Source organism: Echiichthys vipera (genome assembly GCF_963691815.1).
Source record: "Echiichthys vipera genome assembly, chromosome: 21".
Lineage (NCBI taxonomy): Eukaryota > Metazoa > Chordata > Actinopteri > Perciformes > Trachinidae > Echiichthys > Echiichthys vipera.
In genome coordinates this window covers 6,245,770-6,389,948 of record NC_139846.1, presented here as the reverse complement: position 1 = coordinate 6,389,948, position 144,179 = coordinate 6,245,770, and the positions used below count along the sequence as shown (strand labels likewise).

The 144,179-nt window shown below is 40.5% G+C and overlaps 1 protein-coding gene across 1 annotated transcript; it reads right to left on the bottom strand.

Moving 5' to 3' along the window:
• Nucleotides 1-31,825: 31,825 nt before the first annotated feature.
• Nucleotides 31,826-122,764, bottom strand: LOC310963647 (cadherin-18; the record flags this gene model as incomplete). Its single annotated transcript, XM_083936537.1, has 11 exons — nucleotides 31,826-32,331; nucleotides 42,987-43,238; nucleotides 55,703-55,820; nucleotides 59,232-59,353; nucleotides 73,277-73,413; nucleotides 82,466-82,719; nucleotides 83,530-83,717; nucleotides 85,282-85,449; nucleotides 94,673-94,792; nucleotides 103,368-103,662; nucleotides 122,534-122,764. 11 exons carry the CDS (start codon nucleotides 122,762-122,764, stop codon nucleotides 31,826-31,828), a joined length of 2,391 nt encoding a protein of 796 aa, XP_083792663.1.
• Between the last annotated feature and the right edge of the window lie 21,415 nt (nucleotides 122,765-144,179).

Here is a 144,179-nt window from a genome sequence, read left to right as displayed (position 1 = left end):
GAAAGAAAGCAGAAATATAATGTGCCTTTCTGGTTGCTGGATATTGCATTTCATGCAATACCAATGAAAGCAGCACCCGCATTGCATTCTGGACTTCTGACGCTGTTGTCAGTTGGACAGGCTTGTCTATTATTCTCTTTCTTCTCCATACCCTTCTTGTCCTCCTACTCTTCCTATTCCATTATCATCATTCTCATTCCTCCTTTTCCTCCTTCTTCAGTGGGATAAATAACACAAAATAAGAGATGATTTTGAACTACATGGAGTGTGTTCTATTTCTCCGTCCAAATTAATGATTCAGTCAAATTTGTTGCTGACTTCTCTGCAAAATACACTGGTGCTCAAATGTCAAGAAAAAAACCTGAAATTGAACTAAAATGATTTATAATCTCTGTTCTGTCTGAACACATGTTGGGGCATTTCTTCTCTTTGACGAAGTAAAAGAAATGGAAAAGCTGTAGTTTAAGGGAGAGGTTTCATCTTACACATCATCATACATGACAGTTTTTTCCCTGCATGCATATGATCTCATGCTATGTGTTCTCAGGAGGCTATGTTGCTATAGATTCCTGCATGGCGATATGCGAAGGCCATCATGGTAAACATCTCTCACTGCCTGCTGGGTCTCTGTCTCACACACACAAAGGCGCATACACACACAAAAGGGGTGACCTATCCCTACCACCATGCATATAAGCAAACAACATCAATGGCAAAGACCAAGATGGTGTCAAAAAGAAGAACTACCCTGTTTTATACAGTACAAGTGCATATTATGCTACAAGTCAAGCATTAGTATACTGTGTCATGCACTTATGTTGTATTGGTTTATGGATATAATGTGTCTAATTTCTTATAGATTTAAGATGCACAAAGGGTGAAAGCACTGTATTTCAAACAGGCAGGATAAGAAACACAAAAGCAACAGAAAATAATTTATGGTCAACAGTACTTTTGATGCCATTAAAGGCTCAGTAGGAAGGAAACCTAGAAAAGGGTGACTGTTGAGTCTACACAGGTCTCATCTCCTCAGCTCTGACCCAAGCTCTTCCCACCTGACAAACACGGGCATCTGATGCACGCGCTTCATACACGCACCCGGCAGTCCCTACCCGAGGTAATTGGCAACTTACCAAAGCTCCTTTTTTCTTTTACGTCACAGGTTAGAAAATCCTTTTTTTGAACACATGAGCGATAGTAAATAGTATTTATACTCAGGCAACACTGAACATTGCTGAATGAGTTAATTAGAGGTGGGGTGACTGGAATGGATGTATGCTCACGCATCACTCATTTCAATCATCTAGATCATGATTGTGATTGTTAAAATTATAGAAGAGAATTTCCTGTCACTCTTGGAAAACTTGTAGGTCTGTGAAAACATTTGAGGTGGAATAGTATGATTCAGGACTCTAACGTAGCAACATAAACCTAATCTCTTATTAGCAGCAGCCATATGTCTCTGGCTACTGCTAGCAGAAGGCTAACATATTAGCAACCTCCGACAATGTGTTATCGGTAGCCGCTGTGACGAGGCTGTTTCCATGGTAAATCGGCCCACACAACCTAACCCCATCAGTTCAAGTTCAAACCAATGTTATCCCCAACTTCTCTCCATCTTTGAAACGGGACGTCGATATTTACACACGTTTTATTGCGTTTGTTGTCAGAATCTCTTTTTGACTTCCTTTTTGATGAATCCATCTTCAATCTTAGATTGTTTTGCACTGAACGCGGTTGTTTCCAACTGTGGAATCCTAATCTTTCCTGTCCAGTCATCGGCCATTACTGCAGACTGGGTTTAGTAGAACAGCCAATCACAGGGCTCGCTCTCTCAGCTGCTCTGTGATTGGTCAACGTCTTCCGTCATGGGGTAGATTCTTTGCAGGCTGAAAACAGAGCCAAGGAGAGACGCAGAGGTCAGCATAACAAGATTTATAATAAAATAACAGCTCTTTGTCAGCTTGGAGATTAGTATTGCTGGAAAATATATGAACAAAAACTAGTATTTCCATAGCTGGGATCAGCTTCAGTCACCCCGCGACCCCAATAGGGACAAGCGGTTGCAGATGGATGGATGGGTGGATGGATAGTATGCCTATATGTGAATAAGCTCATTGATCACTGGAACTTGTCCTTCCATATCCAGATGCAGATTACTCACCTAGCTTTCAGCACAGCAACATTTCCATCCACCAGCCGGTGTACATTTTAAGGTATGCTAAATTTATCAATTAGGCTCAGGTAGCTGTCTAGACGGAGCCAGTAAGGCACTGCAATATACCAACATTAACAATGTTTTTATTCCTTAGATGGATAATGGTTTATTTACAAAACCCAGTCATCGGTGGGGTCACGTTCAATACAGATAAAGCACTTTGCTTTGATAGACCCTCAGAAGCTGCTTGTGCATGCAAATGGCAGTACTCATTAATATGTGACTGCTCTCTGCGTGCCAGAGAGAGGCTATTACTACCAGACAGTGGGTGCCATTACCAGACAGAAGAAAGTGAGATGGATAGACCTTTCTCTTCACACTATCCATGGTTGATTTTATTAATTTGGGTCCTTGCATTTTGGAGTGGTGTGCTTTTCTAACAACCTCCTCCAAGTTGGTAATTGGCTGGGACATCTACTGCTGATGAGTTCCTTCACTGGACTCTGATGTCTGGACTGTGCAGCCAGTGTAGATTGGGTAATAGTGAGCGGTGTGTGATGGAGTGCTAGGAGCGCAAGCACACACAGTCAATGTCGTTGACATAGCTGAGGTGGTGCCCCCCCCCCCCCCCCCCCGACACCATGACTCATTAATCATGGAGTGTGCTAAACGTGGGATAGGCAGACAGCTAAGAGTGTACACATACAGAATCAACAGTGTAAGGACATGGATTCCGCAGGAAAGCCTTCCTACTAGGCTCTGGTTGTGTAAGCAAGCTGAAATGTATTTGATAGCATCAGTGTCAACCTTGGGTTGACAACAGTATCTAATGTATTATAATTAATAACTAATAATAATTAATTAGGTTCATATCATATCTTACAAAAGGTTATACACAACAATTTGTATGATATCTTAAAAACACTATTAAACTCTTTCATATGATATATTTCGAACTTTGACATTTTATTATTTAACGCCTTGAAATAGAAACCGGAAGTAGACTGCAATGTTTACTTTAGGCTTGTAGAGAGAACATGCAGCAAAGGGCCACAGGTCAGAATCCAACCCGGCTGCTCCAGCACTCATTTAACAAGCCTGTGCAAAGATGCACATGCACAGATCATTTTCTACACTGTGTTCTACTACACCACTGGATAAAAGGCTACTCTAGAAAGTCTTCTCTACTTCTCCATATTGTTGGGGTGTCTGTACTACCACACATCACATCCCGCTGAGAGCTACATCCAATCAGCAACCGGGCTTCTACCAGGGGAGAAAAGTAGCCCTGCTCTCCGACAGGTTAAAGACGACTCACATGGAATTTAGCGGCGTTTCGGTGAGATAAACCGCCTCATTCCGCATATTCGAGCCTACCGGAAATGCACCTATATAGGAAATGAAAAGTGATGGTTTCAGGTTAGGCATTAAAGCAACTCGGTTAGAAAAAAAAACGTTGTAGTTTGGCTATGTATTTTTGGAACACAAACACCAGCCCCTGAGTGGATGTCCTGTATTTTGGGACACATTCACCACCCAAACATCCCTCCCATGTGACACTTAACAGTATGTAGGTGTGGGACACATGAAATACAGCAGTGTCGTCTTATTAGTAACCTTGTGCAAAGGTGATGCTGTAAACGGCAGTCCAAATGAGGATCCAAGTGATGGGAGGAGAGGTTTAATTGACTTTGTAAAGCAGTATACATTTTAGTCAGCCAAGATAGCAACAGTCACTCTGATTGTAGTCAGTTACAAAGATCTAGTAACATATGATTTCCTCCAGACTGATCAATCAGGTGTAGCAATAATAATATATGTGAAATCAGTGAGGAGATCAGCTCTGTTGCCACTGAGAGCTGCAGGACCAGGACGTTGGTCAGTGCTTCTAAAACTCAGGCAAAGATTGATCTTTCTGGCAGTTCATCCTTTTTTTCAAGTGTAAGGTTTTTAATATTTGGTGGTGGTGAAGATGTGTTTTAAAAATGTTCAGACTATATAGAGTTTGTTATTCTTTGTTTCATCTCATTTCATTTCAAGTCATGCTCAGACTGATATTAACATGAACCCTTCTCATTAATTCCAGTATGAACAGTTCGCTGGCACAGTTGAGTTCCTAATGCAAATGCTCAGGTAAGAAAACGCAAAGTTGCCTTGTATAAACATTAAACCAATTCAACCTTTGCAATACAACAGCTTGCAACTTCAATCCATAACTCACCAACATCTGCATGTTTGATATTGGTCAGGCAACTCTGCAATATGCAGAGTTGCCTGACCAATGATATAATTACCCATCGTCTATGATTGCTCTTTTTTCTTTATTTTACGTATTTGGCTTGTTATCATTCATTACCACTTATGAGCAGAATGAGGCCTACAGTCATTACAAAGAAACATGCAGGATTCACAACTTGCTTGCCAAATCTTGGTAATCTATCACCCTGCCAGGTCACAGGTTTTGTCGGCAGGGGTGTGTCACAACAAATCTGATTGCAGCCTCTTTAACTTCAGCTGAATGTGATAGAGTGTCTGCGCTCTTTTGCTGTAATGTACCTTCTCTGATGATCATACCAATTAAGAACACATTAATCAAAACTATGTTTGACCTTGGTTGTATTTGTTATGTTGTCTTTCCAATCAGGAGCAGGTGTTTTATAGCAGATATTAATATCCGCCTTACAATCATAACATAACATGCATTTTATTTGGAAGAGAAGTGTACACTCTTACACTGTATACACTTCACAATTGTGTAAAAAAGACATTCACAACAAGAAATTAATGCACTTAAACATTGCTGAAATATGGGTATTTTTAGAGTGGTTTTATCATTTAATGTTGTCACATGTAAAAAGTGTAACACTATTACTGCCCTCTCCCACTCTTGTATATGAGTATCTCCCCATGCAGCATTCCATGGCAGAATATACTGTACTGTAAGTCAGCAATCTCCAAGGACTGTGCAGGTGGGGAGCCAGACAGCTTTAGCTTCGCAGGAAGGATGATAGAGGAGACAGAGGATTGTGTGTGCGTGTATGTGTTTGTGAGTAAGTGTGTACGTGTGTTTGAGAGAGAGAGAGAGAGAGAGAGAGAGAGAGAGAGAGAAAGAGAGAGAGAGAGAGAGAGAGAGAGAGAGAGAGAGAGAGAGAGAGAGAGAGAGAGAGAAAGTACTAGGAGGAAATGATAGACATGCTTGCAGAGGATGGGGTAGAGGAGTCAGCCATATCCAGATAGGAAGACAATGAATGGATTGAGGAAGAAAGGCAAAGAGGAGAAAATAAGAGTCTACAAAACCATAGGGGAAATCTAATGATGGTCAGGGGAGAAAAATAATAATCGGGAAAATGTTGGGTCATTTCAAGTAAGTACAGTGGGGCATGTGCTTATATATAGCCTAACTATGGGTGTTGAGAGTAAGACCAAAATAAAAGATATGAAAGGGAACAGGAGAGCAGAGAGAGTTCAGGGAGGCATGTGAAATAGGAAAAAAATACCTGTTTTTAGGGGAGATCACAGTGCCAGACCTTGTCACAGGCAGCCGGTGTGCAGATGTTACAATGTACAAAAGGTCCAAGTCCCTCATGATCTCCAACAGCTTGACTATGGCTGCCAGGGCTCTCTGCGGAGTGGCCAGGTGGGCAAGAGATAGATATAATAAGATGGGCTATTGTGTTTGGATGGGACTGCGGCGAGCCAGGGCACTAAAGGTCTAATGAGGCATCGTGTTCCTACAATCACACATAAATACACCGCAATGTGGCCACCTGATTGCTGCAGTTGCACGCCCTGCAGAAATTGAACAGCCTGTTTGAAATAATGGAGTGTGACAACCTCTGCCCTCAGACATAAATAACCATGATATAAAAAATAATCTGATAAGAGAAAATAACTGACGGATGTATAAAAGCTTGTTGTGTTTGTCTCAGTGGGTTTTTGTTATCATGCAAACGTGTGCAAGAAGTCTGCATCATGAAGACCCTACCGAGTGTAAGAGACAGGAAGGCAAACATACATTCTTGTCAATTACAACTTTTCTGTAAATATGTGTGAATGAAAGGTGGAATATACACTTGGGACAATAGACTTTGTGTTATGGTTACTTTTTAGGGAATAGTCTGCAGATGGTCCTTCTAAGCTCACATGACAAACAGAAACAGACACAGCTCTAGCACCCATAAAAGTCTAATTAAATCTCAAATTTTTAACTAATAGTTACTCATACGGTTTAAGCCGATACGAATTAACGTAACATACCTCTTTCTGCAGGGTTTACCTCCCCTTCTCTCTGTCATAAGCCAATAGAATTGCCCTCTTTCTTTGAAATGAGTATAAAAAACGAAGGAAGTGCAGAACTTAATTTTCATCATTCACTGTCTTCATTGAGGGCAGTCTGATGAGAAAGTGTGTAAAAACCTCCCTCTGAGATTTTTACCATTGATGATGTTCCTGAGCAATGTGGACACTCATGCTCACGTACGCGTATGTGGGTATTTGGAGTTAGAGGTTAGAGTTCCTCTGTTTTCTATTTTCTTTATTTTCCTTTTGGGCTGGTTTTCATTTCAGAGATGGTTGGGGATATGCTAATGTTGTGTGTAATAATGATGTCAACTAGCTCAGCAGGTGTGGCAGGAGGAGTGGCACTGAGTGCACACCACATGGAGATGCTGGCTTTGGAAGACGCTATTCAGATCACGCTACAGGTTCACACCATTCCAAGACCTGCACTGAAATACAAGACGGAGCAAGCACCTGCGGGCCATGTGTGAGAGATGTGCTAACTGCGGATCCACCAATGGACTGGCCACCTTGGTAAGCTAACGTACCTCAGCTGCCAGCTACTTGGGTAAGCTAACCTACCCAATTGAAAACAGTCCAGCTGTGTTTATTTCTTTCCTTGTTTTCACCCTTTTCAGCTCACTTCAGGTTAGGACTAATGAGAGCCCTAGATTTTAACCCCTAGACTAAACTAGTCCATAAGAGTGGCGGATGTAACAGACATCCTGCCATCTGCAGTGGGCAATACAAAAACCTTTATTTTTGTATATTTGTTTATATGATATCTTACAAAAAGTTACAACAAATTTCCGTGCCTTATCCTACGAATGTCCAGCAAAGAATGAGTAAATACTTGTTTAGGTTTAGGTACATTTCAACCAACTTGGTAAGGTTTTGGCAAAAAAACTACTTAGGAGAAGTTTGTGGTTTAGGTTTAAATAAGTATGTTTGTTTCATAAGTTACGTACGGGGCGTTAAGTATGAATGTTACACAACAAACGTTAGTTGAAATAAGTCAACGTAGAAATTTGCTTTTACACAGAGGACAACAACATGAATAGCGGTCTCCTTTGTGAATGTCCTGTGTTTGTTTGACCCCGACATCCTCCCTACACAGACTTTGTTTCTCTTTATACTACGTCAACTGACTTCCTCTTCAGAGTCAGCCTTGCCCATCCTGGCTCATGATTAAGTGGGTTATAAACAATTTTATAGGTATAAAAACTTTGTAGGTATAAATACAATAAAAGAATGAGAACAGCCCTTTTTACCATGACAAGAAACTTAGAAATGCATTAAAAAATATATAACCAGCAGAATATTTAAGACGCCTCAGATAAAACTAAAGTACTTTTATATGTAACATATTTCTTGTGGTAATAATGTTTTTCAAATGAACGGTTTTCGATCTCTAGTTTTTGGAAGAAACACTTACAACATATTATACTGCGCTGCTCTTGGCTGTTGGTGATCTTTCATTCAGTGATGAGTCTGGTTACAGGGACTCAAATGATATATGCTCCTCCCATATCTGTCATCATAACAGCACCATTAAGATGCTACATGTCACAAAGTGTGACCATAGGCCTTTTTCTATTTAAGTGCCGAGCTAAGAGTCACTGCTGGTATTTTCAATCTCGCTCCAATGAGAGCCCATGGGTATTTGAACACATTAGTGCTTTAGAAGGTAGCTCTAAGCAGTTACCATGCCACTGTGTTTGAACTCAGCAGAAGTAAGGTATTTCTCTCTGTAGTCATTATTGGATCCATTTTCTTTGTAGATACTATGATATTTCTGGACTGCACCGAGCTGTGATGGCTTCAAAGAAATATGATGGAATGTAAGGGTCAGGCATAATACACGCTGAGGTACAGGGTTTAGTATCGGGATATAAGACACAATTTTGCATTGACGTGTTTTAAAGAACATCTATTGATGTTAAAGCCTGAGATATACTGTTTATCTTATACAAAGTGACTTACAGTGACTAGTATATTGTTTTTACTTAGAAGGTGCTGTGGGGCTCATCACTAAGAGTTTCTGTCAACAGAGAGGCTAATCTAAAGCTACAAGTGTTGAATGGCTGTAGTGAATAGTTTATACTCATGTGCATTGAGATATGACAACACTTTTGTTCTTCCACAAGAGAAAAAAAACACAAGGAATGGACAAGTAGCCAATGAGGCGCAGCTGCTTTGTTGAGAGCTAATATTCATTTTTAATATAACCTAAATGGAATGAGAACAACAAGCTACGGTTTTTCTTGTCCTTTTCTAGTACATTATACTGTAGCCAAACATTTTCTGTGTCAGAAGCTCATCCAAGTCTGCCGACATCTTGGAAAATATTAGAAATTCAAAGACAGCCATTTGACCTGGTTTTGTTAAAAAACTCAACAGCGTCATATTTTTTTTCTTCCCTCTATTGGTGTCATCTTTTCGAGGAAATTCTTTCATTTTCTTTCATAATAGAACATAAACACTTATAAACAACTGTATATATATATATGTATTGTATTGTTATTTATTGTGACTCCCTTGTCACAAGGCTATGAAAAGCAAAGAAAAAAAATCTATTTCCACTTTCTGTCCAAATGGCTGCATGTAAACTAACTGTGCTGTAGTGAATTTCACACAGGCTGAAAAGAAACTGGAAAAGGTAACCAAACTCCATCCATCCATCCATCTTCAAACGCTTGTCCCTAACGGAGTCGCGGGGGGCTGGAGACAGACAACCTACAGGCAATTTAGAGACATCAATTAATCTAACACGTGCATGTCTTTTGACTTTGGGAGGAAACCGGAGAACCCAGAGAAAACCAACGCAAACATGGGGAGAACATGCAAACTCACACAGACGCATACAGAAGGGCCAGGATTGGAACCAGGAACCCTCTTGCTGTGAGCGCTAACCACCACACCATCGTGGCGCCCAGTAACCAGAGTCAGCTGTGCCAAACAGATCATCGAGCATATACGAGAAAAATACCACCTTTCGAGTGGTGAAGTATCTTTTCATTTTTCTTTATTTTTCTTTTTCACTTCTGCACACTTCTTTGGTTTTAAAAGTCTACATTTGAATACAACTCCCAGAGCACAGATATGCATGTACATATACATGCAATGTGATTTACAGTATAAAATACACTAAGAAAAAATAAATAAATTTTTTTTGGAAGTGACTATTTTTCATGCTTTTTGCTCTGTGTTTACTTTTCCTAAAGCCAAAATTCCACTGGGCATGTGTGCATACATTCTGGCAAAATCAGAAGCGGCAAGCCCCTCTCGGTTTAGTCTGCCTGTCTGCCTGGTTTTCAACTCTTGATAGTTTTTTTGAACTGATTAAACATTTTGGTTACTGCTTCTAAAGTTGTGCTTTCAGGTTGTCTCCATAAATCACACCAGGAATCCTGTTTTCGGAGTCCCCACTCAAAAACAGAAAGTCTCTACCCGTTTGTACAAAATAGGAACATTCGGGGAAGAACTACAGCACACTGTGCAGTAGAAGCTGAGTGCAGTGTTGTATAACCAGCTTTACAAACCGATATAAAAATTCTCTGAAATATTTTCTTTTCACTTGGTAGATGAAATTTAGATTTCAGATTTTTTGGGTTTGTGTGTTTCTCTGATGCATTCACCCAACCATACTTACAGTATAGCTGTCACCACTGAACACCAGCTGTGAAATGCGGATGTTATTTATATAGCACAGATGGCAAGGCATAGAACGCTACCGGTCTTACTTAATGAATGTTGGCAGTAATAAATGAGCCAGTTTTTCATATTTTCAGCCAAGAGGAAGTGAGTCAATATTCAAAAGAAACTGACATGTCACCCAAAAGATGAGGAAAAATAGAAATACAAACATGTTTAATGCATCACAATACTGTGTTTGATAATGAGCAGGCATATAAAGGTATTAAAAAAATGGTATGGATTTAGCTCACTATGAGGAGTCACATGAAAACCAGGGCTCAGTTTATTGTTTTGTCTGGCACATGATGGGGGTGTTTAATTTGCCCTTTGCGAGTTGGCAGCCAGCATGATTACTCTCCAACAGGCTATAATAGATTTTTTAACAGGTAATAAAATGATTTAATGAATTTTAGAAGGTTTGTAACATATTTCAAGAGGTTTAACCAGAGTGTCAGACGATATATGGCCAGAAGTATGTGGACACCCAAGCATGACACACATTTAGGATTCTTGAACAGCTCAAACAAAAGTCACAGCCATTAATCTGCTGCCACAACAGCCTCTGCTCTTCTAGGAAGGCCATGGCTGCAGGGACTGTTCAGCCACAAGAGCCTTATTGGAGGTCGGGAACTCGTGCTGGGTGATAAGGTCTGGCTCATAGTTGGTTAGTTCATTCCAAAGTTATTTTGATGGGCTTATGATCAGTGCTCAATGCAGGCCAGTCATGTTTTTCACACCAAAGAGAAATTTGGAATTAAACTTTTGCCAAAATCATCACTGTATTGTATGGCGTCAAGATTTACCTACAGCCCCAAACCAAACATATGCAAAGTATGTAGCATTGTATGTGCTGAATGTGGCTTGATGAAGCTGTAGATATAGGTTGCCACAACCTCATATTTCCTATCATATTTGCATGATGGCGTCTTGTTAAATTCATCTGATTGTTGTTAGTAATACCATACATGTGAGGCAGTATGGCCCTACCTCATAGTTGGTTCAGTATCATCTATCAGCAAGCTGGGTCACCAATAGTTGCTCCTGACCACGAGCTGTAAGATGACAAGGAAGAGTGTCATGGTAGAGAGGAGTATAGACAGCAAAACTGCATATGGAGGAAGTTTGGGGTGGATGGATGGGTCAGACAAACACCAAACACTTTCATCTGGGAGACCCCTGCTTTGTCCTGTCTGAAACCAAAAGTCTACGTTTTTTAACGTATGTCATAGGCTAAGCATTAAAAAGTGATGCCAAAGGGCCTGGACCAAGCCAATAGTGACACTTACTATGTAAATACATAACAGACACGTTCTGAACCTACTAGTCGGTGTAGCAAATCGACTTTCCACTCCCTCACTGAGAGGAACACTGAGTCACTCGACTAAGTCACGACTGTTTGCCGTCCTGGCTCCCAAAGGGTGGAACGAGCTCCCCATCGACATTCCGCACTTCTATGTAGCACTCTATAGATCGGATATTGGAAGTCACTTTAGACAAAAGAGTTCAGCTAAATTAAATGTAATGTAATGTCATGCAGGCTCCTCATACCTGAGGCTGATAACCACAGATAATGCCCATTCAATGGAGTGAAAACATTTGAAAAGGATAGATTTATGTCAGTGATTAGAAAACAGATATTTGTGTTACCTTCATGTGGCTCACCTTGATTCTGCTGTTTGTAATGAATGCAAAAATTTCTGTTGTACAGATTTATTTCAGACTCAAAAAGGTGCATAAACTCCTCCACAAACTAGGTGTAGGTGGGTTCTTAAGCCACCATTTCCATAGTGGTGATATTGAATGTTTTGTTTTGATACTGATGAATGCTAAATAGTCAAAGCAGGTTCACTGTAAGTGCTACAGAGATGTAGCTCAATCATATTTTCACACTCTGAGCTGGTATTTCCGTTTTTTTGCCCATTTCCAAACTCATTCTGCCTCAATGGTGTCTTTCGTTGGTCTGTTAAAAGAGCTGAAAACACTGCCTCCTTGCATGTATTTTATGGCGCTCGCTGAGAGATTAGTTCCTCAGACACATTGAGTTGTGAAGGAGTGGGAGGCCTCCTTCCTTCAGTAGAGGCATCATGCAGCAGAGGAAATGACTTAGCTTCTAATGAAGTAATCAGACCAGGGATGATCACTCCAGCAATTACACAGTCTGAAATCCACTGAAAGACAGCTAGATTAATAACATGAAACAGCCAGACTTATCAACAGAATTTAGATTCACTTTTTCTGGAAGCTTTTTATCAATTAAGTCGTCAGTTAAGATGTCTGAGGGTTTCATAATATTCTTGCTTTAAAGAAAATATGCAGATGCTACCAACTCAGTTGTGGAGACTCAGTATTTCAAAACTTCTGTGTTTCTGATGTTGAAAATTGTCCTTTTACTCTGGGGAGAAGCATGTTTCGTATGCAGATACAAAAAATGAAAGACAAATATATTGGAGTCCAGAGAGGCAAGTGAGGGAAAAAAATCCTGGTAACCCATTTTCTGAGTCTAAATTATTTTCTCTCATGTGTTTGTGACTAAAGAAAAGATGAAAAAAAGTTTTGCGAGGATCATATATCAAAGTTACCTTTTTTTCTTCTGTCAAAACAGAAGAAATAAATGTTGTTTTTTTTGTCTATTTTGTATCAGGATCATTTTTCTAAATGTATGTTGAAAAAGAGACTGCCGTGCACCATTACCTGGTGTCTAGCCCTGATTAAAAAGCATTTCTAGCCAAAAGAAAGAAATGACAGTAAAGTCATATAAAATGCTACAACGCTATTTTACTCAATATGTATAGTGTACAGTTCTTTGTATTTTGAGTGAATGGAGAAAGTAAACCTCACACAGGAGAAAACATGAATACTTTTAGTCCAATTAAGAACGAGGGGTAGTGGTGCGCTTCAGCCACCTGTGGCCAAAATGAGTATTACAACAACAAACACTTTCGCAAATGATCCTGACACAAAAAAAAAGTTGGAAGTTAGAAAAATGATCCTGGCTTAACTTCTTTCCACAGACGGCTGAATTACAGTTAAAATTGAGATATTGATTTGTGTGTGTACAGTGTTGTCTTAATAATCCCTTCAGCCTTCACATTAAGTAATGCGTTTGTCCCAAATGGATAGGGTTGTGTTAACCTGACTCCGCCAGATGGGTTGAATCTTATTTGCTCTGCATATCCATCTAACTTCGTTTGGAGATCTTTTGGGAAGGGGCGAAATTACTGGTTGCTGATTGGATAAACCATCCGTCTATCACAGACAAACGGGCCAAATCCGCCAATCAGATCAACGAAGCATATGACATACTAAGAATGTCAAGACAAAGCTCAGAAAGTAAACAACATGTCGGTAAAGGATATTTGCTGTTTGTGTATCCGCAACTTTACGGATAAAAGACACAATTTCAGGAGTCCGGTCCATATTCCAACAGAAGGATCCAAGAGAAAAAAGAGTTAGTGAGCAGCTTGCTCCATAGCTGTGCTCATCTCATCCACGGAAGCCACCAAGTGGTTTACACTGAACAGTCGCCTCTCGTTTCGTCACACTTAAATCCTCAAAACCAACGCTGATTGGTTCGGTTGTCTGGGCAAACTTCTCCAAATTTTCTCCTTATGTTACCAGACTGATCTGCAGGTAAAATACAATGGAGCTTGCAAGATCAGGATGGTCCCGCGAGGCTAGAGCTGTGGAGCTTTGATCTTAGATTATTTGTTCTATAGATTGTCCCTGGAGGTTAATAATAATCTCTAATTTATATATTTTCATTTTGCTGCAAACTATGCTGTGTTTACTGAAAGTATTCTCCAAACCCTCTGTGTTTTTCAAGGACTCAAAATTAAATTGGTAACACTGAAGCAGTTTTACTCTGCTCTCATTATCATTGGCTATTTGTTTGTTCTTCTGCCCTTTTTCTGTTGTTCTTGTTTTGGTTGCAAACACTGTCATCACTGAGGGAATACAATTCAATGGGAATGATAATTAAAGTGTTGTATGGCAGGGTTTCATTTATTTGTTATTCCTTCTCAAGCATCATATTAAATAATCTTCCCTTGGAGATTTGCCTCGTCAGCTGGGACATGACTGTGCTATGAGGCAGCTGCCGTGCTTGCTCCACATATTAGCTTTTGAGTAACTGGGACAAGATTCAGAACTGCCTTATGATTTCAATATGTCATCCACACATGTGGGTTGCAAACATTTCCCCTGAGCTTTGGAATGGGAGTGTAAAGAACCAATTGTGTTCCTCACACAACACACATGGTAATGAAAATGATCTTACCCAGTTCTCCACAGGGAAATCTCTCCAAATTTGAAAGCTAGTGATTCTTTGTCCACGTCAGTTTTTTTGTGCATGTTTTAGTTTCTTTCTTGCATTGTAAATTTTTGCTCACTTGAAGTTGATGCAAGGGCATTGTTTGTGTGATGTTCCCATGACAGATGCCTAAGTCAAAAAAAGAACAATCCTTGAGAAAGAAACAGCAAAATCAGTTTTGTAAACAATTTCAACAATCACCATCTCATTTCTACTTGTTTGATGTTCCTTTTTAATCTCCATATAAGTTATGCTTTTCATCTCGTGAAGGTCTTGCTCATTCTGGGAGGCAGTAAGATGATATTAAGCTCACGCAGCATATGAGTGCTGCTGGATGGGAACATGCACACACACCAGAGGAAACATGTACAGAAGCAGCAAAAGCACATCCCTGGAGGGTCCTTTTTTTAAAATCTCCGGATCAATTATAACATGGGATAATCACAAGACCACACATGATTATACACAGGCCCAGCGCATGTCTTCCCTGTCTCCGGGACAAGAGTTTTTTTCTTAGTAAGTTTTCTCTGTTCTTGCAATACTTGTAGCATGTATTACAAGAGAAGAGAGGGAAAAAAGAGGTGCTCTCCTTGGACCCTCCCCCCTGCAGGGCCCGGGACAACTCTACGGGTGTTCCTCCCATGACGGCAGGCCTGATTATACATAATCATGAGATTGCAAACAGCGATGAACACGGTCCTTTGCATTGCCTATGTATGGCATGTTGTTGTTTCTGCCAGCAGGTTTTCACAGATCACTCTGCATGTCCCTGCTACACTTTAAAGAAAAGAGGCTCAAGGAATGGTAATTCAGTTTGCTTTCTTTGTTGAACAGTGAGTGTGTCCAGGACAAGACTTTTTTATAGTGGGTTCAGAAAATGAAGAAAATGTTTTTAAAAAAGTGTCATTTGGACATCTCCCATCCACATTCACAAGACCCGCCCTACTCTGCCTCTGATTGGCTAGCACTCATTGCCTTCTTAACAGGGCAGGTGGGGGATAAACAATGCTGATTAACAAGAAAAATGTAAAAATGGCACTTGGTTGCCGGCACCTGATCGAACCAGTCCGCTCTTAGATCAGGTGAGAGAAAGGTGTTTCCCATCATGACCCATGTCTTGCAGTCAGTGGAGAGCAGCTGCAGCGCAGCCCAAATCTTGTGAGCTAATAATGGCCTATGTTTGCATGACATCAGAACAAGCCAGGATAAAGTCAGACACAAATTAAACCTGCCTGCATTGTGGGGAAATCTCCTGTGAATGTTTCTCCGCAGGATGGGCTCATCTCAAACAAGCCTATTGCTTCTGTCACCCAATGGAAAATTTTATTTCAATGCTGCTAAGGATTTTGTCAATTTATTAAAAAATACTGTTATTATTTTACAAATATAAATAATTTTTGGTATCCCCAAGATCCCCTGGACTTTTCACCACCATCGGGATTTTTTTAATTTATCTGTGGGACAAAGAAGGTCTTCATCCAAAGAAGACTTTTTTGACATGTAGCAAGAAAATCTCAGGTGTAATTACATTACTACACTATTTTAGCTATTCAAATTTCAATACATCTTTAATTAAAATAAGGACTTAAGCTGATAAATAACTGCATTTTTTTACCAGCCCATATTGTTTGTCTTAATGCTGCTAAAAGTGCACTGTATTACTTGACTGTTTAGTATCTGTTTCCATCTATATTTGTTGTCACATAAATGCGGCACTGCTCTCCTTTCAGCTTGAGAAAACCCATCGGTTTTATCTCTTGTGAAGGCAAATCAAAGTGGTGTATACATTCTGTCCCTCATTCAGATGAACGTCAGAAACACTCATCAATGTCTCCCAAAAGACCTCATTATCCTCTTAATTTCCAATTATTTCAAAGACAAATTAGTATACCTGGCATCCAAGCAAACCTGTCAATGATGAGCACTGGAGACAGTGCCATCCTCATTTCTCTCACTGGAGATAAATGGGCTGACGATCAAACCTTTTTATTTATTAATCTACTTTTAATTATATTTCTTTTTATAGCAGTTATTTTCTGTCATCCACATTGATGAAAATGATTCCATGGTATGCGTTACATCATGCTGTTGTGGTGAAGCTCATTTGTGGTTGACATTGAAAGTGTTTCCGTACATGCGTCCTTGTGGTTCAGCTGTTTGGGGGCTATTGCGCTTTGACCTGGAACACTCTCTACTAGTTAACACCCTTCACATATGCAGTAAACACAGTTAAACCAATTAAGTTCTGCATAAAAATAATTATGTGCATGCAGGTCTTGGATAAAGAATAAATTAGAGCTGACTAGAAATTATGTGTTTGGCCATTGCATTAGGCCTAAACAATGCCTCGTATAACAAGTCAAAATGATGTGAAACAATACACATGGATATGCTGCATAGGAAATCTGAGAGATTGGTTGTTTATATGAGACTTATGACTCAAGACACAGTTTTAAAGTGTACAAATAATCAGAATTTCCAAGTTTGACCATTTTCACAGGAGATGAGCTGCTTAAGGCCTAGTCCACACGAAGACAGGTACTTTTGAAACTGAACTTTTATGGTCCTCGGTTAAAAAAAACAAATTCCCGACCACACCATCAGTGTGATGAAAAATATCTCCATCTACATGAAACCTCAAAATTCGCTTTCGTCAACTGGTCACATCTAGCATGCTCCACAAGTCTCCATGGATACAATTTACTGTTTACCGTCGCACAGTGTGACGTCAAACAACGCCTATAAGAAATTTAAGTTTTCCTCGGTTTTCCTGTCCACTCATGACCGCTGAAACCAGACTTGTGTGAACCTGCCGAAAGTTCACCCTGGACTCCGGTTACAGGAGCCCACAACTGCGGTTATGTGTGGATGAAAGGCCAAACCGTGCAGAGAAACACACGGCCCCTAAGCTTCTTTCCATCTTTCCACCCTTTCTTATAGTTATCAACTATGCCCATAATAAGCACTTGCTGCTTTGGTCTTGTTGATATATGTCAGGGAACCAAACGCTGTAGTGTTTGCATACAGCTCAGTAAAATTTTCCACCCACAAACAGCTACCATATTTTTTTCCCTAATTCTGATTTGCTCGGTTAGGACATTAATGACATTTGATTCAGTATAGGAGTATGGAGCCCAGCAGGTAATAGGTCAAATGTTTGATCATGCCAGTGTGCAAACTAGTAATTAATTCCTTCAAATGAATAATTACTGGCCAGACCCCAGGATAGATTTTTAAAAAAAAAATCAGATACCGAGGAGTGATTTCATAGATTACCTACTGTGTAACTTTTTGAACATTATTTAGTATGCTGCATTAAATGTTTACCTGGTCAAGGTGTACTTGTGGGTATTAAGCAGGAACCTCCCATCAGATATGTTTAATTGAATTAAGACTGTGAACATTGATAAGTCCTCCACAAACTCATACTGTGCTGACAATGCACTGGCTTAAATTAAGTACACAAGAAGACCAATGATTATTAAAGTTAAAAGTTAAAAACACACCTCATTTGACGTATGTGGAATCATAATTCCACCCAGTGAGCACTGGGTATAATGTTCTAAAACATTAGTGATTCCATGTTGTGCAGTGCGTGTGGCTTATTTCACACTTAATCATTTAAACTGTGTTGACATCCGACTGTCAGAACAGGGAGGACTACCCGAGCACCTAGATGAATTGTAAATGTTCCTAATGCATCTGCAGTAATCATTTGTTTTGTTTATGGGGTTGGTGACAGTAGGAAAGATATCAGCACACTCTTATTAACGAAGACCTGGGAAAAGTGCTTGCAGCTGCAATCCCTCATGTATTAGCAGTTTTCATATCTAACATCCTCTTTGAGATGGATAAACTCATTGAGTAACTCAAGAACTGCATTTGTAGGTTCCCACTGTTGAGTAGGTAGTCTGATTAGATCTTGAAGATTTGTTTTGCAAAATTCACATATTAATGGGGGTGGTCATTTTATCAATAGCAGATTCAATCTTTAATGTTTCAATATACTGTAAGGGGTAAAACCCTTAAAGAGTCAATCCAAATCCTAGGATTAGAGGCCCAACATGGGACCCATACAGGTACGGATTCATGGTTTATACAGTCATGGGCCAGTCTAAGTTCTATTACTGTGGGTCCCAGGTCTTATAAACATTATGTAAAATACCTAAGTGGATCTGAGAAGACCCAGTGGTGATCAGTTAATCAATCAGCAAGGGAGGAAAAACAGGATACCTGGATGTATTTTCTTGGGGGAGATGAATTAGCCGTTATGCGTCAAGGCCAGGCAGAGTGCTAACCTTAGGAGAACCACAAAGTATTGTTTTGACAACTGGTAAATTATAACGCTAATAATACTAACTTGTTAATAGTAATCACATCCAATCTGAGCTTTATAACTACACTGAATGGCCATAATCAGTGGTCAGCCTCACAGATATGGGTTAAAAGGGGCCTGCTACACCGACCGGTAGATTCAGTAGACCATTGACATCTGGGTCCAGTACGGTTCCAAGTACCGTATTTTTCGGATTATAAGTCGCAGTTTTTTTTCATAGTTTGTTATGCATGTGATGAAAGACACTCGAAACAGATGTCTGATGCTGGTCACCGATGTCCAACAAACCTGTGAAAACTGTGCATAAGAGGACAAATGACTCACAACAACAACGATTGCATTCAAAAACAAACTAAATGAACAAATTATATCATACTCCAGGTAATAAAAAGAGCAATCTTAGCAATCTGCACCCTCAACAAGAGAGTTACAGTTTACAAACTACTAATTCAATGACAAAACACCGAAGAAAACTTCACTGCTGAGAACCTATAGAAAGATCTTTTTTGAAGTTGAATCAAACTTTGCACTTGCCAATTTCAATTAAAGCTTATGTAAGAGGAGATACACATCAGGGACTAATTAGTGCAGTAACACCTAATGTTGGTGGAAAGATTCAGGTACCGGAATGTTTTGCCTATTCAGTAGTCGCACAGAATAGGTCCTCACTCCAAAGAGAATTGCTCCCTTATTCTGCGGTGGCCCATCATCCCTTGAGGCATAAGGCTGTGTGACAGAAGATTCATTTCTCAGCAGAACAGTTACTGTAAACCCACAGCCAAGCCATGCTAGATGTATTGAGAGTCTAAAGAAGGGTAAGGAGTACTGACTTGTATAGCTTTCTTGTTGGATGTATCTTGGAACCTTGGGGACCAGGTCAACATGTAATTACGGGGCCCAGGTAAAGAATAAAAACACTCCATTGACACAGTTCAATCCCCAGCTATGTACTTTGAGCTTAGTGCTCCATCAAAACAGACTGGCAGAGTTTGTGGGTGTGAAGTGACTGAGTATCCTTGTTGGACCCTTAACAATCCTTCCAGGGCACCTGGTGAGTGAGGGATGGTAACTAACTAGAGTGGGTGAGACATGAATCTTTGAACATGTTATACCCCCATGGTGAAAAGCCCTCGACCTCAGATTAAAAGACTCACTGTGTATCAGAGGAGGCACATGGTGTACTCCAGCCATTTCTGAGCATACAGGCTTCAGATGCCAGACAGTTTTCAAGATGTAATGAAGGAAAGCAGCGAATGTAACACTTGCCAAGAATGACTTTCACTAAATACTAAATTAACTCATTTTATCTATGACGATAAGAGTCAAAGGGTGTATTCAGGCCGAAAATATAGTGAATTTTGGAGACAGTGCAAATACTGTACATTTAAAGTCAATGCAAAGACATTCCCTCTAGGAGGCTCAAGTTAAAGATACAGTGTGGAGTTTCTCACCACTTGAAAGATGCAGAAAAGTTTATCAGAAATCTATATTTGTTTTCTATAATTGACAATATAACAGTATTTAAATGCTAAATTTCTTACAGTAAGAATTGTGGTCAATGAGCCACCATTGTAGGTTTTTTACAAAATAATTAACTTGCCTAATGCAAGTTGTGTTGAACTAAACTAAAATTAAGATTAGAAACTAGTGCACCTCTTCATTTAAATTAGGGATTATCACAAATATGCTATGTTTTAACAATAGCCAGTAGTCACACAATGAGGAAAATCATTATTTTTTGATGCATCAAGATGCATTGATAATCATTTTATTATCACATCACAGCCCTCTTAATTAGAATCTATCAATTTAAACAGCCTATCCTCTTCAAAATCAAGTATGTAGAGAGCGCCGAAGTCTGCGTAGAGAGGAGATAGCTGGGTCAAAAAACTGAAAGTATTCCAACTTAATATTCCAGCAAAAAACAAAGTTTTCATGAGACTTGATGAGCATGATTCATAACCAGTATGGAGGATAATTAAAGAGCCAAAGTTATGGAAGGGTTGTTTGTGAGGATGTAGAGGTTATGTTTTGACAGAGAACCGGTCAAATTTGCATAAATAACGGTACTATATCTAAGTGTTTTATAGGGCGTTTCAGAATGTTTGTAAACAGGCGTCAAAACACTACCGGATGGCAGAACGCGAGCAGCTTCCACTGAACTGAAGGTGACCAGCCGGCTACTTTAAACAGTGTTACGTCGTTAAAAACAAAAATGTGTTGTGTTTGGGATTGAGCCGCCTGATATAAAGCAAAAGGTGTAGGGCTTTATAGATTTCCTTCAGAAAAAATAATAATAATTTCAGCGGGACCTGGGGGTGAGGAGGTTAAAGCGAATGGACATGGTCAAAAGTTTGAGTGCTACAGAGAAGACTGCAAGACTGCCTGGTGTAGGAGGCGCCTCTTGTAATGGGGTAGACTGGGAACAAACCTCCATCATCGTGTTTGTGAAGACATTTTCTCACAGAGATCTGTGTCTCCGGATGACATTTTGTCTAAATTCTATCAAATTTTCTGTTAAACCTAACAGAACCTCTGGTGCCATCAGAGAACGCTTCGGCTTTTGCCACCCAGACGAACCAATATTATTGTTGTGAGGTCATGGTGAATTGTCGTATAGAAACATGGCGTATGTCATTGGCAGAGCTGGTTATCTTGACTACTGTTGTAGCCCCTTGTAATGTCATTTATCCCTGACTATTTCAATTAATTTCTTATTAAGAGATTTATACAAGTTTTGCTTTACATACATGTGTTTTGATGTCAGTAGCTGGTTCACATTAATATGCACTACTGCCACTTTAAATAGTTTTCTGCAGTGTACTTGGTGGACATGTATGGATTGGTCATGGGGGCGGGAGCTAGCGTGAACGGGGACTGGGAAATGAGAGGAGCACAACAGAGGGGAATACAGAGACTCGGTCAGTATTCAGCTGTTAACTATTTTACGTCGCAGTAAGGTGAGAAACGTTGACAGAGAACCTTGTCGTTGGACTGCCAACTGCAGAGGCTTGCTGAGGCATGGGACTCGCTTGCCATCATGAGCTAACTAAGTTATCAGTAGCCTAGCTGCTACCCCGTCAGTTTGGAGTTGTGGATTTAAGATTAGTTGTTAAGATTTAAGGTGCTGCTTGGACTTTGTTATTCCGGCAAGAGTGAGAGCAGCAGTTACCTGAACTCTGGAGACAACGAGGGAGAAAGAAGATTTATGCCACTGTGTTTCGTCTTTGGTCAGCCGATTCGTCAGCAGCTTGCCCATTTGCCCGCCAGCCTTCAACACCAGCCCCACGCTTTTCGCCCCCATCTTGTAAGCCTCAATGTTAGGGTTGCCAACCGTCCCTAGAAAAAAATGGAATCGTCCCGTATTCAGAAACAAAAGTATGCGTCCCGTATTGAGCTGAAAAGGGACGCACTTTGTCCCGTAATACCGTGAGAATCAAAAATGGTATGTAAAATGTCAATAGAATGAATGAATAAATGGCTCCATATAAGAAAATTAAAGGGAAACTTATTCTCAGCCTCTCTTGCTCTGTGATCAATGAGCTGACAGCACACTCACACACGAGTATGATGAACCAGAATCCCGCTCATCTTATTGGTCGAGGGAACTGTCGCTTGCAAAGAAGATACCGGAATACAACAAGGCAGCCTGGAGGGCAGTGACGCTGACATTACTTCACAGGTCTCGGGCGGTACATCTTCTAGCAGCAATGCAACTACTCCTCTGAGAAAAAAACAGAAAAGAATGCAAAAATACAGAGAGGAATGGTTAGAAGGAAAAACATGGGTGGAAAAAGTGCGCGATAACATCTATAAAGCGCACTGAGCTGTGTGCCGGTGGACTTACTGACCTAAAGCAACAGGCTTCCGAGGTGGGCAGTGGGCACACAAAAAACATAAGGGACACCAAAACTAGGGCAACCCCAGACCAATTTATTGTCCACCAGGCAACGCCAGAGGCAGTGTGGTATGTAAACAATTATTTTAACACTGGTTAAGGTTAATATGGGAAAGTACAGTGAATATCTGAATTGTACGGAGAAATATATAACAATATTTTCTGTGTTATAAGCAAGTTTTGCTTACTGCTAGATGAGTACATTAAGTAGATAAATAATACATCAAACTAATACATAGATGAATAAATATAATTAATTAAAGGAGAGCTCATTGTCACTCTAAATCATGAAATGTCTTGCTCAGAGTTTTACTCTGTGACACTGAAAGACAAATTATTAATTATTTTCTATGTGTTTATATGACTCAATATGCATCTTCAATTCAATTCAGGTTTGAGTCAAATAGTAAAAAAAATCGCTTAACATGCAAAAAAGGGCTAAAAAGATTCACTACGCACTTCAGACTGAACTCGGCTACTGTGAGTATCCACTGGGCTGCAGCAACCAAATCTTTTTGTAATCAAGTATTCTACCGATTATTCCATCGATTAATTGAGTAATCAGATTTTTTTTTAAAATTGGATAAAAATGTATTATAATTTGCGTTACTTTGCAAAAGAGAGAGAGAGAGAGTGTGCTGAAGGAAATACACTTTACAATTTACCATGAATAAGTTTAACAATTCAAAGTGGTGCATAAAATTCTACGTGACACACATGTTTACTCAAACAGGTTTCAAAGATAAATTGATTAATTTAGAAAATAAATTAGAGATAGATATTATCAGGAAGAGTTGCTCTCTTCCTGTTGACCATAAAAACGAACAACATACAAAACTCCACTGACACGTTTACTCAAACAAAACTATAAAGACTGATCAGGTAGGTGATGTTATGTTTAACAGTCATGAAAAACTAAACATAGAGGCATTCTTGAGGACAGCTAACGTTTCTTCTTTGTCTATCACTACGGCAACCACCCTCCTTAAACTGAAACAGCGGCACTCGGTTATGTGGCGTTAACAACGGACTGCTTTCAGCTCAGACGCTGAATCATTGATGAATCATTGAAGTCGTGCTGTTGTGGTATAACAGTTCTAGTTAACAGTGGACACATTGCACCTTTTTGGCTTCTTTTTTAAGTGTGACATGATCCCAAACATATTCTCTGCCTTTTCCGGATGTAGTGGTGTGCATCCGCAAAAACGGTCCGTGTGGAACAATGATCCCTGCGCTGAACAGGCCGCATAACGCGTAGGATAGGAACTAAACAACTTATCAAGGCAGAGATTTTGATGCATTTGTAATTGATTCACTGGAGTAACTCGATTAACTGTTTCAAGGAATTACATGTTGCTAAAGGAGGTTCACATTAACATTACGGTAAAATTCTCGATTGTGGTGGGAAATTAGTCGGGCCAAACGTCAGTAAACACAAAATAGAAGAAAAATAATTTCAACCATTCATTTAACTTCCAAAATAAATGAAACAAGTCTGTTGGCAAATGCAGTGATCTAAGTGTAACCAACATACTGAATTAATTATAATTTTTAGACCAAGCATTTGTAGTTTATTCCATATGCATTAAGCATATGAATCCGTCTCATATTCATGAAGAGGTTTCAGTTTCATGATGTAGCTTTATATTAGTCACACGCTGGTGAAGAAAGTCTGCAGCAGCCAGTCCCCACTCCTCCCCTGCATAACTTTTCAAGGCTATGTAGGTCAGCTGTCTCACTGAATGGTTCGGTTTTGAACCAGGATTTTTGTTTTTAATTCTTCATTGTTTATTCTCTCATGTCATTGTAAATGATGTATTACCGCAGAGGTGACATGTTGGTGAGGCAAATGCTAATCAACATATTCATATCCTTATATACCCTTTCCCTTGCAAGCAGCAAAATAATGTTAAAGCTCCAGCAATCCGAATTATGTAATTGTACTTTCTGGACTCCTTTTTAAAGCTTGAATTCACAGGCAGCCAGTTTTCCCGTTATGGACTCTCAACTGTCATAAACATGAAGAAGATGTGACACTGATGGCTTATTTTGCATCTTAAAGATTAAATTCCAACCTCTTCAAAGAACTTTTTAACAGCAAACAAACCTCTCCAGCGTTCCCAAACTTTTGGGTAAAACAACTTTAATGATCGCGGGCTTGAATTTGAAATGATTTTTAGTCTCTTTGATCTTTTATTTCCAATTCACCTTCACATACTCCAGAGTCATGAACATTTATAATATGCAAAGCCCTCCTCCATAAAATCATACACTATGTAAAATCTTCAAACCTTCTGAGAAGCCTCTGACCTCAAACGTTTTGAAAAGTAGCACTCTCTGGCTCTGCCGGCCCTGAGGTCTTAGCTTACACAACCCACTGAAAAACAACAAAAAAAGAAAGAACTACCCTTAACATACGCCCCTTACCTCTCAGGCAGTCAGATACATAAACATAAATGCACACCCATCCTTGACCTGATATGCAAAGTGCAATTAAAGCTGTTTTGGTATGCAAGCATGCTCTGTAAACAAACTCTACTGTATGATGCATGGCTGCTCCTCTAAAAGATATGACGGCATTAATGGTGAAAGAGGCAGTAAAACATTATGGTAACCATCACCACTTGCAATAGGGCTGGTATTTTCTTAGATAATCCATTCTGCTTCGTTTGAAAAAAGATAAAACCTCAGGAGCTATTTCCCCAACACATATCCTCATACGCCTGTGAGATATTACCCATGCCTTATCTGGGAAACATATGGGCAGAGCTTTGGTAGATTGTTGCTCTAAAAGGAGAAATCTTTATTCAGGGAGTGACGGTTTAATCCATGTAAACCCCTCTCGGTGTCTTACACTTATCTCACCATTCATTTTCTGTACAAAAGCGCAATTTGGCACTCTGGAAACTTTACACCACTTTTAAATTAATTTAAATTTGAGTCCATTTCTCAGCTGAAACTTGTTCTGTAAGTGTCACATATACTTAGTTAACTAACAAGTAACTAATTGCTTCAAGATTAGTTTTTCAAGTCATGGATGAAAATCCCCCCCACCACCCCCACTGAAAAAGCTGTATTCTCCACAAGATTTAACTGCTACACAAATTGCATGCCTATGGATGCTGTGTACAATAGAACAACACTAAATCCACTGAGGAAATTATGTTGATTTCATGTCATTAGTCTGGCACAGAGATGCTTCAGTGAACTGTACAGGCCATGATGTCCATTAAGGGTCATATTCAATGCCTTCAGATTGAATAGGATCCTTAATTACACGTGGTAGAAATAGCTAATAATGCAGCTAAATCATTTAGAAGCAGTGAATGATTTCCTTCCGCGGGGCTGTTTATTGACATGAACAACTGTTCAAAATCCGTGTTTGGGTTTTGAAATCATGTGCTGCAATATTAAAACTGTTGGATACTAAGAATGATGAAACAAACACATAACACGTGAGCTCCCGCAACTAGTCACAGTGTCGGGACCTGACGAACCCAAAGCTACCGTATGTGACGAGCTACCAACAGACTGTCTTTGCCCTATGTCGGCAGCTCCCGAGCCGACTGAGAGCAGAAATTTACTAAACCAATATAGTTTTCATATCGGCTCTTTGGGAAGAACTCAACAGTGTTTAACTGATTCATTGACTTTGTTTCTCCGTCCAGCGCAGCGAGTGAGGCAGCAGTTGACACAGACTGATCTGATCAGTCAGTGTAGATGGGGGTCATATGTTTAAAACACAGATACAGACTGATCTTATCAGTGTAGATACTGTTTATATGTTTAAACACATACAGACTGATCTGATCAGTGTAGATACAGTTAATATGTTTAAAACACATAAAAAGACTGATCTGATCTGATCAGTGTAGAATCAGTTAATATGTTTAAAACACATAAACAGACTGATCTGATCAGTCAGTGTAGATACTGTTCATATGTTTAAAACACATATACAGTCTGATCTGATCAGTCAGTGTAGATACTGTTCATATGTTTAAACACATACAGACTGATCTGATCAGTGTAGATACAGTTAATATGTTTAAAACACATAAACAGACTGATCTGATCAGTCAGTGTAGATACTGTTCATATGTTTAAAACACATATACAGACTGATCTGATCAGTCAGTGTAGATAGGGTGAACACAAACATCTGTAGAAAACTGCGGTGTGAGTCGATCGACTTAATAAAATGGAAACCTATCTGCTCTGTGAGATGAGCAAGTGACGGTCGTCACACTTCTTATCTCGCTCTCTGTGGAGCAGTGCCGTATGTTGACAGTCACGGGACGGGGCCCTTTTAGATGGCAAGCCCCCCCGGCAGTGACCCGTGTTGGGGGGCATTACTATACCGCCTGAGTACCGTAGGCTACACCGCTGTTAACTAAAGTGCTATTCAAAGACACCCGCAGCACCACCACAGCTCTATGCTAAAATCCACCCCCTGTCAAGAAAATACTGACCTTTTAAAATAGTGTTAAACTCTCGTCATGTCTCGTTCTCGTGGACTCAATGTCATTTAGTGTCTCGTCACACCCTTTATTCTGAATGTATGATATATATTTTTTAATATTGTTCTGTCATGACAGTGATGGTGCTGTCGGTTTACCTTCTATGTTGCATCTTCAAAATAATAATAAATAATATATAATAAAAATGTGACACTAAATTTGAAACAGCACATTATAATTTCTGCATATATTATTGACTTACGGTGTGTGCCCCTGAAATTTCTGGTTGCACTCCTAAAATTTCTGGTAGCACCCCTAAAAATTTCAATAGGGGGTCACAGTGCTCCTAGTGAAAAAAGTTAGTCTGGAGCCCTGTCTTTTTTACCTTTCCTGCTTGGTGAATGCATACATCTTTAAAACTTCAAACTCCACCTCTAGGGTTTATAACACAGGCTTTCTGTTAAAATAACTGCTGTTTCACTGGCTGAGAAGTACACACAATAACAAGGATGCTGATTACAATGTGTAAAATTGGTCGACTTAACCCTTTAATGCTTATTTGGGTATTGAGGCCAGTACACTGAAAAGATTTATAAGCACATAACAACTACATGACTGTGCTTTTGTTCAGGTATCACAAACTGTCGTACGTGGCGTACAGACACTTTTACCATTCCGAGCACCAAGGACACTTTGACATGCGGAGATCGAACCGCCGATCTCTCGAATGGAGGATGACCCACTCTTCCACTGAGCCACAGCCATTCTGAGCCAATGTGGAGAAATACTGGATGAAAGGGAGAGTTTGATTGGCTGTTGCTGCATTCATTGATAATTAATTTGGATTCAAATCAAACACAACTCATGCGTTTTTAAAAATCCAAATACACAATGCCTCAAATAGAAAGCAAAGAAATGGTTTGTCAGTTTGAGAACTTCTATGCTTGCCTCTGGCTACCTCATGTGACCTTTGCCGTGGGCAAGCCCTTGGGCTCCTCACAATTTCTGTAAGAATTTCTATGCGTCTGGGTGTCCTTGTTTCATTCCAGTTGTGAAAAAGACAAAAACACAGTCATTCTGTGAGCAGAGGGAAATAATGAGCAGGAAACAAGGAAGAAGAATGAGACGGAGGATTGTTATGGAGAGAAGAGAGTCTTTATGTCAGGATGTTCTAGTGGAGGGTCTAAAAAATTCATCATCTTCCGCTGGTCTTTCTTGAGACCTTCGTCAGCATTTCTGACACAACCGACACTGAACAAGAGCATAGCAGGATAAAAGAGTCAGTGCTGTGTAGACACAACTAACCAGCATGTACAAAAACACCATGCATAAGAAATACCATATCCAGTAAGTTAGTGCCAATGTTAGTGGCTGAGCACTTTTTGTTTCCTGAGACATTCACCATTTGTGGCAGCTACTGAGCTTTCCAGACACAATGAAAGCAAATCGTACCGTTTGGTGGTGAACTGCCTGCTTTTACTCCCCCCTGAGTAAATGACAGCACTTTGAAGTTTTGGTTTTCTTGTCTCTTTGGCGAATTACGTAATAAATGTTAGATGGTTCTTTGTTCCCTAATGGATGTAAGGTATAGTGATGTTCCTTCTGTTAAATGTCTTATATAGTATCATACAAATGTCACTGTTAAGTTCTTGGAATTGGACATGTCATACACGATTTGTAAATGCGAAGGCAAGACTTTGCTATCACAAAGACAAAAAATCATGTATATTAAAATGACAATGATCTTTCTCATTTTTGACTTGGCAGGTTTCAAGGAATTCACCCTCTTTTACCCTCTTTTCAACATTTTCATATTAAAAATTGATTATATGAATACTTGTGTGTGAAAAGAGTTGATTACAGTGATGAAACCGAAGAATATCAGAGCTTTACAGCATCCCTCAGCTCATTGTTTTGGTATTACAGCCCACAATTTTGCCATCTCTCTCAATGTTCTCATCTCAGGCAACCGTTTTAGTGCAAAGCTACCCACAGTATGCTACCTACTCAGCACAAAACATCAAACAGACAAAGTTAACAGCTACCATGTGAACAGAGTAGAGCATTTAGCGGCTCAAGAGCCAGATATTTCCCTCAGGAGTTGGTGAAGACCAGACATGACTAAAAGAGAGTGAGCATTGGCCTGACATATGCAAAATCGGCCCTATCTCCTAGAAAAGTATGTTCCCATACAACTGAACGACATTTTCCATTACGTTTTAAATGGAAAAGTGTTTTCAATGACTGGCCCATATTGTGAAACAGAAGCATGTTTTAAACACGTGGTTATATTGAATTGTAGAAAAACTGGACTTGGTTAGGTTTGCAGAAAGATGGTGGGATGATAAAATAAGTGTGTTTGTTAAGTAAAGGTTAAGTTATGTAACAGCCTGGTCACCAGAAAAAAACACACACAATCATTGTAACGTTTTTGACCTGGTCAGGGTTAACCCTAACATTAATATTCAACATTTCTGTGGTTTGCAAAAACATACAACGCCAACATTGTAAGGCTCACTTATGCCTATAGTCATTTATGCTATACGTGTCCTTTATGTTCGAATGGATATTGAGCAAAACATCCTCTAGAGGGCATAGTTTCGATTAAAAAGTTACTCCAATAAAGTTTGACAAAACATGGCAACGACGGAGGAGATAACAATCCTGAATCTGTTGAGAAGGAGGCAAAATGGCAGGCAGCGTTGTAGACGGCGGTGGTCTGTGAGACACTAAAGAAATCCCAGAGTGTGGACGGAGAATTCCAGACATTGGTTTTACAGATGAGAGAAACTGACGACGCACGCCACTTTAAGCATTTCAGGATGTCCGTCGGGACTTTTGATGACTTGTTCACACCTGCTATTCAAGGCACTTTTTCTGTGTACAGTGCCCGACACTGCCCCCATGATTTTGTGCAGAAATAAAGGAGAAATGTACCCAGAGTACGGACAGAAGGCTCTGTCTGAATCTGTATGCATAAATTACCTTTCATTCTGGTGACTGGGTTGTATGTAGATGAATTAAGTTTGTTACATAGACTAGTCAACGTCTGTATTTGTTTGACCCATCCATTCACCCCGACCTCATGTGTATGGTGGCTTTTGCCGACTTTAACCAGAAACATTTTGTAATATGCAAAAGACGTATCCAGGGCAAAATATGCTTCCCCTAGAAACATATTTGAGAATGTAGTTTTGTTGTATAAGAACGTATTTTTCAAGAGACGGGCTAAGTGGTCAGAGACACTAATCCAAACGAGTATGCTGCTCCATATATCTTGGACGTGTAAATGTGAATCTGCTGCTAACTTGTTTGCAATATCAAGAGGTGATAATGTGTCAGCCTCAAAGTGGCCAACAAATCAATAAATGCAGTTTCAACATTTTAGTAAGCAATAACTCTGCTGTTTGGTATACAGGTGCATGCTCTACTCCCCTTATGCATCCCTTATGAAATTGACACAATACAAGTGCAATGCAGTATAGTATGGATGTATTACTAATTTAGTAGTATACTCGTTTGGCAATTTGTATATAAGAAATAAACACACGTCATCTTCCATTAACTAACAAGAATTGATTGTTCACTGAGGGATGAACTGCTGATGATAGAGAACATCAGCTCAAACTACACACGTTTAGTATGCATTCTGAGTATACTCTCTTTTACACGTGTCACTTCAGAATCAACGCCTCACACTGAAAGGCCTGTCTGAATTACTATGTGGCATTCACTTTAGGGTACAGCATCGAAGTCCCTCTGCACCATCTAAAGAGTGAACTGTACCATACCTCCCTAAGTGGCCCCATTGCAAAAAGCGTCATGCACGAACAAATTAATGAGCCGATGCAGAGAGACTGGCTCCTATTGAGGCGCTCACAGTTATCTCATGAATTGGAAAACTAACCATGATTCTGGGGAAACTTTGGATTACTTTGGCCGGCGGTATTTGTGGGGAAGCAACATGTTTTACATCTTGATGGGATCACAGGTTTAAGCATGGGTTAAAAGACCATGACTTTGGGAAACAGTCGATTATATTCATAGCTCCCTTTATCTCAGCTGATAATGATAATGCTATGCATGTTAAAGATGCTAGTTTTGAAATTATTCACAAAAAAAGTCTGTTAACTCACCGGCCTTCAGTACATATCAAACAAGTTTGGACAAATGTACAAATCTTTGGAATTATGGTTGATTTCCATGTGTTTTAAAGATAATGGCAACATATTGTAAGACTGGAGGTGTCATCATTGTGCATCCGCTGCTTGGTGAATCATGAACTCCTTTAGTTCTACCTCCCACCATGATAAACATAACTATATGCTGTACCGTGTATCCATTCTTGGAGGAAGAAGACAAATGTACAATTGTTTTCACATATCCACTCATATGGATTTCAGGACTTTTATTGAGCAATAAAAAATATACATCAAGGAAAAATACCATTTTCCTTTTTCCCCATATTGATGTTCTTCCATCTTAAAATCTGATTTAATACTGCCAGATGAACGACCCATGATCCAAAGCAACAGAATGGAAAAATTGAGCAGTCTTTTTGAGTTTAACAGCAGATCTTCAAAACCACAGGAACAATTTGAAAGCATCTCTGTTTGTCTGTATTGTTCACTGAAAATTTGCAAAAACTGATTTCAAACAGATTTGGTTTAAACGGAAGTGAATTCACAGACTAGGATGTCACATCTGAATCTGCCTCTCCGTAGAGTTCTGCCAGTCTCTGGAACTCAGGCCCCCAGTCGTCCAGGTAGTTATAATCCTGCTCTGATTGTGTGCCGGGAGTATCTAAAGGGCTGATGGATCCTGTGGGTGAGCCCTGGCCCTCGTAAGCGTAGGTCTGGAGTGAGTCATAGGGCGGCACGTTGGTGTCCACGTCGGCCTCCACCAGTCTCTGCTTAATAAACTCATGCACATCCACCTCGTCCAGCTCCACCGCCGGGGTCCGGTGGCTGTGGGGCGGAGCGCAGTGTTTTCTCCCTTCTGGGCGAACGTCCCGTCGGAACTTCAGCTCTTCGGCGGCGGCTGGGTTACGGAGGGCGATGATGTCAAAGGCTTCTGTGTCCTCCTCGCCTCCGCCCTCGTCATCGTAGGTGACTACGTTCTCTCTGATGTCCTCCTCTGAGATAATAAGTGGCTCTTTCTTGCTCCGCCTCAGGGTGATGAAGAGAACCACGATAACTGCAAGACAGAATAATTGTTTTTGTATCAATGTTTGCATTTTAAAAAAAAGAGAAGGGCTGAGGATAATACCCCTAAAATCATTGTGTAACAATAAATAACAAGTATTATTCTGAAAAATATTTGCATACAATAAACTGCTTTATTCAATAGTTATAGAAAAAAGTCAGATAGAGAGAAAATTGCTGTTCTTATCACATAACACAACAGCTGAATGTGTTAAAGCTTAGCCATGTAATCGTAAACAGCTAACCAAATGAACATAAGCTGACTTTATGTGCATATTTATCTGATTTTCCAACAGGACAATAAAACTAGCCAAGCGTTGAAGAGTTGTAAATCAATAATACTCATTAGCTGACATTAGCATTGACTGTGATGTTACTTTGAATCCAAGCTGTTGAGATGATGACAATACACAAATCATCATCATCATCTGTGGAGCAAATTTGATCTCACATCCAGCCAAAATACAAAACACCCTGTGACTATAAAACAAATATGTTTCATCATATGGAGGAATGTCTTGTGTAATCATCTTTATGTTTGAGGAAGAATAAGCCACATTTAAGGGAATAAAGCATGATGTTGCAAAATGTCTCTGCAGATAAGCATCTTAAAGTCTGAAATATATTTTGCAACTGTTAATGGAGTCATGAAGCTGCATAATATTTCATGGCATGCTACAGCTTGGAACTTGTTCCAACAACTAATGAGCGTTATAGTTCATTGGGTTAATGATGACCTCACTGCAAGATGTTAACACTAACATCGATTTAATAAAATGGCGTAAGCGAGGGGAGTACATTTGTACAGCAGTGCAATATCTAAAAGGAGTTCATTATGCTGCATTAACAGGGTCGAGCAACCTAGATTAGTGTTCTTGCAGAAGAATATTTCCTTATCACATTAATAACAAGATAAAAAAAACAAAAGGTTTAAAGAAACAAAAGTGGAAATTCAACTGATCAATAACAAGCTGATAAAAGGGTTTGCGGGATCTTGGCGTTTCACATCAAGTTCGTAACACACAATACTGTGTTAGATTGTCCTGTCAGAATGAGAGTCCTTATAACACATACAAGGTGAAAGCTCGGCAGACACACAGGAAGGTAGTGGTGGTGGATTAACATTAGGTAGAGGTTTCAGCTCCCATGTTGTCGAGGCTGCACTCATGCATTTGGTTAATCTACTGTATTTACTCAAGCAATACATTCGGTATACATACTGAGGTGATTATGGCATGCTGTAGACTATAAAGCAATTTCAAAGAGAAGATTTTAAGCTCAAGAGTCGACTAAAGGTGTGTTGACACCAAGTTCCAGCTGTTTAGTCAAACACTGAAGCCTTTACTCCTTCACTTCACTAGGGCAGGTGAGATTTAATCCCATTCAAGCTGTAGTAGGACTGAATAAGTGGACTGAAACAGACTGAAAAACCCTATGGGAACTGGGAATCTGAACCAACTGCAGTACAAGAAATTCCCCTTTTATGGGGGTAATCATGGACAGAATAACTCCTCAGGGAGCCTCCATTAGTAAAATCAGATGTAGCCCCCTACTACTGTAAAGTAAAGCCCTGGTCCCATTTGAATGAAACCACTGCACTGACGCAGTGGCGTGCCAATGCAGGATTACTGTAAGAAAAAAAAACAACAACTTGCCTCAACTTTGCAAAAGCCTGCAATCGTTGCAGTCCCAGGTAACATGATTGCAACCATGTTTTCTTTTAAGACGTCTGGTTGGCCTTAAAAGTCATCGACCTATAAAAAGAGTCCTTTGACACCGGGTTGAGAAGTAATGGTGCTGCTTTCTCTGGTTAAGATTATAAACTCTGAGTTGAATCAGGCTACTTTTATCATGCTAACTTGTGCTTCCTTTTGTGCTCTCTCCTCTCGTGACCAGGAAATCATTCCCTCTTCACACCCTTAAATGCACCTTGAGGAGGTAAGAGGGGGGCTTCTGGAGGATCTTAGAAAGAGAAAACACACATGTGTCCTAAGCAGAAAGCTTTAATCAAGTAACATAACGTATAAATGCTGCACATGCAGCACATCATCATCATCATCATCAACTGACGTCACTTGAGCTTCACTGGAGCTAAGGAACCAAGGGTTTCTCATTTGGCAGCTTCAACACATACATCCACACGTCTCTTCCCAACGTTTCTGGCTCACGTCCTTCCTAGGAGGAGCTAAACAGCGAGGAAGGGATGCAAGACCAGGGGTTAAAACTAACTTTTTTCACCACCGTACCTGAATTTTCCTGGAAAACATTTTGACCCGTCCCGAATAGTCCCAAATTTTTCAAAAAATCTTTTTTATAGTTTGAGTTGTTACTTACTGATAAAATAAAATCACAATACATTATGTTGATAAAATAATATATTTATTTCCGAACTATGTTTGTTTAGCTTGTACCTCTTTTATATTGTTTTTAATTGTTCTTATTGTTTGTTAATGCACCAAAAGGAGTTGCCCAATTTCGTTGTACGCAATACAATGACAATAAAAGCATTTTTATTCTATTCTATTCAAGATGACAACAAACATCCCCAGTCATAGAACTGTGGTCTAGGTGGCCTTCTGCTACTACTCCACCATTTAATGACTGCATTTTTTTCGTTTAAATCGTCATGAGGACATTGTACCAGCAAGTTAAAGTATCAGGTGTTTCATAAACCAAAAATAATGATAATACACATAGATCTGTATCAGTCTAACAGACTGCCATTAAAAGCAATTGTTAATAGACCTGCTAACGTAAACGTGACAGTCTGCCTGTTGTGTTGATGGTGGATAACTTGTGGATAATTTGCTTTTACCACCATAACCAGAAAAGTTGAGCATGATAACCAACAATCTCAATGTGGTGGAGGATACAGTTTAGTGTGTTATTACCTTGTTTCAACAGTATAATAGTGTACAACTGCTTACGTTAGCTAGCTAGCATACAATGCTAATCTGCTTACCAGTTACTGCTAGAGTCTACACAACAAGATGAAAGTGATGGAATATGTAAACATAATAATATCAGAGGGTGCGTTAACATGTCTGAATGTGTGGGAGGTTAAAGTATAAATCGGTATCAGTAGTTATATTTAAAATCACAATTCCCAATGTTTCCCAGTTTCCTGGCATCGTTATTGTTGCCGAGAATGGTGGTGAGGATTCTGTAGTTAATTAACGTTAACGGAAAAAAGTAGTTAACGGCCTAAGGTTACCTCAAGCTCTGTGGATCGTACTGGGGGGCTGGGCTTTGTCCTGGGTGCACTTAGACTGCCCCTCTTTTGGCTTCAGCCAGCGCAAAATGGTCTGTGGCCTAGCACCACAGCACAGTGACAGCAGAGAGTAATACAGCATGGTGACAGTTGCGTATCGTCGTCTCAGCTCAAGCGGCAGTAGTGCGAGAGCAGCACATGCCTCTCACTGAACAACACCAATGCGAGTATGCGGAGTACGCGGAGTACGCGGAGCACACTGAACGAAACTCAGTCCTTTTTCAATTTATTCCACCGACCTTAAACCCGTTCTGATGTAGAAAGTGTTGAAAACTTAAACAGAAAAATGAAGTCAATGCCCACAAAACTCTCTTTGTCCCGAGGTTGACCCGAGAGAGAATATTCATGCTCCAGATTACAAATAATTATGTCCCTGGGACGACGTTAGTCTTAATCCCTGCGCAATATGGAAGCGAGGAGACACGTTATCATGAAGAAAAGCTCCCACAGTCTTGAAAATAAGACTGCCCTTTCTGCACAGCCCAACAATGATGGGTCACTCGCAGGATCCTGGAGTACATGTGTACATCACTGCAGAAAAATCCAGCATTGTATTTGACCATCTCATCAACATTGAAATGATACCACCCCACCAACACAAACCCTTGCAATTTGTAATGCAGGACCGTTTTTGACCTCAATGCCAGACAGTCTTTTGACAATGGGCTAATCTGCAGAAGGCAGGTAATAATGCATACAATGACCTTAATACTTATCATTTCTAATAATTGGTGCATATCCTCCCCAATACATGTACAATGAATCAAATTACATTTAACAAAATTAATAAGGTGGGTCTGAGAAATGAGAACTGATAATCCAGGCCCGGGTATGAGCAGACTGATATTGGCATCTAAAAGCTAGCAGTTATGCTTGAAGACTTAAATGATGAAATGAATTAACTCAGTCTGGATTCATAATTGTACCACTATACCTACTTGTCTTTTTCTTTTGTTTTAACTCCAAGCCCTGGAATCAACCATTTTCGCCTGGCAGGATAACGAATCACTAAAACAACTAAAGAGGCCATTAGGCATTTTTCAGGTCTTGAGGCCTTGCTAGATAATGTAAAACTAAATGTAGAATTCAATAAAGCTAACGTTTCCATTATTGTTTAAAATGTGTGTTGCAGTACCCAAAGACACCTTCTGTCTAAAGTAACTATGCACAGATTCTCTATCTACATATATTTAATTGTTCAGTGTGGCTCCTTGGCTATGTTTTTAATGAAATGTCCCCCTATCCTGCATGTGATTAATCTATGCCAAACAAAAAAAACAAAGTCACTTTACTCGACCCAGTGCACTGGCACTGCCCACGTGGGATTAGAGAGGGTGCAAAATACAATTGTGTGTGACAATGCTTTTTGCTGGACTTGTTTAGAGCAACCAATTACACAATGCAAGGATGTGAGAGTGTATTGTCAGACAGTTTAAGACCTCTCAGTAAACAGCGTGAATATAACGACTCAGTTAATGCAACTTTATTATTTAAATACCCCAGACTGCACTTTCCACACATCACAATCTACTTATTTGTTTTTTGTATTTCTATCCACTGTACACACTTGTGTATTGTATTACACCTCTACATTAATGCTCTCTCAATGGTCGATTCAGGTCATTTCATTTGCCTAGCCGAGGCCAGTCGAGGTCTAACTGTTGCTCAGTACACTACTTATGGCACCAGGGAGCATTACCCCAGTCTACAGATATCTATTTGCTGCAGTAAAAGCCATCACAGAAGTCTCATTTATGCAGTATTTGTCCTGGTTATGGAAGATTACACTGGACGACTAGAGGACTAAATCAGGAGGTAACACCTCTTATCCAAATAAGAGGCCATGCTATGTAGTATAACTTCTGTAGGCAGAGAGCTCTGCTCAAAGAAAGCAAAAGTTAGAGAACATAAGAAACACTTAAAGTTCCAACTGCAACATTTTCAGAATGTAAATACATTACATCACTTCTTCACTATGATAAACATTTAAGCCATGTCATTCACCACCTACATTTTCAAGTGTGAGGCATCAGTTTTAAAACGAAAGCTTTAAAAATGTGGTTGATATTTGAGAAGAACAGAAGAGTCATTGAAAGGTAATCAGTAAACAGTCTAATCTTGGTAGTTTGTTTAACTAGTCTATTAACTAGTTGCTGTGGTACTTTAATCTGGGGGAACTATTGTTTAAAACAAATCCTGATCATTTTACCAAAGACCTGTAATTAAAATTGCCATTAGTATTTTGTCCTGTGATGATGCACACTTGTAGCCTGGCACCGCCATTTGAATATGCATTTGTGAATTACACACTTTATTGTATCACACTCTCTAATAAGAATTCACAAATTAGTCTGGAACCTCTCAGTTCTTTTTCGATTTCCAGCGGGCAGAGCAAAATGCCCCTGGGCACAATTGAATAGACCTACAACCAATCACAGCAACAAAACAACGTAGCACTATGCGAAAAATGCAGTCTGTCAAACCAAAGCGAAACAGTCCACTAAAATGTGTTTCTGAAAACATTTGAGGCCAGAAACAGGTAATACAGTAGCCCAATACTGTAATACTGTACCATTTCCTGTGAAAGTTAATTAGTGAAATCCAAAGGCTGATCTACTTAAGAATAATTTTCTGTTGTTTAAGTCATGTGCAAAGACCAGCATCAACTGAGTAAGCTAAGAGATAGTTTGTATCCCTTTGTGGTTTGCTGCAGGCTTAATTAGGGTGGCTTATTAGAGGCCACGGAGATGAAACACGGACATTAATCGGACAGACAGAAAACAATCAGACAAAAACAAATCACACTTGCGAGCAAAGACAAATTAAAATTAAAAATGTGAGTGAGGTCTTAAGTGATAGACATTTGTGCGCTGGCTCTACCACTTGTGTCTGTCAACCAATAACTTTAGTGTGCCTTTCTAAAGCCAGCTTAGCACCTTTTCCCTCTTTGATCAGCCTTGAGCAGTTTCCTCTTCATGTTAATTTTTGTCAACAATGCTATTTAAACACAAACTATTCAAGCGTTTTATGGGTAAAGGAGATATTTGACAGTGTGTTATCTGCGAAGGCATTTTAGGATTTATCTGGCTCGCTGTGTTGTGGCAATGGTTTTAATTCAATCTGTACAGTGTGATCACATTCTTCCCACTATAGCTTAAGCAAGCTTGGTAAAAGCTAAATGTAGTAGCAATAGTTAGCAAGTCTTCCCTCTTTTAAAGCGATTTAAAAATAAGTGATGCCAATTCTTATTAATGCCAGATATAAACACAAAGACCAATTGAATGGATGTCATACAGATAATGTATCCAGATTAGATATTGATACGGTGTAAATGAGGCAAATAAGTCTTGAGGTTGGATACTGAGGCTTACAGTACAGAGAGACAAACTGCATAGGGAGTAAGGGGTGCATGACATGCAACACATGTCCCCTGTAGGATTTATACAAGGGGGTTATTGCAGTTACAGTACTTAGCATGCATCTTAGACCACTATTCCACCAGGACACCCACATTCAGCTTTTTCTTCATCATAGCCGCTATGAACATGAGATGGTGAATTATGAGAAATGTTGCAGGCAAGTCAAATGACTGGCTGTTAAATGGAGTGGGATCTGATTTATTTTGCCAGCGACTCACTGTCAAAGTCTCTTATCTCTCGGGGTGACCAAACCTCTGTCCAGTAGCTGAGCTATGTGTGAGACACTGCACTTGTAACTGGAAAGTGTGAATCAAAAATGCAACACCACGTTTGCTCCAAACAGTGGTGATGGCCTTTTGTTCTCTTCAGCCAGAGGCTTTGGCGTAGAGGAGGAGGACAGCCATTATGAACATGCATAACCTTCACGCACTAATGTCCACAGACAATCACTGAAGAGAGGAGGGGAAAGCAGCCAAACGGTGAAGCTGTTTTATTAGACAGTTTTGTCAAATCATGTCGTGCTGCAGTTTGGTTTGCAGGGCGAGGAGTTGGGCTGCAACATCTCTCACATTCTTCGTTTAGCTGACGGGAAATTGTTCACTTTGGTATACTTGATCTTTGGGCAATCTTTCAGACCACCTATAAAGCTGACTCAGGGCTGATCAATGATTTCAAATTTTATTTTCATGTACGATTCTGGATTCAACAACAAAAACAAAAACAATTACAGTACCATGTTCCATTTCACAATGACTCTTCTTTGCATCCTGTGGGCCTATCGCTCACAGGAGGAACCGCTGGGGTCGAGTGCGCTGCTGCATGGGTGGCAGTGAAGGTGAGGGGCCTTGACGGACCAGACGCGGGCAGCAGAGGCTGGCTCTGGAGACGTAGAATGTCACCTCTCTGTGGGGTAAGGAGCCAGAGCTTGTGCGGGAGGTGGAGCGCTACCAGTTAGATCTGGTTGGGCTTACCTCCACACACAGTCTCGGTTCTGGAACCGTACTCCTGGATAGGGGTTGGACCCTATTCTTCTCTGGAGTTGCCCAGGGTGTGAAGCGCTGAGCGGGCGTGGGGTTACTCACAAACCCCCGGCTGAGCACTACGGTGTGTTTGTGCATATGCACCGAACAGCAGTTCAGAGTAATCGGCCTTCTTGAAGACCCTGAATGGATTCCTGCATAGGGCTCCAGTAAGGGACTGTATAGTTCTGCTGGGAGACTTCAACGCCCACGTGGGCAATGATGGAGACACCTGGAGAGGCGTGATTGGAAGGAACAGCCTCCCTAATCTTAATCCGAGCGGTCTGTTATTAGACTTCTGTGCTAGTCACGGATTGTTTATAACTAACACCATGTTCGAACATAAGGATGCTCATAAGTGTATGTGGTACCAGAGCACCCTAAGCCAAAGGTCAATGATCGATTTAGTGATCGTATCATCTGATCTGAGGCCGAATGTCTTGGACACTCGAGTGAAGAGAGGGGCAGAGCTGCCGAGGCGTAGTCGTGGTGGGGAGGGGTTGCAGTTCGGTGGGCTGAGGATCTCGTCTCTTCTTTTTGCAGATGATGTAGTCCTGATGGCATCGTCGGTCAGTGACCTTCAGCACTCACTGGATTGGTTCGCAGCCGAGTGTGAAATGGCTGGGATGAGGATCAGCACCTCTAAATCTGAGGCCATGGCTTTCAGCAGGAAACAGCTGGATTGCTTACACCAGGTAGGGAATGAGTGAAGGAGTTCAAGTACCTCTGGATCTTGGTCACGAGTGAGGGGACGAAGGATCGTGAGTTTGGCCGGAGAATCGGAGCAGCGGGGGCGGTATTGCAGGCGCTCTACTGCACCGCTGTGACGAAAAGAGAGCTGAGCCGGAAGGCAAAGCTCTCGATCTACTGGTCAATCTTCGTTCCTACCCTTACCTATTGTCATGCAAGCTGGGTCATGACCGAAAGAACGACGTCGCGGGTGAAAGCGCCCGTAATGGGTTTTCTCAGGAGGGTGGCTGGAGTCTCCCTTAGAGATAGGGTGAGAAGTTCAGCCATCCGTGAGGAGTAGAACCGCTGCGCCTTTGCGTTGAAAGGAGCCAGTTGAGGTGGTTTGGGCATCTAGTAAGGATGCCCCCTTGGCGCCTCCCTAGGGAGGTGTTCCAGGCACGTCCAGCTGGGAGGAGGCCTCAGGGAAGACACACTGGCCTGGGAACGCCTCGGGATCCCCCAGTTAGAGCTGGTTAATGTGGCCTGGGAAAGGGAAGTTTGGGGTCCCCTGCTAGAGCTGCTGTCCCCGCAACCCGACCCCGGATAAACGGTGGAAGATGAGATGAGATGAGATAAGATGAGACTTCTTTTGTCTTGCGTTCTAAATCTTTACAGTGGTGCACTTTCACCCGTTTTCACAGAGTAACCTACTGGAATATGTTGAATGTATTTTACTGAATAGCTGGAAATATGTTTAGGCGTTTTCAGACCTCCATTTCCTTCTAGGAGAACCTTCCCTTTTTTTGTCTCATTTCATTCACGTCAGTCAATCTAATGTCCTCATTAAGATAGCGTCCATATTCATGAGCTATTTAGCATATGTCATTTATGGACGATAGTGGGAGGAAAAGTGGGAGGACACTGGATGGAGATCCTCCAGCACTGTTCACCACAGGTGGGAATGTATCGGTATTTATAAAGGAAAGATTCTCAAATATTTTTCACATTCATGGTTTTGTGTAAACAAAATGGTTTAGGAAGGATTCTACGCACAGTTTTATAAATGAGGCCCAGTTTCCGAATTTAGGCTGTGTGCATTTCTCTGTGGATTGAGCGTTTTGATACTTTCATAGTATTTATATATTAACGCCACCTTCTTTACAATCAAAAATGACTTTAGCAACTGCTTAAATAATACTGCAGCCTAGAAAAACACATTTCCACTAGCGCATTTAGATCATATAGTGATATAAAGATTAGTTAATAAATTATTTACTTGTTACTTCACTTTTCACGTTTGATTATCTTTTGAGTCTAATAATTTTTCTTTAAATGTTCAATAAATGCATGTAGTTTTCAAAGTCAATGATTAATGATGTTAAATAATGGTGATTATGATTTTTGCCATAATTTAGCGGGCCACATTCCAAATACGTGTTAAGATCCTATTTGCAAGTGTATATACTGTGTATATATAATCATTGGATGTCAGTGCAAAGACTAGTTGCTATAGTAACACAGCACATACTCATTAACTGAGGACGTGTTCTCCTGGTGCTGCAGTGAGCTGTTAACATGGGTGTTTAGTTTCACTGTACTTCCGATGGAGTTTTATATTCGAGGCACGAAACACTTCTGTCACACATGAACTCAAAAGGTTGGGTATCTATGTCGGCTGTCACCACGTTCCTCCACGCTTGTCCTCTGCTCTTTTAGTCACAAAATGGGATGTCAAACATGTAGCATGGTGGGAAGGGAGTGATGAAAAATAAGATTCAGTTGCATAGTAAAGAGAGTGGATTTGATTTGAATTTCACTTGTCAACAAATGTGATTTAGGTCTAATGTGATTTTCTGATATCAGCTGCCTGTGTATACATGAATGTCTTCTTTCAGCTGAATACACCTCCTCTCTGAATCACACTGACCCTGCAATCTCCATTCCATTCTTCTTAGCGGTCTTTGTCCTTGTTATCATTTTTTTCTAGTAACCTCCCATCTAGACTCCTCTCTGTGTCCTCTTTTCCTATCCTTCACATCCTTTTCTTTTTCTTCCACCTCTGCCCTCTCTAACTCTTTCCACCCTCATTCTTAATTCTACCTGTGTCCTCACGTCTTTTCATCCCTCCTCTGCCCTTGTCAAACCTTTTCAAACCCGTCCAGTTTTCCCTGCTCCTCTATGGTTCATCTCCTTCATCCATGCCCTCAGGATATTTGCCCGCGGGCAACTCCCCTCTCTGCTGCAGTCCCCAGCTGCTGCCCCAACTTACCCAGCAGGATGACGATGCACAGCAGGATGGCAATCAACGCCCCTGTGCTGAGACCCGCTGAGGAGAGGAACGCCTCGCCTTGGCACATTCGGATCCTGCCATGGCTCTGGCACTGGCAAACCCGCAGGATCAAGGTGCTGGTGCCGCTCAGCGACGGCTCCCCTCCATCCCACACCACAATGGGCAGCTCGTACAGCTCCTGGGTCTGGTGGTTGAAACGCCGCCGCCTGGCAATGATGCTGGCCGTGCTGTCTATAATGAAAAAAACATGTTGAGGAAAATTAGAGCCCTTGGCTAAGAAGACGTATTGATGGTTTCCTCTTTCTTCAGATTTATGTCCCTCTTTTAGTAAAGCCTACAATAACCTATTCAGAGAGACATTTGGGTCAGCTAAACAGAAAAAATGAATCCAATCCAGTGTTCACTATTTAGAAACAGATTATTAGTATCTCAAGCAGGTAGATTTTTTACAATGGTGTCTTAGTGTTTGTTTACTGTTTTGATGTGCTGTGAAAGAGCAGTTCACTTCGGCCTCTGCAGAAAACACTCTTACTGTTTTTGTAAGAGTAGAACAGGCAAATGAGAGAGAACCCAAAGAGAGGTTTTATGAAAAGACGAGGAAGCATATACACACAGATGCTTGAATACACGTAAAAAAGAATAGAAATGTGGATTGAAAAGGAGCTTATTATTTGACGTGTTATGTCAGTACTCTCCAACAGGTGCACTGTAACCTGAATGACATAACCACAACAATGACGGTGATGAAACAACTCTAATTGGCTTGAACTCATACCTGTAACAGGCACAATGTGTACAACCACTCCACACCAATATTCAGGATGAAATATGTTCTGAATTCTTCAAAATAAATGTATACAAGCTGGTGTTCTTATTTCTGTGTGTTTGTCATAAAGATGGGATATCTATGCGATGCACAGAAGGCTGCCTGCTGATGTCCAACTAAAAAAGCCTTGGTTACTTAAGCCTAATTTATGTTGACATCAGTGCATTGCAGAACTAGAAGGATATTGTATAAATAAGGAATAATATTAATATATGTACATGTATAAACATATTAATACATGAATAAAAAAACAATCTAACAGTACATGGAGCTCCTGCATGGTCAGCAACAGGGGCAACATCACTGCCAGATCAGCCATTAGGCGGCATTCATGAGCCACTGCCCACCAATTCCAACTGAAACCAAATCACGATGTTGCACTGACTTCCACCACGGATGGTTTTGTTCATGTTAAAGTTGTACTCGACAAGATTTGAGATACGTTGCATCCTCTGTGGCAGTAAAATGTAACTGCAGGTGAGCCTGTTCTTTCAAAGCCTCTTTCTTGTCACGTTCATGGTCACTTTGTGTGTTAACGATTGTGGGTTTTATTTTGCTCTTTTGTAAACTTTATTGAAACACATTCACCTCTCTACTTCAAGTACGTCCCCTATATGTTATCCTCTTAAATCAATACACAAAAACATACAAGTTCCTATTCTATACTTCTACCCTTACTACTTTATTTTGACAACATCAGTGTGAAAAGCAGAGTTCCACAAACTTTCTGAAATGGGTTCTATGGGTAGCAGCAAGTTGCCCCTTTACAGACACACCCACTTAATGATAATCCCGGATGCAATATTCAGCATGTAGTGTAAATGTGTTATTTTTGTCAATTCTAAAATGGTGTATTTTAATCTTTCTTCATACTAGGTTCCCTAAATAGTCTTGGAATTGCATAGCTTGGGTAGGTCAGGAAAGCAGAGACTCTTGTATCAATGTGTCCTGATGTTAGTCCCCATAGTAGCCATTTCTTGCAGAAACCTCCAAATGTCAAAAGTATTTGATATCAAATCACAGCATTAATTTTTCTATGGTGTTCCCCAAGGTCTGGGTGTCTTAATGTGGTATTTTTTGGAGGACTTTTGTCCTTTTTTGTCCTTTTTCTTTGTTTGTTTTGTTTTTAGAAAATTCTTGAGTGGTAAAACATTGTTAAATTTATCACATCAAAAGAAAATTAACTCAACCCAAAAATTGCTGCGACAACAGGAGACATACAGTAATTGAGCTTGAGAATGGTAATCATATACTTCCATCATAATGTAAAGTTTGGTACCCCTAAAGCTGCATGTGGTCCCAGCCTGGACCCCCATTTGAGATCATCTAGAACTGCCACTGTCTGCAACGTGGTGTACAAGAACAGCTGAGAGATGATGACATTTCAAATGAGATGATACTTACTTTATTTATTATTTACTATATTTACTATGCTTAATATACTGAATGTATATTTTGAATAATTTCAACAGTCCTTCGTTTTGTTTTGATTTGATGAACAACCTAACATTGCTAATGCATCCTGCTGCTGTATGTAAGTGCCCAGTATAGTGGAGTATTACAGTATAATACCCATTCATATTGAGCTTTACTACACCATTTGAGGCGATTACATGGCTAGCATAGCTGTTGAGGCTATCTTATAGCAAGGCTGTTCAGTTGTTGTGCAACAGTACAGACTAAGCTCACATTTGTTTCAAAAGGCATGTACTGTATGCTAAGAAGCTTACACCAACACGACCACATCACACGCTTGTGTTTGACATTAGGACTCTAACATGCAATGCTTACTGGTACATGCAGGCTTATCTGAGCTGGAAAGGACAGGTTAATATATTTTTACAAGATATTGTTAGTTCTAAAAATGCTGAATCGTGCAGAGGGCAAACTTTTTTTCCTTTCCACCCAGCGAAAACACCTCGGCGCACGGCACTATCGTGCTGCTGCTCTGAGACCTTGCCTCCCACTCCAATCTCTGCACCATCTATGAATAATTACAATGATCGACAGTTGGAATGACAACACGTACTTCAAGCTTTATTAAGTCAGACTCGCAGTATCACCATATCAGCAAGCAGATGGGTGGGGGGGTTGAGGGAGTGGAATGTGGAATGGAGAGATGCAAATAACAAGGAAGAGAGATGGGGAGTTGGAAGATGAGAAGGAGGCGAGTGTGTGTGTGTGTGTGTGTGTGTGTGTGTGTGTGTGTGTGTGAGTGTGTGTGTGTGTGTGGTTGCTAATATTGGTCACATCCACCTTGCATGGAGGCTAAGAGAAACAAGCTGTGTGTAGGTCACAAACTTTACATTTTGAAGCACAGGTCCTTGTACAGACCACAATGAGGAAGTGCACATCAATTATTTCGTCATGCTAATTTCACATTTAACCACCTTGCCACAGGTGGGTGCAGGAGAGCTGTGCATGTTGTTGATGCCATGAGATGGGCTATCACCACCTACAGTACATGGCACCCACATAAGAGAAGGGGCTGCACTTAATACAGGTTAACCATGTTGTGACAGCTCTCACTATGTAACAGCAACTGCAGTGCGAGGCAGGTGACAACTCCAGCAAATGAGGGAAAATATACTATTAAGAGCATTTAACACAAACATTGAAAATGACACTGAATATTTTGCAATTATTTTCTGGTGTATGGTTTTCTATCACGTAAAATTGGCATTAATATGCATGTTTTGTATGTTCTACACAACCCTGTGTAATTCCCTCTGCACTACGTTCGTTAAGTCAGACAAGGAGCCACTGACTGGAAAATGGCCTAATTTTTTTTTTCACTTCTCTAAAAGCATTGGCATTATATGCCAGGCATCACTTACATGAATTTCCGTCTCTCTATCTCAAGATATGAATTGAAGTAAGATGTCACAGCAGAAGATAAAAAAAAAGACGTGCAAAAATTAAAGAATTTTAGGGGGATATTTGGACTCAACTACAGTGTGATCTCTGTGGTCACTCTCAACTCTTTCTCGTAGTTTGTTTTCTTAATTGAAAACATTTAATGACTCATAAAAGACAGGGAAGCCATTTAAACCATATAATCCCTGATTAACAGCATAAACTGATACAATGAAAGATACCATATCAGGAATGCAAATATTTGTCAAAGAGCTGCTTAACTGTAAAACATATGAAGTGTGATAAAAGCAGACTAAAAATATAACAATAATAGACATGCAACACTGCTACATCGCTGCAGACTTCACACTTGCCTACATTTGCACTTAGCTGGCTTCCTTGTGAGCTCTGGTGGGTGTGTGTAGGTGCCACTTATGGGAATCAGCACAAATCTTCTCTCCAGTTGCCATTTGGAGCATGACATACACTGTGGCTGGCACTATTTTGACACAGGTTATACATTGGGTCAAATTCTAAAAATTGGTACTTTTCAGGATGGCTCAAGTTTATATACAAAAATACACTTATACACGTTTCGGTTAATCATAGAGATGCACCGATCTAATACCCGGATTGGATATCTGCTCTGATATTGACTAATTAGCTGGATCGGATATCGTAAGAATGAAGCCGATCCAGAATTCTGATCCAGTAATTTCTTTTTTATTAATATCACACAGCAATATAGTTACAGTGATCAAGTCACTTCAATTCTGTTTGCAACACCAGTTACATCATCAAGCAGAGCATGCACAGCTCCTAGTGATGAGCAAACACAGAGCAACATGAAGCAAGCACCAGACCGAGCCAAGTCTGCTGTTTGGAAACCTTTCAACTTGATACGCAAAGCGAAAGTTGCGAGGGGTGGTGATAAAGTTGGTGAATTTAACACCACAAACTTAAATAAGCAACTTCAAAAGCCCCATGCTAAAGAGCATGCAGAGCTCAGAGTAAGCGGGTAGAGAGTACAACGAGGCAGCTAACTTTGGTGGATGCACTGCAAAGATGGGAAAAAACTGCCAGCTGGCAGCGTGAAAGCAACCTACGTAACAGAGAAGGTTATGGAGTTTATTGTTTTGGATTCGCAGCCCTTCACTGTTGTTGATAACGAAGGATTCCATTGCCTACTTGAACATCTTGAGCCAAGGTACAGTTTACCATCTCAATTTTTTTTTCTGAGAACGCTCTGCGTGAACTGTACAAGAAAGTGTGCAAACACATATCAAAAGAATTAAAGGATGCGACATCAATGAGCTTAATGACACTTTTAAGTTTAACTGTGCATTGGTTAGACACAAGTTATTCATCTCATAGCGCAATGCTCAGGGCTAAAAACTTCCATGGATCAGTGGAATATTCTGTTGACAAAAGGGTCACATCCTTTTGAGGGAAAATGCCAGCAACATGAAAAAAGCCATGCACACCGTGGGAGTGCGCATCTTGGGCTGCTTCCGTCACTGTAGCTCGTAGTCAATGACGGACTGTTGTCACAACGGAGCGTGAGTGATGCCATTGCAAGCGGCCGACAAATTGTGGGACATTTTAAACATTTCCAACTTGCGTATTCAAGGCTCCATGCTTCTATCCAGCTCCAAATGAAATGCAACCCAGACGCCTGCAACAAGACGTCAGGACGAGATGGAACAGCACGTATTATATGATAGAGAGTCTTCTGGAGAAGAGGCGAGCCCTTGGTGCCAATCTTGTTGAGCATGACCTGCCCGTGACACTGATAGTCCACCAGTGGACTTTGCTGGAAAAAACTATGACTGTTTTAATGTGATTTGAAGAGCTCACTAGGAAAGTCAGCTCATCCACCGCCTCTGCCGCTGATGTCATTCCAGCCGTCACAGTCATCAAGCTCATCCTGGCTAAGGAAAATGAGGCCCATCCTGGAATTAAAACAATGAAAACGACCCTGTTACAAGCTGTTGACTACTTTATTGGAATATTGAAGTTAATTAAGCCACTTCTGTTTGTTGGCTTCATCTGCTATATTTTATATCAGATCAGATTTTGAATATCTGTTTGCACTAAATGTTTACACGTTACCTCTGTTTATTTTTCTATTTTTGAACAAGTTAATTAAGCCATTGTTTGTTGTGTTTTAGGCAGCTGCTATATTTCATATTACATTGTAAAATATCAGCACTTTAGATGGAAGTGTTATTTGTTTTTGCTGCTAATGTACACTTTGTTATATCTGTGTTAATTTCTTACCTTTTTTTTAACAAGGCTAAATGTAAAAAACCTCAATAATGTAATACTGTGACAAGCTTCAGCTGTTTGCTGTGCACGTTTTGAAAAACCCAGCAAGAGACAAGCTGCACTGCCCTCTGCACAAATCCTGCTGTTTCAGCAGATAATGGGTGTTTGGGAATCTAGAAGTACAACACCCATTGCGAGTGAAGTGTGAATGACATAAAAGCTAATTAAACGTCCCACATATCAATGGCTTGACAGGGCTTCTTTCAGCACAGCTGATTAACTGTAACATTATAAGGTCTACTGTATGCACGCTTTAAGAAGTCGCCTTCAGAAATCAATTGATCTATTTGTGTATGTGAGTTATTTAGAGATCATAGGCTCCATTTAATTGCCTTTTTAGAAGCAAATGTCATCACAATGTGACAGATAACAAGATCAAAGAGGCGTCCCATTTTCAGTCATTGTAAAGTAGGCGTTGAATATATTTTAAAGCCCTTTTTACAGAACAGGTTTGTCACAAAGTGCTTTCCTGGAGCAGCTGAGCATAAGCACTCCCCTTGTGTTAATGGTGACTAATATGCTGTAGGACTTTGGCCTTCGCATCAACACATCTGCAAGTCAACTCTAAGGAGCTTTGGCTTCATCTCTGCAAACTAAGATCACAATTTCAACAGAGCTGTAGCTGTTCTGGGGCTCAGGAACAATTGTAACAAGGTAATAGCTTTTAACAAATCTGATATGGTTGCAAGTATGAGAAAATACCTTCACCAAAAAAGCCATAATGCGGCACAAAATAATAAAGGGAATCTTCTCGTCTTCCATCTGTCTCCATTCTTTGCGCTTGTTGGTGTAGCCCAGATGGGCTCCCATCTTGAGATATGGTAAAGAACTGTGTTGGCTGTCAGGCTGGAGACTGATATTGAAATGGAAAGATTTAACACTTCCAACACACAGTCATTGGATTAAGGAAATGATGTACCACATCAAGTTAGAGAAGATCAGATACACTGTCAGGGGGTCTACTAGGAAATTGTATGATATTTGGCAGCCTTTCTTAATGTTTGTGGAATATATGGAGGCATATAATATAGTACTGTAAATCTCTGCTGCTACCCTATGTCATTTCTTTCCTTTTTCTCTCATTTCTTCTTTATGTCTGGCTATATGAATTCTGTATTTCGAACTCTGTATCTTATAATGCTGATGCTGTTACTCTGGTATTTGGGGAAAGGGCAGGGGGGGATTTACTGTCTTGTTTCGTTTTTGTTGGACCGTTGTTAAATTGTAAACTGTACATTTTTAAAACTGTATAAAAAGGCCTTGATCAAAAAAAAAAGAAGCCATAATGCTTTGGTTAATGGGATTTTCTAAAGTCATAATTGTTAAATTACCTGGAATGAGTGAGGAATCAATTGCACATCTAATTTGTTATTTAATTAAAAAAGTAGTCATTAAACATACCAGAGTGTCTCAGACTATATCCTCTTTTTTACTTCTGCAAGAAACTGCACACAGCCACACAAATTTCAAGTTTCATGAGCATCCATTGTGAGCAATATATAAGTGAGAAGGAAAAGAGGTCATGAGAGAGTTAGTCGTGTGAGTGACTGAGAGGGATTTTGTCAGTTGCACAACAACAGAGGGAGGTATTAGGCACAGGCAAAGAGCAGCTTCCAACTGTTGGTCTGCTACAACAGTGATGAAAGAAGCTGCTTCGAGTGTGTGGAGCTTACTTAATTATCAGACACAGGAGTCACCAGTATGGTGTATTGTGCTTCTCTCACTCTCACCCGGTTATTGTGAACACTGCAAATCTTCTAATACACAGTGGCAGTAAAACGCTATATGAGTCTGACACCACTTTGGAGTGAAGAGATGACTGCACTGGAGATGAATGAAGCAGCATAAACTCTGGGTGCAGCGGCTTAACATTAAGAAGAAGGTTTTGAAAGTGCTGATGAGCTCTGGGGAATTTAGAGGGAAAAAAATAGGGGATGCGAATCATTTATGGTGGACAAGGAATTACAATATAAATGAGTAAGCAAGCAAATGACAGAGCAGAAAGGAAACAAAACAGTAATCATGATGCTAAACACTGTAATATAATGGTTTGTCATTTAAAGTTTTTGGCTTGAAATTGGCACTTTTCTTCATCAGTATGCTGCTGAATATAACAGATGGTATGTCTGTGTTTGAAATTGTGCAGTTCTTGAAGCAAGAACCACTTTCCTTGTCTAAAAGCTAGCTTAAAGAGTGCCCTAGATCAAGGCATTTAACTACTCTGTGGTCAACAGAATAAGCATGAGGCTTTACTGGGCATCTGACTCACTTTCATCTGGTCAACTAACCGTCCAAAGTTGCTGCTCTGAATCAGAACATGCTCTTTAACAGCAGTCGTGGTTAAAGAAAGGACGCTGTACGAGGAAACAGAAGGCATACATTGAGAGTATTGCAGGATCTGTTACCATAGGGATAAATGATCATTTAGGAAATTATTCCCACAACTATGTCATTCAAAACGTTCACTTTTCTTTTCTTGTTCACTCTCTGACAAATGATTAAAAAATGAATATTTGTTCATTTCCATGTCATGACACATAATCGTTCCATATCACCAGAGAATATATCACAGATAAAGTTATGGAATAACAAGATCCTGTGGGATGGTGTGCAGCAGGGGCTAAATCCAAATTAAAAGGCACCATTACTCAGATGGCATGAGCCAGAAACATTGCTATATATCCTTCAAAAAAGAAGGGATTCCTTCATGAATGCTTTGGGAATATTTTGCCGCAGAAGCCTCTGTTGTAACAAATCTAACAACTTTTGAGAGACTCACTTTGCAAGAGTGGGCCGGATTTTCAAATGGTGGCTATTTCGGTTGGAATTTAATTTGCTTTATGCGCTCAAAATAGACCTGACCAAATCTTTCAAATGTTAAAGCCTATACCCACCTGGCACTGGGTCTAGGACGATGCCTTGACTTCCCTGATCCAAACAGACCTTTCAAAGACACTAATCCATAGAGAGCTTCTCAGGTCCCACAGGGCATCACATTCTCACTTTCAACTCGTCACACATGGTCAGGACCCGTTTGTGACAATAAAGTCAGGGACCCTGACTTGTAAAATGTTGCTGAAAGAAACCCACAAAATGATCACAAAGAGATGCTAAGTAACCACAAGTATACAAAAAATGATTCTATTCAAATATATTATTCATATTTTTAAATAATACACCAACGAGGCATTTTGAGGGGTACAGAATGAAATTATTGCTTTTCCATAAAAAAATATATTTAGTCTGAATTAATATTTTAAACATTTTTTGATGGGTTTGACATTCCATTGTACCAGCCAATAGCGGCCGGCATTGCGGGTTGCCGAGGTGTCTGTTGTTTGGCACAGCTACTTTAGGCTGGCACTGGGTTAGGCGCAGGCGGCGTTATTTGCAGAGGTGTCAAATGTATTCAAATTCAGTTCTTAAGTAGAAGTATAGATATTTGGGTTTTAAAATACGTCTGTAGAAATATTAGAACCAACTCAAGCTCTTTACTCAAGTAAAAGTAATAAAGTACTAGTTTCAAAACTACTTACAGTATAAAAGTAAAAGTAATGTAAGGAAAAAAATGCCATCTAGGATAAATGCTTAGGCCACGCCACAGGGGCCTGTGGTGCACTATCCCACCTCCCTAAAAACATTTTTCTAAAGACCATAATGACTATTGTTATATTAAAATGTTAATGTTGAAGTTGAGTTTTTGAAAGCTATTAGCTCGTGATACTTGGATGTACAGGGCTGGCAGCGCATTTGAAAGTTGTTTTCGAATCCAACCATTTCAAAAATCTCTTAAAGGTACGACCAGGGACGTAGAAGGGTTGGCTGCTCTTCTTGGTTACCAACCTCTCTGCTGGTGCTTGGTTGGGACATTTCACTCCAATTCTCTTGAGTCTCTGCCTCGCACATCTTTGTACTAGGCTACATACTGTACGTCTGCTATTTCCTTGCTGAAGTGTACAGGATTTGTGTCATGTGCAGATGGATGTGGATTGCTTACAACCAATAGGGTTTTAGAATGGCATAAGTTTATACTTCCTATCCAACCATAATCAAATTCCCTCTATCCAGATGGCACGATTTATCTGGATAGGTTTTTCTGTGTCTGTGTGTTTTTTGAATGATGAATAGACGAAAACAAGCAAAAATTAAATAGGTGTAACAAGTAGGGATGTATACTGCTCATCGATCCAGTACAGTACTAGTACTACAGTACTCTTTATATCAAATTGAGAATTTAATAAAAACTGCTTTATTTTCTTGTACCTTATAATGTACGAAACAAACTGCCAAATCAGCAGCATATTTTTGAAAAAAAATACAGTCATGTTTAACAATTCACTTTATATATACAGTATAACAACATAAAAAATACAGTGGTAGTATGGGCATCACATTATTATTCCAGTGTTTTTATAATGGGCATTGCCCTTGGACTGTATAAAAATTGCATAATATAATGCTAGCATAACTGAACATCCCTGAGGTGGATGGGGAAACTCAGCTGTCAAAAACGGTTAATTTATCCGTCTGAATATTCTGCACTTTTAGATCTCTTGAGAGGCTGCTCATGTCCCTTTACATGCAAAACCTTTGTTGCACTAATTAGCATTACTATTTGCATTATTTTTGGTAAAATAAAGCTTCACTTTAGACGGCTTAGTTCTGTCCACCATCTCTACAGCGCCCTGTGTGAGAGTGTGACAGACAGTGAGTGAATGGGTGAATGGGAACTGGGTTTCGGTACCCATCCCTAGTAATGAGGCTATTTTTAAAATGTAAGGAGTTGAACGTACTGAGATATGGTGAAAATGTAACGAGTAGAAGAAATAGAAGAAAAATAATTACTCCAGTTAAGTATAGAGAACCAACATTTCTACTTAAGTAAGGTAACAAAGTATTTGTATTTGTTACTTGACACCTGGTTATTTGTCCCAGCAGCTGAGTGACCGGAGACAGGCAAAAACCAGAGTCAATATAGGCCAAGCATTCACTCCATGGACTGAGAGAAAGGAGAGAAACGCCAGTAAAACGCACGCCCAAATGGCTACGTTTCCCCTTGATCGCTAACATCACTTTCATCTTTACTTAGCTGTAACAGTTACGGCTAACGGTAACTGTCAGTCAAACTCATTCTCCATATTCAGCCTTTAATAATAAAGATGAAATAGTTACTCTAAGACATTTTGGCTACCCCCTTACCTTTACATATAGTACTAGTATGTGCGGCGAAGGAGGACATCATTTGAATTGTAACCTTCATAACTAGCAAAACTGGCAAACATCTCTCTACACAGAACAAGGAGCACTGGTAGCAAATAATAACTGCATCATTGTGGCCAGCTTGTTGTTGGTTAACAAGTGATATTTTTAGGATGATCTTCTATAAGCTTTCTGTCATGTCCCATTGTTATTCCAGAACACAGCATATGGGAAATCAGCAGGAGATGTTTTGCAGATAATGGAGGTGTACCTCTTTGGGTTTTCCCAAGAGAAACAAAGTGACAAAGATAAGACATATATTTAATGTGTGTTTTCACAACATAGTATCATCCAAAAGGAGATGCCAAAATAAGAGTCCTCAAACAGTTGTTATAAAAAACGTGTAATTTTATACCAAGCCCAGGAATTTTCAAAACAGTTTCTTCAATTTTCGATTAGGTAAAAATGTTTGGACCCCAGGGGGAATGAGCGCTTCTGCAGTATACAGTAATACATATAATAAATGAAAAAATACGATCAAGCGCAGAAAACTAAATAATATGTCCTCTCCCCCCAACAAATACAATCACACTTCCACTTCTTGGGAGGGTTAAACAGCTTTCAAAGCTACTCTACTGGGTTAGTATATGTAAAACAGGAGCAAATAACGAATAAATTATTTACACCACATTTTCTCTCTTCAAAAATGATAGTATATTGTCCTCCAGGAGATAAAGGTCTTTGGATTGGTGTTACGCTTTGTTTGATTCATCTGTCCCTTAGGAGTGGAGGTGAGCGTTATCTCTAAGAGCCACTTACATGAATGCAGCAAAACTTGCCACTGTAACTGAATGTAGTTGAGGTAGACAAGGGAAGGCTTGTGGTGGGAAGCAACTGGACCAAGGGCTAAACAGACTTATCTCCTATTATCGCATCGATTTTTTTGATCTCTCTCGCGCTCCCTTCCTCTCTCTTTTCTTGCCTCACTCCGGCTCACAGATTCATCTGGAGTGCTGCGAACTCCTCCTCTCAGTGGGCAACTGTGAGATCTTCTGGCTGAGAGCTTTTAAAAGCCTTGTGATTGCAGACCAACCTAGTACTAGGTATTCACCTGAGACTGAGATGGTTGCCATGGCAACACCTACTTTTGGCCCTAAGCCCACACCAAATAATGCACGCAGGAGGGGAAAGAGGGAAGCGCCAGAGTGGGTAATCCATTTGACAACACAATGCGCAAACATGCCAAAACCTCTATGACTCTTGTGTTTCAGGAGACCTGACTCCAGAGTAGATCCCAGTGGCATTTGAATCTCCTCTGTCTGCCACACCCAGTTGACAGAGCACATTGCATCTCCAAGATATGAAGAAATCCTTATTTGTTTGGCTCTTGTGAGTGAATGTAAACAATGAGGATGGAAACCTGCCCTGAAGGCAGAGGGCAAAACTCATAAGAAATGCAAACAAACATATTGATCACTTTAATTACCTTCATTGTCCTTCAGGGTGAAGTTGGGATTAACTGGTAGCTGGCTTGGAAGAGCAAAGGAAAATCGTAGTCCATTGGCAAAGTCATCCTTATCCACTGCTGTGACAGTCTGGATAACCTGTTGTTCAGAACAGAACACGCATCCAATTAACTGCCCAATTTAGAATCACACTTTAGTCTAATTGCATGCAGGACTTGATTAAGTTTATGGTGCATGCGTCATTTGTTCTCACTGGCTGTAGGTCTCTGACCTTTGTTCCTCTGACCAACAGGTATTGTATAATTTTCTCTTCTACCTGTATGCTGCCTGAAAAAGAGTGTCTAGTTGTGATGCTCGGATTTCAGAACACTTGGCCTTTGGCAGCTGATGGGGCCGGCATCTAACAATGAAAAGGGGTGCTCACGGGGCAACTTTACCACCTTGTCTGTCAGTGTGTTACCCTTAATTGGTAAAAGAGAGTGAGAGCGAGGCGGAAGCAGGCCTTGAGATACAAAATGAACTGATAGCCCCTGTCACCACAGGGAGTTCTTATCTTCAACGTGAGAGTCGGGTGTTGTTATGCCTCTGGTACACTTGCACAAGCCTTTACCTGTCTTTAACTGTGTAGTAACTGGATGTTCTTTGTGGTTGCTTGAATTTTCGTAGGTGGATGTAATGGTTGAAAGGGCGTCACTGGTGGGAGATTCTGGTGAATAGAGCACGGTTCTCTTTCTTCTAGTGTCAATGGCTCCACTGTTGAGTTGTAATGATTTTGTTGTCTATCAGTGTGGAAAAAGCAGCTAACTGCCACTTGATAACTCTTAAAATCAGTATAATGGGATATATTTAAAACAAGGGGAAGCAATGCAATTTGCCATCAGCTTGTTAATGTCTGCCTGAGGAAAAAATACCCCTTGGTTGGTTTCTGAGTATGTGCAAAGTTGTTTTCCATAGTGCCATATTTGGTTTAGAGAGTAATGACACTGTAATGTGTCCTCGTTTGGATTTCTTCAGAAATCTTATCTATATAGAGGTCAGACTACTGTTGAAAGTACTGTACTATATATTTAATACATACATTAAGGAGTTAACAGTTACAAATTGTTGAGCAGTACAGTGCTGTGATTGTTGACTTGATTTCTTCTCTTGCTGTTCATCTCTTTGTTTTTCTATTTCCACACTCTTCAGATCCAAGAACCAGTTCACTGTATTATTTACTGGCAGACACATTTCAGCACCTGCTGTTCTCAACACCATAACAAATCTTCATTTTTGATTTCACAATGCCACCCGTCAAACTTGAATGAAGTTAACGTGAATATTGTGAATGATGAAACCCCTACCAGTGATATTAGGTCACAATCTTGCTAAACCCACATTAACACACACCTCTCTGTGAAGCCCTGTATATGGATACTCTATGTTTTACATAAGTGATAATGATGTTATCAGAGCACCGGGGAAGCTGCGTTTCTGTCAAAGACTATCTTAGTACCATCAGAACTGTAGGTAAGCCGTACGAACATTTACTTAACACTAGATCTGTTTTGCGTTTCCACTGCAGATGGTATCATAGATGTATTAAGAGAACTGTAAACAGTGTTCATTCGTATGAAATATGTTGATTGAGTGATGCATGAAACCAAAAAAGTTTTGCACTGTTGGACCCATAGAACAGATGCATGATGCATGATGCTCAGGTTTAGCACTCCTAACTTGAATGAGGATTAAATGATTTAATCATGCAGCCCTGATATTAATATGAGTAATTTAAAAGGAGTTGTGATGTCTCTTTCATCGTGTAAGTCAAAAACTGAAAAAAGTTTTCATTCCCCATTGCTGTATTTCCTCTGCAATGAGGATGCAGACTAGGGTTTCCTGTTTACCGAAACAACAAGCAATGTACAAAACTCGACACATTTACTCAAACAGAACTATAAAGACTGATCAGGTAGGTGACGTTATGTTTAACATGCATGAAAAACTAAACATAGATGCACTCACGAGGACCGCTAACGTTACCCATTCTCTTGCTGTTTCTCCGTCACTACGGCAATCGCCCTCCTTAAACTGGAACAGCGGCGCTCAGTGAAGTGGCGTTAACAACGGGCTGCTTTAGGCTCAGACACTGAATCATTGATGTCGTGTTGTTGTGGTATAACAGTTATAGTTAACAGTGGACACACTGCACCTTTTTGGCTTCTTTTTTAAGTGTGAATTGATCCTCTGCCAGGCTGCATAATGCGTGAGATAGGAATTAAATGAGTCATCGAGGCAGAGATTCTAGCCCGATGCATTTTTGTAATCAAGTAACTTGAGTAATTTTTTCAGCCCTAATGCAGACAAACACCTGTACCTATCGTGTACATCGTTTCTCGCTCCACCATTTGGTATGAGATGAGAATGCTTGGTACCACAACAGAGGGGTTAGAAGAAACATGGCTGAATGGAGCGGTTCTATTGGTACCAGCCACAAGTTTTGACACTGGAAACTTAAAAATAACTGTTCTCTTTGTCAAACTGAAATGACTGCTTTGTGAAAACAAGGTTTACAGTTATCCCGAGGCCACTAACTAAAAGCAAAGAGAAGCTGTGTTCAAATTATCATCAGGTGTTTGTGGTCATTTTAAATAATAGATTTTACTGGTGCGCTGATTTAGAACAGAGGTTTAATTCCTCATTGGAACTAGATGTCTTGTTACAATTTTCCCAGACACCTGCCAACCAATCAGAAAATGAGTGAGTATCATATACCAAATTAAAATACAAACAGATTGTAAAATATTAATAAGTAGCTTTATTCTTTTATATTATATGATTAATGTGCCACTGTCTCATACAACACATTCAAATTCGTCCCACTTAATCCCCCCGGGGCCAAGATCCCCAAGGCTGTAATGCAACCTTAATTCAAATTTAATGCAAACCTTAATTCAAACTTTTCTTCCACTAGCTTAAAACTATTAAAAATGTATTTAGCTGTCTTCCCAGTTTATACTCCATCATCTTTTTGCCAAACAGCCTTTTTCAGTCATTTCCATGCTGCTGATTGCTCTATATCTCACAAACCTTCTTAATTTGAGCGAATCAAAGACTACTGAGAGCAAATTGGAATGAGCTTCGATTTAGAGCTGCCATGGTTTGCTGCTGAGATATACTCATTTTGGATGAGGGATGATTAAGCAGCTCTCTCTGGCTCATGACTGTGAACGTCCCCCGGTCTGATAAATGGCTATGTCAACACATGTTAGCATAAGTTAGCCATGTATTTGTGGCATTGTAGACTAACCAACGTTACATTGCTCTACCAGAGGGGGCGTGTCGTTAGGAGGCGAGGAGTCATGGAACACTTAGGGGAGGGGTTTGGTTGCTTTTTTTAAATTTGTCTCAGGGGCTCAACTCATTTTCAGAATGTAGACCATAGCTTTAATGCACAGCTATCAATATCTTCTAATGTGTCAGTGGTTTGAATGCGTGAGGAGATAGAGGGAGAGAAACAGAACAGAGATAGATGTTGCATATTTTTCTACATGAATTCTAGACTCTCACCTGTCCCGGCCTTGAGCTCTCGCACACAATGACCTCCTCGTCCGTGGCTATTTCTGGCGGATTGTCGTTTACATCCAGCACCTGGACGGTAACAGGAACATGACTGAGAAGGCTGGGGCTGTCTGTAGCAGATACAATGACAGATAGAAAGTCAGATGTAAGCCTTAATAACAAAGTAGAGCAGCATCACTGTAATTCCAAACTGGGGCACACTGCACTGTTCTTGTTAAAGTGCTTATGGGTTTTGTCTTACGCTGTGCTACTATAAAATCACTGAGGGATGCAACGTTGCAGAAGGCAATTAAGCACATCAGATCATCTTTGTGCAGCATTTTCTTGTACCAGTTGGTGTGCTTGGTTGTAATGCATTATTTGCCTCTTGCGCTGCATGAGCAACTTGTGAATTTTGTAGATTACCATCTTTCATTTTCATATAAAGTGGCAGCAACAAGAAAGCCACCTGCGGCACTGACATGAAAATTGTTTGAAATACATGATTTAACACTTATTTAGGATTAGCACCATCAGATTAAGATTTTTTTATTGCAGTATATGCCATGCGGTGGACACCTATATTCATACAGCATTATGCTGCCATGAGTGTAGAAATGTCAAGATAAAGTGCTCCTAAAAGTAGGACAGTAATGTTTAGATTTTAGAAATTATACCATTCTGATTAATTTGTTAAATATTCAACTGTACAATGTCATACATTTTTGTTCAACATTCAATCGGGGTTCATACCTAAAAAGCTTACTGGGTCATTTGCCAATGACTCCCATAACAACATATGACTGTTTTATTCACAGTCACCGTTTTTAACACGTGGTTAACTTTGTGAAGCTGAACTGCTTCAGTTTAGGCAGCAGAGAAACTTGGTTGAGTTGAGGAAAAGATCATTGTTTTGGTTAAAATGAGAATCCTTGTCTGTGACGTAATTACTTCTGTGTCATTGTTACGTATTAACATAGATCTGCAATACTCTCAACCCATGGGGCACCCCAGTCCCCAAGAGGAGAATATTGACTTTACTGGGTAGCTTCCAAGTGTAAGTGTTTTGGAGGTAGCAAAGTAGCGCTAACTCGTATGGGATTAACAGTAAACAAGAACGGTGTGTCGATCAGGACACGGGAATGAAGGAGATGTAATTTCTTCTTAGACTGTTCCAGTCTTATTTATTTCCAATTCTCCAGTACTCGGTATTGTCATCAGTCTAAACCAAATTATTTCCATAAGTCATAAATGAATATTACAAAAATATTGAAAGACTGTATACAAATTACAAACAATTCATTATACAGTATAGTACACAATCAACTCAAACAATGCATCTCAGCATGAACAAATACTTCCAATTATCTATCTAATGGGAAATGGTAACCTAAATTACATACAGTCTTTACTCAGATAACATGGCTGTATGCTACACAGTTTATATTAGGCAGATCCGAGCACGACGGCTCCACTCGCAGGTCATATAATGCACTACCTAATGTCAACATAAACACGTGAAGGACATTCCTCTCTCACGTGAAGAGCCATCACTCAACTACACAGCAGCTGAGAAAGAGCTACGTTAAATTAGCTTCATGGAAATATTAACATCGAACTGGCACGTAAAGGAGCATTATTAAACTCACAAGAAAGGAATAACAAAACAGCAAACACTTACTTTCTGTCAAGAACTCAATACCGTACCATATACAGTATCACTCACAGGAGAAACACGGGGGGAAAAAGGCACAGGAATTATAAGCACAAGATGATGCGCACTGCTTTCCAGCGCTTACCCTCAGCAGGCAATGACAAAACGAAACTTAACTAAGGAACGTCATTCTCTCTGGTGAGGAGATATGGGTAGAGGCTCCTAAATGACAGTTACTCATGGAAGTAAAAGCCTTTCAAACAGCCGCTCCCAAATGTGTAAGGCACGTTTGCGCCCAAAGAAAAGCTTAACAGTCAGGATCAGGGGGCCTTGAGTCCAGCGGGGAATCGACCTCCCCAGACGGGAGCGCCAGTAACATCACCAACCAAGCTACCGGTCGTGTGTACACCTGTCCCATAATGTTCACATCGGCTGATCTGATGCACCCATCGTTGCTGCGGTGAACCTTAATGACACGTCCAATGGGCCACAGGGCTCGCGGCAGCTGCGGATCCACCAGCAGGATGACGGCCTTATCGTAAAGCTCAGGAGGCGAAGAATGCCATTTCTGTCTGGTCTGCAAGCTAGGGAGGTATTCCCTGATGGTTCTGGACCAGAATTGGTCAGCGGGAATCTGGGAGTGCCTCCAACGTCTACAGCTAAGGATTTCCGTCTCTGGGTAGACCACTTGGGGAAACGATCCATCAGGCCGCCCCATGAGCAGACTGTTTGGTGTCACAGGGTCAATGTTCGAAATGTCGGCAGACACATAACCCAAGGGTTTTGAATTGAGGATTGCCTCAACCTCAAGGAGAACGGTGAGTAGGACTTCTTCTTGAACAGGTTGAGCCCTGTAGGTATTTTGGGTTTAATTGGATCAATAGTGTGACTATCAAATGAAATATTTGATAAAGAAAATTAATAAAGAAAAATTACTAAAAATTAATAACTTCAATTTATTAAAAATGTCACACGGAGAACCAATCAAATGTAGGGCCTTGACTCACGTTCATATTATGAGATTGAGTATTCTCGATAAACGTATCGTTAATCAAGGAAATATTAGTTATCACCAATAATTATCAAAGATAATAATAAAAATGACTCTAGTTAAACCAGAGTTTCTCGGGGCACCACCGTCATAGACGGAGTGATAACTAATATTAAAGTCTCATTAAATATATTAACTACTAATTAAGGGTTGAACACCGATAAATGTAATAGTTTAATTAGTTGAAGGATTTAAAAGTTATTTTCTTAGTAGAAGCTGGCTCATTCATCTTTGTGTAATATTAAATAATCAGACATATGGTAAACACAAACATTTATTAACAGATTAATAAATGCATCAAACAAAACACAATAAACTAACTAAAGCTAACAGCAAACGTATGTTTGTGTGTATGTGTTTGTGTGTGCGAGAGAGACAAAGAGAAGAGGTGGGGGGCTCGGACCCCTGCAGAGAAGGTGTGAACACTTAAGTTACATGAAGCACCAAAAGCCTGATCTCTCGGTTCTTATGACAAAGTTACAATTGTTTCTAGCCGTTCATAAAGTCCTATAACATGTAGTAATGCCCAGTTGGTGATTAGTTAACAGTCCATGAGAGGGGAGATGTTGCGTTGATTGATGCCAGTGGCTGGGTGAAGAAAGGAAGCTCCGTGGTAGTTCTTGTCTGATTGTGGCTCTTAGGCAAAAGAGGAAACAGATCGCTCTGTGCTGTGCTCAGTTAAGGATAACCAGTGGTTAACCTTTGTGGTGATCCTGGGCCATAGGCCAGGTCCAGGGCCGAGGGGACAGCGGGCAGCTGGTCTCCTGGATCCGCAGGAGCGCGTTGAGTTGAGTGTGAGATCCGGAAGAAAGAGAGGGCGAGAGATGGGGGGCTTCACTTTATATAGGCCCGGATGATGTCATTGCAAGTGAGTCAATTCAGCCAATGAACAGTTTGGGGTCCCTTGGAGAATTCACACCTGGGTGTGACCTGTTGTGGGGGAGAAGGCATGGCAGCCAGGCTTTTGGGCCTAGTCTTTGAGGTCTTTGTTTCAGCAGGCTTTGGGCCTACTTTTAATCAAACTGACAGTTCGAGTTAATCCAGAAAATGAACAATCATCTTTGGGTGCCGGTTGCACCTACATATCCCCCCGATGTCCTTGAGACTGCACCCGATGTGCGGTTTGAGGGGCATCTTTCACAGTCCATAGATGTACAGAGTTCATTTGTCAGTTCATTTAGTGTTTGCAACGTTTTGGGCAGTTATTTCACCAACTGGGAATTGGCTAAACACTACTAATATCTCGACTAGGCAAAAACAAAAGTTACCAAAACAAAATCTAAACATGACAATGGCACTATACGAACTACATAATAAACATTGTTTCTCAGCTTCTCTTCAGGTAAGTGAGAACAGAAGTGTTAGTTATGTAAATGTCTTAGGGTGAGATACAGATGAGATGCAGCTGTCAGTTGCATGAGGACAGTTGTATGTGTCCTAAACTAGTGTTTACCATTGAGCTTATTACAAAATACAAGTAGCTGATCCAAAAGTATTTGCAAAGTTTGTACAAGGTGTTAAGTCCAATTACAATTTGGGTCTTATTGAGTTTGCTGCGGCTGCTAACAAATCAAAGTTTACCAATTTAACTGTAATTAAGTAAGGCTGCTGAGCTTGCATTAATCTTACTGTCAGTACAGACGGACTGTTACATACAGAACCGAGAGGAGTGGACTCTGGAGCTCTGTTGTTTGAAGTTCTTCTTCACTCGTGGCTCAGGGCTGTAACGCTGCCTGTAGCCGTGTACAGAAAGACACTCAGAGGCGCTGTCACTGTCGGATTCTGAGCTGCGGTCAGAGATGCTGTGGTCATCATCTGAGCAGTGGTTTGGCAGGTCATTATGCTGGGCCAGGATCTCAGAATATGGCCTCTACAGCTCCTGCTCTGGGCATGACTATCCCGTGGCAGCTGGCGGACATGGCGTTTACGCTCTGCGTCCCTATGCTGTGTTTTGTCCCCCCTCTTCGATCTGTTCTGAGGGTTGGGTTCTGAGACAGAAGGTCTGTGTGACCTCACGGTGTTTGAGCTGCTGGAAGCAGATGTTGTTTCCCTTGCTTTGCAATTGACAACAGTTTCCCAAGCCACCTGTGCTATTTTCCTAACCTCGTTAAGAGAGAGGTTATCTTTTCTTGTCTCAAGAATAACATGCGTACGTATACAGGGATGAAGATTCTGCAAGTATAGGGACTTAAAGGTTTGGTTCTCTTCTAAGCCTGGTGCATTCTTTCCTTGACAGTATACAGTACATGTCTCAAACGTCTGTAATAGTCTCTGGGACTCTCTTGACGGGAATGTTTAATTTGACTTGCTGCAACCAAAGAAGCAATTTCGTCTGCAGTAGAAGCAAATTCTTCTGTCAGTGCATGACGGAGCTCATTGTAGTCATTTCTGACTCTGGCAGGTTGAGACTGTATAACCTTGTGGACAGCCTTTGAGCTGGTTTTCCACACAAGTTTAACTTTCTCTCTCTGTGTTGCATTGGGCAGGTCAATTAGATTTTCATCTAATTCCCTAAAATGGTCCTCAATGTTATGATCGCAGTTGTCTGAATCAAACACGTCCATATCTTTAGCTATAAGCTCAAGCTCTTCAAGGCGGGGACATTGTGATGTCACCGTTTGTGAAGGCAAGACTATGCTAGCTCTGTCATCACTCTCAAAGTGATGCAGTGAGGAGGAAGAGCAGGACTGAACTTCCCTGGTCGGCTCTGGAGAGGGTGTTAATCTCTCATTGAGGGAGGAATTTGAATTTGAAAAGCCAGAATCAGCGTGGCTGAATGACTTTGGTGGGGCAAGAGTTTCTGATCTAAGCTCTAACAATTCCTTTTTGTGGGAGAAGAGCTGTGACTCTGTTGAGTGCAAATCTTCAAAATAACGCAGGACTTTGTGATTTGCTATCTGAACTTCACTAATGAGATTAGCATTTTGAGCTTTAAAGGATTCTATCTCCTTTTCTAATGCTGTTTTGCTCTGACAGACAATGTTAATTTGCCGGTGAAAGTTCAGGAGCAAACATCTCAACACTGACCCTTTAGACGTGTCGCTGAGAAGTGATTCTATTTCTTTCCTGCACTCACTTAAGTTCAATGTGTTAATGAACTCAGGGTAGCCAGGCTTAAGGCTCTGTGCTAGGGAAGAAATGAAATTCTCTACACTTGGGTTCTCCATTGTTTAAAATGGAAGGTGAGAATAAAACTTGTTGTCTAGTACAACAATGCAATTGTTTTGGCTCTGGTGTTGCTTGGCAGACACCGTGTGATGTGACTTGGGCAGTACACTAGCCTAAAACAACAGTTCCTCTGGTCTACACTTTGTGGGTAGCTTGCTTCCTGCACGGGGAGGGGCAGCAACAGCACTTTGTGATTCTGGGACCAGACTTTGCACTAACTGAGATGCAGGGCAGTCAGTCAGGGAATATCTGTAAAGTACTACTCAAGCTGAGACACATGGAAGAAACAGCTGGGCATGTAACTTTATTTCACAGGGCTGGTAGCACACTGTGGCTCTATCTATCTCCACTCAGGTTGAAATGCAAGGCAGTTCCAACAGTTCAAGCTCTCGGGTTCAAAGGGCCGGGGGCACGCTATGAGTTATCAAATGAAATATTTGATAAAGAAAATGAATAAAGAAAAATTACTAAAAATGAATAACTTAAATTTATTAAAAACGTCACACGGAGAACCAATCAAACTTAGGGCCTTGACTCACGTTCAGATTATGGGATTGAGTATTCTCAATAAACTTATCGTTAATCAAGGAAATATTAGTTATCACCAATAATTATCAAAGATAATAATAAAAATGACTCTAGTTAAACCAGAGTTCCTCGGGGCACCACCGTCATGGACGGAGTGATAACTAATATTAAAGTCTCATTAAATATATTAACTACTAATTAAGGGTTGAACACCGATAAATGTAATAGTTTAATTAGTTGAAGGATTTAAAAGTTCTTTTCTTAGTAGAAGCTGGCTCATTCATCTTTGTGTAATATTAAATAATCAGACATATGGTAAACACAAACATTTATTAACAGATTAATAAATGCAACCAACAAAACACAATAAACTAACTAAAGCTAACAGCAAACGTATTTTTGTGTGTATGTGTTTGTGTGTGCGTGTGTGTGTGTGTGAGAGAGAGACAAAGAGAAGAGGTGGGGGGCTTTGACCCCTGCAGAGAAGGTGTGAACACTTAAGTTACATGAAGCACCAAAAGCCTGATCTCTCGGTTCTTATGACAAAGTTACAATTGTTTCTAGCCGTTCATAAAGTCCTATAACATGTAGTAATGCCCAGTTGGTGATTAGTTAACAGTCCATGAGAGGGGAGATGTTGCGTTGATTGATGCCAGTGGCTGGGTGAAGAAAGGAAGCTCCGTGGTAGTTCTTGTCTGATTGTGGCTCTTAGGCAAAAGAGGAAACAGATCGCTCTGTGCTGTGCTCAGTTAAGGATAACCGGTGGTTAACCTTTGTGGTGATCCTGGGCCATAGGCCAGGTCCAGGGCCGAGGGGACAGCGGGCAGCTGGTCTCCTGGATCCGCAGGAGCGCGTTGAGTTGAGTGTGAGATCCGGAAGAAAGAGAGGGCGAGAGATGGGGGGCTTCACTTTATATAGGCCCGGATGATGTCATTGCCAGTGAGTCAATTCAGCCAATGAACAGTTTGGGGTCCCTTGGAGAATTCACACCTGGGTGTGACCTGTTGTGGGGGAGAAGGCATGGCAGCCAGGCTTTTGGGCCTAGTCTTTGAGGTTATTGTTTCAGCAGGCTTTGGGCCTACTTTTAATCAAACTGACAGTTCGAGTTAATCCAGAAAATGAACAATCATCTTTGGGTGCCGGTTGCACCTACAGCCCCCACACCAGCATAACGTGCAGCCTTGACGGAGCGGACGTCTCTCTCCCAAACTCCGCCGAAGTGTGGGGATGCTGGAGGGTTGAAGTGGAACTTAAACCGTTGGCAGGTGAGTCGATCCTGCAGGATCGGTGCCATGCTTGCATTGGCCTCTCTTAATTCTTTTTCACCCCCTCTAAAGTTGGTTCCTTGGTCAGACCACCACTCCGCAGGAGTTCCTCTTCTGGCAATAAACCGCCTCAGGGCCATGAAGTAGGCATCGGTATCCATACTGTTCAGGAGCTCTAGGTGTACAGCTCGGGTGGTTAAACACTTAAAGATAATCCCCCAGTGTTTCTCATGCCGTATGCCTACCTTCAACAACATGGGTCCAAAACAATCAACACCAGTAGAGTGAAAGGCTGGTTTGTGTAGTCTGAGTCAGGCAGTGGAAAGATCGGCCATTTTAGGAATGGAAGGCCGGGCTCTCCAGCGCTGGCAGTCGGCACATGTACGCTGGTATCTACGAATAGACTCCCGCCCACGAAGTATCAAGTATGACCTCCGCATCTCAGCAAAGACCCACTCAGGACCAGGATGGAGCAGGTCAACATCGTACTTCTGGATGAGCAGGCGGGTAGTTGGTTGAAGGCATCCAGAACCACAGGGTGAAGTGGTGAGTCATCTTTACCTTCCAATCGCCTGAGACGACTGCTCACTCTAATAAGACCCTTGGACTTATCCATTTCAGGAGCTAACTTGAGTAGGCTTGAGTACTTCCTGATAAGACATACTTCCCAGCTTCCAGGAGCCTGTAGTCTTCAGGAAAAGACTGTCGTTGGGCATGATGAAGAACCAACATCTCTGCTTGGTGATATTCGTCAGCACTGGGCAGGGAACTGGAGGGAGTCTGCCCATGGAGGTGTTGGCTCCTGCCAGGTGTTGGAAACTTTATCCTCCGGGCTGGTAGATGCAGGTGAGGTGACTGTTACCCCACAGAAGGTGGCTTTCCGGAGCTCTGCTTCATCCTCTGATGATTCTGGGTGGGGTCTCACTGGCCAGGTATCCGGGCTTTGGAGCCGGAAGGGAGGTCTTTGGGACCATTGATTAGGGACTATAAGGGCTTCTAAGGTCTTCCCTCTAGTCACATCATCCGCGGGATCATTCACAGAGTCTGCGTAATGCCAGGTGCACTTCTCTGTCAACTCCTGGATCTCTGCGACTCTAGCTCCCACAAAAACCTTGTAGTCAGTTTCTTCTGGAGGACATGAACCAGCTGTGCTGCCACAAGCGCTGCACAAAGCTCCAGCCTTGCGATGGAATGTAGGCGCTTTGGAGTGACTCGTGAACAGGCAAGGATGAAGGATAGGTGTATCTGGCCTCTGTCCTCCTTGGTCCTCAGGTAAGCTACGGCTCCGGAGGCTAGTTCTGAGGCGCCACGAAGACTGCATCTCACGAGTAGCATGCTCACACTGGACATCTTTAGGTAGGTAGGGACGTCGGAAAGTAAGGCGAGGTAGGGACTCCAGCTCAGCTTCCCATTCAGACCAGGCTTGCAGGAGATCTGAATGTAGATTGGGGTCATCCCATCCACGCTGCTTGTCCCAAAGCTGCCAAATTAGGAGCTTTGCTCGGGTGGAGTAAGGTAGCAGGTAACCCAAGGGATTATATTGAGTGGCTACGACTCTGTAGATGTTCCTCAGGGTTGGAACCTCATACGCCACTGGCCAGTGTTTGTAGCCCTTGGAGTCCGTCTCCCAGTTCCGGCTGAGGCCAAGGGTTGACTCAAAGGGTTTGGACTCATCTTCGGCAAGCCATAGGTCCAGGCTTTCTGACCTGGCTTCATGGGGAAGGTGACTTAGTACACTTGGATCGTTGCATGCCCACTGGCACAGCTCGAAGCCAGCTGGCGAAAGGAGGTCTCTGAGCTGATCAACAAGCAATCTTGCTTCAGCCTGCGTGCGCACACTCTGCAGGCAGTTATCAACATAGAAGCATTTCTCCACTGAGAATGTTAGGTTGTCGTCTGGCTCACTGTGATCCATCCCCTTGATGTCTCCACTTACTGCTATGGCGTGTTCACGGAACCTAACCAAGACTCCCAGCATGGAGGCGCCAAGGGTAAGGCCAGGTAGAAGGTACTGGTTCAGAGTCCGCCAGAGGTACTGATGGGAGCAGTTGAACACAAGGCGATTCTTCCCATTGTGGCTAACGAGGTGGTGAGGAATGTACCAGCATTCGTTAGGGGAGGTCTTCTGAGTCACTTCCTGCACAGCACCTGATGTTCTAAGCTTCTGGATCTCAGTCTGGTAATCGTCCGCTTGCTTGGGGCGCCCCTCCGTACTATGCAGCATTGGCATTACTGACTCTTTGGGCGTGTGTAGCAGGGGCATGTCTTGATGCCGCAGCAGGGGTGTAGCATACCTGAAGATCCCATCCACCTCTTAACGGACAGTCCTGGCTTCAAGCAGCGTTACAGCCTGCTGGTCCTTCTTTGACCGGGTTACCTCTTTGTCATGTCGAGAGGGGACAGTATCTGCTTGCCAAAGCCTTTGGACATGCTGGTATAACCCATCCATCAGTAGAGGGGATGAGGTAAACAGACACTGCACCGAGTGGGCTGGCCGCCCCATGCCCTAGATGGGACCTTGGAGAGTCCACCCAAGCCGGGTGCGGACTGCAGCGGGGCCTCCTGGGGTCCTGGGGGCCCAAGCCTTACTGGCTCAACTGGCGTTATAAGATAGGGCTCATCGGAGCCGATGAGGAGTAAATGTTTGGCTTCCTTTAGTGCAGGTATGGGGAGGCCGCGCAGGTGTCTAAACTTTGCCTGTAAGCGATCAACCGGGTAGGTATGCTGAGCAAAACTGAGACGGTTAGCTGTGAAGGCACCGTCAATGTTATAGCTGGTCTGGGGGCCCGCAGCAGGGGAAATACGCAAAGACACTGTGTGTCCATGCAGCAACTGGATATCTTGACTGACTGTGCGTAGTGGAAGATCTTCAGGAAGGACCTTCATGCCGAGAGTTTTGGCAGCTCCTGGTCACAGCATTGTCCTCTCTGATCCGTCGTCAAGGATTGCAAAGGTGTCCAAGGTCCGCTCCCCATACTGTACAAGCACCGGCACAACCTTTAACATGACCCGATTCTCGGCTCCCTGCCGGTCAAGGTACAGATCATCAGTGGAAGAGCTGGTTAGGCAGCTCTCTTACCGGACTGCTGCACCTCCATGAACACTTTCTGGGCTTGTATTTACCTCATGGAGAGCCAACAGGTGTTTTCCCTGGCATATGTTGCATGGTTTCTTCAAGTTGCACTGGGCTGCTTGATGCTTTCGTGCACATTGCCAACACCGTTTATTGGCCAGGATCCAGTCTTTGAGCTGGTCTTTGGAGAGCTTGGCAACATCACCACACTGGCTGAGATAATGCTCCGCGCTCTCGCAGTAGGCACAGTGGGCTTTATTCTTAACTCTATCCCTCACTGGATTCTCTTTAGGTAGCTGGGAGTCAGACCTCGAAGGCTCTCTAGCGCCATGCAGGACTGTGACTGTCTGCTTACCAGGACAACTATTAAACTTTGCGCTCTGCTTCTCCTTAATACCTCTAGTTTGACCGTCAAAACCTTGACATCAGAACTCATAGCGGAGCCATTCTGCTAACTTGTGCAGAGTGTGGGGAGCCCTAGGCTGCTTGAACTGATGCCGGCGGAAGTCAGCTCGCTGTTCCGGTGGAAGTTTGCTCAGCAGTCGAGCTACGTGTGAGCCACAGTTTAGTTCAACTTTCCCTTCAGGTCCCAGGGTCTGCAACAAGCCAACTAGAGATTGTCTCTGGAGGGAGAATCTCTGGAATGCTGTAGTATCTCCACGCTTGACTTCAGAGGCTTCCAGGACGCCTATTATCTTCCTTAGGACAAGCTGATGCCGTTGACCATACTGATCATAGAGGGCTGCCATTGTGTGTGTATAAGGGGTTGGCGAGTTTAAATAGGCATCAGCAATGGTGTAGCGTGGGCTGGGAGTAGGTTATCGAGAGCTATGCGAAGCCTCGCATACTCACTGGGGTCAGGGTTTAAACACTTTGGAATGGTCAGTTGGGGGCCTCTATACACTTGTTCAGCTACAGGTGGACGTATAGGGTTAGGTGGCAGCTGTGGTGGCAACGCCCTAGCAGATGACCATGGAGGATAGGCTGATGCGGGCGCTGAGCGCGTTGAACTTGCATAGGCTGGTGCAGGATAAAAAGTTGAACTAAGGAACGTCATTGTCTCTGGTGAGGAGGTATGGGTAGAGGCTCCTAAATGACAGTTACTCATAGAAGTAAAAGCCTTTCAAACAGTAAGTATGTTTTAAAGTTGAAGTATGCAGTAGGGCAGAGCTGAAAAAAGGAATACTTGCTCAGCAAACCCCTTTTGAATAGAAAAAAGTTACGCAGTTGCGTCAGTCTTTCTATGAAATTTATGTTTCCAGATTTCTGTTTTCTTTATCTTGTGCATAAAGGTTTCTTTTTTAGCACCTATAGAATGTTTAACGTTGGACCTTTTATATTAAAAGAGGATTCCCTTTTTAGGTGAACACTTAAATTCAATCGTACATTCATTCTCTAATCTACTCACACGCTATGGTCTTTCTATTCCATTAGAAAGTGGAGTAAATCCTCTGCAGGACAGTTTGCATGGAACAGTGCATGGTGCATTGTCCATTATGACACTGTGTCCTTGCTCATTCAGAGTAGTAAAAATGTATCCTTCGGCTTTCTGACAGTGTCTTGGCATGTAACTGTATCCTTGAATACTAAGGAGTGGTATAAAGAGATAAAGAAGTATTAGCATGCAGCACCTCTGTCGGTCAGCAGGAGATTTGCCTAATTGTGATGACAAATTACCCGAGTTACCTGATAGCAATTTCTGGAGTTAGCGGCCCCTGCATTGATTTTAATTAAATCTCAATGTAGGAAAGGACACTGAAACAATTGGGACTAATTTGATTTTGTAGTTAATTATGAGAAAAAATACACTAATTTGAATACATTCTAATCAATATGCAAATGATCTTCATCCTTGTTTTCTCAAGACTTTAATTGTTACTTTCACTATGAACCCATCTGGTGTTGGGCTGTGTTTAAGTACTGTTAGTGATTGTAATATTACTGTTAATAATGCTATTAAAATTGCTCAGTTAAAGGGGATGTGAACAGTGCCAAGAACTGCTACGGTTTACTTTTGACCAGGGATTGAAAGTTTAAGCAATTACTTGGAGTCATGTAAATTATTAAGAATCAATAATACAATACAAAACAAGTGCTTTTCCCGCACTGAAAGCTTCATTTTACCATTTAAAGTGGGGTTGCACAAAATAACCCACAAACATTTCGTGATCTGAGACTTTCGGCAGAATTTAAGCATTTATGTGGACTAAGATGTATACAGTCTCTTCACTGGGATCCTTAAGTACAATTTAGCAGAGTAGTTAGAGTTGGAGTATTGATCAAAGACAAAGTAGTGACAGTGAAATGGTTAGCTGAATAGCTGCAGGCGTCAGCTTCTTATGCAGTTGTGTGAAGCCTTATGGCCTTTTGTTTTTCTGCATTATTTCCTAATGTGTAAATGGTGGAACTATGGACTGTTTATCAGAGTCCTGCTGCAGTTAAAGTGTCCATCAACATGTACAGTATCCTGTAGTGTCTTTGATTCAAACATTTTAGTGAATATCTTAATAAAATGGTGCCGCTGATGTTATTCTGTAAGCAAAGGGAGATTGGGCAGTGCAGATTCATATAGTCAGTCCTTTTTTATGGATCATTCTTTTTGTTGATATTGATTTTTTTCCCCCAATTTTACACGCTATGATTTTGAACCTGGGCTGCTCTCTGACTATACGATCCCCTCAGGGTGCCTTGTTATCTTTTGGGAAATGGAGAAAAAAGCCTTTGGGTAGAACTATAGCACCTTACCATTATTTTTGAATGTCTATTCTTTAAATCATGCTGCTGTGGCACAAAGCTCTCCCATTATTTCATTGCAATTCTGATAACGATTTATAATGTCTCCTATTAGCTTGAGGCCAAACGGGATGAGTGTGGAAAGGAAAGAGCAATCTCTTTTAACGGCCTCTTTCAGGAAACAGGATAATAATGTGTCATGTGTTTACTGCAGTCCCTGGATGTGTCAAACATATGAAAAATATACCCTGGTTATTTTAAATATCTATATGTCTGAAGGGGAAGAGAATATTATCATACATATTATTGTAGGTCAACAAGTACATTTAAATTGCTAATATTTGCACTGACATAGATCGAGAACATATTCAAGTTTCCAGACTTTAATTTGCTAAATTAAATCAGAATCTGTTTGTACAGTAGGAAGTAAGAACCATGTCAACATGGCAAGAAATTCAGACCTCAACAAAACCTTCTTCTGTTCACCCATGAACACTCGCACAAGAGCAAACAGACAGGTGCATTATGTTTGCTCGCCCAACTGTAAAGACTCTGTTTATGGAAAGCAACCTTGGTACCTACCAACCTCTGAGGCCATCACAGTGATGTTGTGCCAAGCCATGTTTTCTCTGTCCAGGGGCTGCGTCGTCCGTACAAGTCCACTGCTTTCATCGATTCTGAAGTACCTTACTCCCTCCTCTTTGCTGTCCAAGAAGTACCTATTAGGAAAAAGGAATTTATGATCTCATGTATCCACTCCAAAAAACTCCAGTGATGGAAAAACTAAAAGATAATGTAAAAAAAATTCTTTAAGTTTGAATAATGGACCACTGCAACCCATCATTCCCTACTCATAACATACCCACACTTTTGATGCTCCACGGTTGCAGTTTTATACATGTTGATATGTGATCTGAATTCAACAAAGCTACTTATTTTACTTAGGTTTAAGAAATATTGTGGCTTTGGTTAAAAATAAGTATGTCCTCTACAAAACTTAACATTGAAACACTTTCACATGGGACGGGAAACTAACAAGACACTCTTCTGGTTGAAGGTCTGGTGTGAGTTTGAGGCTTGTTATTGTTGCTGTCGGGCAGAAACCTTGAATGTCCAAAACTGGGATTTTTCAGGAATACTACATCACCTGAATTCCTGAGCACCTGTTGTAAGTTCAAAGCCTGGGGCATGTTATACAGATGTTGTTGGGAGCAAAAAACGTTTATTTTATTTTATTTCTGTGGTTTGCAGAAAGTAAAATGTCAACATTTTTCTGGCAATTTGGCTACTACAGGATGCTACAGCGTGAATGGGGAGATTAAAGATGGAGCACAAAAGGTATTTTTTTAAAAGTGGGAGTGTTGCCTACATCACAGTAACGTGCACACATGTCTGAGCTCATCTCTGTATTATAACAGTGCAGCATTACATGTAAATGGACGGTGGGTTCATCTGATAAATACAACACAGTTTTTTTGTCTTCTTTGGTGTGGTGAGCAATTGGAGGAGACTTTCCTGTTAAAGCTGAAAATAATGTGGTTGACATGTTAAGTTTAGGTTATACTGTGTATGGGCTGTTACCATTGTTTTAACTGCATCTAAATGACTTCATTCTAACTTGTGTTAAGCTTCACACGGAAATATATTAATTGTGGTGCTGTTTGTTTGTATTTACCAGAGACAGTGCACAATAGGGGTGGGCAAAACAGTCAGGATTTTTATTTTCTAAGATTCCAAATTGATTCATAACTTCCAAAAAACGATTTTTGCAAACTCTTTTCCACTCGCACTTTGCAGCTGTTCCCCTTATCCCAGGGGGTTTGTTTCCCGAGTTTCTTGTACCCGACCTTGCTATTTTAATGGGTATTCTGGTCAAAGGTGCGCTCACCTCTGTGGCCTCACGCCGACGCAGGGGGAAACGAGCCGGTGCGCTTGTGCGCCTTTGCTAACGAGGAAGACGCACACGGCTACCCGTAATATTTCTCTCAAACGTTCGCTCACTGGGCAATAAAATGGACGACTCCAGCTTATGTTGAGGAGAAATAAGGACTTTTATTCATCCTCTGCTCTGTGCTTCATGGAGACATGGCTGTGTGGGAACATCCCAGACTCCGCGCTGCAGCTGGATGGATTCCAGGTTAACCGCGGACCGTGACACGCGGCTCTCCAGGAAAACAAAGGGTGGAGGTATTTGTTGGAAACTTTTATTATTAACTGCAAGCCATTTTACTCTCCCCGTGAGTTCGCTTCTTTCATTCTGGTCTGTGTTTACATTCCACCAGAGGCCAACGTGCATGACGCAAAGCACGCACTCGCCGACCAGATACTGGACGTGGAGCGGACCTATCCAGACTCCTTAGTTATTGTCCTCTGGGAAGTTCGCGACTAAGGTTTCCTTTGTTAAAGTCCCAAATACAGACAGTTTATACAATGTGCGACCAGGGAGGGGAACACTCTGGATCACTGTTACACTACAGTCAGTAAAGCCTATCACACTGTCACCCGCGCTGCACTGGGTCACTCTGACCATGGCATGGTCCACCTGATTCCTGCCTACAGGCGGAAATTAAAACTTTCTAAACCTGTGACGAGGACATAAAAGAAGTGGACCAGGGAGGCTGCGGAGGATCTAAAGGCGTGTTTGGACTGCACTGACTGGGATGTTTTCAGGACTGATTCCACCAGTCTAGATGAGTACACAGAAGCTGTAACCTCAAGCTGATATGAGGTTACAGTTTCTGTGAGGACTGCTGTGTGCCATCTCGCACAAGGGTGACTTATAATAATGACATGCCCTGGTTTACACCCAGACTCCGGCAGTTGAGGTTGGATAAGGAAAAGGCTTTTATGGGCGCACTCACACTGTCCTTCCGCACTGCGCCCCGGGCTTTAGGGTACTTGTCCTCCCCTCCCTCTCCCCCCGCTTGCCAGCGCGTTTGTACTCACACTGCCTTGGCCTCGGCCAATGCTTCTTGCCTGCCTATACGTCATCACGTCTTAACACGTCACACGCATTAATGACGTCATTGCAATGCATCGCTTTGTTTAAAAATCTTTCCATAGACCTCAGAGTTTTTGTGCGTCTTGTCCGACTGTTTTTGAATATTTTCATCCGACCAAATCTGCAGTAAACACTCCACCTCCGCATCACACCAACGTCAACCTTTCGCCGCCATTGTTGTTGTTGTTAAATGTCCGCCCATGGTCCGTCCTTCTATTTTCTATGTCCGAACAGACGCACATAAATGACGTCAGAACCGCCATAGGCCTCGTGCTCGCGCTCGTACACGTGCGCACGCTCGTGCTCGTACATGTGCAAACGCGCTCTACAAAAGCCCACCTCTCCAGACGGGCCGTGGACGGCCAGCTGGCCGCAGCTATGCGCGGAGCGGTTGCACTCACACTGGTAGAACGCACTAGGCTTAAGCCGAAAAACCTGTTTTGGCCCGATGTGGAAGGACAGTGTGAGTGCGCCCTAAGAGTGGCAACAGAGCAGAGTACAAGGAGGCCAAGTACAGGTTTAGCAGGGCGTTGAGAGAGGCTAAACGACTGTACTCAGAGAAACTCCAACAGCAGTTCTCCTCCAACGACTCTGCCTCTGGCTGGAGAGGGCTCAGGCAGATCACCAACTACAAGCCAAGAGCCCCCCTCTCTGCTAAAGATCGTCTCCTTGCCAACGACCTGAACAACTTCTACTGCCGCTTTCTAGACAACCGGGTCAGTCCTCACACCATCCCCCACCCCACCAACACCAGGCTAGGGGCCTGGTAGGTTGATGTAGAACAGCTCCCATCATCACAGCTGCCCTCCACCTCCCCCCATCCACCATCAAAACCTCTGTCTGTACTTGAGAGAGATGTTAACAGGCTCTTCAAGAGCCATAATCCCCGCAAAGCTGCTGGGCCGGACTCCGTGTCTCCATCCTGCCTTAAGCATTGTGCAGATCAGCTATCTCCAGTGTTCACAGACATCTTTAACTCCTCACTGGAGACATACCACATGCCAGCATGCTTCAAGGCCTCTACCATCCCAGTTCCGAAGAAAACAGGACCTACAGGATTAAATGACTACAGACCTGTCGCCCTGACATCTGTGGTCATGAAATCTTTTGAGCGCCTGGTAATGTCCCACCTCGAATCCACCACAGATTCACTCCTGGACCCCCTGCAGTTTGCCTACAGAGCAAACAGGTCTGTAGACGATGCTGTCAACTCGGCCATCCACTTTATCCTCCAGCACCTGGACTCCCTGGGATCCTACATCGGGCATTGTGCATTTAACAGCATCGTCCCGGCTCTCTTTCAGGACAAGCTTTCAAAACTCAAAGTGCCGGCCTCAACCTGCCAGTGGATTATAGACTGCCTGACAGACAGGAGGTAGCACGTGAGGCTGGGCAAGTACTGTGTTTCCAGCCAATGACCACCAACGACTGCCACTCTAACGATGGTCATTGGCACTTGGAGCACAAAGGGTTCCAGTGACATCATCTGCCTTGTGAGAGGTTATATACCTGTATCTCCACACCAGTTAGTTGGACCAGTCCCAGCCTGGTCAGATCTGTACATGAACTGATGAAGCCTCTTGGTTGAGAGGTGAAACGTCTTCCTAGACAAATAACCAAGTCCAGTTGCTTTTGACTGAAATTGCTTTGGGGATAACGATGACCTGGACAAATGAGAACAGGCACAGGCTTGTTTCCAGCCCTGGATTTAGTTCACCATTTCTAATAATGCCTTAGCAAACACAGATTTCCTTTATTACTGTTTAAATTATATCAGGTAATAAAATATATTAACCCAGAAAGCAACATCTCACACTAATGATAAAAGATTCAGTTAACCAAACCATGCAGATGCAGCACAGGCCAAAGGGGACGTTCTTATGCTTCTGTGATCTTCAAAGTCTCATCCAACCTCTAAAGCGCCACAACAAAATAATCCCTGCTGCTTTTAAACGGACTTTATGACAGAATGTTCTGAAAATACATATTTCTAAGTCAAGAGCAATTATCTTTAATATTTTCTAATGACAAAAGGCGATGTTCTGCCGGCAATGTTTGCACTGTTTTAATGGCTTTCGAGCAATGCCATTATCAAACTAGAAGCAAAGCAGCATGTGGAATACAAAGCAGAAATAGGCTCAGCTGCTCCCATCATGAGTTCAAGCACGAAATGAGCATTGACTGTGTATTCCCTAATTTATCTATTAATGACCTATTTACACCTTTAATCCAGCATTCATTCTCCTGAGTAATATAGCCTAAGTCGACAATTTTCAGTTGGCATGAGGCATGGAAATGGTATAGGGATGCTAATGCCAGGATTTTATGTATTTTAAATAATGAACTTTTTATGTATTTTTTGGCTTATATTGCTTACAAGTGTACCCGGCACCCTCAGTAGAAATGTCATGATTTATGAAACACTCAGGCTCATAAGAGCATGAAGGCTTTTCAGCAGTAAAAGTGTGAGTTTAGGTACTGAGCATTTGCTCCAGGAGAAAAAACATGTTGTTTAATGGCTTGTAGGGAAAAATCCACTGAACAACACTTATTAATTACTGACACTGGTGATAAACCTTTGTAGTAAAGTTGTCTTTTATTTCTGCAGATAATTATAATAATTGCAGACAATTATTATTTCCAACAACAACAAGAATTGCTGCATGTGTACAAGTACAGCATACACCATATTCTATGGCATCCTGGGAAACGTGGGAATTAAAACTGAAAACAGGAATTGTGGGTATGTCCACATTATTGCAAAAGCCTTGGAGTTCACTGAACATCAACAAGACTAAAAGCATATACTTTTGCAGAATGGTGAGGCAGTAATGCTAATTACACAACACAGCACAAAAACAAGTGTGTTTGGATAAGAAAACTGAAAACATTTCCGTTATATGCTGTGCACTTTCCGCCTCCCAGCAAAATGCCTACTGATTAATTTGACCTTCTGTCGGGAGGTGGTTGTAAAATGAAAACAGAAGTGTGTAAGACATGATTTTTGTTTGACTTTGTTGTAAAATATAGCTAAGATGAGTGTAATTTAGTCATTAGGTTTATTAGTGTGGACAAGTGTGAGTTTTGACCTGCTAGTGGTACTAAGTGAAAGTAAAATCTCAGTAAAAGTCATTGAGGTTTACAGGATCATGAATAACTGAGTTCCTTTAAATGACCACTCTTCTTTTAGGAGTGCATTGTGTTTTTTACATTTTAATACAAACATATTCAAATCTGTTGACACTTTGCTGTAATGTGTTGAATGTATGTATGTAAACCTGACGCAGATGCTTTGTTACACCGAACCGTCTCAGAAGCCGTCAAGGGAAACTGTTTGGAAAAGGGCAGGCACTTTCAAAAAATACCTGGCATTGAACTAACCCTCTGTCTATCACAGGCTGCCAAACTCATACAAGAGAAGAGAGAAAACATATTTTCTATGTAGAAAAGCCACTCTTTGCTCTTCTGTTGATGAAGAAATACTCTGTTCTGATATAACCGATGCTGTTGCAACATCTGTGCTAACCTCTTCAGGAGCCACCATTGCTGTTTTGAATGAACAGTTGTCTCAATGTGTTGAGGTGGGTGACGATGCTGATTAGCACGCTCAACGTGGCTCTGAACACAAAAACCTTACTTGAATCCAGACAAAGTAGATTTTGGTGGGATATGTGATTCCTATATGTGATATCGCAAGAATCTAGCTGTCGTGAAAGCTAAGGTTTTGGGGTGTCATCCATATGTTCCCTGGGTCCTATGTTCACCGGTCGCATAAGCCTCGGCCTTCAAGGATTAAATTCAGCATTATGTTAGGGTTAGAGGTTACAGTTAGGGCCAGGGTCAGGGTTAGGGTCTACATAGGCCTTTTTGCCGGGGAAGTCGGCACTGATTCTGGTAAATATAACAGACCGGGGAACATAGGACTCTTTCTGTGAAAAGCAGAGAACATCAGAAAAAAGGGTTCGATGTTTCCCGATCAGATACAAAGCGGGGAACATAAGACCCGGGGAACACAGTTTTTTTCTTTCATCAGTTTATATTACAGGTGTTTTTGCTTAAAGGAAAAATAATCAGTTCATCAGTTAAAACGAGCTGAAGACAACGCTCATTTGATGCAGTGCTTAAAAGTAACCAGGCCAAGAAGTTTTCCCAACAGTTCGGATTATGATAATGTACAAGAGCAACCGGAGGTAATGAGCCATCAAGACTTTGTTTGCTTTTTTAGTTTTCAATTTCAGACCAACATTTGAAATGTCACTTCAATAAGATGTTTATTTCATTGCATGCATGGACAGACTTGTGGTGATCAAAGAGAGCCAAATACTGCTGCATTATGTAGCTGATACCAACACAGGGAGCAGTGGCACAGTTATGGGTTCAAGTAGCTGTCATGAAAATACTTTGCGCTGCATTCTCTTTATGTGCTGAACATTGGAAGTGATGTACTGTTAGAATGGTTGAGGTATCCCACAAGGAGAGCAGGGACATTCTTTCATATGTAGATTACATTCTTGTTTACAACAAATCTTCCAAGAATCCTTCATACCCTGTGTCTTTCCTCCATTTGAAATTGAATATAATTCCTCGAGAACGTCAGAACCTGCCTCCCCAAAACTGGGAGGATAGTAGTATAGTCATAAGTCACTTTGCTTAATGCTGTTTAGAAAGCCCCTGGGCTCCGCCTATGCATGGCTGTACTGTGATCCTATAACATGTACTGTATTAGCAACAGAAGATTGCTTCTTATTATCAGCAAAACTCCATTTCATGAGGAGTTCCGTGTTTACAGCTACTCCATCATTTATGCTGTGGCTATTGAGGGAAATCAAATTAATACAAGCAGTGCAGAGTTGCTTTAGTGTAATGTCAAGAAACGAGTTACCTGCGCAGAGTTAATACCAAGGATTAGTCCACAGCCTAAGGGCAATATCAATATCAGGTCACAAGCATGTGTTTAAAGTGCATACAAATTTGCTAAGCAGTTTTGCCTTGGGTTAGTTTACAGACTTGCAAACAAAACAGCCATCTATCTAATGATGTCAAAAATGAGATACATTCATTCTGCATATTGCTGCCTTTTAGAGGTTATGTGAAACATTAAGGGCATGTATAGCAGCACGGACCAATAAAGGGCTAAGTGGCTAAACATAATGCTGTAGCCTAAATCTCTTAATCTATTTATCATTGTACTCCACGGTGGTAGTTTAAAGCCACCTGAAAAATCCTCAATTTGAATATTGAGAAAATTGTCATGTGGTGCTTTAAGACAAAAACATAGGCTAGTGCATATGTTGAACATGCATCATGGATCATGCACTATTCCATACGTGCATATTGACATATGCTGTATAGTATGTGCAAACTACAATTTCAAGTCATAGCTTCAAATGATACAAAAGGTAAACTTATGGTGCAGAGATATGGCATGCAAATTAGAAGTTTTAGTTAGACAAACATTTCTTGGAGGCAGAAATAATCTTATTAGTTGACTTAAACCTCAAGGGGCAACTCTAAAGCACCATTTTTTTCTAACAAAATATATCTCACTGGTAAACCTGAACGCCAAAAATAAAAATGTAATCAAAAGATGAATGAATAAGAAATGTATTGCTGTTAAGCTGTGACCAGTTTGGCAAAACTGGACTTTCTCAACATCAAATCACATACCAGTGTTTCCCCCACAATTATATTAGGGGGGTGCACCCAAATAACATTCTTATGTTATTTGTCTTATTTGCACAACAGCATGTAAATTTTACAACTCTAAGAAAATAGAGAAAAAAGTGTTAGAGATTCACTTGTTCAAAGATCGTTTGTTAAATTGTTTGGGAAGAGGCTCCACGGGTAAAAATGAAGCCGAAACTTATCAGAGAGCCTTGATTATTTTGCTTGAGAAGATGATTCACTCCTACAAAAAAAAACTGAAACAGAATTAAACAAACTGAAATTATTTATTTATTTTATAGTGCTTGAAACCAATAGAGTGATTTTTGATTTAACTTTGGACTGTTTCTGTTGTGGAACATTATTTGGACCTTTTGGGCAATTATTTAAAAGACACTTTGATGCTGAGTGTAGCTCATTGTGTAATACACTGATTTAAACTGAGTTCGCACTGTGGCTTATTATTGCTTGTATAATTGTGATCCTTCTGTCTGGTGATTTTTAACAAGTGGGTTCATGGATGTGTTAACGTTGATTCATTTATCCATGGGGGGATTGACCTTTAATACGAACCTAATCATTCAATTGTCTGATTATACACCAGCTGGCACCCCAAGAAAATAACATTTAGGCAATTCACTACAGTGCGTTGGAAACACATGAAAGCCATGATTCTCCCCCCCCAAACACTGTAAACCTGGGGGAAACACTGCATACGCTTTACCAGCTAAACTAATCCAAACAGATATGGTAATTAGCCATTTTGGAAAGTTCTAGAAATCATCTCACACTGACTGGATGGTTTCTAGAAATATATATACGTTTTTGGCAACCAATTAGTTGACAAAGTGACAGAGACATTGGCTGCCGGTCTCATCTTACGGAGCACTGAGCCTCAAATAAGCCTCATAACGTTAACAACCTCCTCTTTTACCCTTTGCTCTTGCAGTGGGCCTGTCAGATATTTCTTAACAAGAAAAACTGTAGATCTTCAATTATATCCAATGATGCGCAACAAATAAGACAGCATACCTACAGAGCTGCTCTTCCTCTGAATATTTGCAATCATTTATGCAGATTAATATGTAGGAGTGAAAGTGTCTTACCTGACAGGACTGTTCCTGCTGTCAGGATCTCGAGCCGTCACAACGCCCACCTCTGTGCCACTTGGTGAGTTCTCATATACATCCATGATGTAATGGTCTATAGAAAAGACGGGGGCTTCATCCACATCCCCAACTGTGATTTTCAGGGTGGCGGTGTCTTTGAAAGAGCCAAGATAGGAAAAACGAGGATCCACATGTGTATTCGTCCCCTCAATGTGGAGAGTGTAGGTCTTCTTTCTCTCGTAGTTCAGAGGCTGTTTGAGGAAAGGCAACATATAATTAGCACACTTTAGTACAAGTTGGTACACTTTATCTGCATAGATCAAGCCAATGCCAAGTTACGGCTCACTTGAATACAGTGTTTTGTGTCTGGACAGAAAAAAACATCATTATAAGCTTGTAAAACTCAAGATATGTGTTCACTATTTTCCTCTCTTGGGGGGAAAGAAATATAATTTCAGTGCAGGATTTGTTTAACTACATAGTTGCAATTGTAAACACAATTATTTGATTTTATCTTAACGCTACTACAAAACGGTAAGCCTCTTAGACCTATATCTCAAATTAATTTCCTACCCCATAAACCCTCACAAAGCCTTTTTGTTTTAAACAATCTGGAACTTTTGGATCAGTGTACATCCACTGGCTTTCTTCCTCTTCTACTCCTATTTTGCTGGAGCATTGCTACCTTTCAAAGTGCATAACAGGCACCACACTCTGCAGATGGAAAAACTGTGTATGCATGAGTGTCCTCATACTGGTTGATTATTTGATACAAACATTACAAGGGCTTGCTTTACAGCACAACTTTAAATCAGAGTTCAAAGAAATGACTTATACACATTCACTTATATTCTCCTGAGGAGTCTATAAAAGAGGATCATGACCCTGATGCTTCAGTCTTACAAAAAACTTGTTCTATATACAAGTTTTGACCTCTTTAGATTTTGTTCCCCTTTCTGTGCACCTTGAAAGTACTGCAGGTGAAGTTGTGCCAGAAGACCCCGCTCTGCTTCTAGTCTCTGAAAGATCCCATTTCTCTCATGTAGACAGCATGTTCTTACCTTTTTGAGGCTTAGGATCCCCTCTCTTGTGTCCCTGTCTGTAGATATGGAGAACGTGTTGGCCCCCTCTGAGTTAATGATGCTGTACTTGATATCCGCATTGATGCCAAGGTCCTCATCGTTGGCTTTGATCTTCCCCACCGGTTTCCCTACTTGAGCTAATTCAGGGACGTACAGCTGGTAATTTTCTGTGGATGAACATTGATGGGTACCCACTTAGAGACAGCAAAACAACTGTTTCAAACAGAAGCTGACCTGCCCCACATCATTGTCTTAATGTTCTCCAAAAAGGGCTGAGCTAAGCAATTTGATTTTGTCACCATTTGTCCCTGAGGGAATGCCATTAAAAATGCTCTGCAGTGCTTCAATTGACATTAAATGCTAAACCGAGGTTCACAGGAAAGCAATGGAGCAGATCCAGCTATGCGGCAGATGATTATTCAGACAGTGTTGATGGTTGAAATAGTTTTTCACTTCAGCACAAGATGAAAAACTCTGAGCCGTGGGGAATTGTGTTTGATTACACAATTTCAAAGACAACAAATCACAATGTTATCATTATTGAAATGTATTATTACAATGTAGAAAATTCAGACTGGAAAAACAGAGGCTTTTGATGTTTGTCTAATTAAGCTAATAATGGAAAATGTTGGACTACTGAGTCAGACAATAATGAAGTACAATACATTATTGTGAGGAATGCTGAAAAGGTCTATGAGGGTAAGCCTCAATGATCCATAATTTGCTCTCTATCCCTCTAGGACTGATAAACTGCATGGTTAATCATTGCACGCATTAAAAAAAAATCTAATTAAAATAATTTTGTCACGGTAAAAACTGAAATGTTTATGTTTCTTCTTTTCATTCAAGCAGTGAAAACAGTGAATAAACTGTAATGGATAATGTGTTGATCTTTCATGTGCGGACCTATATGGCGTCTGCACCTTATAATGTGAATGCTTTTAAAAAAAGCATTTCTTACACTTACTTGCTACCTCTCCACTTCCACAAGGGAAATACTGCGCAGAACTAGAATTGCTTTTCAAGTTATGTAACTGCCTCAGGCATCTGTAGTGGAGGTCTTCTGCTCAAGGCCAAAATGGCTGAGAACAGTTGATTGGATTCCCAGCCACAGCTTGGCCATTTAATGAAATATATGCTATGTATTCAGGTTAGTAGTAGCACATTAACATTGCCATTATTATTTTGATAAATTAGCCTTCTGGCAAGCAAGCAAAGATGCCAAAAGGCAGGAACTTTCTCAGGGTAAATACTTTTTAAATGGAGCCTATCGGCAAAAACAGTGTAGTGTCTTCCTAACATAATTATTGTATGTTTAACTGCTTTTGTTTCCCGTATTCAGAAACTGTGTCTTTAAACCAGCCATCAGGTCTTCTTTAGGGTTGTGATGTCAGAACTATACTATATATGGGTAGAATTGGCTGCTACAGTGCCGTTACAGTTATTTCCCGGCTGCAGAAACGGTGCAGAGACACCGAGAATGCAGATGTAAAAGACCCACAAATCCTGAACAATCAGAGCAGACTGAGCTTTTTTGGGAAGGGTCTTAAAGCGACAGGCACCAAAACGAAGCATTTCAGACAGAGGGTGAATACAGGTATATTTAAACTGAAAATCGTGTGTCTAAACATGTTCTCACAAAAGTATGAATCTGAAACGAGTACTATATGGGACATTTAGTGCTGTATTTTGTTAGCTGGATTGTTGTTTTCAGGTAATAAGTATACACACTTTGAGGAAACATGGGCGGGTTGTCGTTGACGTCTGTCAGAGTGATGTTGATGGTTGTGGAGCCGGAAAGGCCTCCGACCTGGCCTGCCATGTCTTTGGCTTGAATAACAACAGTGTAGTGTTCTCTGGCTTCTCTGTCCATGTCAGATAAGGCAGTCCTGATGATTCCTACATGGATGGAGGAAAACAAACCAACCAAGAACACAAAAAGAGATCATTGTTGAGCAGAAAGATAACACTGTTACTGTGGTCAAGACTGTCAATGCTCTTATATTTTCCCCACCTTACCTGTTTTCGGTTATTGACTACTCACAACACTGGACAGTAGCCCACTTTCCTTTAAAGACGGATTCCCTAAAACTGTACTTCTTTCATCTTTGATTCTCTTGGTGTCTCACTGACAAGGTTAGCCTTTGTTCACTTTACATTACATCAGAAATTACCATGCAACCTCGGATTGGGGTACAAGGCAACTTTCTGAGGCGCCCCCTTGATCACATTTATTACAGCAATAACAAAACCATGAACTTTCATAATGCTAACTCAGTGATATATGACTGCACCTCTGCACACAGTTACCAGCCAAAAAGTTAGGCAGAGTATTTTCTTCATGTAGGTGATTTATTAAACGTAATAGCTGCATGTATTGCACATGTATTTGTGTATCTTTGTGTTAATTCTCAACATTTCTGTTTGTCTATATTTTTTTTGTGTGTGTGTGTCTATATCTTTGCTGGAGGGTTAATTCGCTATTTTAGCTCCTGAAACCACATCACCACATGGAACCTGATTTAATGTTCTAGCAGTTAAATCGATGTTCATTGTAAATCTTGTGTTTCCCCAGAGTCAAGACCCTCTGGCAACCATTGAACTAATGTTGTTGTGAACTTGTGAACCCTGCAATAATGCACACTGGAGGACCAGGAGCAGGGAGACCTGGGTCGAAATGGGATAGTGTTGTGATCATGACGGTACATGGACTGCTGTTGCCTCATGTTGTGAGGGGAAATCACAGCAGCAGGTGACGTTTGATAAGATGGCTTTAGAAAATGAATCAAGGCATCACTGACATCACTGAAAACAGGGGAGAATGTATTATTTTAACCCATTATTTACATCACATTTTGTTCATGACACATTCTTCCTCCACTTCTATGGCTTATTTTAATTCTACTCTGGCAATCAGGATAGATGTAATTAACTGTAATTGGCCCCATTCACAAACATGGCTGATGAACGCACAATTACTTTGTCTTGGCAGGCAAAACATAATTCTGTTACAAGGCCTCCCATTATGACAAAGTCAAACTTAGAAAAAAAGAGTGCGAGAATACACATCTCATTATGCAGGTGCTTTCACAGCCACAACTTTCTGTTGTTATAAGTCTTAGAGTCTTAAAGCTAACAGTAAATCCTGTGTTGTTAATGTGTTGTGATTGAATACTCTTTTGGCTCACTCTTTCCGCTTTAATAGTATTATTATTAACACCAATACTACTCATTTTCTACTGTTTTCAGCAAAAAAAGCTTTGAAACGGTAGACGCTTTCATCTGGTGCCAAAGACAATTGTGATTGGTTTAAAGGAACACAAACAAGCCAAAGCGTCCCCCCCCCACCCCCCACCCCCCATCCAAGAATAGTAACCCATGCAGCCAGACCGTGGTCCAGTGCTGACACAGCACGTTGGAGAAAGGTCCGGCAATGCAAGAGTATAATAGTCCACTAACGTGTACCCCTCATGGTTTTGGTAATGGTCTTTGAAATTTTCTACGTATAGTTGAATTTAGCAGAAATTGTATAAGACAACTGTATTTAAAGCTCCTTTTTGTGTAAAAACTGTATTGGACAAACTATTATAAATGCAAAGTATATCTATATTTCCAAAAAAACATTTGACCATTTTGAAATGAATTAATGGAGTTTAATGATTTCCTCATTTCACCGAAGAGGAAGCTATATCGGTGTTATACAAGAGGTCAATTTCCTCTTTCCTTTCTTCCAGACTCTATAGACAGAAACTAATCCACTCGCCTAAGGCCGAATAATCATTAAAAGTGGGTCAAGGATCAAAGCAGGCAAGGGTATTAAGATGCAGGGGATCTTAGGTCACATATCATCCGTCACACCAAGCTATGGCTAAGGTCCCATAAATTACCTGTGAACCTGAACTCATCAACAGCGAATCAACAAAAAACAAGTTATGAGATAGTCGTACAGGGATTCAGTGATCCACTGAAAATAACATTTGAAAGTTGCTCTAATGTCAGATGACATTGTGATCTCCACAATGTTACCTTTGCAAAAATAAGCCTGACATGTTGATGACGTTTCTATGAAAAAGAATCTGAACCTCTGTGAATAAACTCTAACCTATTGATTCCTCGTATTCATATTCCTCTAGTGGCTGATGCTTCTAGCCTTTTTTTCCATAAAGACAGAATCAGTTGGATGGTTAAGAAACAGTTTTTCATTGTAAAATGTCACAGTGTACTCTGTGTCCTCAAGTTCCTCTTTAATACACAGAAACACTTTGTTTTGCATGATGTGAGATGAAGCGAAACAAGATTTAGCCACTTTTTTGGATGGTACTTTTAAACATATTGCAGGAATTCAGTTTTGTGTACCAGCACTGACAGTGTCTCCTACTTTTGTGCTGTCAATTTGTGTGCATTAGTTTTGCTTGCAAAAGAACAACCGTTAAGTGGGGCAGCAAGCTACACAGACACAAATGTGTTTCAGGGCTTATTCCAGGGGATATCAAAGCAAATAAATATACTGTAACTGCCAGACAGGTAGAATCTTCTCTGCAACAATATATTAACATTTTATAAAAGCTGCATTTGCATTTCTTCCCTCTGCATTTTTCGTTTATTTGTTTAATATTATAATTAGTTTGTGATTTAAAAAGTAATAATAGTGTTTATATATTGTAACTCTAGTTTTAGTTGAACGACTAGCCTAATTAAATGGGAGTCAACTACCCTGTGAGTTGGTGGTGAATTATACTTTGGTACATTTTGCCTCTAAAATGCTTAGTAGACAGTGACAGACTGTGCTCTGTTTTAACTCTGACAGAGTTGACAGGACAGATTAACATTATGCTGCCCTCCCTGTTGGAAATGCCATAACTACAAGATAAATGCAGCTAAATAAGAAACAACAGTGTTTATATTGGGACTAATAAGGATTCTCATTGATCTCAAAGATTCCAAAACATACACCCACTGTATGAATACGCTGGAATATCTGTCGTCTTGGGCAGGGAAAATACAACAATACATATACAGAGGCTAAAAGTCCTTGCCGCAGCGAACCGGGACCTGCAGCCCTTTGCTGCATGTCACCCCCCATTTCCTTTCAAAACCCTCCACTTAGTGCGCACTCACACTGTCCTTCCGCACCGGGCCAAAACAGGTTTTTCGGGTAGAGCCTAGTGTGTTTGACCAGTGTGAGTGCAACCGCTCCGCGTCTAGCTGCGGCAAGTTGGCCGTCCACAGCCCGTTTGAGAGAGGTGGGCTTTTGTAGAGCACGTTTGCACATGTACGAGCACGAGCGTGCGCACGAGTACGACGCCTACGGCGGCTCTCACGTCATTTTATGTGCGCCTGTTCGGACATAGAAAAAAAAAAACATGCGCGGACATTTAACAACAACAACAATGGTGGCGAAAGGTTCACGTTGGTGTGATGCGGAGGTGGAGTGTTTACTGCAGATTTGGTCAGATGAAAATATTCAAAAACAGTCAGACAAGACGCACAAAAACTCAGAGGTCTATGGAAAGATTTGTAAACAAAGCGACGCATCGCGATGACGTCAATCAATGCGTGTGACGTGTTACGACGTGATGATGTATGGACAGGCAAGAAGCATTTGCGCGAGGCCCAGGCAGTGTGAGTACAAACGGGCTGGCCAGCGGGGGGAGAGGGAGGGGGGGACAAGTACCCTAAAGCCCGGGGTGCGGTGCAGAAGGACAGTGTGAGTGTGGACTTATACTGTCCGAGTAAAGGCACAGGAATCTGACTTATCACAATAGAAAAATGTGATACACATGGGAAGCCTGAAAAAAAAAAGGCTGTCTTCTATGTTCCCATAGAGAAATTTCCACAACTTTCCTATGTAATGAACCATTTCCAGGAATCAGAACACAGACATTTTGCCCTTGCCATTCTTTTTCAAATTTCAGGCCTCAGCATCGTTCTGCTGCTTTTCTTGATTTCAGCACTAATAGCACTATGCAGCCACTTTCCGGAAATGATGCAGGCTCTGAAAACTCTTTGTTATTAACTGGAGTCTTAGCATTACTTAACCTTAGGTCCTTGAGACACACAGACCTTGGCAAATGGCCACACTTTCCATTAAAACAACACCAAGACAGACAATCTGACCTTTAAGTTCTCTTTACTCATGAAGGCACATTGCTCCTGAGCAATATTTCACAGCAGTGGTTTAGGAGCATTCACACAAAATATGAGTTTTTTGTTTTTGGGAATTCCACCGTTGTCCAAAGCAGTCATGATGATTTACTGTCAGTCATTTGTCATCAAATCTGCTGTTTCTCAACCATTCAAAAACAAAGACACCCTTTAGCAGGAAGATAGCTTTGTGACCACAAAGGAATGTGAGGGAACACACTCACAGCCGACACAATGCAGCTACATTAAAAACCTACAATCCTTGGACTGCATTTATTCTTTATCGAAATTCTTCAACAATGAAGAAAAGGCCACAAGGTATTCTTTGGAGAGTGCAAGCATATGAGAGGCATGTCAGTACTTTGACACGGGAATCACACCCCTGAACTCCCTTTCCTGACCATTCTAAAACCGAAATACCTCAGATAGTCTACGCTAAATCTCTATGGAGCAACTCAGTTCATTTAGAAAATAATTGAGAAAGAGCTGACTTCCTTGAACCAAGGCCCATTTGACACAGTGAGGTGGTTAGCCTTTTTCTCAACCTCTCCAGTCTATTATAGTTGATACCATCACACTATCCACCCCTTTGTCTAGCTGCAAACTTCTAAAGGAGGACAATCTCCTGGGTGAACAAAAAGGATTATAGGAGATTACTAAAGCACTCTTCAATCTCCAGCTTCAGGAAATTTTGTTTTTTGACTCATCCAATACGATGTTATCCCTGTGTGTCTGCACTCTAACAGCAATTCTGGAGAAAAGGTAGATAGCACCAACAAAGCAGCTATAAAAATCATAAAAATCATAATGGTACACCTCTTTGGTTTTACTTTACAAAGATTGTCTCCGTTTATACATATTATCTGATTGAGATTAATTAGTTGGCCTACTCAAGACTACATGACAACTGATTGAAAAGACTGATTGAACGAGACGTAAAACTTAATCCATGAACCGCGAAAAAAAAAAAATTCGTCTTGATCTGTGTCAGCTCCTTCAATAAATTCAAACACTCCCAAATCCCACATCAGCAAAGAAATTAGCCTATTTAGAATGAAAGGGGACTTAGAGGTTCAGCAGTGTGGTGTGTCTTTGCATGTATGTGTGAGCGGCTACAGATGTGAGGCGGGGTTAGATGTAGCATTCGACCTCAAGACCGGAGAGGAACAAGGTTGATGCCTGTGGGTAAGTAAAAGATGCACAGCAGCCATGGAAAAGACAGGAAGTTATGACCCAACAATAAAAAGAATACCTGCAGCCACCATCTAAGCTGTACTTTTGATGAGATACGGAAAGCTCTAATCAAAACTACGGGCACTCAGTTTTAAGAATAGCAAACCATATAATCAGGCCAATCCATTCCCTGCGATTGCTCATAACACACTTGGCATGTCATTTATCAAACAAGTTTGGTGATGCTAATATTGTAAGAGCACTCTGACAAAGAGTGACAGCATTCCCAGGTTGAACCTATCAAATGTACATCCAGGTCTCTGTAACTTTTCATCCTGAGTCATTTACATTCAGTGTGCAGATAGAGGTTCTGTCTATCCTTCTAATACTCTGTTGTCCTTGTGTATCTTCTCTTGTTATTGAGTAAAAATCCCCAGTCACAACATTGCAGCAGATGTTTGAGTTATGGGTCCTTCTTTTAATGGCCACTTTGCCAGGATTTTGTTGGAACTACTAAAAAACACTTGTAGGAGCTCAGTCTACCACTGTGACATACTGTATGTTTTAATGTCGCAATGCTTTGATGTTATCTTGCTGTGTGTTGGGTTCAAGAATCTGCAGACTGCTGTTCAGTTGCAGAATAACAATCATTACCTTCTCTTACACCTTGCAACAGAAAAAGATCAATTTTCACAGCTTCCCTTGGTAAAACAACACTCAAGTTACAGCATGTCAATCAAACAGCCACACTGGCCAAAAAGCGTTTGCCTTTTCAGATCAAACACCTCACAAAAAACATTGACCTTCCTACTTATTTACACAAGAGCACAAGATTAACCTCCAACATTTTCAGATTGACTAAACTCATCAAATGCTGGCACTTTCTTTAAATTTAGCTGTGATGCTATCACAGTGATAAAATCTGCAAAACTTAATCAACCAAGTCGGCAATGAATTAGAATATTACGATGTCCACAGTGAAACATGACAGTTGGGGGTCTTTTCATTTTTTGCATAATAATTTGACATATAAATGCCCATGTACAAATATGAAATTGCACTTCGGTGCGGATCACCCAGTAATTCAAGCCATTTACTCTGTTTTCTCGATCACATTTCCCTGGTCAGATGACATGTTTACTAGAGGTGCCATTAGAGAACGCCTCGGCTTTTGCCACCCGGAAGAACGTTTGTTATTGTTGTGATGTCATGGTGACTTGTTGTATGTATAGATTAACATAATTCAACTAATCATTCATCAATTCACACACAGACTCCACATTGGTCAATTGGAGTGGTTATGATAGAAATGACAACTGTGTCATTCTATGTACAACTTTGGGAATGTAATTCATAGTAGAAAGAACTGTAGGGCCATACGAAATATTTAGGAATGTCAAATTATTAACGCAGCATGAAGCTGACACATTTATTTTCTTCTGCCTACAATTTCCCCTCAGGACTCACATCACTATCAGTTGTATCAGATATATTTCTGTATTTACAAATTCTGTGTCATGCTCATTTATTTCTTCAGCCAAGTAAATCTAATCCTAAATTCCTATCTGTCCTAGTCTGCATGCTGCATGACAACACCATATATGCATCAATTACAATTTTACATCTATGATTGAATCTTTTTTCTAGTGGAGACAAGCAGCTGCCTTAATGTTGCTCCTTCAGTTAATTACTCAGAGATAAGAACTCGAGTTGTCTCGAGATGTAAGCACGTCCGACTTATTTGTTGTTTGTTATTTTGCAATATAGCCATGCAGTAGTTCAGACATAACGTCAATAAATATTGTAGTAATACCTGAAGATGTTTAATGAGGGACAGTATTTTAATTCTAACAGTGATCAGACATATTTAATTGGACATTTGGTTAAAGTCACAGAAGCTGGAACACATTCTTAACACATTTTATTATTACTTTATTAGGCAGCCTGTTACGTAAGCCATTTGTCCTGTTGGTTGATAACTGAGATACTACAACTGTTGTCAATTTACCATTGAATAGACTTTACAAACCGTCAGAGAGGCCTGTCATTTCAGTAACTAGTGGGTTTAAGGTGATGTTATAAAACCCACAAACCTGTAAAGAAGTAACAGGTAAAACTGTTCACTTTGTTGCTTGCTGAGGATTTGGGTCAAGTCTGAGACGGTCCTTTGGGGATTCCTTCAGCACCATATGTGCAGGCCAAATGCTATCATTACCCTCTGTCCTTAAATGATCTTTCCTTCTACCTCCTGGGTCTTATAAAATCTGTCACTGTTGTATCAGGCCAGCAGACCAAGGTCAAATGGATAATAGTTGGATTTGTCCCTCTCCCTGTTTGTGTGTGTGTGTGTTTGCATGGATGTGTTTGATCCTGCTAATAATATATGAATTCATCAAGACTGTGTCCCGGCAGTTTAAGCGGGGTGGAAGTCAGGTACGTGTGGATATAAGGAGGTGTAAGCAAGCTAATGCACTGAGAGACAGATGCAAGGGAAGCTTCAGCTCCCCAGTGTGGTGCTCAAATGTGGCCGCTTGCCAACGTAACTGCTTTAAGACTTGCTTAGCATATTAAAGATGCACGTGCACATGCAGCTTTCTCCATGTGCACGTTCTGCACTGACCGCTGGAGTTTCTTGTCCTAATTTGAGGGAGGAGGATGGTTTGCCAGTGGCAAAAACAACAGCCGACTTGTATAGATTAATATGTGTAGGTGGAAAACTGCTGCGCAGAGAAAGCAGTCGGCTGGGCCTTCGATCACCTCCCTATCCCTCTGCACGGCCCACACTGAATTACAATGCAGACAAGATGCCGAGTCAGCTCAAGCACAACAAACCATCTGATGCGTCCAACAGCCCACTGCTTATGAAGAATGGAAAGAAATTGTCTGCAAAATAATAATTCTTACAATCAAAACATAATTATAAAATAGATTTAAAATAGTTGATAGAACAAAATATGTAACGTTATGTGAGGTAGCCCTGTTTTCATTCATAAATTAGCATTTCTTCTGCCTCACCACACCGCTGTGAAAATGCTCCATCAATCCCCACTTTCTTTTCCCTCAAGGTAAAGTCAAAATATACAGCAATTCATTTGTGTTGCTCATTCAGCAAATAATTCTTATTTTACACGGGCGTTATAGTCTCAACAGAGGCCAATAGTTCAAGAAAGCGATGAATCAATTCATATAAGTGGATTGTTGTTCACGTTAACCGACAGCAGCAACAGCAGCAGCAGCAGCAAGCATTTAAAACTTACACACACTCTTTTATAGACAAAAACAGTCACACACACACACACACACATCATATAAAAGTTATATGTATTGCACTTTAGAAGGTTTATAAACATGTAATAGATTCCAGCAGAGGCCTCTCAGACAAAAGGTGGACTTTAAAAAACAGTGAACACCGCCTGTTGTGGCTTTTCTTCCTCAGGAAAAACATTGCCTTTCCAAAGGCATCTCAACAAATGTCTTCTTTGACCCCTGAGGAGTTAGTTATGTCCCACAAAACGTGGATTGCATGTTAAACAATATAGCAGTCTTATGAATAGTCCATAACTCTGCTGCAGCTGCTTTAGCTTTTATGATGTCAGACCCTGAAATAATAGAACAGGATGTCCACTGAAAGAAGCGTATGGTGCACATATCTCGCAGCATGTCATACACATCACTTTAGGAGATTGCAGAGGGAGATAATAATACAATTATCACTACCATTTATAGTTATTGTTACCATGCATTCAAGCGCAAGGGCACTTACTTTGTCTAAGCATTTGTTCCCAAGCATGAAGTAATACCACACCTGTTTTGGGGTCGACGGAGAAATATGGCTGTCCTTGTAGAATACTGTAGACTATTCTGGCACTGTTTCCATAGGTGGGATCATCAGCATCAGACGCTGTGATTTGCAACACAGAAGTGCCTAAAAAAAAGAACACAGCAAAATGATTTCCTGGTAATCATTGCCTTTCTTAAATCTATCAAATGTGTTGTAAATCACCTCGCAGCCATGTCTGCTGCCTTTAAGATCCAAGGAGAAATAATTTGCACAAAATCTGAATATAGGATATCAGGACTACAAAATTAGATATTTAATGCTGAACACATTCAAACTAAAAAACAGAAGAGTTGAGGACCACCTCATTTAAACCAAAGAAACAGCTATCAAACTAACATTTAGCATATACAGTACTAATAGAATGCTTCATATGATATAATATGTTCCCAACTCTTTTATGCCTCTAAAGAAATTAAAACATTGAAAAAAACGTTATCCCGTTAGATATTGTGGTTAAGGACCTAGCTAACAGGATGCCATTATGTAAACACAAAAACAGAAATTAACTGTTTATCTAATAACCAAGCCCCCACCGAAGCAACTTCCTGGTTGATCCAACACTGAAGTGCCAAAACCTGCAATACTCCCGAGTGCCCACTAGGAGTAGTTTGCACAATAGAGCTATTTCTCATTGACCCCAATGTTAAATGAGCCATTTTCACAGCATAATTAAACCTATTTAAGGCCTGGTACAAAAAATTATTCTAGTCTGTATGTTTAGGGCATATCTCCATGACCAGGATAGTTCTTATTTTATTGGAGGTTAAAGCCTATGAATAATTTGGGGCGCAGCCTCGTCAGTGACAGTTAGCCGCTGACCCTTACTTTTCCTCGGAGGTAAACATCAGCCAGATGGACGTATCTCCCTCCCCCAAAGTCACATACATGTCCTTTTTTGGTGAGAGGAAATGAGGCATTTGCGTAAGTTTGACAAGATGGCGACTCCCATAGATGAGTACAACTGGATCAAGTTAAGAGAACGGACCCTGACGGGTATGCTACTTCCATTTGTTTTACACAGTCTTTGGTAATGACAGGGAGTACCCAAATAGAAACACAGTCACTTATTCACAGGAACTGACTGCAGTGTGTGCGAGTCATGTCACATACAGTAGAAGTAAAACCCCTGGATATTTTTCCATTTTTAAACATTGAATGGGAGTACAAGCCTTGGTCTTAGTTTCTAAGCGTTTTTCATTGAATGAGATGACAAAAACAGTGACAAATGATTTGAAACCTTAGAGGGATGACTCGTTATTGGTACTGTTATTTAAACACTTGATGTAAAAGCCATTGTGGTTTAATTTAACACTTGATGTGCTGCTCAACAGCATTACAGGCTTCATTAATCCATTATAATTGCATGATGAGTGCACTGTTATGACACTACAAGCTTATATAATGCATGAGTATGCATAAGAATTATAGTGTGATTGTATGTGAAGAAGTATGAGCTATATGATACATTTGGCATGTAAATCTTCTGGACACTTGCTTTAGTCTCGGGATAAAAGGAAATTAAACAAGTTAAACTCCACAGTGTCTCAAAGATCTGAGTGCTTCTCTTTTTTGGAAACCTTTAGGAGGGGAGTGAAATGTCACCCATAATGTACCGTGTACTGCAAAGTTTGCTTGGGCAATCTGAATGTCTGCCAACTTTGCAGAGAAAATTGCACTGGGAATTATTTGTACTTAATCAATTCTGGGATTGCTGTGGAAGCTTAGCCGGTTCCAAATCGTCTGTCTATGAAAACGTATTAGTACATTGTTTAATTGATGAACCTTGAATTGTTCTGAACGGCTGAAGTAAAGACCATGGTCATCTGTGCGAAATGTTTTGTATAACTTTATCATTATGTATTTTCATTTTCCAGGTTTTTCTGTAGGAACAGATTCATAGCATTGCATAATCAGACTCATAATGCACTCATTATGCACTTCTAAAGAAAGAGTACAATGTGCTTTCTATTGCTCACACTTCACTCCAACTAAGTGTGCTGTATTTGGATCTATATTAAGACCAAAGAGTCCCAGAACTGTCTTTGTTCTTTGGTCAGTCTTGAAGTCAATAGTTGTATCCCTTTTAACCCCAACCCCTGTTGCAGGTGGTGAATTTATACAAATTGATTATTTTTGATGGTTTAACCCTCGTAATGTGTTTGACATCAAGTCTTCAAGGATATACAGTATGACATTATTGAGGGCAAGTGTCAGTTGTACAGTCCAGTTTAGTCCAGTCTGCAGTGTGATTTTTGAAAGATCACCTCACGTGATTTTGTGTTACCAGCTGCTGTGCAAGGTAACATTCCATTGGTACTGTAATCAAGCACCACTTTGTTAGCAAGAAGCTGGTTGAAACTTAAAAATGAAACACGTTGCCATCTTGATGGGATAAACGATGCCAGTACACAGACAAGTGAGGGGTTTGCCGTCAGATATGGAAGCTGATTTAAAAACAAAAAAATATCTTAATTTTATAATGGATAGCGGTAGGGCTGGGTGATAATTCAATATCATATATTGTCAATGGAATCTATTTCATGAATAAAAAAGGTGATTTGGTGATACTCAATGACATTGTCTAAACTAACGATAACAAATACTTTAACTCAAACTTCTTAGAGGAAATCTAAAAATTGATTGTTTCCGTTTGATTGTGAAACTTTACATTACCACACTGTCCAATTTGATTAACATCATCTGGATTACATAGCCCATGATTGCATACATGAGCAGATATTGTGCTTCTTTCATATTGCCCAGTCGGGTTGGACAATATTGTCAAAAAACAAAACAAAACAAAAAAAAAACTAGCAGCATAAACATTAATATTTTGATATTTGAACAACCTTTCATTTTCTGATGCTTATACATTATGATCACTTTGCACCAAAGTTCTTAATAAAGTGAGAAAACTTTCAGTGTTTTTTTTATTCATCAAGTATTTCATTCACACAGGAGAATATAGTGTGAATTAAATACTTGACAAATTCAATTAGATTCAATAAATAGTCTATCCAAAATAACATTTCATATAGACCATGTATTGAATTACCAGAGCCGTGCTGTATTGTGATATACAGTATATCCTATAATGTGCCTTACAGGCCCATATATATATCACCATGACCTATATCTGATAAGATTTTGGCGTGATAAGACATCCCGCCCTGAGAGTAAGAAATAGGGGGGATAAATCACAAGTATGTGTTCAGCCATTTTGTACGACAACCTGAATGTGTTTTATTTTGACAAGAATTGACACTTACCAATGCTATTCAGCTCAATTTCTTAACATTGGTTTTACTCATTTAATCATAACTACTGATCTAAACAAACAACCACCGCTGCCTCTGTGTTTTGAAACCACTATTGAACAGGGATTTTCCCAGAAGTGAAGTGGTTGACAGGAAGGCAGAGATATCATCTCCAGTATATCCATTTAGAGATATCTCAACTGGGAGATGTATAATTGGAAATTGATACTCCTTTTATCTAGCACTCTAAAAAATATATTATTGCACCATTGAATGGGAAGTATGAAGCAGTTGCATTGGATTTAGACAGGATAAAAGGTAACCTGACTCTCGCCAGATGAATTTCATTCCTCCTTGCTTCACTAATACATCTGGGATCGCTCCATAGGAAAGTGATTTCAGGAGACTGGGCCTTATCAAAAATCCTTGCATATGATTGGATAAACCACTTGTCTGTCAACTTTATTTGCGTGCTACTTCAACCACTCACATCGAAACCATCCGTGGCGCTGATGAGAGCGACGCAGGGAAAAGCCAAACCCTGTCAGGAGAAGGGGGAAAACATCGTTTCCATCAACAAAAGCCTTCAGAGCCGTTCTCTGGTGTTCTTTTAAAGAAGAAATATTCTCTAGATTGGACAACACGGATGAAATAGCAGCATCGAGGCTGCCGCCTGGTTCCTTGATGCGAGCCGCCACAGTCATTTCTCCGCTATGTCACATCTATAAAGCCCCGCCGGCGGTCCTGATTAGCCTGACCATTTTTTGCGGACCCTGAAATCACTTTCCTATGGAACGATTCCAGATGGTTGAGTGGAGCTAGGCAGAGTCAAGACAAAAGCAAGGCAGAACGAAAAGTCTTCTGGCGAGAGTCAGTTTAGAAAAAAGGAGCATCACTACGAATTAGTTGCCACACTCCCAGACGGTCCCTTCCTGCACCTGGGAGCACCAGTATTGACACATGCTGGGGGATTAGTGCTCTGGAGTGTGAGGACAGTTGATTGTTACAGCCGATTTGACACTGCAGATGCTGAACCAAAGAGGAATTACTCTAATGGGCATGAGCAAAAGAGGGGGCGGGAAAAAGGCTAATTATTTTCCCCTTCACAGACCTTGATTTCCTCCCTTGGGTCATCAATGGTGATTGATTCTTTTTGTGCAACCAATGATGAAGTTTGCAGCGCACATTGAAACTTTAAAATGAGCATCTTGTTAGAACCAAGAGATGGAAGCCAATAAACAGATTAGGGCTGTATAGATATTCCCATTACCTCATTATGCACTCATTCAGAGATAAAGATAACAGAAACCCACTTATTATCAAAATCATTTTATGTAGGATTTAATAGACATATTTTGTTCTTGCAGTCTCAACAGTACCTTTATCGATTTTAAACTTAATCTCTATTAGCCTATTTTACATAGGAATGTAGAAACTGTAGGCAACAGGACCAGATTTGGGTCCATTTGAAGTGCAGTCCATGTGGAGAGGCTGAAAGTATTGGAAGTCCTGCAATCACGGTCCCATCCACAATCACCTGATGACAATTTAGCTTTTCATTAGTTTTTTGTTATTATTTACAGTTGCGTACATATAATGTACACTGACAGAACAGCTCATATTGGCCCTCATTTATCAAACGAACGTACGGCAGAAAAACGTGTGTACGACCATTTCCTGGCAAACGTCGGCATTTATCAATTTGGACGTGAGCGGGAGGTACGATCAAATCTCACATCTGGTCTGAGATTGTGTACGCACATTTGAGCCTGTGTATTTGCGGTGCAGCACAGCAAAACCTGTCTGAAAATAATGAACAAACCTCAGCTGTCCTTAAGCATAAGCAGTCACATATTAAGAACAGATCAAAACGGATTCTTAAAACAAATAAAAAAATAAAAAATTGTGGTTGGAGCAATTGATTGTACTCGTGCGTCTGAAGGCACCATCCATGAATGATTACGCATTCATCAATCGCCAAAACTACCACTCGATAAATGTACAGGTGATTTGTGATGCCAAGCTATCGCTTTTAAACCTGGCGGTCAGGTCCGGACACACGATTCTTTTATATTTCAAAACAGTTCGGCCCCCCTCGACCCCGACATTGAATTAATGAATGAATGTGTTGCCGCGCGGCTGCAGCAAGACGCACTGCAGAGCCAAAGTCATCTCCTCGGTTCGTGGCTACCCTCGATAAATTGCATCAAATCAAACAAGGTATCAGATGATTACCATTTTGGTATGGTTCTTCTAGGTGACAAAGGTATCCTCTAATGGTATACCTAATAACCCGCTGGCAAACCCCGCTACAGAGCAAGAGCGCAGGTGTTGTGCCGTATTCAGCACCCCTGCCGTGAAATGCACCCCCTCACATTATAGGTGATATTCTGGATCAGAAGGCTGTTGTTTCGACCTATAGGAGTAGTTTCTATACAGCTAACCCACAATGGTCAGACCATTGGTTACTTACAGTCTTTAAACTATTTTAAGAGTTTAAAATCACAAACTTGGATAATAGCGAACACAAAACAACACTTTTTGTATGTTCTGTGGAAATATACTGCAGCCATAATTACAAAATAAATTAAATGGATCTTTTGAGCAAGTTGAATGTATTTGACTGAGCGTTTCCTAAATATAATCCCATTGTTTCTTGCAATTAATAGGTTCAAAAGTGAGTGCTTTTAATGTGGTTACCTGTATATAAGCTACTCCTATAGGTGGAAACAACAGCCTTCTGATCCAGAATATCACCTATAATGCGAGGGGGTGCATTTCACGGCAAGGGTGCTGAATACGGCACAACACCTGTCCAGCAGTGCGCACAGGCGCACACGGGTCACAGTGGAGCGCTGCTTCGGGTTGACTGCCTCTGTTATTCTTTTCCATACAGCGTTTTTATGGGCCCCTTTTATTCCACTCTTAAGACTGCCAAAAAGCACATCTTTATTTTGCTCCATCTCGGATGTCAGGATGCCAATCTGTGTGTCGGAAAAGTTTCTTTTCTTACCAGTGTTTCTCCTCTACATGTTTGACCTCAGTGGGCGAGGCCTTCGAACCAGGAATATTTAAGGGCCTAACGTGTTAATGACGATCGAATTCAGCCGCCGCATTTATCAAGGCCCGCTCATTCGTACGCTGAGATTGGTCAGATACGAATGTTTCATAAATCACACGTTGGTCCTGTCCTACGACCAATTCTGCGCTCAGATCTGCGCCCGTTTTCACGCAAGATTGATAAATGAGGCCCATTTTCCCTATTTGGTTCCTATCAATAACTTTAAAAACATACACTTTAAGATAGTTTAAGAAAGTTCAATTGACATATTTTTGTTACTGAACTGAACATAACTAAATATACTTGTTTTTCTTTTCAGATATCCATGTTCCATATTTAATTTTAGAAACATGGCCAATTTCATGGGGTTTTTAATGAGGGATTTTGTTTGTGATGTTTTTTTGTTTTCTTTTTTGTTTTGTTTCTCAGAAAAGTGCTTTTAGTCACTAGTGCCAGTAGTTCTCCAGGCTTGATCTGTAGGATGATGCCTTTGCATCACAACAGATGGTTAGCCTTAACATTTGGCTTTGATTGGTCGTTTAATTCGACAGCAGCAGGCTCGCAGTTCTGTTTCAACAACCATGGAATAAAATTATGTTGCTCGGAGAAGGAAGTCTTGGCCGGATATTCGCTGGCTTTAACGGAAAGCCTGTAATATTAGCTGTTGCCCCCAGAGTCCAAATTGTCATCACGCAAATGGTTGATGGGTTCAGAGACTGCCTTAAACTAAACCTAAAAATAAAATATTTAGTACATGCCAATAAACTATTTTCCACAAATCATCAGAACATACAGTGCATGACTCTCTTAAGAGATTAAGATATGTACGTTACACATCCAATTTAGGAACAAATACTGAAGCAAAGTTGTATACATGTCAGGCCCGTCTGTTCATGGATATTCATGAATGCAACCAGGGAGATTTTGACTGTTTATAAAGAAGGCGCCCACAGGTCTATTGCGGTTTGTATATTTAATCAGTTCTGCACATTTCTATCTTCTTTATGCAAGAAGCTGAATGTAGCTGTTCATTTTCACACTGAGCAGTAGTTCTAATTCTTTTTAGCCATTGAACTAGGACTGGGCGAGAAGACTTGATTTATGAATTTAATTAAATTGATCATGTTTCTATTGTCTTATAAATGTTCTGATTATCTGTACTTTGCTTGCTATACAATACTTGTGCTATATAAATAATCATTTGTATTATAATATAACATAACAATATATAATAAATAAAGCATGTTTTCTGTTAAAACGATATGCAGATTAGAATAATATTTCCTAAAAAAACACATGCTGACCCCTATCGTTGTTTGCTTGTGTGAATTGAAGTAAAATGCTAAAAAATATTAATACACATTTTAACCAGCTATACACTCACTATGTTTACATGGATATACACAAATAGTGAGGTAAAACAAAACTGCAATCTTCAAATGATATTTCAATTAAACTACTGTATTTCACATCAGATTTTATCAGACATTTGAGTATTGCGCATGATAGTCTTATCCTGTGTTAAAGCTTAGATTTAATCCTCCCTAGACTTGAAGGGCTTATTTTAGACACAGCTATCAATGGAATGTTTTCAAAAAAGTGCCAGCTTCACAAATTCACTATCTTATTTGAAGTAAAATCATTTATGACAGCTGTTTGGCCACAACCTACATATAATTTGAAGGAGTTCCGTGAAATATTTGAGCACTATACTTTTGAGCAATTGTGCTCAGAAGCAGAGTCCACTGGACTGAGAAAAGGGGGTGCTTGTGTTCATCTGGGCTTAAAAGGGTAAGACACAAAGAAGAAACTATATGTTTGCTACATGATGCCAGGCATATGAGGAGCAGCTGTCGCAGAGGGGGTGGAGGCTTTTCTTTTCCTCTATGATGTGGAGGACTCCACAGTCTTGATGGCGGGGATTGCTGTGGAGGCAGTATTGAGTGCTTTATAAAGACCTTCCCACCCGTGAAAGCATCACAGCAACCAAAAAAAAAAAAATACTGGGCTGGCTTACAGAAGATCAAACATTCTGCAGAACATTATCATAGAGAGCACAAACCACAATGCTGCACAGGGTAATGACATGTTTGATAGCTGCTCTTCATACTAATACTTTCTTTTAAACCGTCTTGAGGCAGTACTTGGTCATGAGTCTATTAGAAACGTACACAAAATGAAGTCAAAGGTCTTATCGTAATAGCTTCTCTTTACTGCAGGGATACAGGGATTATAAACAAGAGGAATATCAAAAAAAAAATCAACAAAAGTAACCCTCAATTTGAGGCAGTTAGTGCTGATGATCAGTTGAAGGTGCAGCTAATTTTGTAGCACTACTCACCCACTTCCGACATCTCAGGCACCGTAGCTACAAAGGGTCCATCTGGAAATTTGGGTGCATTGTCATTGATGTCTTGTACTTTGATGATGAATTCCGACTTCGGTTCCAGTGCTTCCTCTGTGTAGCGATCCAAGGCTTGTGCATGCAGGACATAATGTGTTTTCCTTTCGCGATCCAGGCTCTTAGTGGCATGAATATCTCCCGTTACTTCGTCGATGATAAATATAGTCCCAGCTCCTTCCCCACTTAGAATGTACCTGACAGATCCATCGCCTTTATCAGAGTTTGAGTGAAGCTGCAAGGCAAGCCAAACACAGGGTGTGTGAATACAGAGAATACAACATTGCCAAAATCACTTCTTGAGAGTTTTTTGATTTGTGGTTTCATGATTCATGGTTGTAAAATGTGTTATAGCCACAGTGCAGCTGCTGTAGTACAGCTGCATGAGAAATACATAAATATTGACCACTATGATGTCCACATTAGTCATAAGAGATTGTTTATCACAAATACTGAAAAATTAGTTTTCAGCATTTTCAAGGATGTAATAGCAAACATTATCCAGTTCCATCTTCTCAAATGTGAAGATATTATGTATTTCTCTGTCAATTAAAATGTCTTATATTTGTGAAATTTAAGACAATAGCTTAGGATCTTGAAAAGTGTTTTGGCTATTTTTTCACTACTATTTGACATTTTTAAGATTATGTATAGAGAAAATAATCAATGGATTCACCAAAAAAATAATTAAAATATTGATGAAAATTATCACAAGTTGGAGTCCATACAAAGGCATGGATCTGGGCTTTATAAGCATAAATTATGATACTCACCTATAGTTCTACACTTTAATCACTTAAAGGTCATTTAAAAACATCTGTGCTTTATATTGCAGTAACTTTGCAGCAGCACTGCACTGCATGGTGGTCCTCAACACATGTTTCAGATTCCGAAAACATCCAACATCTAACTCTGACATTAGATTATTCGATATTCTCTCTCAGACTTGACTGAACTTGATCGCCAAAGAAATTCATCTTTAGAGATTAAAGTTTCGGGGAAAATCCTTGCAAGACTGTTAAAGGAGGGAAGAGCGCTGCCTTTTTCTCACCAGGAGAAAGGGGAATAAGGGAAGCCCGAGCCACTTTTTCAGACATAATTGATACCAAGAGGATTAAGACTTTCATGCCAATTGCTCGGTTGGGTTGTAGTTTTAGACTTCAAAAATGTATTTTACAATACCACTGAATTTCCAAACCAGGGCACCATGGTAGCGTCATTATTTAAACAACTTCATTTTCAACAATGAATAAAACATCTTATGACTCAGAGACTACTACTTTGCTTTTTATTCCTTAGGGAAGTGGCACAGGTGAACATTACAGAACAATCCATTTTCAATGTGCATTGGCAACGCTTTATGTACTAGTGGTACTCGTGGTATTTTTGTATTTCACATATGCAGATAAGCTGTGAACACAACCTGTGAACTCCAACAAAGTCTAATCTCAAACAAGATCAATGCAAGTCTTTGGAGAACATAAGATACAGAGCAAATAAATAATTCATGCTCTGTTGTATGGATGTAATATGTTGCTTTGCCTCACATCATTATATAGTCTGGATAAGCATGCATATTACAAAAATGTGTATTCCAAAATGTAGAGGGGGAGAGAAAATAACAAAATAATGGCATTTAAGGCTTAAAAAGGGACAATTACAGCCACTGGCATTGATCTTTTTCTGTTTAATGCCAATAAGCAGCATCTGTCAGAACAAAGGTCTTGCACTCAGCATTTTGATATGTGAGTTTACACAACAACATTAAACAACTAACAGAGAGCTACAGAGGCCAAATCATCTGTGCGCGCCCACATTGCAGGCACATTAGTCAAAAGTAATAAGAAAAAAAAAATAAAGTTCAGTAGTTCTTATACAATGATAGAACAGCAGTCAACCTGTGATTCGGATCCACTCAAATATGTGGGTTTTCCTTGGCCCATGCTACACCCTTCCACCAAGTTTTATGAACGTTGGGTAATTCTTCTGACAGACAGAAAAAGACAAACAAACCAAACTGAAAACACAACCTACTTGGTAAAAGAAACAAAGACAGGAAATACCACAAACGAAGTTTATCACCTAAAACATCACCATAAAATAAAATACATACAGTGCAAGTGTGCAGTCTAACATACCAGCCCTCCCCTGGAATGCGTAGTGTGGCTCACAGAGAAACACAGCAACTACAAACTGCAACATTACTATGTGCTTCAAGTGCTGTTGCCATAGGTACCTTTTGTAAATGAGGAATCTGAACAGATGAACATAACTGACCCAAGATTTGATCTTCGTGGCTGTAAACATTTCACATTTCAGGGTGAATCATAGTTTACTCATCTAAAATAGATCATGAATGTACTACTAGTGAATTTAAAGGTTAGATGATAATTTATCATTTATATTGTGCTATAGTGTAGAGTAGTTTAAAAGATTGATTATCTTGCCATATGGCCCAGAAGTGCCCAGCCCTACACCTTAATGATAAGGATATATATACACAGTGTTCCCCTGCAAAGCTTACAAGAGTTACTTGTCAGCCAACTGCAATGACTGTGTTGTAAACACATTTGACTGGTGCAGTTCCTGAATTAGGACACAGCTACAGTGTTTTGAGAGTGCAGCCTAGAACTAAAGACAAGGCTGTCTACTTTCACAGTGACCCAGATTTAGAAACAATCAATTATCATACTGCTCAGTTTTATTAAGGGCATTACATGTTTTGCCCATTATTGACTGATTCACTGATTGTCTGTTTGTTACATGATTAATTACTATTTCAGCACAGGTATTTTTCTACAGGACGCCCACCAGACATCTTTACTGGGAAATATGACATGACTGAACAGCCTGTGTGGTTAGATTGCATAAGGATCCATGTGCAGTGGAAAACTAAATGAATTAACTTGTGTTACCTTACTGACCCAGTGCCAGGCTCATTTCTGGCCAACCCAATCTAGGAACCCATCTGTTATCGGTCTGATGACAGTTTAGCCTCTGGGGAAATTGGCCAGTATTTTGAGATTTCCGGCATAGCAAGCGGATATCCAGGTCAAAACTAACTCTTCTGCGCACTGGGTCTGATGAGCTACTTGAGACGTGAGAATGGGGAGAGGACATCTCTTTAAAACAGATATCTGCATAGGCATACAATTAAAAAAGCAAAATCATCGTCAGACAATTGCCAATGGGTCCTAGGTTGCATTTCGCCCAATGTGTTTGCCTTCTTTTGCCCTCCACATGGACTGTTTACCAACCAATGCTCATTCAAACATGATTGGTCAATACTACAGCTACGAACAGGAACCAGAACGCTTCTGAAATCTTGTACAATTGCCTACAGATTCTGCATCCATATGCACATATCTGTTTGATTATGGCCAACCTAGTTGTTTTTTCCAATCCCTTAACAATGTGTACAAAACAGTACTACTCATATAAATGCCCAATCATCAACACAGAAGTTATTTAACAGGTTGAACGGTGAAAGTCCTCGGGCTATCTAATCAAATCCAGGACTATTGAATAAATTACTAATTAGAAAACCACTGCTGATTGCAGGCCTGACTTTTGATGAGAGCCGTACGTCCTTCCTGTGGTAAATATCAAGCCTGTAATTAGATAAGGAGTCAGAGATCGTGTTGAATCATTTAGTTAATCAGTGGCTAGATTGTACTAAGGTAATACTCAACGTCCAAGTCAAGAAATACAAACATTTTTGGCATCAATGGCAGTGTGGATGGCAGCAATTCCTTTAGTTGATACTGTATCGCCTATTTCTGCACTTTCAATTTTTAATTTAGTGAAAGACATTCAGAAATAGTAGATTCCAGTGCTAGCTGTAGTTTGAAAATCGATTTCTACATATAAATTATATCCCTTAAATGAATCAGAAGGAAGAGAACCAGAGTTATTACTTAAAGACAGATCTCTTCCATAACTACTATAAGGACAGATTCACTTCTGTCCAGTAGCATCCTGCAGCTCCAGCTCATAAATGTAAATTCACCTCTAGTCAGAGTGCTAATTTAGACATTGACTTCAGGAGCCAATAAATCATGCTTAGCAACGTGTGACTCACTGATGCATATGGTGACTACTGCCTTCCAAAATAAATGGGTGATAAACAGATCAACAGGTTGCGAGCCATAACACCAACCTCACAAGCTAAAAGTTCAGCAGTGTCAGGCCAACTGGGAGTGAGATGTATGTGGGGATACTCAACATTCAAATCAGAAAAATAGAGATACCGGCCCTCATTTATCAAAGGGACGTACGGCAGAAAAACGTGCGTACGACCATTTCCTGGCAAACTTCTGCATTTATCAATTTGGACGTGAGCGGGAGCTACGATCAAATCTCACGTCTGGTCTGAGATCGTGTATGCAAATTTCAGCATGTGTATTTGCGGTGCAGCACAGCAAAATCTGTCTGAAAATAATTAACAAACCTCAGCTGTCATTAAGCATAAGCAGTCACATATTTAGAACAGATCAAAACGGATTCTTAAAACGAATAAAAAAAACAAAAATTGTGGTTGGAGCAATTGATTGTACTCATGTGCGTCTGAAGGCACCATCCATGAATGATTACGCATTCATCAATTGCAAAAACTACCACTCGATAAATGTACAGGTGATTTGTGATGCCAAGCTATCGCTTTTAAACGTGGTGGCCAGGTGGCCAGGGGGGACACACGATTCTTTTATATTTCAAAACAGCTCGGCTCCAGCCCCCCGCGACCCCGACATTGAATGAATGAATGAAAAGGAAAGCGCACTGCAGAGCCAAAGTCATCTCCTCGGTTAGTGGCTACCCTCGATAAATTGCATTAAATGAAACGATTAACATTTTGGTATGGTTCTTCTAGGTGACAGAGGTTATCCTCTAACGGAATACCTAATAACCCCGCTTGCAAACCTCCGCTAAAGAGCAGGAGCGCAGGTTCAGCAGTGCGCACACACGCACACGGGTCACAGTGGAGCGCTGCTTCGGGTTGACTGCCTCCGTTATTCTTTTCCATACAGCGTTTTTATGGGCCCCTTTTATTCCACTCTTAAGACTGCCAAAAAGCACATCTTTATTTTGCTTCATCTCGGATGTTAGGATGCCGATCTCTGTGTCGGAAAAGTTTCTTTTCTAACCAAAGTTTCGTCTCTCCATGTTCGACCTCAGTGGGAGAGGCCTCTGAACCAGGAATATTTAAGGGCATAACATGTTAATGACGATCGAATTCAGCCGCCTCATTTATCAAGGCCCACTCATTCGCATGCTGAGATTGATCAGATAACAATGTTTCATAAATCACACGTGGGTCCTGTAGTACGACCCATTCTGCGCTCAGATCTGCGCCCATTTTCACACAAGATTGATAAATGAGGCCCAGTGACTCAACAACAAGTTTTTCGAGTTTCCCGGTTTTAGGGGCAACTGGTAAGAGGCCCATGGGTAGACCCAGAAAAAGTTCCCCAGGAAGAACTGAAAAATGTAGCTTGGGACAGGGACGTGGAATATCTTGCTTAGGCTGCTTCCCCTACAACCTGGTCCAGAATAAGTGGATGAAAATGGATGGATGGATGGATTCATGACTATACATGAATATTTTCAGATGTTCTCAATGTTAGGTTGTTGCTTTGAAGATCACCCTCATCTACCATAAAACGTCCTCATGGGGTCCTCCATTGCAGGGGCAGAGTGGCCATGGGGACGGCAAGGAGATTTGCCGGTCGACCGGCAGCCAATACGTTCCATTGAACTGGCCGGCAGACTGCCCTGCGCAGCAGTGTGACCGGTCCATTGAGTTAAAATTCTTCAGAATCAAGCACATTCCTGTGAATGTCATACATATTTTGAGAGTCCAGCCACTATATATAATACTTGTTGTCTCTCTACATCTCACTCTTGGTTGCTAGTGTCAGACTCACTCTCATTAATCCAACCTACAGCTTTTTGTTTAGCCTCCTATCTTGAGCTAATTATTTTTATTCAGACATTACATAACTTTCATGACCACAAATATTAAATGACCAACGATTTAATTTGTTTTTTGGTTCATAAATGAATGTAGAATGGTCAGAGCAAAGCCTCATGGGAAATGGGAACTGCATATCGCTCCAATGATCGAGCGATTATCCAGTGAACGAATGGGGATGAATGAGCGGCTGTCAGACAGAGAGAAAGAGGGCAAGGTTGGAGTAGTGGATTTTCTTACAGTGGAAAAGGAATTGGATCTGCGTGTTTGATTTGGTAACACCTGATGGAGGGCAAGAGGAGAAAGGAGAAAGGAGGGGCTGAAAAGGCCAGGATGAAAAAGAAGCAGGTGCTGGAGGAGAGTGCATTAAAATGGTCAAAAATCACAGATTTATTCCGAAACAACCAGAACCAGGCGTCAACTAATGATGCAGGAGAGTTGACAGGAGAACGGTTAGCTTAAGCTTTGACATTGTTGCAAATTAGCAAAACATTAGAGCTGAGTTCTTCATAGTTCCTCCTCAGTGGGGCGGTTGAGCCAGTTGTGGACCGGTGGTGGGTCGTTGCAGAACCGATGGATTTTTGTGTCCCACTTCGCCCCTGATCCATTGTGTACTCTTAATGATTCAGCTCACTCCAAGTGACAAAGTTGCCCACAACAGTCCTGTATTCACTTTCATCCCCCTTTCCAATGCAGCCAACTATGCTGAGTCATTAGAAAACTTCTGAAGCAATAGTTTCTATCAAAAAAACATTCCATTTTGAATGACAGCTAAAAACAGCAATTATATTGCATAAATCAAACAAACATCTAATTTTTACCAGTGCTGTCTCAGGTCTATGATTGGTTCTAAATCCTGACTGAAAGTCCTCAAATAACTCATTATTATGTAAAAAGTCACACAGCTGATTGGCGACTAATTTCTCGAGGATCTTAGAGAGAAAAGGAAGGTGAGATATAGGTCTATAGTTGGCTAGTACCTCAGGATCAAGTTTGGGTTTTTAAGAAGAGGTTTAATTACAGCTACTTTAAAAGACTGTGGTACATAACCTGCTGATAAAGACATGTTAATCATATCTAATACAGGAGTGCTAACTATAGGTAACACTTCTTTAAGTAACCTAGTTGGAATAGAGTCTAGGAGACAATTAGAGGGCTTTGATGCGTAAATAGTAGAGGTTAATTTGTTAAGGTCAACTGTAGAAAAGCAGTCCAAGAATATATATCAGCTCTTACAGTTGTTTCTAAGGTACCTGGGTTTGAAGAAAAATTGGTGCCAAGTGAGTTGATTTAGTCTCTAATAGTTATAATTTTGTCATTAAAGAAGGTTATGAAGTCGTTACTACTGAGGGTTATAGGAATACATGGCTCAATTGAGCTGTGGCTCTCTGTCAGCCTGGCTACAGTGCTGAAAAGAAATCTAGGATTCTTCTTATTCTCCTCTATTAAAGATGAGTAATAGACAGCTCTGGCATTACGGAGGGCCTTCCTATATGTTCTTAGACTTTCTTGCCAAACTAAGTGAGATTCCTCCAATTTAGTGGAGCTAAATTGCTAAATTACTTTCAGATTTTCGCGATACTTGTTTTAATTGACAGGTTTGTGAGTTATACCACGGAGCTAACTTCCTCTGTTTCATTACACTACCGTTAGTACAGGAATCTTGAATATCAGGATAAGGCATTTACTTAAATGCTGATGGAATCGCTTCTTTAAATTTAGTTAGATCACTATCAGATAAACATCTAGTGTAGAAACTTTTGCCCAGAGGTGAGTAGTTCTGTAATATGAATTCAAAAGTTATTAAATAATGGTCTGATAAAATAGGATTCTGGGGAAAGACTATTAAGTCATTGATTTCCACACCATAAGCCAAAACAAGGTCGAGGGTGTGATTAAAACAGTGAGTAGGTTTATGTACACTCTGACTAAAACCAATCCAATAGAGAGATAAACGCAATACTAAGGCTATTATTATCAACTTCCACTTGAATATTAAAATATCCTACAATGATTACTTTATCAGATTTAAGGACTAAATTTGACAGAAACTCTGAGAATTCAGATAGAAAATCAGAGTACGGACCAGGAGCACGGAACACTATAACAAGTAGGGATGTCCGATAATATCGGCCCACCGATATTATCGGCCGATATTGAGTTAAAAATGTAATATCGGGAATTATCGGTATCGGGTTTTTACAACCGATGTTAGTTCTGTAGGCTTCAGCATTTCCGCGTGTACCTGAATGCAACACGGGCCGTTTACAGGCGCGTGCTTGATGACGTATAACAACAACAACACGCTTCACTCGTAGGTTGCTAACCAGTGCTTACCCGAAATGCACAGCATTGTTTACTGTCACGTCGAGAAGGTAATTTCTGGTGCTGTATCCGTTAGATCCAATACAGGTTATTATGTTGAGCTTAACTGCTAATTTATTGATTGTATTATTTGCCAAGTTACGGCTCAGTCGTTACTCAGTCTGGAAAAAGAGGACTATGTTTGTTTACTACTCTGGACTGAAGCTATGCATCTTCCTTGTTGTGATGTTGTCTGTAGTGTGTTTAAGGCAAAATAGTCTCTCTAAAAACACAAACAAATAAATGAATGGCACTTTTTTCAATAACTTATTTTGTACGGACTGTGTTTACAATTGAAAAGCCGTGTTGCATTTATGTATGCATCCAGTGGGGCATCACGATAGAATTAGGCATAATGTGTTAATTCCATAATAGGTGATATGTGATGAATTTTGGTGTAAAAAGGCTGCATATATCGGTATCGGGTGATATCGGTATCGGAAATTAAGGGTTGGACAATATCGGAATATCGGATATCGGCAGAAAAGCTAATATCGAGCTTCCCTAATAACAAGTATAATTGGCTGCACAGTTTAGGGTTGATTAATAGGCCTGAGTCATAAATAGCTGCAACGCCTTCTCCTCGACCACTGCCTCGAGGAATATTAGTATTAATATGATTGGGAGGAGTGGATTCATTTAGGCTAATATATTCTTCATGACACAGCCAGGTTTCAGTCAGACAGAGAATATCAATATGGTTATCTGATATCAAATCATTTATTAATACAGCTTTAGATGGCAGAGATCTGATGTTTAAAAGTCCACATTTTATTTTCTGATTTTGTTGCATTATCGCAGATTTTTGTTGATTTGTATCAAGTTTTTCTGTATAGCTCCTCTTCTGTTAATTTGTGGTTTAATTAATTTAGATGACCGTGAGGCACATAGCAATTTTATAGGATACTGAGCTGGAAAGTGCTCCACAGGGAGCATGGAGAGGTGTGTAAGCCTGCAACTCTGCTTCCTGTGCGTCTGTGGTCTGTGGTAAGGGCAGAGAGGTGTGTTAAACTGTGACTCTGCATCCTGATCCCAACACTGGGTTGTTGTCAGGAGGTGGGGGTGGTGCAGGACTCGATAGTCAGGTCAATGTTTGCAGATAAAAGTCTTGACCCTTCCTGGTTAGGGGGCAGGGTGTCTTGTTTAAAAAGCCTGGGTCTGTTAAAAAAGGCCGTAAAATGGAATACTCTTCCCCAGGCAGTATCCTTTTAGTCACAGGTGCAGCTGGCGGAGGCGGCTGTACATGACGTCACCAAAATGCGGCGGGGGAAGTGGGCCGGAAATAATCAGGCGTGTCTAGCAGGCGGTTCACCATGGACCTGAAGTCCTGCTTGAGGACCTCGGCCTGGCAGTCCTTTAAATCGTTAGTACTGGCCTGCAGGACCAGCGTGGAGGCTGAGTTGTGCTGTGAACACAGCTGGAGGGTGGAGGACTCAATCTCCCTGACGCGGGCTCCATTAACACTGTCTATCTTAATATTTACGCCATTATTTAAATTACAATTTCCAAACATGATTTCACCCAATAACATGGGTGGTTATGGTCAGAAAAAAAAGTTTAAAAGGGTCAGTACCACATTGATCAAGCATTCCCATTAACAATGTATTGGAACAGTGATATATATTCAAAACTTTTCAGTTAAATGCAGCCTTAAAGCCCAGAAGAAAACAACATACAACAACCAATACTGATTGGTTTAACAGTGATATACACACTGGCTTTAAGTAAACTGCACACCGTTCCCATGTTTACTAAACAGTCCTTGACTGCTTCACCGGGGGTGAAAGTAAGCCGGTACTGGCTGGAGATCTGGAGAGGGTGCGCCGTACCAGAAGGTAAAATATACTGGTTAAAAAAAAATGCACTTTCAGCGTGACAACACACATTTATTAATCTAAATGACAAAGTTCACCTATGTATACAGCACTGTTTAGAATCCATTTGGCCCGTTTATTTTAGGGGGTTTTCCTCTTCATCAGTAAAGTTGAAGCTAACCACTGCAGCCACCATCTTACCATTCTGTTGATTAAAAAGCAGCCTTTCTGGTGTAGCATGATCAAGTGTCGAACTGTGCCACCACCCGCGGCCAAAATATTATTACACTCTGAAGAAACTAGTTCTGCATAAAACATAAACGCATAATCGACTGAAATTTCAGCGACAAAGTTTTTTTTGGTAGCTTACCATGACTCGTTCTTTTTAGGAACTAGAGGTTGTGTAGATATCAGACTGCGGGGCGGAAATCCTTTTCTAAAAGACTTTTCGTGGTTCACCTTGCAGGCTAAGAGGGATATTCAAATCATGATTCGAATAGATCTATTTGATAAGATAAGGAAGAGAGGACAAGAGGAAAATATAAAAAGTAATAATGCAGAGGGCCTGGGAATATTCTCATTTGTCCAGGTCATCGTTATCCCCAAAGCAATTTCAGTCAAAAGCAACTGGACTTGGTTATTTGTTATTAATAATGCAGAGAAAAAAGTATGAAATGTTACAGAGAAAAGACCGCAACAATGATGAAACAGCAAACATACCAGGTAAAGTTAGCAGAACAATAGCCATGGAAGATGAAAAGTCAAGATAGTTTTCAACTGTCAAAAAATGTTTTTAAAATGATTGTCTTGTTGAAATGATGTGTTTGTAATTTATTTGTAATGATACAGGGGGATGAAAGAGTGATACTAGTGGGATAAAAAGTACTAGAGTGATAAGAAGTTTTAATGAATGCTTGATAAGTAGACTATAATAAATAATGAAGTGTATTTTATTGTGCACTGCGCACGGACTATGGGTCAATATGATAGTACCGGCAAGAAATAAAAACTACTTTCACCCCTGCTGCTTCATGAAACACAAAAGACAGTTGGAGCGTCCAAATTTCTCTGGACAGAGACCTCCCTCGCTGCTGTTTAGGGGACAGTTTGTATTTCACATATTTCCCTCCTCAGTCATAGCTGAGTGTACAAGGCTGGGCTTGAGTCAAATTTCTGTCACATGATTTCAAATGCAGGGCTCTATTTCTCTGCAATAGGAGTCTGCTACTTGCATTTCAACTTCAGCGTTGGGATATTTTATTCATACAACTCTCCTCCATATAATTAGTGTCAATTTTGTTACACTGCAGAGCAAGCCTGTTATGAGCTTAACATATATTTGCTCTAGGTGTGGCAATGTGGCAGAGAAGGGGAATGAAAATGGCAGCCATGTCCAGTCCATGCAGTATATAATGAATGGAAATGTATGGAAATCTCTTACACTCACTGATCGGTGGAGTCCAGGGGGACATCATGAGAAAGGTGTAAATTATGACCTCTGCAAGCTTGTTGTTTTGTCATCTTCCCACAAAGACTTAGAGGAATCCTCTTCCTCCACAGGGCATAAAAAAGGATTGTGTTTATCACTCTGTCTCTACAGGGGACTTTATTAAAGACTAGTGGAATAGATGACTGGCATGTGGCTGGCGGCTGGCAATGCATTTCTGGGGAGTTTAAAGAGATCATCAGATTTTGGGGCTCTAAAATTGCTGGTGAAAACATTTCAATCTCAATGAGAACCTCACTTATGATTTCATCATATGCCCAGAGGAGCAGCCAGAGAGAATGTGTATCCTCACTTTCTTTTGTCAACAAGCTACTTGTTTCCACTGTTAGGGCTCTGTGTACTCGATGTCAAGAGCAGCCTAAAACTATTCATGAGCTAATTGGTGCTCACAGTCAAACAGTCTGCCTTTGGCTTTGTCCAAATCAAGTGTTTCTGTTATTTAACTGGAGTAGAAATTTGAGGAAGAAAGTAATCCTCTAACCTTGCACATATCTACAACAGTATTTCTGCAACATTACATAGAGGTTGTTTTTTTTTTACTCATGTATTATTACTGGATAAAATAATAATATAAAATGTTAATGGGTCCCAAATATAATCAAACTAGAGCTGTAACCTGTGATTATAGTTATTTGGTCACTCATGTATTCTGTCAGGGTTGATGAAAAATTAAACGTCTCAAATTATGAGTTACTAGAGCATGGAGTGAAAATTGCACTGAGGAATAAAAAGCGAAGCCGTAATCATCACCAACACAATTAGCCAAATAAGCAACTAATTTCGTTTTTTGATTGATAGATTGAACAATGTGTATATAACACTGTGATATTTTTTGTTATAAACTATAACAAAACAGACCTCATTCACAGATTCCATTTTATTACATTACATTAATAACATAATACGTAGATTGTAGGGCTGTATCTAATTCATTACATTTAATATGATTTGTATATCTTAATACATTGGTGCATTGCATATATTTTCTTCTTTTAGTTTATATGATCATCTGGATTAATTACAATAATAATTAAATAAACTGGTCAGAGATTCACAATGTTTAGTATGTATAGTTTGATGGATTTGGTGCATCATCCCAATCAAAGAGATGTTATATTACATATTAACTTGTTCTGTGACTAATGAGTCTTGATTGAATTGTTCATTGATCTGGTGATTACATTGATTACATTGTTCATTGGTTCATTGTTTTGGCTACAAAATGTCAGAAAATAGCCGAGAATGGCGATTGAAATTTTTCCATTATTTATATTCATTTATATGTAATTTATCCAAACTCAAAGGAATTCAGGTTATCATATGACCAATAAAAGCCTCAAAACCTTGTATATGATAAACTTGTATCTATGACTTTTGCATTTTTTGCTGGAAATGCCTAAAACAATAATAATTTAAAGTGGCTGATTAATTTGCTTTACATTATCCAGCAGCTATTTCATCCAACAACAGAGCTACCTTGCAACCATCTATATACAACAAACAACTATTTATGAAAGGATTAGCAAAAAAAAAAAATCACAATTAACGCCTAGCTACCAATAAACCTGTTCACCCATATTAGATAAAAGTAGACTGAAGTGCTCCACTCCTGGTCCAGCCGACCAACATGCACAAAAACAGGTTTCAGACTTCCTTAAGACCTAGCCACCGTGCCAATTATTAATACCTGCCCATTTTTCTGCAGAACAAATATAGAGCTGACTGGCCACATGGCCATAATTGGCCATTATGCCTCAAAGTGGCTGCAATTCAAACATTCAGACATAAGACATAACTCATGTCCCATTTCAGGTAGAGTCAAGTCAACTACTTACAGTAATCTCCTTATGCAATTGTAATTAAGCATGGAGAATATTAACTTTTTGGGGGAAAAAGAATACATAACATGTAACACAATCTTCACAATTACATAGCACAAGTGCAGGATACGCTCTACTGAGTGCTGTCCTGATACAGGAGTCGCTGCACAGATTGACCTTCATCTATATTCCACACTTGTTTTCTCTTTTGTATTAGCTTTGTCCTTTCCATTGTACAGATCCTGATAATGTATGTGTCTGGTTGGATTGCATGATTGTCGAATGTCGTAATCAGTGTACAGATCCAAATAATGTATGTGCCTACTAGCCTTGTTTTCCCTGCTTGTATAAAAGAGTGATGCCTACTGCTGTTATGTCCACTTATTATGAACTATGTGAAACGAGAACAAGAAGGTGACCATGGAGCGTATCTCTCTGGTGCATGGAAGAAAAGGAATAAGTATGATAAAAAACAAGATGGGACAATTACGTAAATGAAATCCAGGATTAAATTTTGTATCAGGTACAAAGCAGAACAAACATCAAACTTAAACTGATAATCAATGCTCAGAAGAGGAAGTCCACTGGCAACACAGAAAAACACGAAATATTGGACGTTGCCCCCAGATGCTAAATCGTCGTCAGACCAATAGCCAGTGCATTCAGAGATTGGTGATTTTACAATCGGACTGGCACTGGACAGACAGTAGTACCCTTAACTTCGTGTTGGTTCAAAAGAATTGATTAAAACTCCATCACTTTAATTTTGAAAAGCAGGCCTTGCTGATAAATTGGAGTTAGTGTAAATGTGGGAGTCTGGGTATGCAGCATTTTCCATCAAGGGGGGGTGGGGTTGGTGAGAATGCTGCATGCCCTAACTGATGATCAGTGCTTTGGCTTCATAGTTGCAATTAGTGAAGGGGGGTGGGTTCATTTTTGATTAAATCTCAGCTCTTATGCTTCACTCAAGAGTACTTAATCACTTTTTATGTGGGCGTGCTTGATTGTCTGATTATCACTACATTTTGACCACGCTCCCTCCCAATCAACTCCTCTGAGCACCCGCTTCTCTTCAATTGATTTGTAACAGTCACAGTAAACCCTAATGATGGAGCGCCTGCTTAATGACCATACATCAAGATGTGCCCATGGTGCACACCATCGAGATCCGCCCTTATAGTTGTCCTCTATTTTGACATCTGCTGGGAGAAACAGAATGAATCGTTGTCTTCCCAGCAGGATGGTTGACTTCTTGATGTACAGTAATGAGATTATTAGAGTCCCGGAAGCAACCGTGACAGTTATTTAATGGCTCTGCCTCTAACTGCTGCTAAAATTTAATATTTGAATGAGGCAGAAATGAAACAGTCAGCAGATCAGCTTTAAAAAACATGACGTTTCTGCTTGGTGCTCTGGCAGTGAGTGAGGGCAAATGGCTTTAGTCTCGAGTGTCTAAATGGTGCTAATATGTTTGAAGGTTTCAGCCAGAGGACAGGGGAATGCACTTAGGGTATTATGCATGCCTACACAGACAGCAGGCATAGGCTTGTGTTATTTTCTTGAGTAGTTAAATCAATGAAAGTGGAACTATAATTCACTGGGTTAGCTTAATTTCTTGTATCATTCTTTGCTCTAAAGTGCGACCATATCAAGGACACTTCATTTCAGTCAGATATATTTCCATGCCTGGCCAGATAATGACAAGCCTTTTAAATCAAAGACTTTTAATCTACATGGCCTTTAAAACAGATGAGAAAAATCAATAAATATCTCATAGCACATGCACAGACCAATAATTATAATAATAATAATAATTATTATTAACTGTTTAAAGAAGAAAGTCAATCCACATAAAACCCCATGTTATAATGTCTCACTTTAAAGCAGGGCAAGGCCAGGCAGTGCCACAATGACAACAGTTGGAGCCATAGGGAGCTGCCTACTTTGAGGTTGTTGTCAAACAAAGCTACCTTACATTTTACTGTTCACAGCTTCCTAAAAAAAAAGAATTCTCAGAGTTTCTCTCACTTGGGGGCGTTGCTCAACATATTCTCATCAATAGGTTCGTATAATATCTTGCAAAAATTCGTATTATATCTCACGGAATGACAAGCTGAAGTCGAGTGCAAGGCGACAGACTGGTGGACTGCAATGGTTGCTTTTGGTGTTGGATAGGGTTAGGCACCAAAACTACCATTGTGTGACTGTTAGGGTTACGTATATATATATATACGTGACTTGGTTGAGATTAGAAAAAAGGTTGTGGTTTGGCGAAGTATGTCTGGGACATGAACATCAACACGAAACGAACCCTGCTTGCCTGGGTGAAAGTCCTGTGTACTGGGACCCATCAGCCACATCAAGCTGCCCCCTTAAGCAGACATTCACTGTCTTATACGACGCTCCCTGCTTTTAATACGTGGTATACACATGACTTACTGTGGAATGATTGCTAATGGATAATCTTCAGGGTTTTGGTCTGACAAAACAAGCAATATCAAGAATAGATTTGAGCTCAGGCAAACTGCTAGGGGCTTTTTTCCATTCAATTATTTTCTCTCACACACACACACACACGCACACAAACACGCACACACACACACACACACACACACACACACACACGCACACGCACACGCACACACGCACACACGCACACACGCACACACGCATATATATATTATAAAGAAAATGTATTCAAAACAGTTCATTAAAAGAGCTCTCAATATTTAAAAAGCTTAAGTTTTAGACCTACTACAAATACATAGATGCATTTATAGGTGCATGCCTCATTGTCATGCAGATTTCTCAGTGTTATAAATAACATATCTGTGATTTTCAGAATGTTTCTCTTTCCAACAGTGCGTAATATTGTGACATTAGCTGTGAAATCTTCCTTGTTATTGCATGTAATACTTTAGTGGTTTAACCATGAAAACATTCCATTCCCTTGTTTCCTGCTTTGCAAAGAGTGGGCGAAAAGCAATTTAAATAAAGACCTTGCTCAATTTTTTTCTTCTTCTGCTTCTTCCCACTGTTGAGCTATTAGCTTCCTCACATGCAACAAGACAGTTGCCCGATTCTGTCAAAGCACAATCCATTTTTAGATGTATGAATAAAACATTTAGGCACCTTTTCTGAGAGGTTACTACTTTGCTCTGCAAATCAACACAGGATAAGCCAAGGGGTATGCCTTCTAGTCTGGGCTTCAAGGCTGAAGCACCAGTTTTGTCAAATCTCACATTATTTTCTGTATATTTTAGCAGCAGACAGACACCAGATGATGGTTCCATTCAAAGATACCTACTGTACCAAGGTTCTATTTTTCATCTTGCAGCTGCACCACCATGTCCTCCAATTAAGTTATACCAGACAGGTTTCTGCCGTTCATATTTATTCTTGCTTTGGGGATTTGCATCATCTTCTAAATATTACAATCGGGCTGTAACCCGCATGACTACTTCAAAGCACCATGCTGAGCTGATTTACATGGAGACATTCACACCTCCCATTGGGATAGTGGGTTGTCTCCCTTCTCGTATCTGGACAAGCCCTGTTCCCTACCAAGCATTTGCGTCTCACTCATGCACAAAGCTGTCATTTCTCAAATGCATCAGACCCCCCAGAAAGGTGTCACTAGGGATTATGGGACACCTCAGGGGGATTAAAATGTTCTTGACGGACTGGCCGCTTCCCAGAAGTCACTCTATGTTGTCCTTTATGTGAGAGTAGTAAAAAGTGCACATAACATTACCAACTGCCAAGGCCATACAGTATGCTTGTGTGATGTTTGACCTTGATATCTTAGCACACGTCTGCTTTTTATGTTGACTAAGCAATAATTAGAATTCAATTTCTCTAAGCAATATTCATAAAACGTCCGTTTCTAAACATTTTTTGATAAAGGCAATTATCAACAAAGACTGTGTTGGCAATTTCTTCTAGTGGATCTGCTCATTTGCTGCTTGCTAATGTCCAGAGTTTTTAAAGTATTTAAACGAAGGGAAGAAGGAAAAAAAAAAATCACAATTCAGTGCACTATGTGCTGAGTACATTAATCCTCCTCCTCCTCCTCTCCTGTCTTCGTCTAATTAAGGGTCATTTGGTCTCATGGCCACATTAGGACACTGCACACAAGTCCCAGCCCACATAATTAAATGTGTTCTTGTGCCAACCATCTGGAGACCTCATCTCTTTAAACATGCATGTCAAATTGATTCCTTAATAATGTTTATGTGTCTTCTCAGTGCTTTATTATCATCCAGGATTAGCTGTTTATGTTTGTTTTGCTTTCATCAGCGACAAGGGACACACACTCACACTCACACTCACACTCACACTCACACTCACACTCACACTCACACTCACTCACTTAAGGTAAGAGTAAAAACTAGCTCATAAACCAAAGCCAGTGGACAAATGTAATGTGTAAATGAGTAACCACGTCTTTGTGCATCAACAAAGTGATGCTTTAAATATGCTGCAAATATCTTTTTTGATATTATCAAATACTGTATTTGGCACACAATGTCTCATAAATACTGGGATAATGTTTGTTGGAACTGTGGGGTCATGGTTCAATCATGTGTCATATAATATTAGCAAAAACATGTTTCACCAATAAATAACATTTCTGTCTGGCTTCCCAAGGACATTTGGGATTAAAATCCCAGGTTTATTCAATGAACAGACATTTAAGATAGGAAGTTGCTTTACTGCTGTAGTTTTTCCTCCTTTCCCCCCTTTTTATCAAGCATGTCAACTCTCTTTTCTTTCATTTTCCCTTCAAATGGTACCATTGTTGAAATACAGACATATGTGCAGTCAGAGGAGCGTTCTGCCTTTCTCATTCTCTTTCTCTCGGAGTGCAGTTGAGGGGATTAGTCTGTGCCTGAGTGCCTAGAATAATGATCACTGCAGCGTAGAAACACATTTTAACATTTCAGGAGATAAGGCCAGGCAATCTGCAAGGAGAGGACTTAACCAGCTCCCTGTGGCTTATTGTGGGGCTAACAGAAAAATCACCACCAGCAAACCAGGCTAAAACCATACTGTGTGCAGCCAGAAAGACTGCCCACTACTATCTTTTCCTCTGTAAGAGACATCAGTCACTCTGAAATTGCATTCATACAATTTTCAAACTATGAGGCGCCCGGGCTTATTCTGTGCCCATTGCACTACTGTCCAATTTCTTACTGTGGTGGTTCATTTCCCACAGAGACACCAATTCTGATAGTTCAGCTCAAAGATAGCTTGATGTAGAGGGCTATTCTCACTTTCAAACTTAATCTACTCTTCCGTAGCTGGCTTCCCTGAGTGGCAGACATGCTGAGAGGCACTCCTTAATTACACTGAATAAAACATTTTTTGGACAGTATCATGACAGGATTTCAGTCCAACATCATAATGACAGAAAAAGTGACACCTTCACAAATGAGGCCTGAATTTACACATCAGAAGATGAAAAAAAGAGTATGTACAATGCCGACGTGGCAATCTACCTCATGAGAACAGCTTGCTCGTGCTGTAACCCATTTCTCAATAAACAAGCGGAAAAAGAAAATGCCAAGTAAGCTGTTCCCTTGGATCAAAAGCTTTCTTTTTTTACAGTTCATTAAAACAAATCTTACCTTTCCGACATACTGCGCATCTGGTCCTAAGTGTTCTTCTAAAACAAAGAACTGGTTCCAGATCCAGCCACGCTTAGGCCTGTGGTGCACCTCTGTCTCCCCGTTGGCCAGTTTGGTCTGGTTCTTGGAGGGCACTTTGGCGGGGACATGGTGGCTTGCCCCGTAGCACCTCTGGATGAAACAGAGGCAGACCAGAAAGGGACAAAGACAGGAGGTGGCGGATATCCTCATGGTGGCGTGTGCTTTTGTAAAGTTATCCCTGTGTTCCAAAGTGGTAAGGTCCTCCCACCGCCGCCGCCGCAGCCGCCACAACTTGCCACCGCTGCAGACCTGCGCAGTAGTCCCAGCAGCAAACAGAGGAATCTAAATCCAAACTAAGGAAATAGCGGTCCTGGTAGTTCCTCTAAGGTTCATGGCCCAAAGCTGAAAGGTTTAATGAAGAAAAAAAAAGATGCATTTACATTATGGAATCTCCCAGGCTGTGAGATGCTGTGCAAATGGACATGAACTTCTGGGTAGTTCTACCAAGAGCAGAGGTTAATCCTGGAAGCCATTCTGAATTTCCTGCAAGAGACAGAGAGACAGAGAAGGGGGAAGAGAAACACAGAGTTTGAGATTAATTTGATGGATATTAGAAGCTAAAAGTCCACTAATTCCCTCCAATTAAATTGCAACTTATAAATCCTTACGGATGAGGACATGAACTTCTGCCTCGTTTCTACAGTTTGTTAGTACACAGAGCAAGGAAATGCAGTTCTTTGCTGTTCAGTATTATGGAATATCTGCATGGAGCATTACTGAGACAAACAGGCCATAAAGGATGTACACAAACTCTCGCAGTTTTAATTTAGACTTGGGGTTAACATTTTGTAAACTAGTTGAATGAAAGGAGGACTTTCGCAAACACATTGGAGATCATGGAGTATGTTGAAATGAGGGATTCAAACCTGTTTACTGTAAAAAAAAAAAATAAGAGAGTGCTGCATGGTGTCTGATACGACACTGTGAGGTCAGAGTCAGGTATCAGAGCAGAGCCTACCCTCCAACTGAAAGGATGAGTCGACTTTGTTAAAAAACATCCCAAAAAAACACTAGGGGTGGAACGGTTCACAAAATCCACTGTTCAGTTCATATCATGGTTTTGAGGTCCTGGTTTTCGGTTCGGTTGTTTTTTCTATTTCTTTTAGATTCTAAAAATACCATTTATCAGATCTATAGCCTGTAGCCTTTTTAATCAGATATTCTTAAGAACATGTCATGCAATCATGCAATAGGGATTACTGTAACAATCTTAAATGAAAGTGAAGTGAGATTTTGAAACAGTAGGAGACACATTGCTACATTTACGCGTTTATATATTTATTTGGCAAAAAGGTTAACAATTGTTTGCCTTCTAGGTAAGAATATATACACTTATACATGATAAAATCTTGAAAAAAATGAAGAAAATAGGTTTTCTTTCACTAAAATATGCACAAACAAGCAATCAGTGAACTGACTAAAATAGGCTACATCAGGGCTGTTCAATTCATTATGAATTGGGGCCGGTTGACGAAAATGATCCAAAATGAGGGGCCGGAAAAATATGAGCATCACATTAATGGATATTGTAAAAACAATGCAGTGACATAGGAGTAATTATATTGTCCTTATTTTGTCAATGTAAATAGTAGGGGGGGATTACAGAACTTGACCTTGCTGTTCTGAAATGTCCCTCGGTGTGATGTCACAACTACACATATAATAATAATTTCAGAATCTTGTTTAAGTGTCTATACAGTTAGGTATAAGGCCTTTCTCAAACAGAGTACTTCAGGATAGAGCTTGCACTGGGAGAACAGGAAGAAGCTCAATTTGCAAACGAGGCAAGAGTGTTTTTGCTGACTTCAGCGGCTCTGCCAGGCTCTGGTGATTACACAGTTGTACACCTGCTGTCTGACAAAATATTCTCAGATCACAGGTACCTTTTTTTTGAGGTTTTAACCACGTTGACTGCGCGATCATAGATATTATTGCACAGTACATAATTATCACTACAAAGTTTATTTGAAATAAAACTAAGGGACAGAACCGTTGCTGTTTGTTTTCATCTATTTTATTTTTTATCAAAGTGGGACAAGATATGCAGAGCCATAAGCACCCAAAATCAGCAGTAATGTCCATTATTGACAGCTTAATAAAACAATCTGACCAGCAAAAAATATTATATTTCACACTGAGACTGAAGTTTGAACAATCATATCATGTTAATAACATGATATGATTGTTCAAACTTCAGTCATGTCATATAAATAACCAACGGCTTGCCAACGTAAGCAAAATGTTGGAGTATTTATTCTTTAAATCAGCCACATATTAGCCCAATCAGATCGATTCCCAGTTGGCCAAACCCTGGCAAGGCCTATCACAACCACTTATCCAATATGGGGCTGATTTGATGCAATCACAACGTGCAGAGAAAAATAGGTGATGACATACTTTTTGCCTTGCGCACCCTCTCGTCTCGGACAGCTAGCATAAACCCAGCTTAGTAAAGCAGAGGACCGCCATTCAAGCATTTCCACAGGCATATTGATGTTGGACCATCACATCTCATCTCTGCATGTTTACATGTTTCCGTCAGTCAGCGCTACCTCACATTTTGTTGCTGTTATTGGTTCTAAGTCTATCCAGTTGCATCCAGAGACAATTTGGGTCTCTGCCCATTGATAACAATGGGATTTGTCCTGGCAATGTCTGGCTTGTTAATTTTCCTCCTTGGTAAGTTGTAAGTCTGGCTTATATTCTCTGCCATGGCTACTTGGCTCCTCCATGTTCACGACAAGTTCCTAAAACATAAAAAAAGTCAAGGAAGAACACTTCCAATGATTTGGATTGTTCATACAGACTTGGAACTAGGACACTACTTTTGACTAGCCTTTTGACTTGACTAGTCCAGAAAAGAACGCAAAATGTCATTGTTGTTTTAGTGTGTCAAGGGGTCGGGGCCAGGCCACTAATAATGAGGTGGATTATGTTTAATGCTAGTTTACAAATAACAGCCTGTTTCAGTGGAGACTGGTGTGGAACCCTTTGGATTTAGACTTTAGATGAAAAAAATATGTCAATGTGCTTCTTAGACAGGCAGCAGTCACGCCAAGTTATCACAACAGTGCCACCCTTTTTAAATGACAGCCAAGGACCTGCATTACCAATGACCCTGAGCAAATTATATGAGAAACGTGAGTCAACATTTGAATTCTAAATATATAGATATATATATCTATATATATATAGATATATATGTTTTTAATAATAATAATAACACATAGGTACCTAGGTCTCAGAAGCTGACTTAAAGCAGGAGAGTTGGTTCAATATCCAAAGTGCTTGAGTTGAATAACGGCTTTGTGGGGATTATGGAGAGGACAAACGCATGCATTTGATATTTAATAGGCTATAGGAGCTGACAGACTTCAAAGGCTGCTGCTGCTCTCTATCTCTCACAATGCATGTGACAACATTAGAGGGAAACGCTAAAACGAGACATTAATGCAACTTACGACTGTCACATACTTTGAAGGATAATCACTGAATTATTATTTTTTTTACAAATATAAATATTTTTACATATATATGGATTAAGATTTGCTTAGAACCCCTGACTAATCCCCATGTTTCAAACATCTCTACATGCAAATTACGCAGCTCAACTATAGTTGTTGGTGGTTGACTAAGTGCAGTGGTTGTCATGGGTAATACCTACTGCCAGCCCAGGCAGTGAAAGGGAAGCTAAAGTCTGTTACACATCGTCTTGGATTAAAGCAGCGGGGGGATAAATACACTGCCACACACTAAACACGTGTAATCTGGGAAAATATTCTAATCTGCATAGGTACAGCTACACCCAAATCCTGTTTCCCCTGTTTTTCCATCTGAGAAAAACGATAGCAAGTCCTGCAAAGAATACTGATTTATTGATGGAATTATTTCCATTTTTTTCAGAGATTGTAAGGTTTATCTCTATTGGTTCAACGTGATTTAATAACATCACTATCAAATCACACTTCCTACATCGTCAAAGACAGGTGAAAGAGTTGTGGTACCTGAGTGAGTCAGACTCTGTGCCAGAACCTGAATATATTCCCAGCGGTTTCACTTTCAACTCCCGGGGCTCGCTTCAATCAGTCTTTTAACTGTATGATTATCATGCCGCTTCTAACCAACAACAACAAAAAAAAAACATTTCTCAGAACTGTGAAATCAGCAGCATCTGGCTCTGTCAATGGAAATAATTTCCCTATTTTTTATGATGATGATATTGTTTTGTACTGCCTTCTGCCCATGGCTAGTTTATAGACAGTATGTGCCGTGTTTAACAGGATGGGTCATGCACAGTGGCAGCCACAAAGATTGTGGCAGTTTGCATGCAGAGGTGGCCATGTTTACATGCACATGCAATGCTGTTTTCTTCTGCTTTTGCTAATGGGCCACATCGTTTCACCGGATGACATGCTTTCATTACCACATGGGCCTGTAGTTCATTATCCCAGATATGCCTTTCTGCTGCCCGAATCACACATTAAAACAATGTATTAATATACTGCTGAAAACAGTCTCCAACAAATGCACATTTACTGCTGTTTGGGCAACATTTGAGCAAACTTTCTCAGTCCTGATACCGATACGTGGGCATTGGGTATCAGCCAATACCAAGTACGATACCTGGCTTTATTTGATAAGCTGTATGATCATTCTAAAGGTAACATCAGGCTTCGCTTAAACATTGATTTTCTAACTTTGTAAAACAAAATTAAACAAATTAATACATAGATATAAACTGGCTGCATTGTTATCTAATATCAAAATAATAAATTGTGCAACAGTGACTTTAAAAAACATCTTCAAATTACAATTCAAATCGATGCATTTGCAGCATCAAATTGGTCATACACTGATCCAGACATGTGAGTCAGTATCAGCCCAATGTCATTATCCGGCTGTTAAGATGTGAAGTAACACCCTTTCAAAATATGATTTCCGACTCCAAGCCGTTCCGAGCCTCGTATTTCTACAACGCCGATGTGCCGAGCTGAGTTTTTAAAAAACAACGTAATTGTCATTTTCCTCTTTCTTATCGATGAAAAAGATGTCTAACTGACGAACGAGGTGATTGTTATTGTTCACATGTACGGCCATTGTTGTCTGTTTTGTTTCAACAGACCGGAAATCGTATTTTGAAAGGGTGTTGGATCGGTGCATCCTTATAATACTGCAGTACAAAATGAAACTACAGTATATACCGTAATTTCCGGACTATAGAGCGCACCTGACTATAAGCCGAACCAGCTAAATTTAGGGTAAAATACAGATTGCTCCATATAAAAGCCGCACCCAACTAAAAGCCGCAGGCGTTTTGATGTGTAATTACCGTAGTATATAGGGGTTCCTGCTACCACGGAGGGGATTGTCGGGACAGAGATGACTGTTTGGGAACGCAAAGCGTCCCATTTATTAACAATAAATCTTTCAATCATTCAATCAAACTTTCACATCTTTGACATGGCAAACAGCATTCGTGCAGAGTACAAATAATACAACGGTGCAAAGTAATACAAAGTGCTCGCCCGCAGCCGTTTACGTTATCAAAATAACCAGCCATTCATTGATGTCAAGGGTACGTGCAGCAGCTCTATTTCCTTCTTTGACAGCCAGATCGATTGCCTTTAACTTAAAAGCAGCATCATATGCACTTATCCGTTTGTTTTCCATGTTGAGGGTGTTTGCATGAACACTTCCTTCGCGCAAACTGTCGCTGAAGCTCTCCTTCTCTTTGTTTTGCTCTCGTTACCTGGCGCCAGATGTCTGCCTCGGTCTCGCGCATCCTCGGTAGTGCGCGCCCCTGGTTACCGTAAGCCGTAGAAAAGCCGCACCGTTGAATAAGCCTCAGGGACCAGAACGAGGGAAAAAAGTAGCGGCTTATAGTCCGGAAATTACGGTACAGTATTTGTGACCTGTTTTACAGATTTTCACTAGGAATTTATGGCCTTGGAACTGAGAGTCAAAAAATATTAGACAGACTAGATTATCTCTGTTTTACACATTGTTTTATATCACAGGTAAATGTTAATTAGATGCAACTCTAACTCAAGACTATCTCTTTGTAGCTGCTGGATCATTTGTTTCTCAGATAATCCACTGCTTTGTTGTCCAAGATATCCATTAAACCTTTTTGTAACATTTGTATGTAGTAAATTATTTAATAACTTTGAGAAAGGTTACATCACTTTATCTATCACATCTGTCCATATGTATGCGGACTTGCAAAAAAACCACCTATTTTTTTATCCTTTGTGATTTTTCTCAGAGAACCCTTCCCAGCATTATACCTTTTCCTCCCCTTTTCCTGTCCCCCCAGTTGTACACTGAACCTTTTCATACTTGTTTTTCTTTGTGGACTGTTCAACTTGCTAGACCACCACTGACAGACAGAAATACTGTCTGTTGCTTATATATTCATTGGAAAAGGGTAAACTCAATAACAAGGATTCCACTGGTCACGTAAACAACTTCAATTGGATAAGACTTCAGTTGGGGTACAGCCAACAGCTCTTGCCTGCAACCTGAGCCACTGATGACACAGCAGGAGTCAAAACGCTTAAAAAGTCAAAAAGATCAAGTAGAATGAAAGACAGCAACAGACAGAGAGATATTGAGAGAGCAACAGAGATGTACTTCAGTTCAGTCTGGCAGAGGTGAAGAACGGACTCGTGTCACCTGCCGCTAATAGCTAATGTTTTGGGCTCCTGCTGAGAGCTCACCCACTGCATTCGATTTCGCTTTGCACAGCAACCATATAGCAGAAAGTCTGGGGCAGGTCAAAACACATATCACTGAACCACTGTTCAATCCTAAGAACAGAGAGGGCCAGACAGAGAGAGACTGCAACGAAAGATAATCTTGACTTTTTGCTTCACCTGAAATGAACAAATACAAACATTTTCCACCCACTTATAGCATTGTTTGTTGCCTGTACTCTCAGGCAATGTTTCACTGAGCTGAGCTAAATAAAAAAGAAGGTTCAAGTAAATACAGGAAGACACAAACGGCACACAAGAAAATTAGTGACACAGCAATGTGCTTATGTGAAATCAGACTGTAACAACGCTGTGAAATGTTCCTGAGGCCTGATCATGACTTAATTTTTCTCCTCTGTTGTTTCTGCTGAATCAGAAGGAGCTATCCAAGAACCTTCTGTAATGAATAGAAGGCAAGCTGAAAAACATCCTCTGCACCAAGAGATATGTGCTCTAGAATATTGTCGAACACCATTAATTAGTTTGTATCGTTATATACTGACTGTATATACAGTAGAGTCTCAATTCAATTCAATGAATCTTCATTGTCCCCAGAGGGCAATTCTGGTGCAGCATAAAAAAACAACAACTAAGAAAACAACATTGGACAAACGTGCTGCACATATGGCAACAACAAAGGCACCATAAACAACAAGTAACAGCAAACATCAAGTTTGCAAAGTGTAATGAGAGTAAAAGTGCAAGTAGTAGAATGCACAATAAAAAGGAAGACTAATAGATCATAGTTCATGGCGACAATCGCCTTAGGAATGAAGGAGCCTTGAGGTCTGGGCCTGTAATCTTATAGCAGGTGTTCAACACTCTTGGCTGTAGCCTTGTCTTACTGCTCACCTTAAGATTCCAAAACCAGGACAAAAATTAAAACTGATTCAATAAAAGATCTATAAAAAAGAGTCATAACCGTCTTAGAGGCTGAGTTACATTGTTTGAATCCTGTTTGAAATGAATCTCTGTGTAAAAACATTACAGCATTCTGCATTGACCTAAACAATGACTTTGGGTTTGTCTTGTAATTTGGTCACTTGCCCATGTTTGCTGTTTCGCAGCAATGTACGTGATGTATGTAATGTTTTGCCTTTTTCTGGCATTCACATGAAAGTCTTTCAGTTCATCCACTTTTACTTTTTTCTTGGATTTCCATTTACTATCAGGACCATAAAGTACTATACAGTTATACAGTTAAATATCAAAGCAGCTTCATCTGTGAATACAACTAGAATATACTTTCGAGCTGAATGCTGTATAAAACAGTATTTTCATAGTCACCCCCAAGTAGAACTTTTGTCAAAACTACAAAAATGCATTTGATTGATCTTTTCCTGTTCTAAACATAAACACTTTTAGCCTTGAGTCTACTGGATGACTTGACTCAGCTCATTGTTTGTGAAAAGAAGCAGATTAGCCTGATGAGCTTCACAAGCGGGGCAATCCTCTGAATGTGTGGCACACCCTGGAGGTTCCACGAAAATTGGAGGAGACAAATAGTTTGGAGGGAGGTGCCAGGGATACAGGGGTTTAGCTAAGCAGACTGTAATATTTCCACAATACCATCTTACTATAAAACACAGGGAATCATGGCTGAATTAATTATTTAGTGGTATATTTGTCTACAAAACTGGCCTATGAGACCTTTTCCATACATACATCCTTAAAATTCTTAGGATTAAATATAATTTTGTTTGGCTAATTAGTATTACCCACTCTGGATATGATAAATGTGTTATACACACTGCCTTGTAACAGGTGTAAACTGTCTGGAATATATCAATTTCTCTTCTGAAGCAAGAGTTAAATGCATTTCATACCTAAAGAGCAGTTGTAAGCCAAAAATAAATCCTGAGGTACAAACCCGAGAACCTGAATGGCATGGGCACAACTGCCCTAACAGTCCAGCTGCCCAAGCGCAATATTAATTGCTCTAGTCTTCACCACAACTCTACAGCTTGTAATCAAATAACCATCAATTTGAGATAATTTTCACAGGGCAATGGTTGACATTTTGTCATAACCCAAGGGTGGTCGTCAAACAGCAACTTTAAAAACATCTGATAATCATAACACAGTTCTATAGGTCACTATAAACAATTTGCTCATTTGTCAAACCGAGATCTGAAGATCTGAGAATCCACTCCCTTTCTTGCCTTAAGTGATGAGACTGAGATCTAGTTTGCAGGCTGAGTATCATTTTTAATGAAGGTGTACACTGTGAAAAACTGAAAGAAAATATGTGGCTGTCAAACATACTTGTGCCGTAGAGAACGCGGACAGTTAAATCCCTCCGTCTAAACATTCCAAGAAACTCAGGTCTACACTGACGCTTCGATTAGCCACCCGAAGCCTGAAAATATGACATATTGTAACAATCCCTGCATCTACTTCCCTTCCTCATGCACATACAAATGTATAAACAAAACAAACAAATGTTCCAACCTTGCATTTCAATCTTTGGCCAACACTTGCGGGTAATTAAAAGCAATAAGCAGCAGGTTTTTAAACACAGATTAGGCCTGAAGGTAATTAGGCCCATTGCGGTAATGACTCCCGCTGAGTCATGTGGGCTGGATGGTTTGTCAGTCGACCCCTCCCACCATGTCTCCCAAAGTCAACAGCGACTTGTCCTTCCAGTACACTACCCTCCAAACACCATCTGTCCTAACCCTCAGCTTTGATTTCCTCAAACCCAAACCCACTCCTCACTCCTCGGCACGGCAAAGGTTGTCTAGATGAGAGCGGGAAGCCTCTGATGGTTTAATCTCCTCATGTTTACATTCCAAATTAAACAACCTTAATTATATCTGTGAAGGAGGAGTTATTTTTCTGGCTTTTTTCTTAGTGTCAATTTAGAAAACATGTCTGCACTCGTCAACCCCACTATATGTTGTGTGCCTGCTTAATGAGAGCTGGGTGGAAGATGGAGAATGTCCCATCTGTGGTGTGTTTAATGGCTGGATTCTTGGGCTCTAATCATACAGCAGGAGTGCCAGGATGGAGCAGACAGCACCCATCTGCTGGCCACTGCAGGGAGAAAAAAAATCACATTTTTTCAACTCGCATCATCATCATCTCGCTCTTCACTCTGAAGCCGCTGCAGCCCAACATCCAGATGAGGGTCCATCAGCATTATACGCATAGAGTCTGGCGATGCTTATGATTATTCATTATTTATTGATTCATCTGTTGATTTTTTCTCCTAATAAAGAAATTAATTGTTTAGCATATTGGCTTGATAAATGACTTGGACGATTAATCAATTGTAAAAGGTCTTGAATAATGTTCCCTCTGTGTACTAATCAATGAAATGGCTAATACTTTCAGCACTGCTTGGATGAGCTTCTAATGCGTTTGGGATTTAAGTCATCCTCTGCCAAATAGAACTAAAGAAAACAACTCAAAATAGAATTATATTCATATTACCTAGAGCACTGGGTTCTCTTCATGTCTGAGAAGCCTAAATTCAGGGTGAGGCTACCGGAGTTTGGCAGGTTTCTATGTTTCAAACATGCTAAAACAAACGGAGCAGGTGGGTTTTACCACAAGGAGAGAGCCCTGTGTGTTCTCATCCACAAAGCAGGGCTGAGGCTATTTACATTAGCATTTCATACACAGATAAGCTTGCTTTCAGAATTCTTGCTGCCAGGTAGATTCCCTCATGAGAGGATGAAGTGTGAGAGTTTTGGTTTTTTTTGCAGATGCTTGCCATGCTGCTTTTCAAGTGCCCACAGAGACTTGTGGGGGGTGTTAGAAGTCACAACAAACAAATATGCCACTTCATGGTCCAAATAAAGAAGACTGCAGAGTCGGAGGGTTGTAGGGACAGGAGGGTGTACAGTATGTTGTGTGGGCTGTGGGGACAATAGTGTTTTCACGGTGACATTTTTTTGTCTTTTTACAGCATAACAAATGCTATTAAAAGCTAAATCCACTGCAGTACCATGAAAAACAAAGACAATATTTGATTAAAAGAGCACACTTAGAAACTAAATGGGACTCTCAACTTCCTAACATGAATTGAGATAATGATTCTCTCACAATTTATTTCCTTTTGCTCTAAATCTCTAGTGATTCTGACTCATTTTGTTGTTTTTCCTTTCACTGTGTTATACAGTTTGATTTGGGAGATTTGAAAGATTTAATTGTTGAATTACTGATTATGTTCAGTCATTATTTTAGTTCTGGTATTAGATGGCTGTTGAGCTTGAAATTTGGCTCCTGGCACAGGGTGGTTGACTTGTTTAGGTGCATTGAGATTCACTTCTACACATGGAGAGCTATCTGACACTTTGGCACTTGTTTTGACAGTTTGGCAACAGTAAACTGGCTTACAAGCAGTGAGTCCTTGGGGCGAGGAAACAGGCAGATGTTGCTACAAAGTGAATGGTTCAATCACATTTCTGGAGACAGTTCTAAGAAAATCTGCATACACAATACAGCTACAGCATTGGTAGCGACAAAGTACAGTCAGTGTTGACTGACAATCTGAATTAGGCAATATTTTCCATTACTCGAGAAATATTGTGTTAATGTATCCAAATAGAAGCAAAGGCATACATTCTTGTCTAAAACTAGAAAATCAGGGAAAAGGCAAATCATTTTACACCATTCTTGTTCCTGTGCCTATTCTGATACAATTCTGTGTAGAGAGAAGGTTGGGGTTGATGGATGAGTCAAACAAAAATGGGACTTTCCCCTGGACACAGCTGTTCATGTCCTGTGTGAAATCAAAGTCAACACAGACTTGTTAATGTAACGTACATAGCGTACTTAACCAACTTAACCTACAAAGGTAAATCTTAACTTAACCCTAATTATCTTAACCCTAATTATCTTTTTGTAAACCAAACCAATTTGTTTTGTTGCCTAAGTGTGTTCACATCATCTGCATTTCACAAATTGCACAGCACGATTGCATGCAAAGTCAATGTAATTTGCGTAATTCGCATAGCCACGCCAGTTGGTTGCTTGTACATACACCCTCTAGATGGGATGAATAGAATTTAAAACTTAAGACTAGAGATAATATTGCGATGGGATCACACCGGCCAAATTGGACCAGGGGTGTAGAGGTCAAGGTTTCTTTATTAATCCCCAGGGCTAATGTTGTTACACAGATGAGAGATTCAGCATTTAAGGGTTAAACAAGACATCACAGCAATTATGCAAAGGACATTAAAACAAATACATTGAAACATCACTTTATGACAGTAAGGATTATTATTACAGATTATTTTTTAATACAATGGCCACTTCGTACCCCACTACTTCAAGCCCCTTGCTTGGATCACATCCATTTTGAACTTGGCCTTCATTTCGCTCTCCACTGCACACCTGTAAAGGTTTCGTGACAATATCTTGCATGGTTGGGATGCTATGACGTTGACAATATCTGACATAAAATACTGTAGAGCAGCCTCTGTGCCATATGTCTCCAGGACCACATTTTGCAATTTCCTTTGCAATTTTCACAAGGTGAAAACAGTTCCAGCATTGCTATCACAACGGGTAAATATATTGAGGTTAACTATTGCTTGTTTATAAAACACAGCACTGAATTCAGTCTTTTGCAGAGGTATTGAAACGGCATTAAATTTCCAATTGTCGTATTCACTCTGGCAGACCACCTCACCCCCACTCCTTCCCCGCAGCTCGCCTCTCATCCACCTCAGATCTGTGAATCAGTAGGGACCCCCTGTCCGTATCACTCACCTCACCTTCTCATAAAAACATTGGTCCAATTAACATCTCTTTCACATTTCAACATCGCAGCATTGCATGTCAAGGGTGAGCAGGTCTGACAGGCGCACAGCACACTAATGTTTTATCAGTGCCACACATCAGGGTTTCCCATCGCACTGTGACACTGACAACTAACTGACGTGACTCGCCTTTCCTTTCTGTCACGATACAACATCAGGGTCCATATTCAGCAGTAGTAAAGGTAATGTCTCTCAACACTGAACAATTATCAGTCATTTTTACAATACCCATTAAATTTCACAAAATTAAATTCTAATAATAATCAGATTTCTGATAAATAGGATTAAAAAAACGATATGTTACCTTTTCAGATTTTTTCAACAATTTGGAGTAAAACTAGTTGCTACAGAAACCACACAGTCACCCGAAGTTTAATCTCAACTTTGTGTACTAACAAGCTTATATTGTGCTGAGCCCTCTTTGAGCAAGATGATGAAGGTCTAGTTTATTCTGCGTACACCGTGGAGTATGAAAGTGTTAGTGAAATGCCTAAAGCTCAGAATTTAAATCTAAAGGGGAATAAGAATGATAAAGGAAGTGCACAGGTGAATAAAACACAGGCTTTACCTTGAAGAAGCTGAAAGCTCACGGATATGACCATAAGGCATACCTACCACCCAGATGCTTTTGAGCAGAGAACAAAATAAAATACTGGAAGGCAGCCCCCAGGATCCAAGGCAGAAACGCGCAGTGATTACATAATGACAGTTCATTCTTAAGAGCTATTTAAAAAAGGGAAATTCTCTGAGCAAGCACTCGCAAATGAGAACTGGAAACCCAACCTCTGAATAGTACATTAAGTATTCATGCAGCATATTGGCAATCAAATGACTCTGTCCTCGTGGTTTGTAAAGACATTCTCCACATAAAACAGTGGACAAATATGCAGACAGCATATTCTCATCTGTGTCCCTCTACAGCTGTATTTCTCTCCCACATCACTTTGAAGCCTCTGCATGTTTTTGTCTTCATTTTAAACCAAATCCATTCAAACATCCTGCAAAAACTGATTACTTTAGGTATTAATTTCTAATTTATACATCTACCACATCTACCACACTGTGCTACAATAGACTCAACCCAAAGCTTTTCTGCCATCTAGGCAGACCAATACATCCTGAAAAAATTATGTATTGTTGATGTGTTGACATTGTGAGGTTAGGTTTTCCAATGTCCGGTAAATTGTGGCTGCCTTCTTTAGGATGTTAAGAGTAGGGTTGGGTATTGTTTTTTTTGTTTTTTTTGACAATACTATAAAACCTGACACATCAACAAATAGCCAGAACATTCTAAATTTTGGAACTGAGATGTTTATTAAACCTTTAAACAGATTTTAAAAAGATTTTTTTTATCACATTATATTCACTAGGTTGTTACAATTATGATTTCAGAGGAATTGTTAATCTTTTAGGTATTATATATTTTAAAAAAGAGGTATTATCTACATTTCAGTCTTTAATTTGATTAATCAAATCATAAAAAAAAGTTTTTGTATTGTGGTAGGCATGACGTAGACGTAGGCATGACCGTTAAGGGATAAAGCACCTTATATACCTGCAGTAGGCCTAGCAAATTTGATACACACATTTTTAATTTAAATAATAAAAATAAATAAATAATTAATAATTAAGTAATTATGCATTGTTTCAATACAGAAAATATGTTTTTTTTTTTTAAATTGGTTGATCATTCTTAGGTTTTTATTTATATGATTTATTATATGTTCTAGTTTCTTCTTCTCATACTTTTTCCTTTTGTTAATAGCCTATTATTATTATTATTGATCCAAGCAGCTATCCCTTATCATACAACAACGAGAATTGGGTGTAACTTAAATAAACACATAAATTTCCTTTAAATTCTTCACAATAAAAGTCATCCGTCACTTTGTTATTTAAAAGCTTTTATTGTGAACTGGCAGAATCAGGACATTTTGGGAGCCCCACCACAACAACTTTCTGGTTGATCCAATACTGAAGTGCCAAAAACTGCAGTTCTCTGAGTGTTCAAACACAGCAGTTTGCTCAATTAACATTTTAACATTTTTTGTACCAGGCTAGTTTTTATTTTATTGGGCCAATTTCATTGTTGCAGAATCATAACACCTTATAAATATGCCCTGCAACAATCAAACTCAGACTACCTCTCATTGGTGAGTGTTTTTTAAGGAAACATTTTGCTGTCCATTTGTCACTGACAGTCAGAGCTGGAGATGAATCATTCTAATGTTGCTTTCACGCATACTGAAGAAACCCAGAGTGGAATAATGTCAGCATGACGCAGGCTGCTCTGTGTTACACAGTAAAAGATGAAAGTCAAAAATAAAGAAAGATAGCTAGAGGACCACAGGCGAGGAAATGTGAAGAAAACGTACAGGACATGATATTTTATCATCTAATGGTATTTATGAGTCAGGTGTGATTTGGTCTCAGTAAATTAAAATACACTCTTTTCCTCAATGAATTTTGTTTTGCTCAAATCAAGTGAAGCCAAATACCTCGAAGATGTTCCCACTTTCTGGATGATTTGATTACAATTTAGACCTTTTGACCACACCAATTGATGAGTTAACGGAACACACCTTTGACCTCTTACCACCTCTCATCTGATTGGCCATTGCTGTTTGTCTAAGATGTGCTGCTGATGGTTCTGTGACAAAGGCTTTCACTATTCATTCTTTACACTGTTACTTTATAATATAGACACTCAACAGTGCAAAATTCCCAACAGGGAACTATTAATTCAGGAAGGCAAAGAAGAATACTGAGTATTTAGTCTTTCATTAAAATCAGTCAATAATATTTATCTGTATGAATATGACGGTCCTCTTTACTGATAACTGGATAACAGAGCATTGCAGTAGCAGACAGGATTAGCCACAGTGTGATCTATGTAGGTACTTCATTTAAAACAATGTTGAAAATCTTTACTAGATTTCGTTTAACTGGACACCCGCTCATGTGGGACATAATGTGCATGCAGGAGAATATCATAAAGGATGGCATAAATTTGAACTTGAATGTTGATACCATTTAAACTTTAAGTCTTGAATGGCGAAGGCACAGCAGTTTCTATCCATCTATACTATTCCCTAAGACACGCTGTAAGAGACAGTATCCTTTCCTTTCAGAATTCAACTCATGAATATGGTCTAATCCAGTGTCTTGTCTTGTGACTGGCGGTATGTGAACTATAATGTGATACTGTCTGTGAAGATGTGTCACTGTAGATGAACCAGCAACACAGCAGATGAAAGTTGCATTAAGTTTGTGTTACATGAATATTTACAGCCTGAAAGAGCCGATGTGTTCTGTTCATGCGTTCTGGCATAGGCTAAAAACGATCCCAAAGACTGATAGTGAATATTTTCACTAAAAAGAACTTGAAGCACCACCATGTCAAGAAGGCTGAAACTGAATATAATTTAAAACGTTTGTCCAAACCCAGCCCGACCCATCGGGTCTCATCGGATCCTGTTGGGTCCGTTTGGGCATTGAGTATCCACACTCCCCTGCTCATGCTAGCTTTTGGTTTCCTCTTCTTCCTTTAGCTGTGTTAGCCATTAGCTTTATTATTATTATTCTATTCTGAAATGCTCCTGGCGTGGTATCAATCGGTGTAGAGGATGGAGCGAAACTGTTTGCAGCCAGAACGAGGTGGAAATAGCTGGGTAGTCAAACGCTGGGTGCTAACAGCCGACTACACGGTTTTGTTGTTCATAATGTGATGATAGCATTAGGGGAAAAATATGGGATGTGTCGTCTGGACGAGTCTATAATGACTTCACTGCATCCTTTCGTATTTCGAAAAGCTAAAAAAAACCTCTGTCATGGAGCACTGTCACTGACTTTCACTATGTTCTCATTGAAGCAAAACAAACCACTGCATGCTTTGGTTGATACTTGATTATACTTACCATGAGTTTGTCAATGCATAGTAATAATACACGATTTAAATAATGCTTACAGTTTGAAACTGTAATACTAACAATCAGGAATATTACCATGGTAAATCATTAAACGTGTGACCGTTTGAATAACAAAATTCATCCACCATTTATGAACCACACAATAACATCACACTGCAGCATTACAAGCAGGGGATTATTTTAACCTTGTCACATCATGGATTTAGAAGATGGCATGAGTAACAAGACCAATCAACACTTTTGATTGACACTTTGAATTTTAAGACTCAGTGACCATGTCAGCAAATGTTTCCAGTTAAAAAAAATCTAGTAGCAAATGTTTTACAATGACTGTTAATGTGTGATCTCAAATGAGCAAAGTTTGACTGTTATAGTATTTCACCTTGCCACCATGCTGATCAATACAAACCATTTAAGATAGCTCTGCTGCAAGCACACCGTCACTTGTGATTGATAATTGCACTATTGTTCACACTTCCGTTGTCACAATGCTTCAACACTTGCCGTCAAATCACTTGCCGAGATTCACGTGGTTAACATATTTTTTAAAAATGATTGCCACAGCCCATATAGAACCACAGACAGCAATGTTTTTTCGTTTTAAAGATTGTTTTTTTGGCAGTTTTTAAGTCTTCATAATAAAGGACAGACTGGAAATGGGGTGAGAGAGAGACATGCAGCAAAGGGCTGCAGGTCTTAGTCGAACCCGCGACCGCTGCCTTCAGCCTCATTATCAATCAGCCACCGGCCGCCCCAGACAGCAAGTATTTTAACAGTTTTAACTTTTAACTGAAGTTTTAGCTTAATGAAGTTCATGAAAACTGGGCTTTCCACTTTACTCAAAGACTGCAGGTCTCCGACACTATACTGCACCACCAGGTCGTCCAGCTGTGGCTGGGAGATGACAATGGAGCCCCTACTGTACACAGTTAATGGGATTTGGGTCGAGGATCTGTCTTGACTGTCTTTTGGTTTTTCATTTGCTTGAACATATCTTAAATTGCCAAGTGCTTTAGTTCAATGTACCGTTTCAGGTTTGCTGTGTTTGTGACTGAAGTGCAGATTTTCTTTTTGAAAGCTGGCGGGCAAACTTTGCACAGAAATGTAAGATTTTTCCTATTCTCAACAAACTTTTGTCAACAAAATTTGTTTTTTATCATACGACACCTCCTTGCTGCTGGTGCCTCCATGCTGCTGTCACCTCCATGCTGTTTTTTGTTTTGATCATGCATGCAGCGGTGCAAAACTGGCGGCTGGTGTTGCCAGATGTTTTTTTCTCTAAATATTAAGGCCTGTTTATGGTTTTAGCCTAGTTTTTGCCTGGAAAGCCTGATAGAAATCTGGTGCCTTATTGAAGGAAGTTAACCTGAAAGAGAGTGTCGCACCAGAATGAATGCGTTCACAGCAAAGTTCATCAAGCAGAAAACAGTCTGAACGACTTCATGAACTATCGTTCAATGAACGCTTTCAGACACAACACTGCACAAAGTATTATATCAACAACGAGTATTTAATAGAGGGTGGTGAGGCCACCTTTGGGCTTTTGAGAGTTTGCAGTTTGCTTTGGGTTCTGACCTGTGTGGGAGACTATGTTGGGATAGACAAGTTACTGACGCATGATGGTATCATGATCATTTGATGGGATAACATGTTTTTGTGGTGTTAAGAGCAAACCATAGACTGTATGAAAAATGGATGTAGCATACCCGTCAAGGTCTGTTTTCTCAACTTGATCCAACCGACTCACCTACAGGAGTCGCCATCTTGTCAGACTTTAACTCCTCCTCATTTCCTCTTGCCAAAAAAGGGCATTCATGTGACGTTGGGGGGAGGGAGATACGTCCATCTGGCTGACGTATACTTCTGAGGAGAAGTGAGGGCCAGCGGCTAGCTGTCACTCAAGAGGCTGCGCCCGTAATTATTCATAAACTTCAACCTCCAATAAAATAAAAACTTGTTTCTCTTTTGGTCAGATTGGCTAAGGGCTATTTTTTCCCTACCTTGTTATTGGCTGCTGTCATATTTATCAAAGTAGGGCGGCACGGTGCTCTGGTGGTTAACACTGTTACCACACAGCAAGAGGGTTCCTGGTTCGTATCTGGGCTGGGGCCCTTCTGTGAGGAGTTTGCATGTTCTCCCTGTGTCTGCGTGGGTTTTCTCCGGCTTCCTCCCACAGTCCAAAAACATACACGTGTTACGTTAATTGATTACTCTAGATTGTCCGTAGGTGTGAATGTGTATGTGTATGTTTGTCTCTATGTGCCCTGCGATGGACTGCTCTCCTGTCCAGGGTGTACCCCGCCTCAGGCCCGATGTCAGCTGGGATCGGCTCCATCGACCCCGATAGGGACAAGCAGTTAAAGATGGATGGATGGATATTTATCAAAGTCAGATCAGTTAATAATAAAACAAACCATTACTCACATAGCCCCCTCTCGGGTTAAACATTGTTTATTTTGCCAGTGCAGCTGGTGGGCTATGTTTTTCCTGTTGTCTTGCAATTCCAGACTGTTCGACTAGCCAGAATACACGTGACTGAATAATTCTCAAATTCAAGCACCAACTATCAGGATTCTTTGGAGCTCAGTCATCTGCCTTGCTTTGCTCCAACATTCATGGAAGTTATGATGCTCAGACCTCTTAAGAAGTGAAGTGTGATAATTCTAGGTTTAGGTCAGTCATTTTGCAATTCATTGCTGCCGTTATACCTTCCAAACCCATCACAATTTGAATGTAGGAAAAGTGAGCCATAATGGCTTGTACATCGGAATAAATGACTATTGGAAGGATAAGTGATTGGGCCTCCTGAGGCTGATGCCTTCAGTGCATGCCATAAAAGCCTATGTGATATTACATAATGTATGTCATCCTGTTGCGAAATCCCCAATTATTAATGACTGATTAATCATTTAAGACATTTATTGAGCAAAAATGCAAGTGTTTGCAGGATAAAGCTTTAATTTGCCGATTTTCTATTGGTTATTGCCAGTGGATTCTGGAAGACTGTGATGGACATTTTTACTCATTTCTGACATGGTAAAAAGTAAGAAATCCAAACCAGTTATCTGAAAAATAAGCAGCAGATTAAGTGATAATAAAAATAATAATAAAATAAATCAACATAAAAAACACTTCTCCCTCAGCACAGTGTTTGTGTTCATACATGTAAGTAACATTTACATGTTGTCTGCTTCGATGTCAGAGCCCATAGCAACCAAATTATTCCTATAGTTGAGCCATTCTGTAAACTGTTCAGCTTCATCGGAAAAATATATGCCCAACAACATGCTACTGAAGCACATGACACTTGCCTTATTCCCCCTAAACATTTTCAAACACATCAGGGAGGTGAAGCAGTGCTGAAGATTGGCAGCACACAAGTCTCCCTGTGCTCACCAGAAGCCAATCAATGCAACATTAACAGGGACAGCTAAGCATCTGGCACTTGGCTCCTGCATCTACACACACACGACTGTCAAAGCAACTCAAAACCTGTCCCCCCCCCCCCCCCCCTCTACTGAGAGGTGGAATATGGTGCGGAGAAAAAAAGCTCGACTAATAGAGGCTGCAGTCAGCGTGGACTCCTGTTTCCTGCAGTGCGCGTAAATTCCTGGCGACACTGGTGCGGCACACTTATCAGAGGATAGGATAACCTCCAACTCCCACTCTTTTATAGCAGCCTGTCTATCATTCATGAGTCCACCGAGGCGCTGTGTGCAACAACACCCCATGAGAAAAGAGGTATGCCAGAGCCAAATCCTATCATCATAGCCGAGAAATGAGAGAGAAAGTGCGCACGCTTCTGCTTCTTTCTTACATTTGTTTATTTCTGCTTAGTGCCTAATTCCACGGGGCGCAATTGTGAATGCTCACATAATTAAACTCACTGTTTACGAGAGCGCGCACATGCTCTCGCGCACAAGACTCCTATTAATTTGCCAGCTTTGTCCGTCAACCACCACACAGTGTTGGCTATGGCACACGCCTGTGTCTCACGCGCACAGGTGCAAATGCAAAACTTCACACTCTAATACAGGAAAAAAAAACAGTTCAAAGCCAGATAAACTTATTCTCTCCCTTACCTGTCCGCGTGAACTCCATTGAACACACAAAACAGCTTATTATGAGCGAAAACGATGCGCGAGTTTGAGTTTGTCCCTCATTTCTCTTTCCATCCGTCCCTCCTTCAGTTGCAAAGTAACAGTGCCATCCTCTCCAGGGCTGAGCTTGACGGCGCGGCTCGCGGAGAGCTGATACTCTCCCTCTCTTCTTGTGTGTTTGTACGTGTGTGTGTGCGGAAGACGGGACGAGCGAGCCGAGCCGGTGCATGTGTGTGAATCTCTCCTCCAAAAGCATCCTCCAATCCTGCCCGGCTATGGCGGCGGCTCAGACCGAGGAATGAGCACGATTGGTCGGTTTTCAAATCAATCCATGGCTATCAGGCTAGGACCGACCTACCTACCACCCCCCAGCATCTCCCTCTCCTCGTTGGCTTCTCTCTTTCTCTGTTAACACGTGATTATATAAGATAGGGATCAGGAAGAGATAGTTATCCCTATCCCTATCTCATTTTCTACCTGCCCTGACTGCCCCAGTAGGATATACAACAAGAAGGATAGAGGATATACTTAGACTAGAAATACCTCAACAGTGAAGAAAACTGCATATATGCTGGCTCACAATCTGGGCACAAGACTGAATGTTGCACTCATTGTATCATTTTGAAACACAATAAGTGTTGGGCTGCTTAAAAATGAAGAAATGGTTAATGGAAGGGTCACAATTTAATTGTTTCCACAGAAAAAAGCACCTGCTCCTTCTACCTCATTAAACATTCAAGAATCTATGAATATGCTTATGTCAAGTTTATTTCTGAAGTTTTCCTGCCGGACACAAAATGTCTCCTACTTCACTACAAGCCCATTCTCACTTAGTGCGTTTATGTGGCACCCCTGAGAGGGTATGGCCACATTAATATTATTTTGTATAACATGTCATGGGACACTTTCATTAATATATGTATTTATTTTCATACATTTTATTTAAATATCGAGAACCACATGAAAGGGGTCATTTTATTTTGAATAGAAGTGGGGCGGAACATTTG